At 33.3% G+C, this 144,179-nt stretch overlaps 2 protein-coding genes across 2 annotated transcripts; one reads left to right on the forward strand and one right to left on the reverse strand.

Moving 5' to 3' along the window:
* The first annotated feature begins 25,981 nt into the window (after positions 1–25,981).
* LOC145263564 (uncharacterized) lies at positions 25,982–78,526 on the forward strand. The gene is made up of 24 exons (XM_080120410.1): positions 25,982–26,222; positions 31,440–31,478; positions 33,672–33,728; positions 35,920–35,976; positions 38,715–38,795; positions 39,520–39,570; positions 40,219–40,287; positions 41,748–41,798; positions 42,293–42,343; positions 45,063–45,113; positions 46,537–46,587; positions 48,277–48,327; positions 49,753–49,803; positions 51,620–51,670; positions 52,563–52,613; positions 54,071–54,121; positions 55,958–56,008; positions 58,117–58,167; positions 60,633–60,701; positions 63,504–63,581; positions 70,615–70,650; positions 71,606–71,649; positions 76,256–76,290; positions 78,085–78,526. Exons 1-24 carry the CDS (start codon positions 26,169–26,171, stop codon positions 78,201–78,203), a joined length of 1,350 nt encoding a protein of 449 aa, XP_079976536.1. The 5' UTR covers positions 25,982–26,168; the 3' UTR covers positions 78,204–78,526.
* On the reverse strand, positions 64,658–119,490 carry LOC145263588 (uncharacterized). The gene is made up of 7 exons (XM_080120432.1): positions 117,233–119,490; positions 115,021–115,077; positions 111,035–111,091; positions 103,776–103,856; positions 102,617–102,667; positions 97,119–97,175; positions 64,658–65,320 (listed from the first exon to the last, which is right to left on the reverse strand). Exons 1-6 carry the CDS (start codon positions 117,788–117,790, stop codon positions 97,152–97,154), a joined length of 828 nt encoding a protein of 275 aa, XP_079976558.1. The 5' UTR covers positions 117,791–119,490; the 3' UTR covers positions 64,658–65,320; positions 97,119–97,151.
* Between the last annotated feature and the right edge of the window lie 24,689 nt (positions 119,491–144,179).

Genomic DNA, 144,179 nt, shown 5'->3' on the forward strand with positions numbered 1-144,179 from the left:
GAGTTGCCCTCAAAAAGTTTCCAACACTTCTATTGAATGTACACTGTAGTCTTTCTTTGAAGACATATCCTTCAGCTGCAATGCACTTGTTGTCAAAAATCTTCTAGAAGGCTCTAGGGAAGTCTCGTTAGAGTTAGAGGTAAGGGTAAAAGATTACGGGTAAGCGATTACGGGGTTGGGGATCACGGAGTAAGGGATTACGGTGTTAGGGTTGGGGTTAGAATGGAGGTTAGAGTTATGGTTTAAGGTTTAGGGTTAAGGTTAGGTAAGGGTTTAGGATTCTTAGATTCTTATTCTAATGGACCATTTTTCCTAATTTTATCATTGCATAAGGATTCATGCATTCCCTTATTTGCTTTTTCCAGATTCAACCAGTAACTGCAGGTTATCAACAACCGTAGTTTACTTTTTGTGAGGTGGAGGGAAAGAGGCTTTAATCAGGTACGCCAGTTAATGGGTCCTTCTAGTATATAATAATATAATATATAAGTGGTGTTCTCTGGAGTCTGAGTGACAGCAGGTGTCTCCACATTTCTCCGTTTCCATCGATACCCTTTGTTAACCAATTTGTGTTTTTCACAATAGCTGTTTATCATTAATTATTATTTTTACTTACTGTTTTTTCTCATTTACTCTCACTCCAAAATTTGTTTCGCATTTACAACTTGAGATCATTCAAACGAAAGCAATCAATAAAAAAAAGACGACAAATTAATTTTTGCTCATAAAAATTTAATTGCCATACATGGTTATGCTCTCCTTTCATTTTTATTAGTATCAGTTATTATTAGGATTAAGCATCCCATTCTTTACTCACAAAATGAAATTTGTATATGTGATTATTTATAGCATAATGTAAGACAGACGTTCATTTTTAGTCGCGTGCAAGCGACTTTATAAGATGGTCGGTCGGTCTGTCGGTCTGTCCGTAACACTTTCGTGCTTGACCTTTTTGGTTAAGATCAAAGGTCTGTTGTTAAAGATGCTGTTCTTAGCTTTTCTTGGCCTTTTGGCCAAGATCAAAGTATAGTATCTGTCTTACTACATGCTGTACTTATTGTGATATAAATTGAGGGATCACTTTTCTGTATTAATTTAATGTAAAATGATCACCCACTTTACAACCAGTCAGTCTCAAAGCCATTCAAGTCATTCTCCAGATCATTCAAGTTGTTTTTGAAGGATTCCAGTTATTTTTTAAGAATTAAAGTCATTCTTAAGGTCATTCAATTCATCGTTAAGTTCATTAAAGTCATTCTAAGTCATTTACTTTTTATTTATTTATTTAAGTCATTTCAGCCCATTTTTCGGTCATTTTAGTTTATCTTTAAGAGTTTCATGTCAATCCTACATTCACGCATTCATTCATTACACAAGAGCATGCGACTAATGGCTATCGGCCTTGTTATTATATACATGATTATTATTTTATCACTAGTTCTCACATAAGTCAGTAAAAGTAATTGCACACTGGCAACAAATGGTGTTCCCTGTGATGTGAGTGACAGTAGGTGTCCCAAAATTTCTGTGCTTTCCTTGATAAACATATTTTTATTTATTATGTTTTTATTGTTTGTTTTCACCCTGAACAAGATAAGTGCCACTTTGGTGTAAGGGGCTACTATTTGGGACCACATTTGCACAAATACTATGTGGGGAATTGAGTAGCGAGATGTCTGTTCACATTACATTTGAACTTCTGCATGCCAGTACAGTCAGAGAAATGTGGACCAGGGAGAGAATACCAAAGTCTATCATTTCAAGGGAAGAAACTATTTGAGAAAAAAACCTTTCTGGTATTTACGAATTGCAACAGTGTAGGGGTGAGAATTTGTTGTTTATCAGATTAGTCAAGGGTATTTAAGTTGGGTGTATGTGCTTCGAGTTCATTGGAGAACATTCCATAAAAATACTTGTAAAATAGACACACGGATCAACATTTCATTGGTGGGAGAGAGGTCGGAATTTGGTTATGAGTGCAGGACATATTAGGTTAGAAACTCTCTTTTGAACCCAGTCCAAAAATGAGAGAATAGTAGGAAATGCACCAGCCCAGATGTGGCAACAATACTCCATGCATGAGCGAATGGTGGCTTTGTAAAGATAGAGGATACTCTCAGGTATAAGTAACTTTCTAGCATGGTAGAAAAATCCCACCATCTTTGCAGCAGCCTTGGCAATGCCTCAATGTAATTGATCCAATTCATGTTTCTTGTGAATGTTAAGCCAAGGAGTTTGAACAAAACGCTTTCAGGTAGTGTATCATTTGCCATGACTATGAGTGAATGAGAAGGTTTCTTGTAATCATTGAAGAAAAGAAGCTTAGTCTTGATAGCATATATATATATATATATATATATATATATATATATATATATATATATATATATATAACACGGAAATTACATAATTGTCGATGCAATAATTTATTTCGACAATTATGTAATTTCCGTGTTATATTTTTATGTTATTGCTCTGTTTACCACATTGAGCTCTCATACCCGGATTTCCTCCTATAGTATAGTATATACTCCTATAGTATATATATATATATATATATATATATATATATATATATATATATATATATATATATATATATATTACTATATTGTCCTTTTGACTACTGTACACTCTTTAACCCTTATCCTTGAGTGGCCTATCGGCCTTGATAAGTGATGACGCCTATGTAAAAAAAAAAAAAAAAAAAAAATAGCATTGAATATTACCATTCCACTACATACTTGAGGTCTTCCTCGGTTTCAGTCATTTCCTTAGATATGTTCATTTATTTTTCTATCCTGTCTGTGATAGAGCATGGTGTCATCAGCAAGTATACCCATCTCGGAGACAATTTTATAAGAGAGATCATTTATGAATATCAGGAATATGTGTGTTAGCTTTCAGACAACAATATTCCTGGATATTTCATCTGTTTTCATCAGTGCCATCTTTTGTATCATGTCAGTATTCCATTTGATTAGAATTTCTTCTAGATTAGGATTTAGAAATTGTTTCAAATACTCGTTGACATGATTATAGTTTACTATATGTTCCTTATATATCCTTAAACTTTCTGTAATTGCTGTGGGTTTTCTGCCTCCTTCATGTCACACATAGTTGACACAATCTACTATTTTGCCAACTTTTGACTTGTTGACTATAAAACCAAATGAGAAAATATTTAACTGCTATGTAATTTATGAATTAAATTGATATGTGGTAATGCTTAATTAAATAACTTTAACTATTTCTAGGAACTAGCATGGGTGCCCGGCGTTGTCCAGGTGTTTGGAGGTGTGTGTTGAGCAAAAAAAAAATAGTGGTAGTAGGAAGGCAGGCTCGAACCCGTACTGTGAAGAAGGAAAAGAATGGGGGGAAAAAAACGTGACGTTTTTGCTGTTACGCCTACCGGCAAACCGGAAGTGACGTAGGTTTAAATGAAGGCTAGGCAATCGAAAAGAGGGGATGACTTTCGAAAATATCGGCGAAAAACGCGACCCCTCCCTGTAGAAAAGTGCCCAGTTGAAGGGGAAGATATTAATGTTTTTAGCCAATTTTTCGTCTGAAGGGTTGAGCTTTAAAACAATACTGATCTTGTGAAAATCCGTCGCCTCTGTCTAAAGTTTTAGGTGGACATGCAAACATACATACATACATTTATATATTGATAGTTCAAATTTTCGACCCAAACCGATTAAAAAGCTTGCCTTATCTCTGAATATCCTTTATGTAAAATGTCAAATGTTTAGACCAAAAATTGTCTGAGTAATTTGGTAGAGACCGCGGTGGTCAATTTTGTTTAAACTTTGACCCTTATTATGACACCTTAACATTTATTGTTTTGGGCTCAAATCAAGTTATTAAGTTAGATCCATGTCCAAGGAACCTATATCTAAAATTTCAAGTGTTTAGATCCCAAACCCTAACCTCTTAACAGCCCAATTTCTGGCCAAAAACTGATCACATAGATTTTCCCAAATCTCAGTACCCTGTAAATAAAATTTACATATGCTGAGCAAAAAAGAAAAAAGCGGTCAATTTTTTTTAACTTTGACCCCTTAAAATTTATTGTTTTGGGCTCAAATCAAGTTATTAACTTAGATCCATGTCCAAGGATCCTATATATAAAATTTCAAGTGTTTAGATCCCAAATTGTCGGAGGAGTTTGGTAGAGTTCTCAAAGGTCAAATAGTTGAACTTTGATCCCTTAATCGCCAAATTTCTGTCCGAAAACTAATCACATCGATTTTCCCAAATCTCAGTACCTTGTATATCAAATTTCGAATCTGTAGGCTTAAAATTGACAGAGTTATTGCGTAGGGAAATGTACACACACACGTTCACTTTTATATATATATATATATATATATATATATATATATATATATATATAGAGAGAGAGAGAGAGAGAGAGAGAGAGAGAGAGATAGAGATAGATAGATAGATATAGAATAGATTGATACAGTATTAAAAAGGGGAATAACTCTATCTAAGCTGTTTTTACTTGAATAATTTTGCGACATGATTAATACAATTTGACTGCTGTATAATAAAGTAATTAAACAACAAATAAATTTAATTAATCTAAGAATTATGGGATTTCTATCCGTTTCGTGGGATGTTCTTTCTATTTGTTTTATTCTTTTTCAACTTATCTGTGATTGGTCGGTGCCACCTGGTTATGTGTGTTAGCATTCAGACACAAGGAATTCCCTAAAGAATTCAGTCGTTTTCATTAGTGTATAGTGTCAATGTTTCCTTTGATCAGAATTTCTCCTAGATTCTTTTTTTTTTATCATAGTTTTAGAAACTTAAAAGAGTTATTCATATTATTGGTATGACTATAGTTTTTTTTTTTTGTCCTTATACCATTAAGCTCTTTGCATTTGATAGCTTTTCTGCAACTTTCATATTCACGCTGGGACAGTGTAGGCGACTTGGCCTTTTGGCCAAGAATGCTGGGGATTTATTAGTTAGATTAAGATCCATAGAGTGAATGAGGTATTTTGGTAAATGTTGCCAATCAAGAGTAAGACTTCAAAGTCTACATTTCTTACTTTTAATCACTTTAGTCACAAAGACCCTGAACCCTTCCCCTCCCCAATTTCTTGTAGGGCCTTGTGCCTAATTTTGTTGTTTAAAAATCTTTTGTTTTTTACTTAATTGTATTTTCAAAATTTTTAAAAGCAATAAAATATATAAACCAGAACAAAGTGTAGTATCTGCCGGAACAGATACTGCAAGCAAAGACCATATGTGAGGGCGACCCCACATATAAGACCTTGGTCAATGTAAGGGCAACCCTTCATACCAATTGTCACTATCCAGCTCCCCTACTCTCCGGGGGAGCTGGTCCCCATTTCCCCTTCACTCCTCACTTTAAAAATCGGCCTTCTGCCTAATTTGCTCGGTGGGGGAGCAAATAAATACCTCAAAGATCAAAGTGTTCTTCAGATCCGGCACTTCCATTTCCCATTCTCTTTCAGTGGAGGAGAAATCCTTCACGACTGAGACAATTTTTATTTTTGTACCTTTTCTCCACGTAAAAAAACGACCCTGGTGTCTAACTCTGTCCCGTGGGGAGGCATTGTAAATAGGTACAATATGGCAGATTTTTTTCTTTGATGACTTTTAAGCAAATCAAATAAGTGGAACAACTCTTTTTACTAAATTTTTTTTTTACTCCCGTTCACCCTTAAAAAGGCATATCGCCACTTTGATATAACAGGCTACTATTTGGGACCATACCTAGGAAAGATTAACAAGATGTTTATTTACATTACATTTGCATATCAATAAATATTAACAAGATGTTTATTTACATTACATTGGAATATCAATAAAGATTAACAAGATATTTATTTAAAATTACATTTGCATATCAATAAAGATTAAAAAGATGTTTATTTCCATTAGATTTTCATATCAATAAAGATTAGCAAGATGTTTATTTACATTACATTTTTTTACTTTTTTTTATTACATTTTCACCCCAAACAAGGCATATTGCCACTTTGTTGTATGAGGTGACTATCATGGACATAGACATCAGGGATATTGTGTAGGGAGTTGGGCAACAAGATGTCGGTTCATGTTGCACTTGAACTTCTGCATGTCAGTACAGTTGAGGAAGCAGGGACCCGGCAGGGAATTCCAAAGTCTAGCTGTCCTGGGGAAGAAACTACTGGAGTAGAAGGCTCTCTTACATCTAGGGATCTCTACTGTGAAGGGGTGGGATTTAGCTGCTTGTCATGTTTGTCGGGGGTATTTACGTCGAGGGGGCACAAGTGCTCGCAGTTCGTCAGAGCATTCACCATTAAAGTACTTGTAGAACAGGCAGAGGGATGCAACATTTCATCGATGGGACAGAGGCTGAAGTTTAGATGACAGTTCAGAACCTATCAGATTGGCGACTTTCTTTTGAACCTTATCTAGGAGTGAGAGACTAGTGGCAGATGCACCAGCCAAAATATGACAACAATACTCCATACATGGGCGAATGGTGGCCTTATAGAGGTATAGGATACTTTTGGGCGTTAGTAGCTTTCTAGCATGGTAGAGAGAACCTACCTTCTTCACAGCAGTCCTGGCAATACTCTCAATGTACTTGTTCCAACTCATGTTTCCTGAGAGCATTAGACCGAGGAAGTTTAAAGGATGTACAAATGTATAGAGAGTCATTGGCCATTGCTATTGGTGGTAGAGAAGGTTTCTTGTAATTATTGAAGGAAACGAGTTTAGTTTTGGCAGCATTGAATGTGACCATCCATTTATGTCCCCATTCCACTACAGATCGGAGGTCATCCTCTAGTGCTTCTGCCATTTCTTTAGATATGAGTTCATTTGTTTTCCTGTCGTGTTTGTTATAGAGTGTAGTGTCGGCAGCATATATACCCATTTCACAGGCAATTTTGTCAGGGAGGTCATTTATGAATATTAGGAATAACAGAGGTCCTAGGATAGACCCCTGAGGCACTCTTGCATTTATATCATATTGTTTAGATGTACATTTTCATATCAATAAAGATTAACAAGATGTTTATTTAAAATTACATTTGCATATCAATAAAGATTAGCAAGATGTTTATTTACATTACATTTTTTTTATTACATTTTCACCCCAAACAAGGCACATTGCCACTTTGGTGTAGGGGGCTACTATCAGGGGCAGCAACTACTGGGGCACTATGTTGGGATTTGGGCAGCAAGATGTTGGTTCACGTTACACTTGAACTTCTGCATGTCAGTACAGTTGGGGAAGCAGGGACCTGGAATGGAATTCCAGAGTCTAGCGGTTCTGGGGAATAAACTACTGGAGTAGAAAGATATTTTACATCTAGGGATCTCTACTGTGTGGGCGTGGGATTTAGCTGCCTGTCGGGTTTGTCGAGGGTGTGTACGTCGTGGGGGCACAAGTGTCTGCAGTTCGTCAGAACATTCACCATTAAAATACTTGTAGAAAAGGCAGAGGGATGCAACATTTCGTCGATGGGACAGAGGCTGAAGCTAAGATGCCAGTTCAGGGCCTAACAGATTGGCGACTCTCTTTTGAACCTTGTCTAGGAGCGAGAGACTAGCAGCAGATGCACCAGCCCAAATGTGACAGCAATACTCCATACATGGGCGAATGGTGGCCTTGTAGAGGTACAGGATACTTTCAGGTGTCAGTAGTTTTCTAGCACGGTAGAGAGAGAGCTTACCTTCTTCATGTGTTCATTTGTTTTCCTGTCATGCCTGTTATAGAGCGCAGTGTCATCAGCATATATACCCATCTCAGAGGCAATTTTGTCAGGGAGGTCATTTATGAATATCAGGAACAATAGAGGTCCAAGGATAGACCCCTGAGGCACTCCCGCATTTATATCATATTGTTTAGATGTACAACCGTTGAGGACAACCTGGATTTTTCTCTTATCTAAGAAGGATTTAATTATGTTAAGTATTCTACCAGTGATACCGTATGACTTAATTTTCCTGAGGAGACCCTCATGCCATACCCTGTCAAAAGCCTTAGATATATCTAGAGCTACCGCTCTGCCCTCCCCCGCTTTATCCAGTGAATGGTATATACGTTCAGAGATTACAGTGAGGATGTCTGCTGTGGAATGGGCTTGTCTAAATCCATATTATTGGTCAGTCATTTTCAAATCAATAAAGATTAACAAGATGTTTATTTACATTACATTTGCATATCAATAAAGATTAACAAGATGTTTATTTACATTACATTTGCATATCAATAAAGATTAACAAGATGTTTATTTACATTACATTTGCATATCAATAAAGATTAACAAGATGTTTATTTACATTACATTTGCATATCAATAAAGATTAACAAGATGTTTATTTACATTACATTTGCATATCAATAAAGATTAACAAGATGTTTATTTACATTACATTTGCATATCAATAAAGATTAACAAGATGTTTATTTACATTACATTTGCATATCAATAAAGATTAACAAGATGTTTATTTACATTACATTTGCATATCAATAAAGATTAACAAGATGTTTATTTACATTACATTTGCAAATCAATAAAGATTAACAAGATGTTTATTTACATTACATTTGCATATCAATAAAGATTAACAAGATGTTTATTTACATTACATTTGCATATCAATAAAGATTAGCAAGATGTTAATTTACATTACATTTGCATATCAATAAAGATTAACAAGATGTTTATTTACATTATATTTTGTTAAGTGTTGAGACATTTTGTTGAACAAAGATGGCAGAAGTAAATCAAATCAATGAAGAATCAATGCAGTCGCGATTTCGAGTGTTAAGTAATTTGTAAAAAATTTCTTGTTTCGAATTAACGATATTATCATTGAATTAACTATTTTCTATTCAATATTTCTACCAAAAACTAGAATAATTACAAAAAAATATTTCACGTGAATTTAATTATAAAAATTCTCACAAAAATTTCAAATGTAATATTATATTTTCTTTGTATGCATGAACTTGTAAACATCAGTGTAAGAAAGGTTTTTTATAATCTTGAAAATACATTTTTCTTTAATTAAGACACAGGGTTACTAAGAAAAAATAATTTTAAAAATGGGATTATTTCTATCACTGATTAATTTCAAGAAGTATGAGTGGCCATGTAGGAGTGAACCTAAGTGACCTCACGCCATATACTATGTGAAAGTCGCGAAGTATTACTTCTAACAGACCACAAGCCAATATGCGGCGCATTTCACAGTTTAAAACGAAGCAAATATAGACACATTTATTAAAACAAGCTTAGATAAATACCCAGAAATTATCTCTCCTCACACCAACAAAAACAATAACTACTGCGGTATTTATCACAGAATCGACACAGGTAGTCACTCACCAGTTTTAGCTAAATCCAGACAAATGTCTGCTGAAAAGCTGACTGCTACAAAAGAAGAATTTAATAAATGAAGGAGTAATAACCCCTTAAGTCAGCGAATGGTCAAGCCCACTACATCTAGTACCTAAATAGAGTGGAGGATATCGCTGCTGTGGAGACTACCGCACCTTAAACAGTATCACTAAAAGTGACAGATACCCCATCCCTAATATTAATTCCTTTACTACTAAACTCGCTGATAAACAACGATTTTCAAAAATTGATTTAATTTCAGCCTATCATCAAATTAAAATGCACCCAGATGATATTCCAAAAACTGCAGTTATTTTGCCAATGGGACTATATCAATATGAATTTATGCCGTTTGGATTAAAGAATTCTTCGGCTACCTTTCAGAGATATATGGACAGATATCGACTGTGTCTTCGTATATATCGATGATATACTCATTTTCAGCAATGACAAACAATCCCATAAAAAAGATATCAACTGAGTTTTCCAAATCCTTCAAGAAAACAATCTCAAAATATCACTCCCCAAATCGATTTTCAACGTAACTTCCTTTGACTTCTTGGGCTTTAAAATTAACTCAAAGGGAATTACACCAACTGCAAATAAAGTAAAAGAAATAGAATCCTTTCCGTGCCCGAGAGATGCTAAAAGCCTATGCAGATTTCTTGGTATGGTAGGATTTTACAGAAAATTAATACCAGGATTTGCAAAGTTAGTTTTTCCTTTAGCTGAGAGAATGCGACTAACACCGAAAAGATTAATCACCTTGAATACATTAGAAAAAGAATCCTTCTCTACCATGACTAAAATATTGGGTAAGCTAACGGAATTACCCCATCCTCAACCAAGTTGCACACAGTATCAACTTGTCACGGATAGCAGCAAATATGCAGTAGGTTCTGCCTTACATCAAGTCATGAATGGAAGCCCTATACCAATAGGATTTTTCTCAAAGAAACTGACAGCAACACAGACAAGATATTCTACTTTCGACCGTGGACTTTTAGCAGCTTATTTGGCTGTATTACATTTTCACCACCTCATTGAAAGTCACGAAGTACTACTTCTAACAGACCCCAAGCCAATATGCAGCGCATTTCACAGTTTAAAACCAGCAAAATCGGATAGGCAACAAAGGCAACTAGCCATAATCACAGAATTAATCTCAGATATTGCCCATGTGAAGGGTGATCAAAATGTTGTAGCAAATTGTCTATCACGCCCAACGCTTGCTGTACAGATCGACATGTACGACCTCCCAGCACTTGCAGACGCCTAACAACTGCAGACCTGTAAAAAAGTTTGGATAAGGATTGACCGCATTCGAAAACCGCTAGAAGTCCCCTGTTCAGGTCCTTACACTGTACTCGAACGAACACCTAAATATTTCCTTATAGAAACTAACCCAAACACGCATACACAAGTTTCAATACACAAGTTTCAATAGATCGTTTAAAACCTTACATTGAAAACAAAAATGTACACAAAATACAACTACCAACAAAAATAAAGAGCCTGATATTTTACCGCCTGAAAAAGTACAAGAACAGAAAATAAAAACAACAAACTCTGGTAGGAGAGTCAAATGGAAAAAAGATAATGAATATTTTTATTATTAAAAAAAAAAAAAAAAAAAACACTCCGTTATCTGGTAGGAGAGTCTTGTAGGAGTGAACCTAAGTGACCTCAGGCCACATACTACAACCATGAAGAAAAGACATTGTTTCTTTAATCCTCTCTTTCTCTAAAAGAACTCAACTAACCAAGATACCCAAAAATCTACTCTCTTTTCTCTTCTGCTGTTGCTGCTCGCTCACTCCTCCCCACTCTCTCTCTCTCTCTCTCTCTCTCTCTTTCTTTCTTTGACCGAGTATTGACCTAAAAAGGTTGAGACAGTCAGTCTCCAGGCTTCTAAGTTGTCACAGGTGTCCTGCGAAGAGCAGACACAGAATTCTAAAAGTATGTAAAAACTAAGAAAATAAAATATTCCTCTCAAGCTAATCTTTGGATCCAATTTGGCAGTTATAAAAACCAATAAATAAATATTACAGGCAAACATTGTTAAATAAAACAGGCTTTGCACCCTTTTCTACCTAATTATTAATCATTAATTGTTTTAGTACTATAGACATTTTGCAAAAGTTATAGTTTAAATTCTAAAGAAAAGTATTGATACACTAATTTTTATCAATATTTTCAGAATATTACTAAATTTGGGAATTTTTAACCAAGTATACTGTTTACTATTGTTAAAAATGTCCATGAATTTACAAGTTAACCTTTGGTGAATTTTTAAGTGAAAGGAGGGTCATTCATTTTTTATGTAAATGCTAAACTTTGCGTGATCTCATAAAGGAAGAATGGTAGTTGCCCCAAAACTGTGACGTTATAAAGGATTCATTGTAGTTGCTAAAAGCTGGTTGTTTGAAACTATGTGTATCGGCGTTGCCTGCTGAAAGTATGACACAACGTCAGAACTCGGTAAAGGATACCTACTTCCAAAACTATATTAAATTAAAGTTGTTAATGTGGGAGGGGGACACAGTCTAACCTGGAAAATAGTAAGCTCTGTTAGCCGTGGCCAAAATGAAGTCATCTGGCTTCCAATGTCGGACATTGTCTGGCAGTGGCAGGTAGCATAAGCTTCTGGCTGTTATTGTCAGCACTAGTGGTTACTGGCGATTAGAACTGCTTTGAGGCGGTTACTTGTGGGTACTGACATTTACTGGTGGGCATTGGCTGTCACTGTCTGTTCCTGACAAAACAGACAGGATTTGACCACTTTTCTATCTAATTATGAATAATTAATTATTTTAACGCTGTAGGCATTTTGCAAAAGTGATATTGCAAATTAATTTAAGTTAATTTAATTAATTAAATTTCAAATTCTAAGGAAACATTGATACACTGACTTTATCAATGTTTTAAGAATATTACTGAACTATTAAAGACCCGCGGCTTTGCATAGAACTTTGGATTATGCTTGGGTACCCACATCATGGGCACTCTTGCAGAAAGTGGATGTTGTAAGAGCAACTATTGCTTAAGGTGTTTAAAATTTTTTAACTACCTTCTGAAGTGATTGAAATGCAACTATAAACTATGCAGATTGGTTGAGGGGATGAGAGTGGAGGAGGGTGATCTTATTCAAATTCACAAAGAAGTTGATCAGCGCCATAGTTGGACCCCTGGAATGGTGGCAAACCCCAACTTGGTGTACACCATCCCTAGGTGGGTGAGTTTATGAAGAGCCGCGCCAAATATGACGTTAGTCTATATATATATTATTCCTTAATTGGAATTCATTTTTGAGATGAGCATTATATATTAATTTATTTTTATTTCGGACTTAATTGGAATTCATTTTTGTGATTAGCATTATATATTAATTTATTTTTATTACAGACTATTATTCTCATCTCTATTAGATGTTTATTGTCTGAAAGCGGTTTCAATCCCACCCAAAGCGTGCCAGAGGTTAATTGGTCAAAATGTGGTGAGATGACAACTACGGATGGCAGTGATGGCTGAGAATGTAGTTAGCAGATTCAAAGTTCCTATCCGTCGCGGTTACCACCTGACGAAGGCCAGAGGAATAGTTGGCCGAACCGTTGTGAATAAACAAAAACCAATAAAAGATCAAAAAACAACTAATAAAGATGAGAATAATAGTCCGAAATAAAAATAAATTAATATATAATGCTCACATTCACAAAGAAGTTGATCATGGGCACTCTTGCAGAAAGTGGATGTTGTAAGAGCAACTATTGCTTAAGGTGTTTAAAATTTTTTAACTACCGTCTGAAGTGACTGAAATGCAACTATAAACTATGCAGATTGGTTGAGGGGATGAGAGTGGAGGAGGGTGATCTAATTCAAATTCACAAAGAAGTTGATCAGCGCCATGGTGGGGCCTCTGGGATGGTGGCGAACCCCAACTTGGTGTACACCATCCCTAGGTGGGTAAGTTTATGAAGAGCCGCACCAAATATGACGTTAGTCTTTGAAAATGATGTACACCATCCCTAGGTAGGGGACCATCAGCATGCCAGGTTTGGTCATGATTGGTCCAGTGCTGTAGGCTGTAGGATATTATATATACATAGGCAATGACCTTGACCTTTGACCTTTACCTTTACCTTGAAAATGGTGTGCACCATCCCTAGGTGAGAGACCATAATTATGCCAGGTTTGGTCATGGTCAGTCTAGTTTTGTGGGCTGTAGGAGAGTTGTACGCATAAACACACACACACGCTACTACTTTATATATAAAGATTTGGGAATTTTAAACCAAGAATACTGTTTGATATTATTAAAAATTTCTTTGAATTTACAAGTTAAATATCAATCTTTATAGATAAAAATAAAATCCTAATTTTATACATTGAAAAATATTCTAATTAAATAAGCATTTCCATTTTATTACAACAAAATAGGAATTCTTATATTAATGAATATTTTTATAACCTTCAAAAATACAGAAATTAAGGTATAATAATGTTTCAATTTCTCTATGAATTTAAAAATAAAATTTTAGATATTTTAGGTCTTCATAGAAATTATTGGTTATAGAAATTATTATTTGGTGAAAATATTAAATAAATAACGCTTAAATTTATAATATCGTTAGTTTAAGAAATCAATTTTTTCTTCAAATTGTATTAATTTCATTAATATGAATTCAATGTAATGTTCTTGAAATATTAACATTTTAATATTTATATGTTAATGGTTAACATCTACAATGATTTATTTTCATTAAAAAGGTAAAAATAAATTCGTAAGTTTCTTAGAACGTAAAACCATCACCACTACCACCACCATCATCAAATAGTGTCCGGCTTGGTACAGACATTGACGGCTATGGTTCTCCATCTATCTATCTCTCTCTCTCTCTCTCTAAGTTTCTTAAAACGTAAAATCATCATCATCATCATCATCATCATCATCATCATCAAATAGTGTCCTCCTTGGTACAGACATTAGACGGCTATGGTTCTCCATCTCTCTCTCTCTCTCTCTCTCTCTCTCTCTCTCTCTCTCTCTCTCTCTCGGGGTATTCATGAATTTATTGTTGCTCATCAGTTTTGATGTTGCCAAGGTGTTCAGACTATCAACGTATGTTTCTCGCTGTCCCATAAAACTAATGTGTTCTGTTCTGTTTTTCTGTAGACATGGCCCATGAACCTCATTTGTCTTTTTCTTATTGTTCTTAATTAGAGACTTTTCTGCGTTTGCCATTTCTCTTTATTTGTTTTCTTTTCTGTCCAACTTTAGTAAAAGTGTTTTTTGTTTACAAAAAATAAAGCATTTTCTCTTACATTTTAAAAAATAATTAGTTCATTATATTCTGTGATCGTTAATAAATACTGAAAATTTCATAAAAAATAGTTGGTTTCCTGAATTTTGGTGAATTTTTAAGTGAAGAGAGGGGTCAAAATATATGCTAAATTTTGTGTGACCTCATAAAAAATGAACGGTAGTCGCCCCAAAACTGTGACATTATAAATGGTTAATTGTAGTTGCTAAGAGGCGTTTGTTTGAAAGCAGCAGCAGTCAGTTACTATATACTAGCAGGACTGTGTATTGGCAATGCCCAGTGAAAGTATGACACAAAGCCAGAACAGATTTAATAAAGAATCCCCCCCCCCTCTCGAAAATACATTAAAATACAATTGTTAGTGGGAGAGGGGGACACTGTCAGACCTGAAAAATAGTGGGTACTGTTGGCCGTGGCCAAAATAAAATCATCTGGCTTCCAATATAGGGAACTGTCTGGCAGTAGCAGGTAGCAGAAGCCTCTGGCTGTGATTGTCAGCACTGGTGGTTACTGGCGATTAGTGTTGATTTAGAGTGATTATTTGTGAGTACTGGCATTTATTGGCGTTTACTAGTAGGCATTGGCTGCTTTTGCAATTGTCACTGTCTGTTCCTGAAATATACTGTTGGTCACTGCCAGCCATGACCAGTATCGGCCTCCATTAGGCTGCTCTGAAATGATATTGAGACAGTTATTTGCGTTTACTGCTGAGTACTGGGGAGCACTGCAACTAACGGACCCTATTGGACTGCTGAAATGAAATAGACTATGATTATTCTCATGTTTTGACACGGGTGGGCACTGACAGGCAAATCACATGTCTTCAAATGTTGGGTACTGTCATACATGTTGGTCATTGCTCTTTTAAGGTGGTTATTCTCATTTAATGGCAGGGACGAGCACTGGTGACTACTACTGTTTTTAGACTGTTACTGCTGTTTTGAGGAATACGAACTGTGCTATTTTTAATGTTCAAATTAAATGCAACTTTATATGGTATACTACTACTACTACTAATAATAATAATAATACTAATAATAATAATAATAATACAATATCTTTTTATTAAATTGTTAGGTGAAAGTACTGAATAGTCATAAAAATCCATTTTCTGTTTTCCAACTAAGCACTTTTAAAAAACTAAAACTCACATTTTTTTGTATGAATAAAAATGATAAAAGATACATTTTGTAAATGTTTTTTTTTTTTTTACATAGGCATCACCACATTATCAAGGCCAAGAAGCCACTCAAGGATAAGGGTTAAAGAGTGTACAGTAGAAATTGGACAATATAGTAATCATTAGTAATGAAAATTTGGTAAATTTGATAACTTATATGGAACGGCTCATCAAGAACTAATTTACGTTAGACTTGAAGACAACCATATTGTAGTCAGCCGGAAAGCAGGAAAACGGAAGACAATTCCACAGGCGTGCAGTTCTAAGAAAGAAGCTTTGTTCATGGAATCTACGTTTAGGTTTAGGCACAGATAAAGAGTGGGGGGAATTATTGATAGTGTTTACAAGTAGACGAGTGTTTTTTGTGAAAGTTTGGCGAGGGGGGACCATAGATTGAAGCTCAGTCGAACACTTTCCATGAAAATAACGATACATCAGAGACAAACTCGCAACATCTCTTCTGTGAGATAGAGGTTGCAAGGAAGAGAAAAGGACATCTCCTACGAGACTACGAAGTCTATTTTGAACTCTATCAAGGCAGGACAAGTCCTTTCTAGCAGCTCCTGCCCAGATGTGGCAACAGTATTCCATCCTTGGACGTACCTGACTCTTATATAGATAGAGAATAGCATCAGCAGTGAGATATCTACCGGATCGATAGAAAGATCATACCATTTTTCCAGCGGCCTTGGCAACAGATTTGATGTACGTGTTCCATTTAAGATCAGGAGTAATGGTCAAGCCCAGAAGCTTGTCAAAACTTGAGGCCTCCTGATGACGAGAGCCATTCATTTCAATTGATGCCAGATGTGGATCAGAATGTTGATGATGTAAAGAGAGAAGCTTGGTTTTAGATGCATTAAAAGTAACCAGCCACTCCTTTCCCCATTGTACTACGTGCTCAAGATCAGAGGAGAGAGAATTGGAGAGAACTTGGTCGTTTACTGTCTAAGATGTGCTACCATAAATGGTAGTGTCATCAGCATAAATGTCTACAAATGATGTAAGGATGTGATTTGGAAAATCATTAATGTAGATCAGGAAAACAGTTGTGCCCAGGATGGACCCCTGAGGGACACCGGCATTAATACTGTGAGCTTCTGATTTTTGCCCCTCAACTACTACTCTTATGAACCTATCAGAAAGAAATGATTTAATAATTGAGAAGACATTTCCAGCTATACCATAGCCAGAGATCTTATGAAGTAAACCTTTATGCCATACCCTATCAAAGGCCTTAGATATGTCAAGAACAATTGCCCTAGAAAGGTTGCCTCCGTCGAGAGATTTGTTAATCCTATGAGATATAACTGTAAGCACATCTGCTGTAGATCTAGCAGAACGGAAACCATATTGAGTGTCACTAAGAAGGTTATTTTTGTTGAGACGGTTGATTATTTCTGTTGTTAAATTGTTAGGTGGAAGTATAGAACAGTTGTAAAAATTTGTGTTTGCTTTCCACCTAGGCACTGCTAAAATGAATAAAACTGTTATATTTTCAGTAGTAGCTTTAATAATAACAATACTAATAATAACAACAAATAATATAAGCACTAGTGTAATACAATAAGTCTTGAACTTAGGAAGAGTGACTTGGTTTATCTGTGTTATGAAGACGTCTCTGGAACAGTTAATCATACCTGTCAATGGAAGGGTTGATATGCCAGCTACTTTTTCTTTGAGCCTTATGTTGTCATCATTACTGGCAGGACTGTTGCGCTAGAATTAAATGTTTGAAAAATAGATTTTTTTTTATTTTAACAACTGAAGGGGCATTTTTAACTCGATCCGACGTGTGCATCGCCAATGGCGTTCAGTCACCCAACTCTTCACATCAGCTATGGATGGAGTCTAAGCTCCAATTGATTAATCTCTCCTCATTGAGAAAACGAGAGAAAGAAAGAGAAAAAAAGAGAGAGAAAAAGGAACATGCATACCTAACATTGGAACATTGTTTAGTTTTGTCGGCTTCAGATAATGAGTTTCTTTAGGTTTGACCTTTTGAAATCAACTCTGCAGGCCTGCGTTTTGTAAACAACTGTCACTCTTAGCTTGGATCATATCGGATTGACAACTGTTACTGAAGCTGCCATGACTTTTCGATAAAGCATTTTTTCTAGCCTCCTAGAGAGTACAAGTTTGGTACAAAGTTTATTAATGTGGGAAGTCCCAACTCTATGAAAAAGGATCTTATTGTCCCCCGTTGATGACTTTTTACTCCATTAGCAAATGTTTGCTGGAACAATGATTAGATTTTGGCAATTTCATTTTCTCTTGATTTTTTGTTCACAGAACAACATTTAAATTCTTTTTTTCTTTTTTTTATGGTTTCATTTTTTCTTCTTGTATAAAAATGTTAATTGTCCACTTTTTATAATAGTCGTTTCATTTCCAACTCTTGGGAATATCTCCTGTCATTAAAATGGTCAGTGAAAGCGCTATTCTACATTTTAAATATTTTACATTTTGAATATTTTGAATATTTTACATTTTAAATATTTTACATTTTGAAAATTTTTAAATTTTTTGCATATTTTACATTTTAAATATTTTACATTTTGAATATTTTTAATACTTTGAATATTTTACATTTTAAATATTTTTAATATTTGGAATATTTTTAATATTCTTAATATTTTACATTTTCAATATTTTACATTTTAAATATTTTACATTTTGAATATTTTTAATATTTGGAATATTTTACATTTTAAATATTTTTCATTTTAAATATTTTACATTTTAAATATTTTACATTTTAAATATTTTCCATTTTGAATATTTTTAATATTCTGAATATTTTACATTTTAAATATTTTACATTTTAAATATTTTAAATTTTGAATATTTTGGGTATTTTACAAACTTTCTGAAGAGGACGCTTTAAAAACATGAGAACATCTGAAATGCGTTAAATTATTTCAATGATTTAAAAAACTGAAAATATGAAATAATAAAATAAGTATAAAAGAGCATAACAATTGTTGGTAACAACACTCATTTATATATATATATATATATATATATATATATATATATATATATATATATGTCCATATATATATATATATATATATATATATATATATAAATTTAAAGGATATTAGAACAATAGTCTAAAGAGAAGAGTGTATTTTAATGTAATAGTAAAATTACTAATTTAATTAAAATACAGGGAAAGAAAAAGTGCTCGTTGTAATTTAGATATATAATAAGCTCGATAGGTAAATATCCTAGAGCTAATTTAATATTCAGTAATGTGATTGATAATTTAAAATTCAAATTAGAATTAAATTAAAAATCCGTTTCACAACAACAAAATCAATAATTTGAATTTGATTTTTTTGTTGTTTCTTCTTGTGAAACGGATTTTTAATTTAATTCTAATTTGAATTTTAAATTATCAATCACATTACTGAATATATATATATATATATATATATATATATATATATATATATATATATACGTGTATATACATATGTGTGAGTGTATGTATATATATATATATATATATATATATATATATATATATATATATATATATATATATATATATATATATATATATATATATATAAGAAAATATCTGATGAGAAGAAAAGTATTTCTTCGAAACTCCGCGGATTAAAGACTATCCACTTATCTAGTGTTTCTTTTTCAGATTAAATATGTTTTTAACTCATTTCAAAGTGTTTTTAACATATTTTATTAACTGTTTGCTCATATGTGCGTGTATATATATATATATATGTATATATAAGTATGTATGTGTGTATGTATATATATATATGTATGTGTATATATATGTATGTGCATGTATGCATATATATATATATATATATGTATATATATATATATATATATATATATATATATATATATATATATATATGTGTGTGTGTGTGTGTGTGTGTGTGTGTAAGAAAATTATAGACAAAACAAAATATATATTGATGTATATGAATTTATTTGTCAATTCAATAAGGAAAAACATCCCCTGGAATAGGGGTTATAAATGCTCTTTATACTTATGCATTTTGAAGTCTAATACTTTTTATTAGAAGAAGAGAAAAGAGCTAGTTTAAAGATGCAGGGAAATATGACATCTAGCTTAGGAAGGAAATGTTACAATAGTCGAGATAAAACAGAGATTATAGTAGAGAAGGGAAGGAAGCCGAGAGATTGATATTGATGCCATAAAAATATATTTTTTATCTTTGATTTTTTTTTTTTCATTTTATCTTTCCTATTTCTTGTATCGTCTGTCTTGGATATTTTTTGTATTTGCAAATTTCTCAGTGTCTTGTTTGGTCCTGATCTCCAGTTGGAGAAATATTTGTTTGAAGTATTGAAAACAAAGATTGTAAACCCATCTGTAGTCTTTGAGAAATCTTTGAAGCGAAGAATGGAGGTGTGTAGTTCCCACATTTATTCCCTCATTCTTTAGATTTTTTTAGTACTTCAACTCCCCGATAATTATTCTACCTGCATTAGTGGGGGCACTTTTCAAATTCTTATGGCTAGGAAAGCAGACCATGGTCCATCGGAAGGTGTGTTATTTACATCTGTCTGAAGGCGATTTGGATATGTCAAGCATTGATAATCATCAACATATGTTTGCCTAATCTACCTAGACTGAATGTGTAGATGTTGTGAGGGAAACTGCTAATTCTGGAAGGAAAACACTAGATTGCCTTTCCGACTTTGAACCAAAGGCACTTGTATACCTGTTATCCCAGAACAAGTGCTCTCATAATCATGAGTGTTGACAGTCCTTGCACCTCCTTTCTACAGTTGATAAGAAAACTCTGTGAGAGCCGAATGTTGTAGAATATTATATTGGGTTATGCTAAGGATCTGTTCGAAACAATACGATTCAGGAGTTCAATTTTACAAAATATAAGCTTCGCTTAATCTAACCTTATGTGCATAGGTTGAGGTGTTCAGCAATTATGAATCTTCAGTCACCTAGTTGATAGTAGAAAATACCTTCTGGGTCAACAAAAAAAGTTTTGCAGTGAGCTTAGCAAAAACACTGAAAACTTGAAAATGGAAATCACAAAATCCTATTGGAGATGGACGTACAAACAAATAAACCCATTCAAGGAAGAAAACCGGATGTTATAATAGGTAACAAGAAGGAAAAGCTCTGCCAGATCGCCGATTTCGCCGTCCCAGCAGACCACGGGGTGAATATCAAGGACAAAGAAGCAAAGAAAATACACAGAACTAGTCAGAGAGCTGAAAGGGATATAGACAATGAAGTCAAGATAATGCCAATAATCCTAAGAACACTAGGAACAATACTGAAAAAAAACCTCGAAAAAAGAATGGAAGAAATTGGAATGGAATTAAAGAGATGGCTGAAAAGATACAATGGATAGCAATAATGAAAACAGCTAAAATATTAAGAAAACCATTGAATGTGAAAACTAATGCAGATTAGCCAAAAAAATTGAAACTGTATAATCGTAAATTAACTCCTCCCTCCACCAAAAAATAAGAAATTGTAGTGGTGGCATCAACTGGCACCACACCAAACAATTTTGAAAGGTCAACGAGGATGGAAAAACTAAGGAGAGAAAGCATTAACCAGACCTCCACTGGATGAATGCAAAAAGGATTCAGATCACGAGTAGGGAGCAAAAAGGATTCAGATCACGAGAAGGCTTGTTGCCACCCAAAAAAATTGAAACTGTATAATCGTAAATTAACTCCTCCCTCCACCAAAAAAATAAGAAATTGTAGTGTGTTAGAAATTTCAGAATGCAAGGGCGATAACCGCTGGATTTTCCAATAACGCGATTATTTCGATCAATGATATTGCATTGTTCAGTTGCTGCGGAGGATTCAGAATTTGGCGGGAATATTATGTTTCTTAAAACAGATTTCAATTCGGCGTCGAGCAAAGCCGACGGGCGTTATCTCGCTCCGTGCCTAATGAACTAAGGTAGGGTTCTATCCCATTTGTTATCTCCGCTCATTTAAATGCGGATACAAGCCTGAGGCTAAAATGTTCTACGGATTAATTACTTCATTATCATTGCCCACAGGGGGGCATACTATTTTATGGAACATCGATCGCAATGTGCGTTGTTCGAATTGACCAGTCTGGAAGGATTTCGAGAACCCTCAACCATTTCTACAAGCGGCCGATTCAACCAGCATCTTCCACAAGAAGAAAACTACCTTCACCTTTCAAAGCAAGAACTACCCGCCATTTGGCTGAAGCTAAAGAGGGCACTCTTTTGCAATATGAACTCATTTTTACCTTTCTTGTAAATAAAATATTCTTGGATTTAAGATGAGCCTTTGTTGCTTTGTTGCTTAAACTCACTCAATCTGTAATAGATGGCAATGCCAATACCAAACGCAAGATATTATCTCAAGTCTCAAGTCTATATGATCCATTATCTTTACTTCTTCCTGTCACCGTGCAGGGGAAGATTATTATTAGTCAACTGTGGAAAAAGGAGTTGTCTTGGGATCAACAAATCCCTGAAGAAGTTAAGGCCACGTGGCAAGCACATGCCAACGAGCTGAATTGTATAGGGGACTTTGAATTTCCTAGATGTACTCTCCTAGCGGAATCCCCTGTTGAAATTATTTGCTTTAGCGATGCTTCTAAGCACGCTTATGGGTTTTCCGTGTATGCGAAACAAGGTGCTCAGTGTTCCTTGATATTTGCCAAGGCAAAAGTGGCACCCATCAAGGGAAAATCACTACCTGTTTTGGAATTATTAGCTATATTTCTAGCGTTTAAAGTTATTCCACAAGTTTTGGGTGCTCTAGCGCCCATCAATATCAAATCCTTTTTTGTTGTGTTTGACGCACAAGTAGCCCTGTCATGGATTTTGAATGGGAAGGCTGCGAGAAAAAATATATTTGTAGAAAATCGCGTGTCTGACATTAATAAGTTCATTGAAAACATTAAACTTAAATATGGGATAAACCCTAAATTTAGATATGTTCCTTTGTCAGATAATCCGGCTGATCTTTTAACCAGAGGTATTACTGCCTCTAAGTTCAAACAATTTTTCAAATTTTGGACCTGTGGACCAGACTGGCTTAATCAAGTTGAAATCAGCTGGCCCACGTCCCCCTTGCCTTGTCTTAACAATGTTAACAGGAAAATGGTAACATGTATCTTCTCGGATGAAACTGCTTCTAATGAGAATCACTTGCCAATTAAAATATCTGATTTTTCCTCATTAACTAAGGCTATTAATGTCTTAGAAAAAGTTGTGAGATTCAGTGATAAATTACGTCACCGAAAGACTGACACCGTCAAGAGAGCTAAATTGTTGCTCTTCTCTCATTTACAAAGGGAAGCCTTTTCCACAGAACTTGCTTATTTGCAACAACCCTCTAATAGGGCTGCTCCCCCAAGAGTTACGGCCGTTGGATTATTCCTAGATAGGGAGGGACTGATACGGACTCAAGGACGTATTCAGAACTCTGAGGTTTTTCCATATGAAGTGAAATTTTCTATATTGTTAGAAAAAAATACCCACCTGACCAAATTGGTCATTATTGAAGCTCACCAGAATTGTTGTCATATGGGAGCAAATTCAACCCTTAGCAAGGTTAGGCTATCAGGTTTTTGGATCCTCCAAGGGAGACAGGCGGTGAAGTCGGTTCTCCATGACTGTGTTATATGTAATGACTGTGTTATATGTAAGAGAATTAATTCTCTACCGTACAAAGCACCTGCTGGGTCTCAACTGCCTTCTGATAGAGTAAATTTTGTCCAGCCCTTCAAATGTGTAGGGGTGGATTTTACTGGACATTTTTTTGTCAAAAACAATAATGAGGATGTCAAAATGTACATCCTACTGTTTACTTGCATGAGTTTACATGCCATACACTTGGAATTGGTACCGGACATAAGCGCAAGATCTTTCTTGTTAGCGTTCGTTAGGTTCACCAACTTATTTGGTGTACCAACTCATATGTATTCCGACAATGCTAAATCTTTCATAGCGTCGGGTATTATATTATCAGACATATTTGTGTCTGATGAATTTAGAGAACATTTCAAATCCACTACTATTGTTCATTATACAATTCCCTTGTACTCTGCATGGCATGGTGGAGTATGGGAGAGATTAATTAAAACTGTGAAACAGTGTCTTTCCAAGTTGTTGGGTAGGAGGAGGGTCGGTTATTTCGAGTTCCTAACCGCCCTTTCAGATGTTCAAAAGGCCATAAATGATAGGCCACTAACATTTATTTCAGCTTCTGATAGAGGACTTGATGGGTTGACTCCCAACCATTTTTTGCAGACAGGATATCATCCCCGCCTGCTTATCAATCTTAGCAGTTCAGAGGACCCTTGTCCAGAACCTCCAAATAGAAATTCGCTCTTACATTCCCTTGAAATGAGGGATGAATTTGTCAGTAAATTTAAACATATTTGGCATAATGACTACTTGCTCTCAATTATAGAAGTAGACGCCCACATTACAGAAAATGAAACCTCTAAAATATCAGAGGGTGAAATTGTTCTTATCAAAGCTCCTAATAAGTCCCGGCCCTTCTGGGGGTTGGGTAAGGTAGTAAAATTATTGGTCGGAAAGGACAACAGGGTTCGTTCAGCCTCAGTGCTGAAAGACGGGTATGTCCAAATTCATTCCTTAAAAAATATTTATCCTTTAGAGATAAAACATAATCCTGAACCTGCATTAGCAGAATTTGCGGAAGAAGGAGGCCCCTTATTTTGCCCTACATGTTCAGTCGCCAACGACGGAGCAACACCTATGGTGTGTTGCGACTCGTGCAATGAGTGGTACCATTTTGGTTGTGTCGGGGTCGATAACAAGTTACCGTTGAAGATTGGGTGTGTCCGGATTGTGCGGACCAAACACCAAGTTAATAATTGTATATTCCTTTTATAGACTCATCAGTAGAGTCATACCTTTTATTACTAAGAAATTCTCTGTTTGCCATAGAGAGATCGTTATAAGTTCAGATTGACAACAGACACACATTGAATTTAATTGCTATTATTGTGTTAGTATTAAGTCTTTTGGGACAGAATTTCATTGTAATAACTTGTCCAAATAGACGACAATCCTTAATTTCCCGATAAAAAAGAAAGAAATGAGTATCCATTTCTTTCTCTTCCTTCCTTTGGCAGTGTGTTAGAAATTTCAGAATGCAAGGGCGATAACCGCTGGATTTTCCAATAACGCCATTATTTCGACCAATGATATTGCATTGTTTAGTTGCTGCGGAAGATTCAGAATTTGGCGGGAATATTATGTTTCTTAAAACAGATTTCAATTCGGCGTCGAGCAAAGCCGACGCGCGTTATCTCGCTCCGTGCCTAATGAACTAAGGCAGGGTTCTATTCCATTTGTTATCTCCGCTCATTTAAATGCGGATACAAGCCTGAGGCTAAAATGTTCTACGGATTAATTACTTCATTATCATTGCCCGCAGGGGGGCATACTATTTTATGAACATCGATCGCAATGTGCGTTGTTCATATTGACCAGTCTGGAAGGATTTTGAGAACCCTCAACCATTTCTACGAGCGGCCGGATTCAACCAGCATCTTCCACAAGAAGAAAACTACCTTCGCCTTTTGAGGCATGAACTACCCGCCATTTGGCTGAAGCTAAAGAGGGCACTCTTTTGCAATATGGACTCATTTTTACCTTTCTTGTAAATAAAATATTCTTGGATTTAAGGTGAGCCTTTGTTGCTTTTCTGTGTCTCTTTCATTCTGCCAAAAGCAAAAACGAGTAAGAGAATTTCTTACAAGTGGTGGCATCAACTGGCACCACCCCAAACAATTTTGAAAGGTCAACGAGGATGGAAAAACTAAGGAGAGAAAGCATTGACCAGACCTCCACTGGATGAATGCAAAAAGGATTCAGATCACGAGTACGGAACAAAAAGGATTCAGATCACGAGAAGGCTTGTTGCCACCCAAATTCCAGTGAAGTCCTATGGTCGTTGCCAACGAGAAATCAATGAAAAGTAGTTTCGCTTTATGACGTCATCCTAAGCGATATTAGCAACGATCATAACATCATCTATATGTGCCATTGGCATTTGTTTTTTATCTTGCGAATAGTACAGACGTGATTATCAAGTTCTATATAAATAATAATTATACTAAGATTTGTTTTTTATCTTGCGAATAGTACAGACGTGATTATCAAGTTCTATATAAATAATAATTATACTAAGATTTGTTTTTTACCTTGCGAATAGTACAGACTTAATTATCAAGTTCTATATAATTAATAATTATTAATTAATATTTGTATTAAGATGGGTAAAATACACTCAAAAGAAAATCCTCAAAAGCCATATAGCAGACCGAAGGTAAGTAAATTTCTGAATTCAATTATTAACCAACAATATTCATGATTTAAAAATCAAATATATTGACTTCTTTTATTGTAAAATGAGTTTTCTAGATGAGATTATGTTCTTAGGCAGTTACCTTGTGAATCATTAATTTCCTTAAAATGTATTAAAAAATATTACTTTCCCCATTAAAAATAGAAAACAAGCAAGAAAAACGGCTCTTATTTAAGGCATATAACGTAAACTGACGAGATATGCCGAAACCCTTAGCCAATGAAAGACAAGAGAAAAACCGTAAGACAATGTTTTAATGAGTACAAAAAAGAAAGAAAAGAAAATTTTTTTCAACAACTTTATTTAATGTAACAAAGTTATAACATTTCAAAACATATTACTAACAAAAAATTAAGAAAACTCAACTTCAAAGAATTGTAAGAAAAATATTGCAACTATTTCAAAATGCAATGATAATTGAAAATTAAAGAAAATGAAGAAATTGAAAAAAATCTTCTTACAATTATTTGAATGTTTTGTTTAATAAAAATTACAATATCGTCGCATTTCACATTTTATGTTATTATTTAGCTTTTTTACATTAAATGAAGTCGTACTTGAGCATTTAACAAACCAGACGTAACTCAGCATTTGCTCAGCTTTGCTCGGTTTTGCTGCTGTCTGACTAAACATGGTCATCAGCCAATAAAAAACGCTGCACGCTTAGTTTCAACTCGATGCGCATGCATGCACGTCGAACAGCAGACAAGAATTTCGATATGGGCGTTCGAGATGGTGGCGACTAGAAATCTCCAGCGTGAATGTGGGTTGCGGTCACGCCACACAATTGTGGACTGGAAGAATTTCGTGTGAGATATATGCCGGGATTACTTTCTCAGGAATCCCCGGCAGATAGGAGGCCCAGGCCATACGGTCAAAATCAATGAGTCTGTCTTCTTTAACCGCCGGAAACACAACGTCGGCAGACATCTAACACCAGTCTGGGTCTTCGGTGGATACACTGAAGAGGAGGTTTTTTTGGGTACTTGTGCGTATTAAGAACCAGATATATCTCAGCGTCCGCTCAGCTTTTCTTGTAACATGACGTCACCGCTCAGCTTTTGTTTTCCAATAATCTGACAGAAGACGCTGATTAGTCAATAACAATGCATGGTAAAGTAGCAGATAAAAATTGGAAAGGAAAAAAAACTAGTTGTTACTTATAAACTAGTGAGAGTAGCAATATGAATTTCTCAACATTAAAAAACAGTTTGAAATCCCAATGAATATGATTGATTTTTGTCAGGAAAAAACTTGATATGAAGGAAAATGAATTGCACATGTAGTGTTAGCTGCATCTTGGCAAGGAGAGGCTCTTTATATGATGGATGTTGGTGGAGATGCACAAATGCAAGTTGCAGGAAGTGGACAGCTATAAAAAGTGGAACTTTCTTTCATCAAGGCCAAAGCACCATTGCAACCATCCTAAAAAATATATACCCACAGGCCTGCGCTATGGCTACCCGGGAAAATCTAATGAAAGAATGTTAGGGAGCTTTCTTTCATTTCCGCAGCCTTTTCTAACCTACTTTGCCAGCATATGCTGCCCAACAGTCGACAGAATATATTCTTGAGGGAATTGGCCGACCTCCTTACAACCGTTTTCGGTACTTGTGCATTTAAAGAACCAGACGTAACTCAGCATTTGCTCGGCTTTGTCCGGCGCATCACGTCAACAGCCGGATAAAACCAAGCGTTGCTAAACTTTCCATAAACAGTAGTCGCCAAAAACAGTGTGACGTCATAGAGAATGAATGGTAGTTGCTAAAAGCTGTGAATGCTTCATATGAAAACAGCAACAGCAGCCAGTAACTATCGTCATTAGCGTCCATTGATCATGTGTGATCTTGTTTTTCACTGAAGGGGGAGGCTGGTGGTGGGCGTGCTTCCACAGATCACGCTGATCAGCAAGTTACAATTTCCAAGGTCTATGCCAACCTTTCATGTCTCTTTTACACAAGTCTTTGAATTGAAGCTAAGGGTGACACCTTTTTCTCTTGTCAGTTCTCCGTATTCTTTTGGATCCTGCAATTTTGCATATAGCAAACATGTGCAAGTCGACGCTGATGCAACAGTATGTACAGGGCAAATCGACGTGCTCAAGGACCTCTGTGTTGGTAATGAAGTCTAAATATTTGGATCCTCCTCAGGTTGTGCATGTGAAAGATGTACAGGTGCTTTTCCTGATGTGCATTCAGGACTCACTGCCATACAGCAGCATGCTCAGGATGCAAGTCTTATACACCGCTATCTTGGTATTGATTGTTAGTTTGCCGTTCTCCCACACTCTGTGGAAGTTGCATGGCCTTTGCATCGATTGACCTCTGGCCCCATGTCAAGACTATTACAATTAACTCCAGCTACGTGAACACTTTCATAGTTTCAAGTTGGTAGTTGTTGGTGGTGATTGAAGAGAGGAGGGTAATGTCCTTGTTCATGATATCAGTCTTTGTCAAGCTGATGGTCAGTTGAAACAAATCACAGGTCTTGAAGCCGTGATGAATGACGAGTCAAAGTTCCTCAATGCTATCGGCAATCAATGCAGCATTGTCTGCGAACAGCAGGTTACGAATGAGGACCTTGCAGATCTTTGTTTTGGTCTTAAGGCTGGCAATATAGAATTTACTATCTGAATGTGTGTGGAGTCAGCAAAGGTCTAGTTGAGCATGATGGCAAAGTAGATATCAAACAGTTCAGAGCAAGCACACAACAACCTTGCTTCACGCTTCTCGTTACATCAAAAGGCGATGATGTTGTACATTTCCCTACCAGAGTACTCTGTTAATTTTCAATCTACAGACTCGAGATTTGACATAAGGAGTATTGAAATTTGAGAACATCTTTTTAATCGCTTTTCGGACAGATATTTGGCTGTCAAGGGGGTCAAAGTTCAACGATTTGACCTTTGAACTATACCAAACTCCTCCACCAATTTTTCGATTTATAAATCTATCAACATTTTTCTGTTGGTTCAATTTTTAAGATATTTTCAGGTGTCCAATATTTACTGGACACCTGAAAATATCTAAAAAATTGAACCAACAGAAAAATGTTGATAGATTCATGAATAGAAAAATTGAAAACAAATCAAATTGTAAAATTCAATTCATTTCATTAGGAAGCACTAAAAACAAAACTTTAATAGTTTATTTTAAAAGCATATCCCACAAAAAAAGTTAAACAACCCACATGCACTTTGTAAATATTTTTTCTTTTAATAAAATATAATATTTCTATTATATTAAAAAATACTTTAATAGTTTATTTTAAAAGTATATCACACAAAAAAAGTAAAATAACCCACTTAAAAAAAAAAATTACGAATCTAATATATTTTATTTGCAGTTTTGTGTTAACAGTGTACAAAATTTTTTTAAAATTCTCCCGTAGCTAGGGAAACATATATATATATATATATATATATATATATTGCAATTAGGAAGGGAAGACTTTTCTGGTTCATGATTAAAAGTAAATTTGTATATATATAAATATATATATCTTCTCTCCAAAAAGGTGAGAATGAAGAGGGAACAGGAGAGGAAAGAGAAAGGAATGGGGAGCCAGCTGACCGGTTTCGACCCTCGCTTCTCAAAGCTGTATCGAGGGAATTTTTTTTTTTAATAAAGAATGAAAGCGATTAAAATAGCGTTTTATTAAATTTACGGGGAGAAAAAAAAAAGTGGGAAAACGATTAAAATAAAACGGCGTTATGGACGGATACCCTAGAGATTAATCACGTTCAAACCCAGGAGACATTCCCTTTGCTTACAAAGAGGTTTTCTGAGTCGAACGTGAATGGGCTCCAAGATCTTGAGATGGTATAAAGAATGAGCACGACTAATAATAGTAAAAGAGTCCGTGCTAAAGTTTGCTGCACAAGACGGGTTTTTAAGTAAATGATCAGTAATTGAGGACCTGTATGTGTTAGTAACGACATCAGTTGCCCGGTAGGTTCCATTCCTAATTTTACTGGGTACATGTTGCTGGATTCTTCCATCTAACGTTAATGTTGTTCGACCCAAGTAGTTGGCACCGCAACCACATTTAAAATTGTAAATAACATTATTTTATGGTGGGGGGTAGAACGTCTTTTCGAGAAGATGGAAATAAGGTTCTCGTAGAGAAAAAAACACACACATTGGCAGCAAAATAACATCCATGAACTACTGAACTTATTTGTTTGGCAAATTTCACACTTACTCTACCTAACCAAGGCAAACGAAGATAAATTGGACATTTGGCTACTATATTCTCTTTCAATCGAGAAAATTAAGCCAATTTCTTTTTTTTTTCCCCCCGTAAATTTAATAAAACGGTATTTTAATCGCTTTCATTCTTATTTAAAAAAAAAATTCCCTCGATACAGCTTTGAGAAGCGAGGGTCGAAACCGGTCAGCTGGCTCCCCATTCCTTTCTCTTTCCTCTCCTGTTCCCCCTTCATTCCCACCTTTTTGGAGAGAAGATATATATATTTATATATATACAAATTTACTTTTAATCATGAACGAGAAAAGTCTTCCCTTCCTAATTGCAATATTTAAATTATGTATCTCTAAAAGCTTCATGAAATATATATATATATATATATATATATATATATATATATATAACAACTTGACCCTTTCTCGAATTATATTCACACTTAAAAGAAAAGAAAATAAGTGGCATCAAACTATTTCAAGTGTACACTTAATTTCAAATGTACAATTAATTTAAAATGTACAATTAATTTCAAATGTACAATTAAAATCAAATGTAGAATGAAAATCAAGTGTACAATTAAAATCTACGAAATTATACAGGGTTTAGAGCTTTCAATAAACATCGGCAAAAATATTCTTCAACAACTAATTTTAAAAAAAGGTAAAAAAATTTTCTAATATTTAAGACAAGATTAAAAACTTAATAATTTTACATAATATTTGATAAAGAAATCCTACTTTCGGACTATTTTCGCATTTTAACCTCGCTGAAAATTTTTCTGGGGGTGACGTTTTTGCTGTCACAGGAGGCTGAGCGTTCCCTCTAGCCAATCCACTGGTTCCAATACGAATATTTTCTAATAATAATAAAATTCTTCATGGGAAACCAAGTTAAAAAACAAAAAAACATAACAACTTTAACAGTTGGAAATGAAAAGTTTGTTTTTTTACCTCTTTTCCACTTGTTTTTTAGGAACCATCCGAACTCTCCTTGGAGAGAGAGGACAGTCCTGTAAGTAATTGATTATATTATCACCTTCTTTATACATAGTTTGTTCTTAACCTTTATCAACAAACAGTGCCAATTTCTTTTTCTTTACCAAATTTCATTTCTTTTTTATAAATCTTTATTAGGTTTTCATCGGCTTTCATTTTGTTGTTTCAGTGTGGTTTTGTTATATAATGTCTCTAGTTTGGAGTTATATAAAGATTACATTTTTAAAAAGACTAGTGCTTGGTCAATAAATTGTAATATTAGATGTTCAGAACGGAGTTGTCTACCTTTCCTCCGGTTGAAAAATATGATGACCCAGTTCGTTAAAAAGTTAATTTAATTTTTGTTGTCTCCCCTTTGAAGTGCTGACATACGTCTTATCTCCCCTTTGAATTTCTGACATGTGTTAGCTGTCAACAATAAAATTAGTCAACATGGATCACCGTAAATGAAAAATGATCACATTTCATTCATCAGTTAAATAAGTAAATTTACGCTTGAACACAAACCAGCGGACAAATTTTCCATTATTTTTATTCTGTTAAAGAATTAGATGAGTTTTTGATTTAAAATATTTTATTTCTTCATTATGCAATGAATTTCTTTTTAATCTAAAAAACAACATTGAATAAAATAGAAAAATAAATTTAGGTGTCCAATGTTTTCTGGACACCTGAAAATATCTTAAAAATTGAACCAACAGAAAAATGTTGATAGATTTATAAATCGAAAAATTGAAAAAAAATTCAGTCATAAAATTCAATTCATTTCATTAGGTAGAAGAAATGGCTGCATAAGCGCACTCGTGCGTTTTGTAAATACTTTTTTTACTAAAATATTATATTCCTATTATATTTAAAAAAAAAACTTTAATAGTTTATTTTAAAAGTATATTCTACAAAAAAGTTAAACAACCCACTTTAAAAAAAATAAATTACAAGTTTTATATATTTTATTCACAGTCTTGTGTTAACGGTGTACAAAATTTTCTAAAAATTAAATTAAAATCAAATGTACAATTAAAATCATATGTACGATTAAAATCAAATGTACGATTAAAATCATATGTACGATTAAAATCAAATGTACGATTAAAATCAAATGTACGATTAAAATCATATGTACGATTAAAATCATATGTACGATTAAAATCATATGTACGATTAAAATCAAATGTACGATTAAAATCATATGTACGATTAAAATCAAATGTACGATTAAAATCATATGTACGATTAAAATCAAATGTACGATTAAAATCATATGTACGATTAAAATCAAATGTACGATTAAAATAATATGTACGATTAAAATCAAATGTACGATTAAAATCAAATGTACGATTAAAATCAAATGTACGATTAAAATCAAATGTACAATTAAAATCAAATGTACGATTAAAATAATATGTACGATTACAATCAAATGTACGATTAAAATAATATGTACGATTAAAATCAAATGTACGATTAAAATCATATGTACGATTAAAATCAAATGTACAATTAAAATAATATGTACGATTAAAATCAAATGTACGATTAAAATCATATGTACGATTAAAATCAAATGTACGATTAAAATCATATGTACGATTAAAATCAAATGTACGATTAAAATCATATGTACGATTAAAATCAAATGTACGATTAAAATCATATGTACGATTAAAATCAAATGTACAATTAAAATCATATGTACGATTAAAATCATATGTACGATTAAAATCATATGTATGATTAAAATCAAATGTACAATTAAAATCATATGTACGATTAAAATCAAATGTACGATTAAAATCAAATGTACGATTAAAATCTACAAAACAATACAGGGTTTAGAGTTTTCATAAAACATTGGCAAAAATATTCTGCAAATACTAATTTTAAAAAAGGTAAAAATTTTCTAATATTTAAGACAAGATTAAGAACTTAATAATTTTACATAATATTGGATAAATAAATCCTACTTTCGGACTATTTTCGCATTTTAGCCTCGCTGAAAATTTTTCTGGGGGTGACGTTTTTGCTGTCACAGGAGGCTGAGCGTCCCCTCTAGCCACACCGCTGGTTCCAATACGAATATTTTCTAATAATAATAAAATTCTTCATGGGAAACCAAGTTAAAAAACAAAAACAAAAAAAAACATAACAACTTTAACAGTTGGTAATGAAAAGTTTGTTTTTTACCTCTTTTCCACTTCTTTTTTAGGAACCATCCACCAGCGGGGGTCTGTCCAACCTCTCCTTGGAGAGTGAGGAGAGTCCTGTAAGTAATTGATTATATTATCACCTTCTTTATACATAGTTTGTTCTTAACCTTTATCAACAAACAGTGCCAATTTCTTTTTCTTTACCAAATTTCATTTCTTTTTTATAAATCTTTATTAGGTTTTCATCGGCTTTCGTTTTGTTGTTTCAGTGTGGTTTTGTTACATAATGTCTCTAGTTTGGAGTTATATAAAGATTACATTTTTAAAAAGACTAGTGCTCGGTCAATAAATTGTAATATTAGATGTTCAGAACGGAGTTGTCTACCTTTCCTCCGGTTGAGAAATATGATGGCCCAGTGCGTTAAAAAGTTAATTTAATTTTTGTTGTCTCCCCTTTGAAGTGCTGACATACGTCTTATCTCCCCTTTGAATTTCTGACATGTGTTAGCTGTCAACAATAAAATTAGTCAACATGGATCACCGTAAATGAAAAATGATCACATTTCATTCATCAGTTAAATAAGTAAATTTACGCTTGAACACAAACCAGCGGACAAATTTTCCATTATTTTTATTCTGTTAAAGAATTAGATGAGTTTTTGATTTAAAATATTTTATTTCTTCATTATGCAATGAATTTCTTTTTAATCTAAAAAACAACATTGAATAAAATAGAAAAATAAATTTAGGTGTCCAATGTTTTCTGGACACCTGAAAATATCTTAAAAATTGAACCAACAGAAAAATATTGATAGATTTATAAATCGAAAAATTGAAAAAATTCAGTCGTAAAATTCAATTCATTTCATTAGGTAGAAGAAATGGCTGCATAAGCGCACTCGTGCGTTTTGTAAATACTTTTTTTACTAAAATATTATATTCCTATTATATTTAAAAAAAAAACTTTAATAGTTTATTTTAAAAGTATATTCTACAAAAAAGTTAAACAACCCACTTTAAAAAAAATAAATTACAAGTTTTATATATTTTATTCACAGTCTTGTGTTAACGGTGTACAAAATTTTCTAAAAATTAAATTAAAATCAAATGTACAATTAAAATCATATGTACGATTAAAATCAAATGTACGATTAAAATCATATGTACGATTAAAATCAAATGTACGATTAAAATCAAATGTACGATTAAAATCATATGTACGATTAAAATCATATGTACGATTAAAATCATATGTACGATTAAAATCAAATGTACGATTAAAATCATATGTACGATTAAAATCAAATGTACGATTAAAATCATATGTACGATTAAAATCAAATGTACGATTAAAATCATATGTACGATTAAAATCAAATGTACGATTAAAATAATATGTACGATTAAAATCAAATGTACGATTAAAATCAAATGTACGATTAAAATCAAATGTACGATTAAAATCAAATGTACAATTAAAATCAAATGTACGATTAAAATAATATGTACGATTACAATCAAATGTACGATTAAAATAATATGTACGATTAAAATCAAATGTACGATTAAAATCATATGTACGATTAAAATCAAATGTACAATTAAAATAATATGTACGATTAAAATCAAATGTACGATTAAAATCATATGTACGATTAAAATCAAATGTACGATTAAAATCATATGTACGATTAAAATCAAATGTACGATTAAAATCATATGTACGATTAAAATCAAATGTACGATTAAAATCATATGTACGATTAAAATCAAATGTACAATTAAAATCATATGTACGATTAAAATCATATGTACGATTAAAATCATATGTATGATTAAAATCAAATGTACAATTAAAATCATATGTACGATTAAAATCAAATGTACGATTAAAATCAAATGTACGATTAAAATCTACAAAACAATACAGGGTTTAGAGTTTTCATAAAACATTGGCAAAAATATTCTGCAAATACTAATTTTAAAAAAGGTAAAAATTTTCTAATATTTAAGACAAGATTAAGAACTTAATAATTTTACATAATATTGGATAAATAAATCCTACTTTCGGACTATTTTCGCATTTTAGCCTCGCTGAAAATTTTTCTGGGGGTGACGTTTTTGCTGTCACAGGAGGCTGAGCGTCCCCTCTAGCCACACCGCTGGTTCCAATACGAATATTTTCTAATAATAATAAAATTCTTCATGGGAAACCAAGTTAAAAAACAAAAACAAAAAAAAACATAACAACTTTAACAGTTGGTAATGAAAAGTTTGTTTTTTACCTCTTTTCCACTTCTTTTTTAGGAACCATCCACCAGCGGGGGTCTGTCCAACCTCTCCTTGGAGAGTGAGGAGAGTCCTGTAAGTAATTGATTATATTATCACCTTCTTTATACATAGTTTGTTCTTAACCTTTATCAACAAACAGTGCCAATTTCTTTTTCTTTACCAAATTTCATTTCTTTTTTATAAATCTTTATTAGGTTTTCATCGGCTTTCGTTTTGTTGTTTCAGTGTGGTTTTGTTACATAATGTCTCTAGTTTGGAGTTATATAAAGATTACATTTTTAAAAAGACTAGTGCTCGGTCAATAAATTGTAATATTAGATGTTCAGAACGGAGTTGTCTACCTTTCCTCCGGTTGAAAAATATGATGGCCCAGTGCGTTAAAAAGTTAATTTAATTTTTGTTGTCTCCCCTTTGAAGTGCTGACATACGTCTTATCTCCCCTTTGAATTTCTGACATGTGTTAGCTGTCAACAATAAAATTAGTCAACATGGATCACCGTAAATGAAAAATGATCACATTTCATTCATCAGTTAAATAAGTAAATTTACGCTTGAACACAAGTCAGCTGACAAATTTTCCATTATTTTATTCTGTTAAAGAATTAGATGAGTTTTTGATTCAAAATATTTTATTTCTTCATTATGCAATAAATTTCTTTTTAATCTAAAAAAACAACATTGAATAAAATAGAAAAATAAATTTAGGTGTCCAATGTTTACTGGACACCTGAAAATATCTTAAAAATTGAACCAACAGAAAAATATTGATAGATTTATAAATCGAAAAATTGAAAAAATTCAGTCATAAAATTCAATTCATTTCATTAGGTAGAAGAAATGGCTGCATAAGCGCGCTGGTGCGTTTTGTAAATACTTTTTTTTTAATAAAATATTATATTCCTATTATATTAAAAAAAAAACTTTAATAGTTTATTTTAAAAGTATATTCTACAAAAAAGTTAAACAACCCACTTTAAAAAAAAATAAATTACAAGTTTTATATATTTTATTCGCAGTTTTGTGTTAACGGTGTACAAAATGTTCCAAAATTAAATTAAAATCAAATGTACAATTAAAATCATACGTACAATTAAAATCAAATGTACGATTAAAATCTACAAAACAATACAGGGTTTAGAGTTTTCATAAAACATCGGCAAAAATATTCTTCAAATACTAATTTTTAAAAATTTAAAAGTTTCTAAGGTAAAATCCATTGAAAGCGGTCGGTGGTTCTATGAGAAAATAAAGCTGTGTACACATTATAAATGTTTCTTTTCTGTGTCTTATGTTATACATTAGTACATTAGGGGTCATTTCGAGTTAAAAGTTTATTTACTGCACTCATCTGGACTAGAGAAAATCATGATTTAAATGTGTATGTCTCGTCTAAATAACTAACGATGAATATCTAATATGGCCGACAAGACGGGTGATCAAAAAATCAGATCGAGCGTACCGCGTACCGAAAAACGAAATGAGACCTCATTTGATCTCATTTCGTTTTCCGGTACGCTCGATCTGACTTTTTGATCACCCGTCTTGTCGGCCATATCAGAGAATTATCGTTAGTTATTTAGACGAGACATACACATTTAAATCATGATTTTCTCTAGTCCAGATGAGTGCAGTAAGTAAACTTTTAACTCGAAATGACCCCTAATGTACTAATGTATAACGTAAGACACAGAAAAGAAACATTTATAATGCGTACACAGCTTTATTTTCTCATAGAACCACCGACCGCTTTCAATGGATTTTACCAGTTTCTAATATTTAACACAAGATTAAAAACTTAATAATTTTACTTAATATTTGATAAAGAAATCCTACTTTCGGACTATTTTCGCATTTTAGCCTCACTGAAAATTTTTCTGGGGGTGACGTTTTTGCTGTCACAGGAGGCTGAGCATCCACTCTAGCCACACCGCTGGTTCCAGTACGAATATTTTCTAATAATAATAAAATTCTTCATTGGAAACCAAGTTAAAAAAAACAAGAAAAAAACATAACTTTTCTGTATAGCCATTTCAAGAATATTAAAAACAAATATAGACATTAAATAATATCTCTAACTTTGAGTTTTATTAAATAACGTATTTTAAAAAAGATTAGTGCCAACAATATGTGCCTGTATCGTATGCAGTTTTTTCTGTCTACGCAGAATTATTTTTTCAAGCTAGAAACTTATTGAAATCACCAAATTATTTTATTTCTTGGGGAGATAACTCTCCGTCTTTATAATTTCAAATAAATTAAATTAAATTGTTATTTAACGTTTGTTAAGTAACAATTTTAAATAAAACACTGAAAACAATTCTTTCGCTAGAGACATAAACTAACAAACCGCTATTTAGTAAAATCGATTTTCCTTAATGCAATATGCAAATGAAATGGCCTCAATTGTATATTTTGCAAGAAGCATACTATATACAGAAATAAATGAAATAGTAAAGAAGCGGACTTTTTTTGTATTTATTAATCAAATTGTGAAAAAACAAACGAACAGGAATATGAATTTATAAATATTAATGATAATATCTATTTATAATAATGTAAGCGCAATAGGTTCTATAATTAGGTAAAAAATTTCCATTAAATTTCAATCAGCAATGACCGGACAAGTATATAGAAAAACTAATTGTCACTTGAAATGAAGAGTTTTCAGTACATATAAGCATGACTCCAGAAATGCAGTTTTATTCCAAAGGTTTTCTTCCAGTTTTTCTTGAGAAATATAAAATAGAGGTCGGATATCATTTTAAAGACATCTATTTAAAATATGAAACAATGTTTTTTCGCATTTCTAGGTTCCTCGGGTACAAACCCGTAAAAGGCATGCAGCAGGAGATTGGGGAGAGAATAAAAAAATTTGCATCAGAGAGAATCCTGTAAGTAATTATACATTTTTCTAAATTTCATTTTCTGTTATGTGAAGAACTTTTAAGCAGCCTTTTGCTTATTAATATATATATATATATATATATATATATATATATATATATATATATATATATATATATATATATATATATATATATATGATTGTTGATTTATTCATTCCTTATACATGATGCTGTGGTATTTTTTTCTTTTTTCTTTTAACTCACCAAGTTCTTTTTTAAGAGAGAACTTATCTGCCCTTTGTTTATATTCTAGTCAACACACATTTTGGGACGTAATATTTGTAACTATTAATTTATTCACATTTAACCCAATATATATATGTATGTGTGTGTGTGTGTGTTTGCTACTTCTTCACAGAAGCTTGCCATCTCTTTAGATTGATGTAGAGCCTCTATGCACACGTAGAAACAATCCTTAGAAACTTTAAATATTGGTCACGAACAGTTTTTACTTCCTTACCACGTTTCTTAGGAGCCAGCAAAAAAAATATATATAAATATATGAAAAATATTGTGGTACAATTAAGTTATACAGAGAGTTCTGCATTTATTCCTGGTAGGGAATTGTAACATGACATGGAGTTCAGTTCAAATACTAATATTTTCTACCAAAAATAAAATTCTTTTTTGCGAAATCAAGTTAAAATAAACAGCAGAACTTTAAATATTGGTAATGAAAAGTTTTTACCTTTTTTTCCACGTTTCTTAGGAGCCAGCAAAAAGCATCGATAAACTCCATGACGTAAGTGAGGAAAGTCGTGTAAGTACTTTGATCATATCATCACCTTTTTCATACATCGTCTGTTCTTAAGCTTTTATCAATAAAATTTGATAATCCAGATAAATATAGACATTAAATGATATCTCTAATTTTGAGTTTTATTAAATAATGCATTTTTAAAAAGATTAGTGCACGCCAACAATGTGTATGCAGTGTTTTATAAACCTCTAAAAACAGGTATATACATCATACTGTATTTATTTTTTAATATATATTTAATATATATTTTTTATATATATTTAATATATATATATATTTTTAATATATATAAATACCTTATGCTTTTATTCTTTAATATATATCAATAGCTTAGGATAAAAATATTAGATTATAAGACATAATTTAAAAATAAATTCTCTTGAATGCAAATAAAACCTGTACTTTTATTTCTAATAATATTTACTAAAAATAATGTAAGAATATTAAGTTCTTTAATAAATGAAATCTAATCAAAATTCAAAATAATAAAAAGTAACTTTTGAATAAAAATATTTGCTTAAGAGACATAGTCGAATTTTCAATATTCGATCCTCCCTGAGTTTTCTTGAGAAAAATACAAAAAAATAAGGGCCAATAAAGATAGTATCAACTAAAAATCTAAAACAAACTAATTTCTTCATTCATCAGGGCCAAAAGCGGAAAAGACACGGAGGGGATGTTTTCAAAAATAAAATAAGTTGCACCGAAGTAAATCCTGTAAGTAATTATACATTTTTCGAAATTCCATTTTCTGCTATATGATGAACATTTAAGCAGCCTTTTTCTCATAAGCAAAAGAACATTTAATCAGCCTTTTGCTTATATATATATATATATATATATATATATATATATATATATATATATATATGCATATATATATATATACATATATATAAATAATATGTATATATATATATATATATATATATATATATATATATATATATATATGTATGCATATATATATATATACATATATATAAATAATATGTATATATATGTATATATATAAATATACATATATATATATGTATATAATATATATATAGTATATATATATACTATATATATATATAGTATATATATGTATATAATTATATATATATATATATATATATGATTGTAGATTTATTCATTATATATTTTGTATGTATACATACATATATATAATATTTATATATATGTATATATATACATACATATATATATATGTATATATATACGTACATATATATATAATATATATGTATATATATTATCTATATATAATATATATAGTATATATATATATATATAATATATATATATATAGTATATATATGTATATATAGTATATATATATATATATATATATAATATATATATATATAGTATATATATGTATAATATATATAGTATATATGTATATGCACTCTATGCACACGTAGATGTCTCTTCACACCAGCTACAAAATTGTCCACAGAGATGACAGGGGAACTTGCAAGTATTTGCTGTTCTTTGAGGTTGGATTTCATACTACACCTTTGGAATCTTGTCAAAACGCTTGCTTAATTAGAGACGAAACCAGAGATATTACTGCAATACTTGTGTGGTCTGGGAAGCAGCACAGCCTCATACAATTGTTTGTCATGCCTGACATTATGTGACCTCACATGGTTTACTAAACAAGTTTTAGTCAGAAGAAATCTGCCAGCAGCTGTGTATTTCAGTTCTTGTTGCATTCTGGCAGGAATTGCAGATTCATCCTGTTTTCTAAGGGCATGCTTCAATACTGCATTATTAAAATGCTTTTCCTCAAATTTTTTGCATTTTTCTGTGATCATTTTTCTCCACTTATTTCGATTTGCAGTTTGAACTGCGCAGTCGTTTTTAACAATCCTTAGAAACTTTAAATATGGGTCACGAACAGTTTTATACTTCCTTACCACGTTTCTTAGGAGCCAGCAAAAAAATATATATATAAATATATAAAAAATATTGTGGTACAATTAAGTTATACAGAGAGTTCTGCATTTATTCCTGGTAGGGAATTGTAACATGACATGGAGTTCAGTTTAAATACTAATATTTTCTACTAAAAATAAAATTCTTTTTGCGAAATCAAGTTAAAATAAACAGCAGAACTTTAAATATTGGTAATGAAAAGTTTTTACCTTTTTTTCCACGTTTCTTAGGAGCCAGCAAAAAGCATCGATAAACTCCATGACGTAAGTGAGGAAAGTCGTGTAAGTACTTTGATCATATCATCACTTTTTTCATACATCGTCTGTTCTTAAGCTTTAATCAATAAAATTTGATAATCCAGATAAATATAGACATCAAATGATATCTCTAATTTTGATTTGTAATAAATAATGCATTTTTAAAAAGATTAGTGAACACCAACGTTTTTTATAAACTTCTAAAAAAGGTGTACACATCACACTGTATTCATTTTTTAAGATATATTTAATATGTAATTTTAATATATATTTAATATATATATATATATATTTTTGATATATATGAATACCTTATGCTTTTATTCTTTAATATATATCAATAGCTTAGGATAAAAATATTAGATTATAAGACATAATTTAAAAATAAATTCTCTTGAATGCAAATAAATATTTTCTACTAAAAATAAAATTCTTTTTGCGAAACCAAGTAAAAATAAACAGCAGAACTTTAAATATTGGTAATGAAAAGTTTTTACCTTTTTTTCCACGTTTCTTAGGAGCCAGCAAAAAGCATCGATAAACTCCATGATGTAAGTGAGGAAAGTCGTGTAAGTACTTTGATCATATCATCATTTTTTCATACATAGTCTGTTCTTAAGCTTTTATCAATAAAATTTGATAATCCAGATAAAGTTTCTGTGATCATTTTTCTCCACTTATTTCGATCTGCAGTTTGAACTTTGTAGTCGTTTCTTGTTGCATTCTGGAGTTTGAACTTTGTAGTCGTTTCTTGTTGCATTCTGGCAGGAATTGCAGATTCATCCTGCTTTCTAAGGGCATGCTTCAATACTGCATGATTAAAATACTTTTCTTCAAATTTTTTGCATTTTTCTGTGATCATTTTTCTCCACTTATTTCGATGTGCAGTTTGAACTTCGTAGTCGTTTTTAACAATCCTTAGCAACTTGATGTTTTCCCTCAATACACCTTAAATCTTTTCAAACGTTTATGCTTCGGTATCTTTCCTACAGTTGTTTCGCTATCCTATTATCTCTCATTCTCAGTAAGTGTTCAGCCTCCCCCCCCCAAAAAAAAAAAATCATATCAACTGTCCCACAGCAATTTCTGAACCCTGACTGGCTTTCAGGAATGATGCAGGGACAAATATACATAAGCAGTCGGTTCAACAGAATCATTGCCAGCAATTTACCCACAGCTTTGAAAAGCGTGATCAAATTATAGTCACCACAATCAGCATTCTACCCCTTTCCTTTGTAAATTGACAACAATATTGCATCCACCCAATTAGTAGCAACACGACTGTCATGCCATACGTTAAGAATAAGACCATGCAACGCTCCAGAAATATTTTCACCGTCAAAGATCAACAACTCTACTCGTATCCCATCTTAACCTGGTGCTTTTCTAGTATCAATTTCCTTGATAGTGCATTTAATCTCATCATGGGTCCACCATCATTTCATCAATAATTTGATATTGAGGAAAACTAGAAATCACTACTTCATCTATAACAGATGGATTATCGAACAGATCATTAAAATGCTCCCCCGATCGTGCCATGATACCGTCTATATCTTTTATCAGAACAGAGCCATCTTTAGATTTTAAAGGAACTATAGATGAAGATTGTGGTCCATAAGTTTGTTTGATTTTGCTATAGAAAACTTAAGCATGTTTGCGATGAAAATCCTTTTGTATTTCAGCGGACAATTTAGTCCACCACTTATTCTTCATCTGATGAAGTTTGCATTGTAGTTTTCCTTTTGCTTCCTTGTTAAGCGTCCTCCACTTTTTCTGTTGGAGAGTAGATGAAATAAGAAGGTTGTCATAAGATCTCTTCTTCTCTTTAACGAGACTGGAGATAACAACAATATCTATATCTATCTATCTATCTATCTATCTATCTATCTATATATATATATATATATATATATATATATATATGTATATATATATATGTACATATGTATACATATATATACACATATGTATATATATATGTATATTAGCATAGATATATATATATTTTTTTTTTTTTACATGAGTGTCACCGCTTATCAAGGCCCAGAGGCCACTCGAGGATAAGGGTTAATAGGTATACATTAGTCATTGTGATTTTAGCATAGTAAACAGTGGAGATTTTGTAACTTGGATTACATAGGGGGACGGTCCAATTAGAACTTGTTCACATTGGACTTTTTTTTTTACATAGGTATCAAGAGGCCACTCAAGGATAAGGGTTAAAGAGTGTACAGTAGAAATTGGACAATATAATAATCATTAGCAATGAAAATTTGTTAAATTTGATAACTTATATGGAACGACTCATCAAGAACTTATTTACGTTAGACATGAAGACAACCATATTGTAGTCAGCCGGAAAGCAGGAAAACGGAAGACAATTCCACAGGCGTGCAGTTCTAATAAAAAAGCTTTGTTCATGGAATCTACGTTTAGGTTTAGGCACAGATAAAGAGTGGGGGGAATTATTGATAGTGTTTACAGCTAGACGAGTGTTTCTTGTGAAAGTTTTGCGAGGGGGGACCCTAGATTGAAGCTCAGTCAAACACTTTCCATGAAAATAACGATACATCAGAGACAGACTCACAACATCTCTTCTGTGAGATAGAGGTTGCAAGGAAGAGAAAAGGACATCTCTTACGAGGCTACGAAGTCTATTTTGAACTCTATCAAGTCAGGACAAGTCCTTTCTAGCAGCTCCTGCCCAGATGTAGCAACAATATTCCATCCTTGGACGTACCTGGCTCTTATATAGATAGAGAATAGCATCAGCAGTGAGATATCTACTGGATCAGTAGAAAGATCCCACCATTTTTCCAGCGGCCTTGGCAACAGATTTGATGTACGTGTTCCATTTAAGATCAGGAGTAATGGTCAAGCCCAGAAGCTTGTCAAAACTTGAGGCCTCCTGAAGACGAGAGCCATTCATTTATATTAGCATAGTATATAGTATATGGCATATATATATAAAGCATATGGCATATATATATATATATATATATATGTATATATATATATATATATATATATATATATATATATATATATATATATATAGCACATAGCATATAGCATATAGCATATAATAAAAGAATATTGTGGTACAATTAAGTTATACAGAGGGTTCTGCATTTATTCCTGGTAGGCAATTGTAACATGACATGGAGTTCAGTTCAAATACTAATATTTTCTACTAGAAATAAAATTCTTTTTGCGAAACCAAGTTAAAATAAACAGCAGAACTTTAAATATTGGTAATGAAAAGTTTTTACCTTTGTTTCTTAGGAGCCAGCAAAAAGCATCGATAAAGTCCCTGACGTAAGTGAGGAAAGTCGTGTAAGTACTTTGATCATATCATCACTTTTTTCATACATCGTCTGTTCTTAAACTTTTATCAATAAAATTTAATGATCCAGATAAATATAGACATTAAATGATATCTCTAATTTTGAGTTTTATAAAATAATGCATTTTTAAAAAGATTAGTGCACGCCAACAATGTGTGTCTGCATAGTATGCAGTTTTTTATAAACCTCTAAAAAAAGGTGTATACATCATACTGTATTTATTTTTAATATATATTTAATATTTTACATATATATATATGTATATATATATATAGATGCATATATATATAATATATATATGTATATATATATACATACATATATATATAATATATATATGTATATATATATACATACATAAATATATGTGTATATATATATATATATATATATATATATACATATATGTATCTATATATATATATATACATATATATATTATACGTGATTCTGTGGTATCTTTTTCTTCTTTCTTTTCACTCACCAAGTTCTTTTTTAAGAGAGAACTTATCTGCCCTTTGTTGATATTCTAGTCAACACACATTTTGGGCCGTAATATTTGTAACTATTAGTTTATTCACATTTAACCCTATCTGTGTGTCTGTGTGTGTGTTTGTGTGTGTGTGTTTGCTACTTCTTCACAGAAGCTTGCCATCTCTTTAGATTGCACACGTAGATGTCTCTTCACACCAGCTGCAAAATTGTTCACAGAGATTACAGGGGAACTTGCTAGTATTTGCTGTTCTTTGTGGTGGGATTTCATACTACACCTTTGAGAATCTTGTCAAAACGCTTGCTTAATTAGACACGAAACTAGAGATATTACTGCAATACTTGTGTGGTCTGGGAAGCAGCACAGCCTCATACAATTGTTTGTCATGCCTGACATTATGTGACCTCACATGGTTTACTAAACAAGTTTTAGTCAGAAGAAATCTGCCAGCAGCTGTGTATTTCAGTTCTTGTTGCATTCTGGCAGGAATTGCAGATTCATCCTGTTTTCTAAGGGCATGCTTCAATACTGCATGATTAAAATGCTTTTCCTCAAATTTTTTGCATTTTTCTGTGATCATTTTTCTCCACATTTCAATCTGCAGTTTAAACTTCGCAATCGTTTTATACAATCCTTAGAAACTTTAAATATTGGTCACGAACAGTTTTTACTTCCTTACCACGTTTCTTATGAGCCAGCAAAAAAAATATATATAAATATATGAAAAATATTGTGGTACAATTAAGTTATACAGAGGGTTCTGCATTTATTCCTGGTAGGCAATTGTAACATGACATGGAGTTCAGTTCAAATACTAATATTTTCTACTAAAAATAAAATTCTTTTTGCGAAACCAAGTTAAAATAAACAGCAGAACTTTAAATATTGGTAATGAAAAGTTTTTACCTTTGTTTCTTAGGAGCCAGCAAAAAGCATCGATAAAGTCCCTGACGTAAGTGAGGAAAGTCGTGTAAGTACTTTGATCATATCATCACTTTTTTCATACATCGTCTGTTCTTAAGCTTTTATCAATAAAATTTGATAATCCAGATAAATATAGACATTAAATGATATCTCTAATTTTGAGTTTTATAAAATAATGCATTTTTAAAAAGATTAGTGCACGCCAACAATGTGTGTCTGCATAGTATGCAGTTTTTTATAAACCTCTAAAAAAAGGTGTATACATCATACTGTATTTATTTTTAATATATATTTAATATTTTACATATATATATATGTATATATATATATAGATGCATATATATATAATATATATATGTATATATATATATACATACATATATATATAATATATATATGTATATATATACATACATAAACATATATGTTAAGCGTCCTCCACTTTTTCTGTTGGAGAGTAGATGAAATTAAAAGTTTGCCATAAGATCTCATCTTCTCTTTAACGAGATTAGAGATAACAACAATATACATATATATATATATATATATATATATATATATATATATATATATGTATATGTATATATATATATGTATAGCATATAGCATATATATATATATATATATGCTAGGGGGACTTGCTAGTATTTGGTGTTCTTTGTGGTTGGATTTCATACTACACCTTTGGAATCTTGTAAAAACACTTGCTTACTTCGAGACGAAACCAGAGATATTACTGCAATACTTGTGTGGTCTGGGAAGCAGCACAGCCTCATACAATTGTTTGTCATGCCTGACATTTTGTGACCTCACATGGTTTACTAAACCAGTTTTAGTCAGAAGAAATCTGCCAGCAGCTGTGTATTTCAGTTCTTGTTGCATTCTAGCAGGAATTGTAGATTCATCCTGTTTTCTAAGGGCATACTTCAATACTGCATGATTAAAATGCTTTTCCTCAAATTTTTTGCATTTTTCTGTGATCATTTTTCTCCACTTATTTCGATCTGCAGTTTGAACTTCGCAGTCATTTTTAACAATCCTTAGCAACTTTAAATATTGGTCACGAACAGTTTTTACTTCCTTACCACGTTTCTTAGGAGCCAGCAAATATATATATATATATATATATATATATATATATATATATATATATATATATATATATATATATATATATATATATATATATAGCATATATATATATATATATATATATATATATATAGCATATATATATATAGCATATATATATATATATATATATATAGCATATATATATATATATATTTATATATATAGCATATATATATATATATATAGCATATATATATATATATATATATATATAGAGAGAGAGAGAGAGAGAGAGAGAGAGAGAGCATACACATATATATATATATATAGCATATATATATATATATATACATATATAGCATATATATATATATACATATATATAGCATATATATATATATATACATATATATATATATATATATATATATATATATATAGTATATAGCTTATAATAAAAAATATTGTGGTACAATTAAGTTATACAGAGGGTTCTGCATTTATTCCTGGTAGGGAATTGTAACATGACATGGAGTTAAGTTCAAATACTAATATTTTCTACTAAAAATAAAATTCTTTTTGCGAAACCAAGTTAAAATAAACAGCAGAACTTTAGATATTGGTAATGAAAAGTTTTTACCTTTTTTTTCACGTTTCTTAGGAGCCAGCAAAAAGCATCGATAAACTCCATGACGTAAGTGAGGAAAGTCGTGTAAGTACTTTGATCATATCATCACTTTTTTCATACATCGTCTGTTCTTAAGCTTTTATCAATAAAATTTGATAATCCAGATAAATATAGACATTAAATGATATCTCTAATTTTGAGTTTTATAAAATAATGCATTTTTAAAAAGATTAGTGCACGCCAACAATGTGTGTCTGCATAGTATGCAGTTTTTTATAAACCTCTAAAAAAAGGTGTATACATCATACTGTATTTATTTTTAATATATATTTAATATTTTACATATATATATATGTATATATATATATAGATGCATATATATATAATATATATATGTATATATATATACATACATATATATATAATATATATATGTATATATATATTATATATATATGTATGTATATATATATATATATATATATATATATATATATATATATGTATCTATATATATATATACATATATATATTATACGTGATTCTGTGGTATCTTTTTCTTCTTTCTTTTCACTCACCAAGTTCTTTTTTAAGAGAGAACTTATCTGCCCTTTGTTGATATTCTAGTCAACACACATTTTGGGCCGTAATATTTGTAACTATTAGTTTATTCACATTTAACCCTATCTGTGTGTCTGTGTGTGTGTGTTTGTGTGTGTGTGTGTTTGCTACTTCTTCACAGAAGCTTACCATCTCTTTAGATTGAACACGTAGATGTCTCTTCACACCAGCTGCAAAATTGTTCACAGAGATTACAGGGGAACTTGCTAGTATTTGCTGTTCTTTGTGGTGGGATTTCATACTACACCTTTGAGAATCTTGTCAAAACGCTTGCTTAATTAGACACGAAACTAGAGATATTACTGCAATACTTGTGTGGTCTGGGAAGCAGCACAGCCTCATACAATTGTTTGTCATGCCTGACATTATGTGACCTCACATGGTTTACTAAACAAGTTTTAGTCAGAAGAAATCTGCCAGCAGCTGTGTATCTCAGTTCTTGTTGCATTCTGGCAGGAATTGCAGATTCATCCTGTTTTCTAAGGGCATGCTTCAATACTGCATGATTAAAATGCTTTTCCTCAAATTTTTTCATTTTTCTGTGATCATTTTTCTCCACATTTCGATCTGCAGTTTAAACTTCGCAATCGTTTTATACAATCCTTAGAAACTTTAAATATTGGTCACGAACAGTTTTTACTTCCTTACCACGTTTCTTATGAGCCAGCAAAAAAAATATATATAAATATATGAAAAATATTGTGGTACAATTAAGTTATACAGAGGGTTCTGCATTTATTCCTGGTAGGCAATTGTAACATGACATGGAGTTCAGTTCAAATACTAATATTTTCTACTAAAAATAAAATTCTTTTTGCGAAACCAAGTTAAAATAAACAGCAGACCTTTAAATATTGGTAATGAAAAGTTTTTACCTTTGTTTCTTAGGAGCCAGCAAAAAGCATCGATAAAGTCCCTGACGTAAGTGAGGAAAGTCGTGTAAGTACTTTGATCATATCATCACTTTTTTCATACATCGTCTGTTCTTAAGCTTTTATCAATAAAATTTGATAATCCAGATAAATATAGACATTAAATGATATCTCTAATTTTGAGTTTTATAAAATAATGCATTTTTAAAAAGATTAGTGCACGCCAACAATGTGTGTCTGCATAGTATGCAGTTTTTTATAAACCTCTAAAAAAAGGTGTATACATCATACTGTATTTATTTTTAATATATATTTAATATTTTACATATATATATATATGTATATATATATATAGATGCATATATATATAATATATATATGTATATATATATATATATATATACATACATATATATATAATATATATATGTATATATATATACATACATAAATATATGTGTATATATATATATATATATATATATATATATGTATACATATATGTATCTATATATATATACATATATATATTATACGTGATTCTGTGGTATCTTTTTCTTCTTTCTTTTCACTCACCAAGTTCTTTTTTAAGAGAGAACTTATCTGCCCTTTGTTGATATTCTAGTCAACACACATTTTGAGTCGTAATATTTGTAACTATTAGTTTATTCACATTTAACCCTATCTGTGTGTCTGTGTGTGTGTGTTTGTGTGTGTGTGTTTGCTACTTCTTCACAGAAGCTTGCCATCTCTTTAGATTGCACACGTAGATGTCTCTTCACACCAGCTGCAAAATTGTTCACAGAGATTACAGGGGAACTTGCTAGTATTTGGTGTTCTTTGTGGTGGGATTTCATACTACACCTTTGAGAATCTTGTCAAAACGCTTGCTTAATTAGACACAAAACTAGAGATATTACTGCAATACTTGTGTGGTCTGGGAAGCAGCACAGCCTCATACAATTGTTTGTCATGCCTGACATTATGTGACCTCACATGGTTTACTAAACAAGTTTTAGTCAGAAGAAATCTGCCAGCAGCTGTGTATTTCAGTTCTTGTTGCATTTTGGCAGGAATTGCAGATTCATCCTGTTTTCTAAGGGCATGCTTCAATACTGCATGATTAAAATGCTTTTCCTCAAATTTTTTGCATTTTTCTGTGATCATTTTTATCCACTTATTTCGATCTGCAGTTCGAACTTCGCAGTCATTTTTAACAATCCTTAGCAACTTTAAATATTGGTCACGAACAGTTTTTACTTCCTTACCACGTTTCTTAGGAGCCAGCAAATATATATGTATATATATATATATATATATATATATATATATATATATCTATAGCATATATATATATATATAGCATATATAAATATATATATATATATATATATATATATATATATATATAGCATATATGCTATATATATATATATATATATATATATAGAGCATACATATATATATATATAGAGAGAGAGAGAGAGAGCATACATATATATATATATATATAGCATATATATATATATATATACATATATAGCATATATATATATATACATATATATAGCATATATATATATATACATATATATATATATATATATATATATATATATATATATATATATATATATATATATATATATATATATATATATAGCATATAGCTTATAATAAAAAATATTGTGGTACAATAAAGTTATACAGAGGGTTCTGCATTTATTCCTGGTAGGGAATTGTAACATGACATGGAGTTAAGTTCAAATACTAATATTTTCTACTAAAAATAAAATTCTTTTTGCGAAACCAAGTTAAAATAAACAGCAGAACTTTAGATATTGGTAATGAAAAGTTTTTACCTTTTTTTCCACGTTTCTTAGGAGCCAGCAAAAAGCATCGATAAACTCCATGATGTAAGTGAGGAAAGTCGTGTAAGTACTTTGATCATATCATCACTTTTTTCATACATCGTCTGTTCTTAAGCTTTTATCAATAAAATTTGATAATCCAGATAAATATAGACATTAAATGATATCTCTAATTTTGAGTTTTATAAAATAATGCATTTTTAAAAAGATTAGTGCACGCCAACAATGTGTGTCTGCATAGTATGCAGTTTTTTATAAACCTCTAAAAAAAGGTGTATACATCATACTGTATTTATTTTTAATATATATTTAATATTTTACATATATATATATGTATATATATATATAGATGCATATATATATAATATATATATGTATATATATATACATACATATATATATATAATATATATATGTATATATATATACATACATAAATATATGTGTATATATATATATATATATATATATGTATATATATATATATACATATATGTATCTATATATATATATACATATATATATTATACGTGATTCTGTGGTATCTTTTTCTTCTTTCTTTTCACTCACCAAGTTCTTTTTTAAGAGAGAACTTATCTGCCCTTTGTTGATATTCTAGTCAACACACATTTTGAGTCGTAATATTTGTAACTATTAGTTACTTAGAAACTTTAAATATTGGTCACGAACAGTTTTTACCTCCTTACCACGTTTCTTAGGAGCCAGCAAAAAAAAATATATATAAATATATAAAAAATATTGTGGTACAATTAAGTTATACAGAGAGTTCTGCATTTATTCCTGGTAGGCAATTATAACATGCCATGGAGTTCAGTTCAAATACTAATATTTTCTACTAAAAATAAAATTCTTTTTGCGAAACCAAGTTAAAATAAACAGCAGACCTTTAAATATTGGTAATGAAAAGTTTTTACCTTTTTTCCACGTTTCTTAGGAGCCAGCAAAAAGCATCGATAAACTCCATGACGTAAGTGAGGAAAGTCGTGTAAGTACTTTGATCATATCATCACCTTTTTCATACATAGTCTGTTCTTAAGCTTTTATCAATAAAATTTGATAATCCAGATAAATATAGACATTAAATGATATCTCTAATTTTGAGTTTTATAAAATAATGCATTTTTAAAAAGATTAGTGCAGGCCAACAATGTGTGTCTGCATAGTATGCAGTTTTTTATAAACCTCTAAAAAAAGGTGTATACATCATACTGTATTTATTTTTAATATATATTTAATATTTTACATATATATATATGTATATATATATATAGATGCATATATATATAATATATATATGTATATATATATACATACATATATATATAATATATATATGTATATATATATACATACATAAATATATGTGTATATATATATATATATATATATATATATATATATATATATATATATATGTATACATATATGTATCTATATATATATACATATATATATTATACGTGATTCTGTGGTATCTTTTTCTTCTTTCTTTTCACTCACCAAGTTCTTTTTTAAGAGAGAACTTATCTGCCCTTTGTTGATATTCTAGTCAACACACATTTTGGGTCGGAATATTTGTAACTATTAGTTTATTCACATTTAACCCTATCTGTGTGTCTGTGTGTGTGTGTGTTTGTGTGTGTGTGTTTGCTACTTCTTCACAGAAGCTTGCCATCTCTTTAGATTGCACACGTAGATGTCTCTTCACACCAGCTGCAAAATTGTTCACAGAGATTACAGGGGAACTTGCTAGTATTTGCTGTTCTTTGTGGTGGGATTTCATACTACACCTTTGAGAATCTTGTCAAAACGCTTGCTTAATTAGACACGAAACTAGAGATATTACTGCAATACTTGTGTGGTCTGGGAAGCAGCACAGCCTCATACAATTGTTTGTCATGCCTGACATTATGTGACCTCACATGGTTTACTAAACAAGTTTTAGTCAGAAGAAATCTGCCAGCAGCTGTGTATTTCAGTTCTTGTTGCATTCTGGCAGGAATTGCAGATTCATCCTGTTTTCTAAGGGCATGCTTCAATACTGCATGATTAAAATGCTTTTCCTCAAATTTTTTGCATTTTTCTGTGATCATTTTTATCCACTTATTTCGATCTGCAGTGTAAACTTCGCAATCGTTTTATACGATCCTTAGAAACTTTAAATATTGGTCACGAACAGTTTTTACCTCCTTACCACGTTTCTTAGGAGCCAGCAAAAAAAAATATATATAAATATATAAAAAATATTGTGGTACAATTAAGTTATACAGAGAGTTCTGCATTTATTCCTGGTAGGGAATTATAACATGCCATGGAGTTCAGTTCAAATACTAATATTTTCTACTAAATATAAAATTCTTTTTGCGAAACCAAGTTAAAATAAACAGCAGACCTTTAAATATTGGTAATGAAAAGTTTTTACCTTTTTTCCACGTTTCTTAGGAGCCAGCAAAAAGCATCGATAAACTCCATGACGTAAGTGAGGAAAGTCGTGTAAGTACTTTGATCATATCATCACCTTTTTCATACATAGTCTGTTCTTAAGCTTTTATCAATAAAATTTGATAATCCAGATAAAGTTTTGATCCAAAAAAATCATATCAACTGTCCCACAGCAATTTCTGAACCCTGACTGGCTTTCAGGAATGATACAGGGACAAATATACATAAGCAGTCGGTTCAACAGAATCATTGCCAGCAACTTACCCACAGCTCTGAAAAGCGTGATCAAATTATAGTCACCACAATCAACATTCTATCCCTTTCCTTTGTAAATTGACAACAATATTGCATCCACCCAATTAGTAGCAACACGACTGTCATGCCATATGTTAAGAATGAGACCATGCAACGCTCCAGAAATATTTTCACCATCAAAGATCAACAACTCTACTCGTATCCCATCTTAACCTGGTGCTTTTCTAGTATCAATTTCCTTGATTGTGGATTTAATCTGTTGAATATTCGCGATGAAAATCCTTTTGTATTTCAGCAGCCTACTAAGTGCACCACTTATTCTTCATCTGATGAAGTTTGCATTGTAGTTTCCCTTTTGCTTCCTTGTTAAGCGTCCTCCACTTTTTCTGTTGGAGAGTAGATGAAATTAAAAGTTTGCCATAAGATCTCATCTTCTCTTTAACGAGATTAGAGATAACAACAATATACATATATATATATATATATATATATATATATATATATATATATATATACATATATATATGTATATATATATATATATATATATATATATATGTATAGCATATAGCATATATATATATATATATATGCTAGGGGGACTTGCTAGTATTTGGTGTTCTTTGTGGTTGGATTTCATACTACACCTTTGGAATCTTGTAAAAACACTTGCTTACTTCGAGACGAAACCAGAGATATTACTGCAATACTTGTGTGGTCTGGGAAGCAGCACAGCCTCATACAATTGTTTGTCATGCCTGACATTATGTGACCTCACATGGTTTACTAAACAAGTTTTAGTCAGAAGAAATCTGCCAGCAGCTGTGTATTTCAGTTCTTGTTGCATTCTGGCAGGAATTGCAGATTCATCCTGTTTTCTAAGGGCATGCTTCAATACTGCATGATTAAAATGCTTTTCCTCAAATTTTTTGCATTTTTCTGTGATCATTTTTATCCACTTATTTCGATCTGCAGTTCGAACTTCGCAGTCATTTTTAACAATCCTTAGCAACTTTAAATATTGGTCACGAACAGTTTTTACTTCCTTACCACGTTTCTTAGGAGCCAGCAAATATATATGTATATATATATATATATATATATATATATATATATATATATATATATATATATATATATAGCATATATATATATATAGCATATATATATATATATATATATATATATATATATATATATAGCATATATGCTATATATATATGTATATAGAGAGAGCATACATATATATATATATATATAGAGAGAGAGAGAGAGCATACATATATATATATATATATATACAGCATATATATATATATATATATAGCATATATATATATATATATATATATATATATATATATATATATATATATATATATATATATATATATATAGCATATAGCATATAGCATATAGCTTATAATAAAAAATATTGTGGTACAATTAAGTTATACAGAGGGTTCTGCATTTATTCCTGGTAGGGAATTGTAACATGACATGGAGTTCAGTTCAAATACTAATATTTTCTACTAAAAATAAAATTCTTTTTGCGAAACCAAGTTAAAATAAACAGCAGAACTTTAGATATTGGTAATGAAAAGTTTTTACCTTTTTTTCCACGTTTCTTAGGAGCCAGCAAAAAGCATCGATAAACTCCATGACGTAAGTGAGGAAAGTCGTGTAAGTACTTTGATCATATCATCACTTTTTTCATACATCGTCTGTTCTTAAGCTTTTATCAATAAAATTTGATAATCCAGATAAATATAGACATTAAATGATATCTCTAATTTTGATTTTTATTAAATAATGCATTTTTAAAAAGATTAATGCACGCGAATTATGTGTGTCTTTATTTTTTAATATATATTTAATATTTTACATATATAGATATATATATATATTTAAATATATATAATACATATGTATATATATATATACATGCATATGTATTATGTATATATACATAATATATATGTATATATATATACATATGTATATATATATATATATACATACATATATATGTGTATATATATATACATATATATATATACATACATACATATATGTATATATATAAATATGTGTATATATATATGTATATATATATACATACATACATATCTATATATATATAATATATATATGTATATATATATACATATATATATATAATATATATATGTGTATATATATATATGTATATATATATACATACATATATATAATATATATATGTGTATGTATATATGTATATATACATATATATTTGTATATATATAAATATGTATATATATATGTATATATATAATATATATGTACATATATATGCATACATATATATATAATATATATATGTATATATATATATACATACATATATATATAATATATATATGTGTATATATATATATACATACATACATACATATATAATATATATATGTGTATATATATATATACATACATACATACATATATAATATATATATGTGTATATATATATATACATACATACATACATACATATATATATATATATATATATATAGGATTTATTCATTTTTTATACATGATTCTGTGGTATCTTTTTCTTCTTTCTTTTCACTCACCAAGTTCTTTCTTAAGAGAGAACTTATCTGCCCTTTGTTTATATTCTAGTCAACCCACATTTTGGGACGTAATATTTGTAACTATTAATTTATTCACATTTAACCCAATATATATATGTATGTGTGTGTGTGTGTCTGTGTGTGTGTGTGTGTGTGTGTGTTTGCTACTTCTTCACAGAAGCTTGCCATCTCTTTAGATTGATGTAGAGCATACATGCACACGTAGATGTCTCTTCACACCAGCTACAAAATTGTTCACAGAGATGACAGGGGAACTTGCTAGTACAGGGTGGACTAAAATAAGGGTCCTATCTTTAAATTTGAATAACTTCCACAAAATAAAAGTTAAACTCACCAAACTTTATGTGTGTGTAGACTGACCCTTCCGAGATTTTTTTGAAATAAACAAAACAAATTTTGGCCGAAAAACACTTCTTAAAACTTACATGAATTTATGAATTTTTAAAAATAGGACCCTTATTTTAGCCCACCCTGTATTTGGTGTTCTTTGTGGTGGGATTTCATACTACACCTTTGAGAATCTTGTCAAAACGCTTGCTTGATTCGAGACGAAACCAGAGATATTACTGCAATACTTGTGTGGTCTGGGAGGCAGCACAGCCTCATACAATTGTTTGTCATGCCTGACATTATGTGACCTCACATGGTTTACTAAACCAGTTTTAGTCAGAAGAAATCTGCCAGCAGCTGTGTATTTCAGTTCTTGTTGCATTCTGGTAGGAATTGCAGATTAATCCTGCTTTCTATGGGCATGCTTCAATACTGCGTGATTAAAATGTTTTTCTTCAAATTTTTTTCCTTTTTTCTGTGATCATTTTTCTCCACTTATTTCGATTGGCAGTTTGAACTTCACAGTCGTTTTTAACAATGCTTAGCAACTTTAAATATTGGTTTCTTAGGAGCCAGCAAAAAAAAAATATATATATATATAGCATATAGCATATAATAAAAAATATTGTGGTACAATTAAGTTATACAGAGGGTTCTGCATTTATTCCTGGTAGGGAATTGTAACATGACATGGAGTTCAGTTCAAATACTAATATTTTCTACTAAAAATAAAATTCTTTTTGCGAAACCAAGTTAAAATAAACAGCAGAACTTTAAATATTGGTGACGAAAAGTTTTTACCTTTTTTTCCACGTTTCTTAGGAGCCAGCAAAAAGCATCGATAAACTCCATGACGTAAGTGAGGAAAGTCGTGTAAGTACTTTGATCATATCATCACCTTTTTCATACATAGTCTGTTCTTAAGCTTTTATCAATAAAATTTAATGATCCAGATAAATATAGACATTAAATGATATCTCTAATTTTGAGTTTTATTAAATAATGCATTTTTAGAAAGATTAATGCACACCAACAATTTGTGTCTGCATAGTATACAGTTCTTTATAAACTTCTAAAAAAAGGTGTACAAATCATACTGTATTTATTTTTTAATATATATTTAATATTTTACATATATATTTTTTTAATATATATAAATACCTTATGCTTTTATTCTTTAATATATATCAATATTTACTGCTTTTATTCTTTAATATATATCAATAGCTTAGGATAAAAATATTAGATTATAAGACATAATTTAAAAATAAATTCTCTTGAATGCAAATAAAACCTGTACTTTTATTTCTAATAATATCTACTAAAAATAATGTAAGAATATAAAGTTCTTTAATAAATGAAAGCTAATCAAAATTCAAGATAATAAAAAGTAACTTTTGAATAAAAATATTAGCTTAAGAGACATAGTCTAATTTTCAATATTCGATCCTCGCTGAGTTTTCTTGAGAAAAATACAAAAAAATAAGGGCCAATAAAGATAGTATCAACTAAAAATCTAAAACAAACTCATTTCTTCATTCATCAGGGCCAAAAGCGGAAAAGACACGGAGGGAATGTTTACAAAAATAAAATAAGTTGCACCGAAGTTAATCCTGTAAGTAATTATACATTTTTCTAAATTCCATTTTCTGTTATATGATGAACATTTAAGCAGGCTTTTGCTTATATATACATATATATATATATATATATATATATATATATATATATATATATATATATATATATGTATATATATATACATATATATATATATATAAATATGTGTATATATATATATGTATATATATATGTATATATATACATACATATCTATATGTATAATATCTATATGTATATATATATATACATACATATATATATAATATATATATGTGTATATATATATATGTATATATATATACATACATATATATATAATATATATATGTGTATATATATATATGTATATATACATATATATATGTATATATATAAATATGTATATATATGTATATATATATAATATATATGTACATATATATGCATACATATATATATAATATATATATGTATATATATATATACATACATATATATATAATATATATATGTGTATATATATATATACATACATACATACATATATATATATATATATATATATATATATATATAGGATTGTTGATTTATTCATTTTTTATACATGATTCTGTGGTATCTTTTTCTTCTTTCTTTTCACTCACCAAGTTCTTTCTTAAGAGAGAACTTATCTGCCCTTTGTTTATATTCTAGTATACCCACATTTTGGGACGTAATATTTGTAACTATTAATTTATTCACATTTAACCCAATATATATGTGTGTGTGTGTGTGTGTGTGTGTGTGTGTGTGTGTGTGTGTGTGTGTGTGTGTGTGTGTGTGTTTGCTACTTCTTCACAGAAGCTTGCCATCTCTTTAGATTGATGTAGAGCCTCTATGCACACATAGATGTCTCTTCACACCAGCTACAAAATTGTTCACAGAGATGACAGGGGAACTTGCTAGTACAGGGTGGACTAAAATAAGGGTCCTATCTTTAAATTTGAATAACTTCCACAAAATAAAAGTTAAACTCACCAAACTTTATGTGTGTGTAGACTGACCCTTCCGAGATTTTTTTGAAATAAACAAAACAAATTTTGGCCGAAAAACACTTCTTAAAACTTACATGAATTTATGAATTTTTAAAAATAGGACCCTTATTTTAGCCCACCCTGTATTTGGTGTTCTTTGTGGTGGGATTTCATACTACACCTTTGAGAATCTTGTCAAAACACTTGCTTGATTCGAGACGAAACCAGAGATATTACTGCAATACTTGTGTGGTCTGGGAAGCAGCACAGCCTCATAGAATTGTTTGTCATGCCTGACATTATGTGACCTCACATGGTTTACTAAACCAGTTTTAGTCAGAAGAAATCTGCCAGCAGCTGTGTATTTCAGTTCTTGTTGCATTCTGGCAGGAATTGCAGATTCATCCTGCTTTCTAAGGGCATGCTTCAATACTGCATGATTAAAATACTTTTCCCTAAATTATCAAAAACCTGTACTTTTATTTCTAATAATATCTACTAAAAATAATGTAAGAATATTAAGTTCTTTAATAAATGAAAGCTAATCAAAATTCAAGATAATAAAAAGTAACTTTTAAATAAAAATATTTGCTTAAGAGACATAGTCGAATTTTCAATATTAGATTCTCACTGAGTTTTCTTGAGAAAAATACAAAAAAATAAGGGCCAGTAAAGATAATATCTACTAAAAATCTAAAACAAACTCTTTTCTTCATTCATCAGGGCCAAAAGAGGAAAATACATGGAGGGAATGTTTTCAAAAATAAAATAAGTTGCACCAATGTAAATCCTGTAAGTAATTATATATTTTTCAAAATTCCATGTATATTTATTAAAGATTTATTTTTAATTGTCCTAATATATCATTTGAAATACAAATCTCAGAATGAAAAGAAATGTAAAATTTATATTTTTAACAACACACATATACATATATAATATTATAATTAATTAATAATTATAATTATTATTATATATTAGTGGCCTGGCAGAGTAGACAACCAAAGCAGCTAAACCAAATCGGCCTGCTGGACATTATATATACAAATGTAGGCAAATGTGGGCATATTTTATTTGTTTGAACATATAGGTTCTTTTTTTACAATTGTCATAAAATTTTAATCATAGAATAGTATTATAATCTTCAAAAGGCTGCAAATTTTCATGTAGTTTCGTTCCATTGAACTAAAGATATGAGCATTTCAATATACAATTTAGCTACTAGTATAGATATATCCATAAATATACCACCTTTTTTTGGCACTTTTATAAGTTCTAAATCTCAGTGACTATTGATCAGAATTTAACAAATGGAGGCCGTCGGAAAGGTTATGGCCTGAATTGTGTAGTGGGCTATGTGGCATTAGCCTTTAAGGTCGCACATTAAGGGGGTCATCCATCATCAAGAGCCAATTTTTAGCACATTTTTACAGCCATAAAATGTTTCAATCATAGATATTTATTTTCATAGTTTTGCACATGAATTATAAAATATCTGATATTTTTTCAAGACCTCTGACCTTGATGGAGGGGAGACTGAATCTTGCTGCTATGGTTTCAAATGATCTAAAATAACAGCAAGGGAAGACTTGATTCCAAATATTTCTCATATGTTATATTTCTCTTCTTTGGTTTTCATACGTAAAGTCAATTTTAAAGTGTATAAGGATTATTTGATATTGGAGAAATTAATAATCATACCCTATTTCCAAAATTTCGAAGGTAAACTTCATCTTCAGTATGTCTTCTTTTTTTTTGCCATGTTGTTGTTGGTGTACAAAATCAGCAAGTAGAAGTCCATTTGGTGTTTTCACGGTAGTCTTTTCAAGTATCGGAACAGTACGTTGGTCACGCAAAATTTATGTTAGGGTTTGTGTTCCTTTTATAGAAGTGTTGGTTGAATTTTAATAAAATGAAATACACATTAGATATGTTTGAAGCCAAAACAATGCATTATTACAAAATAGACACATATTTATTTTGTTTGAAATTTTTATATTGGAATTCATAAATATATTTCGAAGGTAAATTTCACCTTCAGTATGCCCTTTTTTTGCCATGTTGTTGTTGGAGCATAAAATCAGCAAGTAGAAGTCCGTTTGATTTTTTCAATGTAGTCTTTTCAAGTGTCGGAACGTTATGTGGGTCACGCAAAATTTACGTTAGGTTTTGTGTTCTTTTTATAGAAGCGTTGGTTGAATTTTAATAAAATGAAATACACATTAGATACGTTTGAAGCCGAAACATTTCGCTATTTTTTAGCAATCAAGCTATAGAGAGACTTTTATGTTTGACCCCATAGAAGAATCATAACATGAAAAGCAGTTTAGTTTAAATACTAATATTTTCAAATAATAAATTCGTTTTTGGAAAACCTGAGTAAAAAACAGAAGTTCAAAGATTGTTTCGAGAGAATATCAGCTACAAAGAAATTTTCAGTTTTAAAGAATTTTCTCGTATTTCCAGATCTAATATTTTTCTCATTACTATCAAATTTAAATATGCCGTTACTTGACAATGGACACAAATGCCTGCTCTGTTATGTACAAGCTTTTTTGTTATTTATTTTTGTTGTTAAATTCTAACCAAGAAAAAGGCATACACATCTTACTACTTATTTTTTAAATATGCATTAATAATCTAGAATTAAAACATTAGTTTATAAGACATAATAATATCTACTTATAATAATGTAAGAGTATTAAGTTATATTATATATAAGCAAAATTCAAGCTGATGAAAAGTAACTTTTGAATCAAAATATTAGATTAAAAGACAAATTTTAAAATCTTAAACCGTATTTAATGCAAATAAACCTTGTTTAAATTATAATAATTTAATAAAAAAATTCATGTTTTGAAACCAAGTTAAAAGATCAGCAGAAATTTAAAGATTGGTAATTAAAAGTTTATAGCCTCTTTTCTTACTTGTGTTAGAGGCAATCACCTGATCCAAGCTGGAATGAACTTCCGTGCACCAATTTTTAATCAAATATTCATTCTATTTCTATGATATTTCAATCTGCCATTACTGGACGAGTACATAGAAAAATTAATTGGCTTCTAAAATGAAGAGTTTTCAGTACATAAAAGCATGACTCCAAAAATGCAGTTTTGTTTAAAGGGTTTTCTTTCTCCCAGTTGTTTTTTTTTTGAGAAAGATAAAAATAGGTATCAGATGTTTTAAAGACAATATCTGTTAAAAATTTGTACAATATCTGTTAAAAATTTGTACAATATCTATTAAAAAATTGTACAATATCTATTAAAAAATTGTACAATATCTATTAAAAATTTGTACAATATCTATTAAAAATTTGTACAATATCTATTAAAAATTTGTAAAATATCTATTAAAAATTTGTACAATATCTATTAAAAATTTGTACATTATCTATTAAAAATTTGTACAATATCTATTAAAAATTTGTACAATATCTATTAATATTTGTACATTATCTATTAAAAATTTGTACAATATCTAGTATAAATTTGTACAAAGTCTATTAAAAAATTTTACAATATCTATTAAAAATTTGTACAAAATCTATTAAAAATATAAAACAAACTTTTTTCCACTTTCTATGTTCGTCAGGCTAAAAAAAGAAAACAACAAGATGATGAGGAAATAAATATAAAACATCCCTTTCTACTGAGCTTTCTACCGAATTTTGTAAGTATTCATTAATTTTTCAAAATTCCATTTTCTGTTTAGTGAAGAACTTTTAACCTCCCTTTTGCATATTTTCAATCTATGAGCTAATAAAAGACTATTCAAGTCATAAAAAATGTAGTAAAACAATCTAACGTCATTATCATACTACAAATGTAGTAAAACAATTTAACGTCATTATCATAAAAAATGTAGTAAAACAATTTAACGTCATTATCATACTACAAATGTAGTAAAACAATTTAACGTCATTATCATACTACAAATGTAGTAAAACAATTTAACGTCATTATCATACTACAAATGTAGTAAAACAATTTAACGTCATTATCACAGACAAAAATGCACATTCTTGCAGGGCAAATCACCAATAAGCATTTTTGGTATAGTTTTTTTTTTTTGCTGAATTCAATCTACATATGGTACTTTCTTGCTTGAATGCCTTATTTTGTGTCTTGGGTAAGTGAAATTTTGAATATGACATTTTCTGACGACTTTAAAAATTTTTGTCACAAATTTAGGCCCATTTTTCGCTAATTTTTCACACAAATAATGCTCTAGCTCGAAAAATGTAAGTTAGAAGTAGATAAACCCTATATGATTTTGAAAGGTTCACTTATATGCTACAGACCTAACCACATGCCTAGGTCTGTGCTTGTGAAGGGTGGCTGAAAATAATTTTGGCTTTGCATGAGAAAAACTTCTTCATGGAGACTTGAATAGTGTCATAAGCAAAAATCATAATTACCTATATCTATTTTTCAACTTTTCCTTTGATGATATAAGCCATTTATTGAAAATCCATGGGTTGAAGAAAAAAGACTTGAATAATTATCTGTATTCCTTTGTCAAACAATAAATTTTGTTGTAATTATATTAGGTCGGTGCAAAAATAATGTTTTTTGACGTTGAACTTCACCTTAAACGTTATTAATCGAAATAAGAACTATGAGAATTGACACATTTTTGCAAACGAGAAACAAGTTTATTTATACCATTAGCATAGAAATCCGATGAAGTCATTGGAGGCCGATTCGGCATTATCTTTGCTTTTGAAGCACTTTTTGTGTAGGTAGTTGTCCAATTGTTCACTGGACCTCTTGCCAGTGATTATGGCAGATGAGGCAAAGTCTCTTAGCCCAATTTGTCCAGCTTCTGCAGGGTTAGTTGAGCAATATTAGGCGAGCATTGTCATGGAAGAGAATTGGTCTCTTCATATTGATCAATCTCGGGCACATACGTTAGAGCTTCTCTGGCATCCAACTACTATGCTGAACGTCGCCAGTAGTCATAGAGGATCCGCTTCTCATCACATGTCACAATCTGCTCAAGAATGGGTTGTTTTTGTTGCGCAGAAGGAGCGTAGAAGACACCTTAAAACAACAATTTTTTTTTATTATCATTCAATTCATGCGGCACCCATTTATCCAACTTATTGGACTTCACTATTTGCTTATAAGACTGCTGAGTGGTTGACCTCGAGTTCAACAGCAACTTCTCGTGTGGTTTTGTGAGAATCGGCTTCAATTAAGGCTTTTAAATGTTTGTTATCAACCGTAGTTGGCTGCCTGCGAGGTTTTCATCATCATTGTGAAATCTCTTAAACGACCATTGTACCACACATTCTTTAGTGGTTCCTGGGACAAATGCATCATTGTCATCTCGGCAGATTTCGGCCTAGTTTGAACTGGAACAAGAAAATCATGCAGATATGAATTTTGTCCATGCTGTCGAAAAGCCTAAAAAAAATGAATGAAGAAATTGAGAATGGTAACGAAAAATACGATTCGATAGAGCGAAAAACGTGCTTTAAAATGATATATAACATGGCTATATATATCAATGAATTGATACAGAAATCATATATAAAAGTAACATATGTAAGAAAACGATATTGTTTTTGCACCAACCTAATACATAATTTAACTCAAAATTTCCATTCATATTATTGCTCTATCTTGCATAGTGAGTTTTCTTTATCTGCCTGCTATCGTCTTATAAATATTGATACTAATATTTATTTGGACTTTATATTTACAGTATTATACAACCTGTATTCTTACTACACTTCAGTATATTCAAAATTTATTTTTTAAATATCCTAATATATCATGCAAAAAACAAAGCTCATTATAAATAATTATAAAATTTATATTTTTAACAACATTATATATATATATATATATATATATATATATATATATATATATATATATATATATATATATATATATATATAAAGTAGTAGCGTTCGTGTGTGTGTCTGTGAGTACAACTCTCCTACAGCCCACACCACTGGACCGATCATGACTAAATCTGGCATGATGATGGTGCACACCATTTTTCACGGTTACGAACAAAGGTCAAGGTCAGAGTCTATGTATAATATACTCTCCTACAGCTCACACCACTGGACCAATCATGACTAAACCTGGCATGATGATTGTTTCTCAAGTAAGGATGGTGCACACTATTTTTCAAGGTCAAAGGTTAAGGTTTTATTTCGTACGGCTTTTCATAAACTCCCACTATCCCAGGGCGCCACTATAGCAACAGCTAACTTGTTTATGATCACTCTCCTCTGCCCCATCACCTCAACCTATCTTGATGAAATTTGGCATTATATTTCTGGAAACACAACTGCAGCCGACTTCTCACAATTGCTTCTCTAAATTGGTAATGGTTAGTTTCCAATCACTTCTCCACCTGACATAATTAAGATTCCGACAGAGTTTGGTAAATGTATCAGTAATATGAAGCAATTGAAATAAAGTTTACTCGGACCTGCAAAATAAAAGAAAATCACCAGAGTAGCTCTAATATTTTTTATTTTACTTTTGTTAGTTTGAAGAGATCAAGGGGCTCCTTCCTAACACTTGATTCTATTACAGTTTAAATTTATATCCGAGGATTTTTTAAAGGATAGACACTGTTCCCTTTATGTCAGCTATCTGTATTTCCTTAAAGCTTGACTTTCCAGGAATTGCTTCTAAGTATTTCTGAAGGTTCTTTTTTATTAAGCCAGTTTCTCTCGTCACATCTGATATAATTTCCTTGTGTAGCTTTACAATAGCTTGTCTCACAGAGTAATCAAGTTTTGGGTGTTTCGCCATGGTGCCGGCTGATGTAACGTTTACAAATGACTAAGACTTATTCTTTAGAGAAAATCAAAAAAATTTAATATAGCATATTGTTTACATTGTTTTTCTCAATTTTGTCCCTTACTTTCCTATTTTGAAAATAAATAATTGTTATAATTCTTTTTCTATTCTTTGTAAATGATTCAAATTTTAGTATGTTATTATGGCTGATAACGACTACGAGTTGTCAAAATTTCAGCTTTTCACAGTTGTTATTTCTAACAAATATGAGATTTTTAAATTTTGTCCCTTAGTTTTGGACGTTACTATATATATATACATATATACTCGGGGTTTTTATTTTCAAAAGTAATGGACTAATGAATTCAACAAGGTTGTTAGATAGTGCTCAATAAAAAGAGCTGATAATACTTGTTTATTGTTATATAAACATGCTCACATCCCGCTGCTACAAATAGCCACTTGTTTCAATCAAACAACAGATATCATCAGGCAGCGACTTGACTATTCAAAAGTTCAATGAATAATGGATTTTTATTTTAGGTAGGAACTCTTTAGAAGTTGGAGTTAAAAAACTTAAAACACAGGACTTTAATTAAATAAAAAAGTAAAAAGGGAGAGGCAATTTAAATAAAGTTAAAAAAAACACCCCCTATCAAATCACCCAAAATCTATCATTAGGCATATCCCCAAATCCATTAGTAAAAGAATCAGTGACAATTCTTCCAATCTTGAAACATTTAATAAACATAAATATTTCTATAACACGGCCCTTAAGGATAGTGGATACAAAAACACCCAAATTGAGTTCATAGAACCAACACACCCAAACACAAATACAAATAGAAACCGTAAGAGAAAAATCCTGTGGTACAATCCCCCTTTTAATCTGAAACTTAAAACAAATCTAGGAATGAAATTCTTAAACTTAATTAAAAAGCACTTCCCTATTAATAATATACTACATAAAATTTTCAATAAAAATACAATAAAACTTAGTTATAGCTGTAATGAAAACCTTGAAAAAATAATTAAAAAACATAATAACAAAATATTAAACAAAAATAGCACACCCATTGCTACCGAAAGTTGTAACTGTAGAATTAAATCAAAATGCCCTCTTAAAGGAAATTGTCAAATTACTTCTGTAGTGTACCAAGCAACTATTTCTACTAAGGAAAATCCGAATGAAAAAAAATATTACATAGGAATGACAAATAACAATTTTAAAGAAAGATTTACCGGTCACAAGTGCTCTTTTGAAAATAATGAGTACAAAAATAGAACTTCCTTGTCTAAATATTACAATGAACTAGTAGAGCAAGGTTACTCCCCAATAGTAAATTAGAAAATTTTAAAGAAAGCGAAAACCTGTTCATCTTTAAACTCGCCTTGCTACCTATGTCTTTATGAGAAATTATTTATACTTACTTTTAGAGAAAGAGATAAATTATTAAATAAGAAGCACGAAAATTCAATTAATTGCAAACATTATAAAACCCATCTTTTAAGTAATTTAGTTTAGATATAAAATTTAAATAAATTAAAAATTGTCACTGATTTCTATAATTTATTAATATTCTATTAATATACTTTCTCCTCTCCTGATTTCATTCTTTACTTCTCCTATCTTATATACCTGTGTGTCTATGTGTATATGTATGTGTCTATGTATTTATTTTATGACCGTGTGTACTTAGATCTATATATTTCTATATTATTTGGTATACCCTCCCATGTTTATTCAATCCATTTGTATGTTTCTATGTGTGTATGCATCTATCTGTACCCTTGCCAAATTATTTGTATTCTTATGTATTTCTATATATATAATTTATGTAAATTATACATATTTATGTGTGAGTATATATATGTGTGTGTGCGTTGTTGTTTATTAGTATATGATTGTGTGCATATATTTGTGTATTTTGTGTATGTATGTGTATACATAAGATTATATATATATATGTATATGTATATATGTGTGTATATATATATATATATATATATATGTATATATATATATGTATATATATATATATATATATGTATATATGTGCTTATTAGTATGTCGGTTGGTTCTCTGTGAGTATATACATATGTATCTTATTATTTTTAATTTGGGTACTATCTACCTGTGCGTCGCTATTTTTGAGTATTTCGTTGATTTAATTACTTCTTTTGCCTGAATATATTTATAGGTAAGTGTACTTGTATCTGTGTTATTAGTAATCTGGTATTGAATGTATTATTTTGTGATTTAATATGACTTTATATCTATACTTAAATAGCTTAAACTTCCAACTTAATAGTATAGTTAGACCTTTACTTATGTGCATGTATATGTGTATATATATATATATATATATGTATATATATATATATGTGTGTGTATGTGTGTGTATATTTGGGTATATATATGTGTGTGTGTATATATATATATATTTGTATTGTATTCTTTTTATATACATAAATATTAGTAGTTTTTTATTTATAATTATTGGACCTATTTAATTTATTTAATCCCCTCTTATGGCTAAATATATTATATTAAAAAGATAATAAATATTAATTTTATTCTGTTTTTATTATTATTATTATTATTATTATTATTATTATTTTTATTATTATTATTATTATTATTATTATTATTATTATTATTATTTTTATCATTACTATTATGTTTATTGTTATTAATAATAATTTTATATTGTTTTATCATTATTTTCTTCTTTTATTCATATATTTATCTAATAAAAGCGCGAAAACTTTAAACTTATATCATTTAGCATAAAGGGCCTAATTAATGGTAGACGTATGTTTGAATTGCGTTGATTTTACTCGTGGACGTATGTAAGAGGATAAATATGCTAGCCGAATACATTCACTGCCTTTTTTGACACGTTCATTTCTGACGCTTGGATTGTATCTTCTGTTTGTATTTGTAATAATATGTTTCATTACTGAATTGTATAATTGTTCATAAAGTGGTTGACACGCAGATTTTTTCTTTTTCTTTTTCTTTTTCTATATACTGTCAAATTCTTACTTTCTCTCTTTCCCTATTTAACTAGATCTCATTATTCTTTCCTTTTCCTTCTAGTTCTTATTCTCTTTATTATAACCATTTATTTCTTTTTTCTTTTCTTCTCCATATATATATATATATATATATATATATATATATATATATATGTATATATATATATATATATATTTTCTCTCTTCTTTTTTTCTCTATTTTGTTTTCTCTATATTTTCTTTCTCTATTTCTGTCTCTATTCCTTTTTTCTCTTCTCAATCACTCTCTCCCCATTGAAATTTTTTTAACTTTATTTAAATTGCCTCTCCCTTTTTACTTTTTTATTTAATTAAAGTCCTGTGTTTTAAGTTTTTTAACTCCAACTTCTAAAGAGTTCCTACCTAAAATAAAAATCCATTATTCATTGAACTTTTGAATAGTCAAGTCGCTGCCTGATGATATCTGTTGTTTGATTGAAACAAGTGGCTATTTGTAGCAGCGGGATGTGAGCATGTTTATATAACAATAAACAAGTATATACATATATATATATATATATATATTGGAATGAAAATATTAGATTATATAATTTCATTATCAAATGATTAACTCTGGTGATTTATTTGCAAATAAAACCTGTAGTTAAAATTTTGAATAATATCTACTAATAAGAATGTTAAGGGCCTTAAGTTCAATAATCAATGTAAGCTAATAAAAGTTCAAGGCAATAAAATTATAACACGTAATCTAATTTTACAATGATATATCTTCTCCAATGCAAAAAAAATAACTTATGTTCTGGTAATTTTCCGCTAATAATAATCAAGTTTGAAACCAACTTACAGAAAAATGGCAAAACTTTAAATACTTGTATTGAAAAGTTTTTTACCCTCTTTTAATCATTTGTTAGGATCCATCAACAAGCTGGGCACAAGAGAAAAATTCTGTAAGTAATTGATTATATCATTACCCTTTTGCATATAGTTTTTTCTTAACCTTTTATCAATGAAAGTAAATTATAATAAAGATAAATGTAGGCATTAAATAATGTCTCTCATTTTGAGTTTTATTAAATAATATATTTTTAAAAAGATTGGTGCATATCAACAATTTGTGTATGCATAGTATGCAGTTTTTGATAAACTTTAGCAAGTTATGAAGCTATTTTTATAGCTATTAAGCTATGCAGAAGCTTCCGTGTCTCATGCCTGTAGGTAATGTTAATATGATATGCAGTTTGGTTTTAATTCTGATATTTTTCATTAATAATAAATTCCTTATTTGGAAACCATTAATAGAAATCCAATGATTCGTTTAGGAGAACATTAGATTTAAAAGTAAATGTTTAACTTTAAAGAATTTTCTGATAGTTTCAGATCGAATATTAATCTGATTTCCATCAGATTTAAATCCGCAATTACTAGACAATAGACACAAATTGCATGCACCTTCTATGTTATGTACAAGCTATTTTGTCATTTATTTTTATTGTTAAATTGTTACAGAGAAAATAAGTGTATTTGTTTTACTGCTTTTTATTTTTCCAACACACACACATACACGTAGAATAAAATATTTGATTATAAAATATAATCTAATTTTCAAATGATAAACTCTTGAATTCAATTACAATCTATAGTTTCAATTTTAATAACATCCACTAATAATAATGTAAAGGCATTAAGTTTTAACATCATAAAATGCAACTTTCAAATAAAACTATTAGATTATAAGACAATGCAATTTTAAAATTAAATCGCAATGCAAATAAAACTTGTAGTTTAAAATTTATTATTTATTTTCTAATAATAAAATATATTTTTGAAACAAAGTTTAAAAAACAGCAGAACTGCTAAGATTGACAATGAAAACTGTTTACTCTCTTCTTTATGTTTTATTAGGAACCATCTATCAAAAGGTACATTATTCACCAAGAGGAAGCTCCGTAAGTAATTTATCATATCATCACTTTTTTTTACAGAGTTTTTACTCAACTTCTTATCAATGAAAATAAAAAAAAATAGAGATCGGTGCTCTTCAACAATTTGTATGTAGATGGTATGCAGTTTTTAGTAAACTTTTCATAGATATCTGTACGAGATGTTGCCAAATTATGATTTTTGGCTACCATATTTTTTGTAATGAAAAAGTATGAAAGAGGCCAAATTTGGCCTTCAAAAGGCTAATCTGTCAAACCTTAGAAAGGCCAAATTTTAAAAGCAATATGGCGGCCTCGAATATCGTACATTAAATTTAATAAAAAATTATGAAAAATAATAAAAATGAATTTTTTGCTGGTTTTATTTAAGCCTTTGGGTCTAATAATGTTTTATATAAAAATAAATAGTTTCTATAATATTTTATCTGTCAAATAATTTACGCCGCTAAACTACACATTTACCATAAACTTCTATGCGTAGTATTTAAAAGCAAAGAAAATGGTCATCTAAAATAAAAAAGAATATTTTATTCCTGTCTGTCTGTCTGTCTGTCTCTCTCTCTCACTCTTTGTCTCCCTCTTGCTCTCTCTCGCTCTCTGTCTCTCTCTCTCTTGCCCTCTGTCTCTCTCTCTCTCTATATATATATATATATGTGTAAGTATCAGTCCATCTGCCTCCCAGCATGGCTCCCTATAATCTAACTTGCTTGGTTTGTGTATGTTGATGTGTCCGTGTGTATATGTTTACGAAATCTGTTGTTCGCCTGCTGGTATTACAAACCTCAAATATCGTGATTATGTCTTTGTTTTAATTTGCATAAAACAATAAGTTGGAAGAATACTATGTAGGGAGTTGAGCAGCAAAATGTTTCTTCACATTAGACTTGAACTTCTGCGTGTCAGTACAGTTGGGAAAGCAAAATCCCAGAAGCGAGTTCCAAAGTCTAGCAGTTCTGGGGTAGAAACTATTAGAGTAAAAGGCTTTTGTACATCTAGGAATCTCGATTGTGTAAGAGTGGAACTTTGTTGCTTGTTAGGTTTGTCAGGGGTGTTTACGTCGAGGGGGGTACAAGGGGTTGTAGTTCATCAAAGCATCCACCATTAAAATACTTTTCAAACAGGCAGAGGAATGCAACATTTCGTTGATGGGACAGAGGTTGAAGCTTAAATGACAGTTCAGGACCTATCAGATTGGCGACTCTCTTTTAGACCCTGTCCAGAAGTGAAGGACTAGTAGCAGATGCACCAGCCCAAGTGTGACAATAATACTCAATACATGGCCGAATGGTCGGCTTATAGAGGTACAAGATACTTTCAGGCATAAGTAACATTCTAGCACAGTAGAGAGAGCCCAGCTTCTTTGCAGCAGCCTTGGACATTGCTATTGATGTATCTGTTCCAATTGTTCCTTGTGAACATTAAGCCGAGGAGTTTGAATGAAGTTCTTTCATGTAATGTATCTTTAGCCATAACTATTTGTGGTTGAGAAGGTTTTTCGTAATTATTAAAGGAAACAAGCTTAGTCTCAGCAGCATTGAACGTTACCATCCATTTTTGACCTCATTCCACTACAGACAGGAGGTCTTTCTCTAGGATTACCGCTATTTCCTTGGATATGTATTTATTCGTTTTCTCCTCATGTCTGTTATAGAGTGTGGTGTAATTAGCAAATATATTCATCTGGAGGCTATTTTATCAGGGAGGTCATTTATAAACATCAGGAATAATAAAGGTCCAAGGATCAACCCCTTAGGTACACCCACATTTATATCATATTGTTTGGATGTACGACCATTGAGGACAACCTGGATTCTTCTCTTATTTAAGAAGGATTTAATTTTGTTAAGTATTAATCCAGTAATACCATAGGATCTGATTTTCATGAGAAGACCATTATACCCTGTCAAAAACCTTAGATATGTCTAGGGCTACTGCCATCCTCTCCCCTGCTTTATCCAGCGCATGGGATATACGTTAAGAGATTACAATTAGAATATCTACAATAGAACAGGCTTGCCTAAATCCATATTGTTGGTCAGACAGAAGTTTATCAACTGTAAGGTGGTGGACTAGAACTTGATTAATTATGGGCTAAAATATTTTGGCAAAAAGAGAGAGGAGGCTAATGAGACAATAATTTAATGGGTGAGTTTTGCCAGAATTCTTGTAAACTGGTACCACAGAAGCAGTTTTCCAGCAGTCAGGAAAGCATGATTAGTTTAGGCATTTATTGAAGAGTTTGGAGAGAACTGGAGCAACCTCAGCAGAGCATTTTTTTAAATAGTACAGTTAGGATGAGATCAGGTCCACATGCTTTTGAGGTGTCTAGTTTTTTATGATATCATGTACTTGAGAAGGGATGATTTTCAGATCATCTAATGTGTTTTTTGTCCGCAAAGGAAAATCGGAAAGGGAGTGGTTTGCTGGATCCAAAGTAGAGTTTCAGGTAACTGACGGGCAAGCATGTTAGCTTTTTCGGTTGCCATGCCAACAACCTCATGATTGTTGGATAGTGAGGGAATGGCCCATTATTTATTACACTGTTGTAGATTTACCAGAAATCACAAGTTCCTACTTTCTGTGCTTCAATGCATTCCCTGGTGGTTTCGGTATATTCTCTCTTAGCTATCGCTACTTCTTTCTTAGAATTACTTCTATAAACTTTTGTCTGTTTGTACTGGACTTATGCTGGATAAATCTGTGGTATGCATGTTGCCTCTGAGCAATGGCAGCTGCGCAAGTAGGAGTAAACCATTGGGGAGTGTGGGGTTTACTTTAGAACTTCCCTGTGGGAACATGAGTACAGTCCTGGGTCGAGGGAGGGCGATAAAGAAAATATAGGTAGCTAACGCTATGTTGTAAAGTTAATTTAAAACACATGAAGGCCTGGTCATGTGATTCTAGTTTAGATTCCCTAGTCATGGAGAGTGAGTTACGAATATAGACTCCAAGTTTGTGCATGTGTCTGTCTTTACGACAAAATGGAAGATAACCAGACATGTTAAAGATGTTAGAGGGGATGGAGGAGTGCAAGTTAGTTTCACTTTATGCTAAGATATCCGGGTAGTTTGCTAAGAGAAATGATTCTACATCATCTATGCTAGTTCTAATATCTGTATATATGTGTGTGTGTATATATATATATATATATATATATATATATATATATATATATATAGGGAAATATTCATCAATAATGGTTATCCTGTTGACCTTATCGATGACTGTATTTTCCAAAAGGTTGATGATTTTAAATCCCCTAAAAAGTTTGGACCCTTGAAATGCCCGGTTTATTTGAAATTACCGTGGATTGGGGAGGGGAGTAATAGAATTTCCAAACAGATTCGAAGAAGTATTTACGACTGCTTCAATTCTGTGTCTTTGCATTTGGTATATACTACGAGACCTGCTTTTCCGTCTTTTCGCAAGGATAGTTTGCCTTACATCCAAAATAGTAATATTGTATATCAGTTTAGATGCCAGTGCGATGCTGGTTATGTTGGGCGAACATTCTTGCACCTTTTGACTCGTATAAACCAGCATGTTCCATCGAAGATCAGACCAGGGAGGATGGGGTCTGGTGGTCTCCCTCCTTCTGCAGCCTTGGACTCTGCTATTGGCCAGCATTTGGTTGATAACCCGTGCTGTGCCAATAGATATAAAATAGATTGGTTCGAGGTGCTACATAGAGCGGACTCCAAAAACCATTTAAAGATTTTGGAGTCTGTCTCTATTGCGGTGCGTCAACCTTCTTTGTGCCGGCAAAAACAAACATCAAACGCATTGTTTCTCTTTGGGGAACTTTGAATTTTTTCTCCTGCTTTTTTTTTCCTCCCTCGTTGTGCCAATATTTTAATAGTTTTTAAACGTAAAAAAATTTATTTAGTGTCCCCGTACTTTTGGCACATTTAATAAGTTCCCCATTAGAACTCTTTGTTTTTCGACACAATATTATTTTGTTCGCTATCGATTTTCTCCTGACGAGATGATAGCCGAAAGAGCTCTCGAGAAACTTCCGCCTATTATTTTTAAAACTATATATATATATATATATATATATATATATATATATATATATATATATATATATATATGGTTATGACTTACTAAGCTATTTTGCTGATATATTTACTTTAGTGAGCTTTGCCACATACTTGAGAACAAAATGGTATCATTCAGTATGGTATTGGGCCAACCAGCTAAGCAGAGGATTGGTTGATGGAATTTTTATGGAATAACAGAATGCAAAAAAAGTAGAAAAGTTGCATTCAACTTCAACTTCAGAGATTAAAATTGTGAAAAATAATAACAATTATTTAAGTAGAATGAAAGCTACTTAAAAAAAATTATCAGATATTTCCGGGAAAGCTAGATTTGTGTTTTCTTTTTTAGATTTAGAGCTTGTGATTGTGTTCCAGATATATTGCTGTCAGTAGCATTCGGGAAAAGCATTATAATTTTTTTATCAAAGATCGAACTTTAGACATAATCAATAGTGTTTAAATGTCACACATAAAAAGATCGACCATTGATTAAAATAGAAAGAAATATATTAATATTATTAAATATAATTAGTATTTTTATTATAAAAATCTTTTCTTTCTTTCCACAGCTCGTACGAAATACTTAAGGACGACAACAATACAGGTAAGTGTAGAACTGATTAAGTCTCATTCCAATCCAAATTAGTATTCATTTAAAACAAAATCAACCGAATGTGTGTCCGTGATAACTGTTTTCCAAATTGCCTTCCTCACTGAAATAATTTGGATGCATAGCAAAAAAATACTCTTAAAATCAAAATTTAAAATGATCGTTATTTTTTGTGACGGAGTAAATGAGGCAACCATATAATTTTCAATGTTTCAATTACTTTGTGTAACAATTAAGATATGTCATATTGGAAAATAGGACAAGACGGGATTAATTATAATCAGCAAAAAATAAAGAACTCTTCTAAAAAGTCTCTCCACTAGTAGGGATACCTGACATTGCCCGGGCAAAAGTGTAACATCACTTGTACTACCTCTCTTTTCCCTCACCCACCCCCCTCTTTCTTCTTTTTCCCAATCCTATCTCTGGACATACACACGCATAACTCGAGTCAGCATAATGGATAATATTATACATCCAGGGTTACGCTGATTTAACAAATACCACTTTTTGGTTGATTGCTGTGTATTTTTCACGTATTAGTTGGATGTACAATTAAACATTTGCCTTGTATGTAATAGATGATTTGAGTGCGTTCTTTACTCTAATTTCCTCCAAATTTATATTTAGCAAAATAAAATTCTGCTGGACTTCATCTCGTTTGACAATAGCAAGTATGCAGACTGGTCTGAAAGCCTTGTTGTTATGTTTTGTAGGGTTCATAATAGCACAGTAATACAAGACGTATGTATTGGATTCAGTTTATGTAGTCTTATTGATTCTTTCACACATCGAGAAGATCTGCATCAAAAAACACACTCATAATTGCTGCTAGCAACTTCTAATTTAAAAGTGCATTTTGCAACAGTTTCATTCAGCATTGTCAACAATTTGAGCCATCATTCTGTCATTTTGCCCTCGATTGGTGCAATGACTTCAGATCTCCTCATGACAGATAGGGTCATGCAGAGTAATTCCTGAGATCCAACAGAGAATTTTGGTTTCCATAACAACCGATCTTCATTCCGCCTTCCTCATTGTTGGCAACTGCTTGGAGTTATACAAACCTTCCAACTTTAAATGGTTGTTGATCTTGCAGTCAAAGAGGATTCTGCGATTATACGCCGTTTGAAACACATCAAATTGATGTACATACTACGGGAATGAATTGCAAGATTCAACCAAATTTTTAGAAGGGCTAAAACTATTGAATAGCTGTAAAGTTTTAAAAGAAGAGAGATACATAACACTATATTTCTAAAGATGTTGCATGTATAATTTTTAATTCAGGACTTATAATTAAAAATAATAGCATAGGATCTAGATTAAACAGATCAATCAAACAAGGGGATAATTCAGGACATTAATATTCTATGCAAAAGATGACATTAATTTGGGTAAAATCAAAGGCTGACAATTTTCTAGCACATTCTGAATAATCTTCCCATGCAGGAATATACAAAGGTTGCTAATTATTCTAAATAATACTGCATAGCAAACTTTAAAAGATGGAATTGATGCTTTCCTATGCTTACAACTAAGTTTGTGGGTAATTGTTGTGTAAAATCAAAGTTTAAAAATTCTCTAGCAGAGTCTGACCAACCTTGTCATGCAGGAAGACACAAAGGTCGCTAATTATCCTAAATAATCAGTTTCTTTCTAATTCTTAATTCTTAATCTAACAGACTCTAAAGGATGAAATTAATGCGTCCCCCCTGGACATCTTGTTTTTCTTTTCAATTCTTATTTCTTTCAGTTCTTTATTTTTTTCTTTCTTTTCCATTTCAGTGGAACAGATGGGCACCAGAGGAATTATTGTAAATATTGTTTTGTTGTTGTGGTGGTTGCTGTTGTTGTATGGCTTTCTTTCACGTGCATTTTCAGTCGTTGTTCAATATTTTTTTTAACTTAACTTGATAAAATGTTAGTTCCCTTCCATCAGGTAACACATCACTTTCTCCATTCCAGCATATCTATAACCTTTGGTCCTGCATTTCTAATGTATTTAATACATTTCGTATGAATCTGATGATTTTACTGTTTGCATTGGTTTTCCTAATCTTTTGAGACAGCATTCTTTTTAGAAATGTACGGCAGGGATCAGATGAAAGGTTGTCAACATCTTAAGTGCAAGAGTTTCTGTGGAACGAACTAGATTCCAAGTAAGCACTCTTGATTGTCAGCCCATGGAAGGTTGTATATGCATTGCATAAATAATTTGCAGCTGATGTATACCAATAGATAACAATTGTATTCAGACTGGAAGGTCGATTAAACAGTTCAGAATAACACTTAGTCTGAACATAAAGGTGAGGAAAAAATGATGCTAAAACAAATGTTTCAACATAAGGTAATACTAAGCAGAAAAGCTGAAAATTCCATTAAAAATCAAAGATTAGAATTAGAGCAATGTGTTAAGGATGTTGAGACAAAAGGAAGAAGAATCCAGTGACATGTAGTAAATAAACAGAAAGCATATTTGCAATTAAAAATGACGTATATAAAATATGTTTGGAAAGCTAGAAAACAATGCATATATTTTTTTAATATTTTTTTATAAACAAATTTATTTGTTTATTCAGATATTTCAATGATACACATCCTTGTCAATGAAAGTCTTTTTTTCTGGCCTGCACGGTGGAATCCACATGTAAGAATGTTAGTCTATAATGGCATGATTTTCAAAAACAGTAATCAGCAGGGTGTCGCGTTAGTTGCGCAAAATGAATCAAGAAATGTGTGGAATCCGCATGTAAGAGCGTTGGTCCGTTGGTCTTATAATGGTATGATATTTATCGTGTTTCTGTGATGTATATTTAGAAAAATTTGTGTGGATTTTTCAACTTGTTCAGCAGCAGTTAATTCTTTTAAACGTTTTTATCAAATAGACAGAATTTTGTATGAATGCTTTAGTGAGGAGATTCTCACAATTGCATAGAAATGGGAAGATTAATTTGCCTTATGTTTAGAACATCAACAAAATTTTGGTGGCAAATCATGGGTCATAACAACAGGTAGCAAACATTAGTTTACTTGAGTAAAATCATGGTAATAATTTCTACAAAGTTTCCTTTGAGAATTAGCAGAGCTTCTTGTAGTTCAATCAGTTAACTAAGGTGGATCTAAATGGGAGTTAATTGTGTATGCAATTTCCTGTTTATTTTTCTCGGTAGCTGTAATAAGTCCCGGTTTACAACTAGTGTTTCTGCTGATATTGCCCATCAGGACTGCCTTAACACCATACACACTGTTGTGCTCTTCTGGAACAGACACAACATCTTCTGCTAGAAGAATTTCCATCTAACCGACGTTGGGTATCTTGCCGTGAATGAGATATTTACCATCAGTGCTTTTTTCTTTGCTGTATGTTTCGCAGTCTTTGGTCCCTTGATGTTCTCAATCATTTTGTCACCATTTTATTTCGTAACCTTTTGTATTGCAACATGTCCTTGTCAGTTATGCAATAAATATCCAATGCAAATAAGATTATCATAGTTCTAGGTCTGTTTACGATTGTTAGTTACCTTCATTTGCCGTTTCCCTATCGATTTCTGACTTATCTATAATTCTCTTTTAAATTCATGTTTGGATCAAGGAGGCACATATGCTGTAGTCGTAATAGAAAAGCATTAGCAGAATATGCCCAACTGTTGAATGATACATCACCTCGAATAAGTTCCATAGAATATCTAAGGATTTTTCAAATACTGAAACTTAGTGAGAGTTAAGTGAAAATGTGTATTTTACCCTTCTCATTCTTATATATTTTAAAATATCCCATCTCTTTAATTTATTCTTAAACTAGTTCAAATTATACAAAGCCAAAAACAACAACCATATATAATTAATATTATCTTACTCTTGTATTAGTTCGAATTATGCATAGCCAAACACAAGGACAAGCATATAGTTAATATTATCTTATTATTAAACTTGTTCGAATTATGCAAAACACAAAAACAACTGTATAATTGACAGTACCTCATTTTTAAACTTGTTTGAATTATGCCAAGCCAAACACAACAAAAACCATATAATTACTATTACCTTATTCTTAAACTAGTTTGAATTATACAATGCCAAAATAGCAACCATATAAATTAATGAATAATTAAATGAATTATACAATATCAAAATAATAACTATATAAAATAACAACCATATAAATTAGAAATCGCATAAATAATATTACCTTATCCTTAAACTAGTTTGAAGTATACGGTTAAACACAATAATTACATTACGTATTCTTAAATTATTTTGAATACTGCTGATCCAAGAACACCAACCATACAATTGACATTACTTTATTTTTAAACTAGTCAATTTAAATAAACTTTAGAGCATTTTGGTTTGAAATAAGAGAATCAGACTCCAAATACTGTTTGTAGTTAAAATAAAAAAATATTTTTAACAAACATTTTTATCGATTGATTGTTTTACTAAGATTTAAGATCAATGCATACTGTATGCTTGTTGCATTTACCAACTGAACTGTAATAGTTAAATAAACCTTAGAACAAAGGCAACGAGTTAGGTTTCTTTTACTTATGTGTCAACATCATTTTTAAAATCATATTATTAAAAATAACACTAGTAACACTGTTTAAACCATAGCTCGTGAGTAAGGGCATTTAGTTGAATCAGAGACATCATATGATAGTTTGGAGCCGGAGAGATAGTCTAATGTCAGATATTATAATGTTCTAAAAATCCATAGATATTTTAGACAACTTAGTCAAGTGTAGCAACAGAGATGAAAATGGTGATTACCTGCTTTGTGTCTATAACAACAGTTTTCCAGGGAAAATAGAACTCATTTTGATATTGGCAGATACTTATAGTTAAACATAATTTGCAGCATTGTTTGAACAAGAGTTTCTTCAGAAATTTGTACCGTCATTGTGAATTTATTACAGTTAAAAGAGATTTACAAACATCATTTTTATTGATCATATTATTTGAATTCTTCGGACTACTGTTTTTATCTTATATTGCGAAACATTTTGGTCGATGTAACCTCCTACATTCTTAAGATGCATATTGGCGAACTCTGGAATCTTCACAGGATTTCAACTCTGGAACTTTACTATACAATTACATATGACCTTTTATGTGTGGTTGCATCCCTACCATCTTTCCAGGGTGTAAGGGTTGAAGTGGTTTTACAACCAGAGCCCTGATCTCTCCTTCCACATTGAAAGTCATAAACTTTGTCTTATCCAAATTAATTCGTAGACCAATGTCATTTGCAGACTTTTTTAGCTTGTGTAACAGTGTTTGTGCATCAGCAGTGTTATTCGCAAACAAAGCAGTATCGTCAGCATAATCTGCATCCGTTATGTGTGCTGATTGATGGTGTTTGTTTCTGGATTCATTTAGGGTGAAGCCTAGCATAATGTGTATATTAACAGAGGTGCAAAGTACAAAGTCAAGACAGCTGATGAAAAGAAAAGGGGCAAGTTCCTTATAGAACCCTGGTGCAGATGTTGAAAAATTCAGTTTCCCATCTGGCAACCTGACTATTGCTCGAATGTGCTTATATAGCATCATGATAGCATTAATGACTTTGTTTGGAATGCCATGTGCTTTTAATATGCTGGTCATTTTTTACGGAGTCGAACGTTTTGAAGAAATCTACAAAGAGCATGACTGCCTCAATGTTTTTGGCTTTTACTCCTTCGATTAGTCTCCTGACAGTAAGTATTTGACAAGTAGTAGAGCAATTGTTTCTAAACCCATTCTGGTTCTTTTTGAGCACTTCTTCAATCCATGGTTGGATACGGTTGAGAAGCATGGCATTGTAGATTTTTGCTGCAATACCCCACAGAATACAAACTAAGAAAGCAAACCCTTCAAGAGCTTAGTATGATATATCTAGTAATATTGGCATAATTATGTCATTTCAACTTAAAAAGTTTTAAATTTACTGCTAAATTATTTTCCATACACAGAGGTGATGGAGGTTGGGGTATTCCAGCCACAGATTTATTTGCTTCTTCCATGCTGAGATTTGCTATTGTTTTTATTCCACGTGCACACAAATTAATACAAAATAATTCCACGTTACTTATCTCAGTTTGTCTTCCTAAAGTATTTTTCCTATTACCTCCTTCTTACACGAAAATCCTTTGATCCCAAGGCTGTCACCATGTTTTATTAACGTTTATACATGAATGGCAATATATAAAAGACAACACTTGCAGAGCGTCCAATTGCATGTTTTTTTTTATGCAGGGGCCAACTACAGCGACATGACTAAAGGTGGTGTAAAACCTTATTAGTTTCTCAAACAACAGAAACATTTTGCAAATAACTCTCAAGATGAGGGCAGTAATGTGAAGAGTTCCGATAATATGATCAATCAACCCTAACCTAAAACATTTAGAACCGTAATTGTTTTTATTGAAATAATATTCACATAAAAGTAATGTCCGCATGTCCCGGAGGTGCCTACTATGTCCATGTACTTCACACAGCTGTGATTTTTCCTCAGATTACATGAGTCCTATACAAGTATATCGACATAGTGGGCGCTCTGGATTCAACAGAACAGTATATTTATATTAATATTATTACAAAACACAATGTATGCAAACTTCCTGTAGCTATAAGGAGATCAAAATTTCAGAAGAAACTTCCATTCGAACAACACCATAACAAACACTGACAACTTTTAAACGACTTTCTCTCACCTGTCTCAAATCTGACTCATCGTATATTTTTAATCTGTTTCTTAACATGACCATTTTCCTGCACGCAAAGCTGTTAAGTGATCGTTTTTGTCTCTATTGCACCGTAGAGGTGATGCATCATTCAACACTGAGTCTTGCTCAGCTAATGTCTCTCTATCACTGCTACAACGTGTGGGCCCTCTTCATCCAAACATGAATTTAAAAGAAAGTATTTTAGATTTGTTTAAATAGATAGAGAAAAGGCAAGCATGAAGGTAACTAGCCATCAGAAACATATCTAGGAGTATGATCGTCTCATCTGCATAGGAGTTTATTGCACAGCTGATACGGATATTTTGCAATAACGGAGGTTACGAAAGAAAATGGTGAAAAATGATTAGGAAATCAAAGGTCCAAAGTGCCACTTAACATTCAGCAGAGAACTAAGCACTGGTAGTGGGTATCTCACCCACAGTATGATGCCCAATATCGGTGCAACACGGAGATTCTTCTAGTTGAGGATGTTGCTATTGTTCTAGATGAGTGCAGCGGTGTAAATGGTGTTGAGGGAGTTTTGATGGCCATTATCAGCACAAACACTGATCGGGATTATTGCAACTCACGAGGAAAATAAACAGGAAATTGCATACAAATGGCTGCTTACGTCATCAATGGAAACTGCCATTTAGAATCATCTTGAAGTTAATTGATTGAACTACATAAAGCCATACAACTTTTATTAATTCTTTAGGGGAAGCTTATCGAAATTAGGTACTCATGCAGAGAGTGATCCAGACGAAACTCAGTGAACGCCTGGCTTTCCTCGGAACATGACATCAACAGCCGGAGTAAGCCGAGCGTCGCCAAGGAAATTAAGCTGTCTGGTGTAACATAAAGCTGAGCCAATGACAATGTAGCACAATGGTTTCCAACGCAACGTGCATTTGCACGAGTTGAAAATTCAAAGCAGCAGATGACAATTTGGAAGAGGAAGAAAAAAAAAATAAATCAGTAAAAAAAAAGAAAAAAAAGCACAACATTTCATAGTTTTACGTCAGAAAAAAAAACATGAATTTTACAGCCTTAAGTGAGTGTGATAGTATGAACCATTACCTCCCCTTAAAGAACTCTTCAGTAAAGAAGTCTCGGATATACCTCCACTTCCGTTTGACATGGAAATGGGGTTCAATAGAGTAAGCCGAGCGTCGCCAAGGAAATTAAGCTGTCTGGTGTAACAGAAAGCTGAGTCAATGACAATGTAGCACGATGGTTTTCAACGCGACGTACATTCGCGCGAGTTGAAAATTCAAAGCAACAGACGATAATTTGGAAGAGGAAGAAAAAAAAAAAATTAGTAAAAAAAAAAGAAACAAAAGTACAACATTTCGTACTTTTACGTTAGGAAAAAAAAAACATGAATTTTACAGCCTTAAGTGAGCAGCTGAAAACACCAGCCAGAGTCTTTGACTTTTGTCGAGAAAAAAAATTACTGGCACGAACAAAAACTTGTGTACCATGTGGACACAGGTGCAATCTTATTATAAGAGGAAAGGTAAGCGATGGTTATGCCTGAAGGTGTCAGGCTACCAAATGCCGAACCTTTACGTCATCCGGACTGGTAACTTTTTTGGCAAGTCTTTTTTTTTTTTTTTTTTTTTGACACAGTGATTACCACTTATCAAGGCCTGGAAGCCACTCAGGGATAAGGGTTATTGCAAGTACATTACGTTAGTGTGGAGATTTGATGAAGTGTTTACTTAAGGGGGCGGTTCATTAGGAATTTGTTAACATTGGACTTGAAGACATCCAAGTTGTAGTCCGGAGGGAAGCAGGCAGACGGAACAGAGTTCCACAGGCGTGCAGTTCTAAGAAAGAAGCTTTGTTCATGGAATCCGTGTTTTGATTTAGGCACAGATATAGGGTGGGGGAAATTTTTCACAGTGGATTCAGCTAGACGGGTGTTTTTCGTGAAAGATTGGTGAGGGGGGACCAGGGATTGGAGTTCAGACGAGCACCTGCCATGAAAATAACGATAAAACAAGGATAGGCTCGCAACGTCTCTTCTGTGGGAGAGGGGTTGCAGGGTAAAGAAAAGGGCATCCCCCACTAAACCACGAAGTCTATTTTGTACTCTGTCAAGGCATGATAGGCTGTTTTTAGCAGCTCCTGCCCAGATATGGCAACAGTATTCCATCCTTGGACGTACTTGGCTTTTATATAGATAGAGAATTGCATCATTAGTGAGATATCTTCTGGAGCGGTAGAAGGATCCCACCATCTTTCCAGCGACCTTGGCAACAGACTTGATGTACGTGTTCCATTTCAGATCAGGAGTAAAGGTCAAACCCAGAAGCTTGTCAAATCACGGAGCCTCACCCAGACGAGAGCCATCCATCACAATTGATGCCAGCTGGGGATCAGAGCGTTGATGATGTAAGGATAGGAGTTTGGTTTTGGATGCATTAAAGGTAACCAGCCACATCTTCCCCCACTGAACCACGCGCTCGAGATCAGAGGAGAGAGAATCAGAGAGAACTTTGTCATTTACAGCCTTTGATGTGTTGCCGTAGATGGTCGTGTCATCAGCATAGATGTCAACGAATGATTTAAGTATGTGTTTAGGGAGGTCATTGATGTAGATCAGGAAGAGAGTTGGGCCCAGGATTGACCCCTGAGGGACTCCAGCATTTATATTGCAGGCCTCCGATTTTTGTCCATCTACCACTACTCTTATGAGCCTATCGGAGAGAAATGATTTAATGATTGAGAAAACATTTCCAGTTATAACGTAGCTGGAAATCTTGTGAAGCAGACCCTTATACCATACCTTGTCGAAGGCCTTTGATATGTCAAGAGCAATTGCCCTAGAAAGGAAGCCTTTGTCAAGAGATTCACTAATCCTGTGGGATATAACCGTCAGCACATCTGCGGTAGATCTTGCAGAGCGGAAACCATATTGTGTGTCACTAAGAAGGTTATTCCTGCTGAGGTGGTTGACTATTTCTCTATTTAATATGGATTCCAGCAACTTACTCATAACACACAGGAGACTTATTGGTCTGTACTGAGAAGGAGAGGACTTATCACCTGAATTCTTAAATACAGGGCAAACTGATGAGGTCTTCCAGGGGGTCGGAAAGCACTTCTCCTTAAGGCAGCGCTTAAATAGTTTCGTAAGTATGGGAGCAAGTTCTGGTTGAAGCTTTTTTAACACTATAATTGGGATGCCATCAGGGCCAGTTGCTTTACTGGAATCTAGGTTTTTTATTAGCTTGGCGACCTCATGCACGGATATTTGTATGTTACCTAGCTTGTTCTGTGTTATAGGAGGAAATATGGGGAGTTGATGGCCTTCGTCGCATAGGGTAGAATTAGCTGCAAAGTTCTTTGCAAATAGTTTGGCCTTGTCTGACGCTGACGAGATGACCTCTGGTCCATTGATAATGGTTGGGATAGAACGCACACTTCTGTTCAGGATCCTATTTGTTATTTGCCAAAACTGGTGGGATCCAAGCCGCTGATCAGCTACTTTGGATTTAACAGACTGAGCATATAGCTCTCTTGCATTTTTTATTACTCTTTTACAGTGGTTGCTGGCAGACCTGAAAACAGCTTTAGTCTCAGTGCATCTATTACGCTGGTAGCTATGGAAAAAGTGATTTCTGTGTGCGATAGCAGCAGCACATTCTGGGGAGAACCATGGCTGGCTGTTAGGTTTTTGTTGGAATTTTTTAGATGGTATGAATTGGTCTATGCCTACAATTAACCATTCGGTCAGGTCTGATACTATAGAGGATACTTCCTTTTTAAACATGGAGTGCAGAGGTAAATCAGATATGAATGTACGGAAGCTATCCCAGTCAGCCATAGAGTATCGGTATACAGTACGGTGGAGGGGTACATTTGGGGGCTTCTAGGCTGACAATTGCCATCATAATTAAAATCATCTACTTGTGGGCATTCGAGCAAGCAACACAGAAAGACCTCCAGCACAAATGCAGAATACAATCTATGCACACACACGATTAATAAAACAACAGCAATATCTGTTTTAATATGAAAAAAAAAAAATATTCCACCCAGTTTTGTTTCAACTTTTCCGTTTTTTTCTTGAAAAAAAAAAAATAAAATAAACACCCCAAAAAAACAAACACAAAAATAACACCCAAAAAAGCAAAAATAAAAAAATTGTTTTTAATTTTTCTTGAAAAAAGAAAAACTTTACAAAAAAAATTACTTGAAAGTATTTATTTGATTTACCTCTGAACTTTTTCTCGAACAAAAAATCTTTAACATTATTTTATATATAGCAAAAAAAAAAAAAAAAATATTATAACATTTTTCTTTACAGTTAATAAAACTTAAAATTAAAGTTAAGTTTTCTTTTCTTGTTATGCTTTCATCAGCGACGCTCGGCTTAATTGCCTCGGCGACGCTCGGCTTACTCCGGCTGTTGATGTCATGTTCCAGAGAAAGTCGGGCGGACTGTGAGTTACCTCTGGATCACTCCCTGCATGAATACCCGAAATTATTAATAGAAATTAATGTATCCTCATGCAATAAAACTGAGGAACATAGCTACCTGTTATAAACTGCGTCTAGAGATTATATGCAAAATAGACATTGCCACATATTTTATGTACAATTCATGGATATGTGTTATCAAATGAAATAATTTGTATTATTATCATATATACTTGTGTATAAGTAAAATTTTTGGGACACGATTGGTATACTGTCCCCAGGATGCGTTTGTTTAGAAACATATGATCCTTAAACAGTTAGCATAAACGTGTACTAGCAATCAAAACTCTGAAGACAGGAAATCCTAAAAACAGGTTTATTGAAGGCTTATACGGTAAAAAACTGAAAGAAACAAAAAAACATTGTTCAGAATACAAAGAGAAATGTCCCAAATGAAGTTATAAAAGGGCTGAATCGGGGAGTCATATGTAACGGAATTAACGAAAGCTAGAAATAAGGTCGAACATGTGGATAAAAAAAATAAACAAAGTTCGTAGTTAAAATGAAATAATATAAAAAATAACATTAAGCTATTAAAAGGTGTCTCTAAGAAAGGGAAAAATAATGTTTCTTACTGGAGATGGCTTAAAACAGTGAAGGATAATGAGAGATAACAAACCGAGCCATGCACCTAGAAATGCAGCTGAGTTAGGGGGCAAAACACCGGTCAATCTGCCGATGTCGAGTCAGAGGAAACTCTATAAGAAAAATGTCTGGCCAAGGGAGATAACTGTTTAAGGGACAAAACTGAGAGACATAACACTCCCTGCCGGACGTCTTAGATGTCATAAGTTTTCTAGTTCTCGGTACAAAGAAGAACAATCTAAGTAATGGGTCTGAGGAGGAGCTTGGTGCCATCCTTTCTGGAAATCTTGACTTCCACTTTCCTTACTAGGTTGTCTTCACTGGGGAACATGTGTATGATCAGTCCTAAAGGCCACTCGTTTCTCACAGCCTGGTTGTCTTTGAGCAACACCACGTTCCCTGGTTCTAAGTTGGGTTATCTCCACTTTGTGTGTGTTTGGAACGAAGACAAGTATTCTCTTCTCTATCTGCTCCAGAAAGTTTCAGCCAAATGTTGGATGAATTTCCATTGACTTTTGAGAATATCTTTGGGCCCATAATTGTGTTCGTGTGTGAAGGATATCCCCACTTTCTGAGTGAGGAGGGTAGCAGGTGTAAGTATGCCAGGTTCATCCGGGTTTGTTGATACTGGGACAAGAGGCCAAGCATTGATTATGGTGGTGACTTCTGCCAAGAAGGTGGTAAGTATCTCATGGGTCAATCTCTGTTTGTGCTGCAGGAACATAGCGTCCAATATCTTTTTGGTCATGCCAATCATTCTTTCCTAAGTTCCTCCCATATGAGTGGCATGGGGAGGGTTGAACGACTAGGTACAATCTTGATCTGTTAAGTACTTAGTGATAGAGTTCGTACCTGTATTGGATTCAATGCTCAACTCCTTACAGGCAGCCACAAAATTGGTCCCGTGATCGGAACGTATATGTTTAGCTAGGCCGCGAATGGCAAAGAAACGCTTGAGTGCGTTAATAAAACTGGAGATGTTCATTGATTCAATTACTTTGATGTGGATACCTCTGGTGCTCATGCATGTAAACATTACCGCCCACCGCTTGCTGTTGGCAAGACTGCCTCTTGTTCGATGTAAGGAGACGAGCCAAGGACTAAGACCGCCATAGGCATGGAATGTGTGCCTACATTAAAGATGGTTTTCCATGTGGTAGGGATATCTCCAGAGAAGACCCTAATTTACCTTCTTTGTGCTTCCGGGTTGTACTAGCTTACACCACTGCATTGTCTCGGTAACTGGTCAGCTATTTGTGTTTTGGGCGTTTCCAGGTCTTCTGAGGTGTGTGGATTGTACTCACCTTCAGAGTCATAATCGGAGTCAGGGTTTTCATCACTAAGTGTTATGTATTTATACAAAGAAGAGTTTCTAGTCACTTGGTGATTTCCTCTCTGAACCGTTATCATACTTCCCTTCATTTTTTTAGCTTTATATGGTTTAGGATTGTATGGTGGATACAGTTTGTTTTGTTTCTTCTGTCTGATCAAGACCTTATCGCCCAGGCTGAGAGCTGTGGTTTTTGTCTTTCTATCGGTTTTAAACCATCATATACGTGTCCAGCAATTATATTGACACTAGCACTCGTGTCTACCACAAACATTACAGGGGAATTATTGACAAGAGCGGAAAATTTTGGTGTCTTAATTGACGGTGTTAATTTCACAGATTACACAGACTCGTCACTAGACGTAGAGGAGAATACCGAGGGGAGGATTGGTGAAAGGAATTACTCTTACCGGCTTTGCTTTGCATGCTCTTGCAAAGTGGTTTTTCTTGTGGCAATTCTTGCATTCTTTTCCTCGGTCTGGACAAGTCGGGTGTGTAGAAGAGTATCCATAATAGTGACACGTTTGCTGTCCGACATATTTCTTTTTTCCACCACGCGGTCGATTCTTCGAGGTGTCATGGTGACTGTTTTGCCACTCAACAACTGTCTTTACTGCTGTTGATGTTGAAATTTTCGTTATTTCTACGCGTGAGATACGTGTGGTATTCGTTGCTGTAAGGAACATGTAGTTCATTACACTCAATGCCTGCAGCACGCGTATAAGCCAGTCTATCCATTTTTTTCAACGAACGGCGGTTGTGGTTTGGTCCGCAGTTACGCTAAAACTGGGAAAAACTGGTAAACCGCTGCTGGTCATTTTTTTTTTTTTAATTCCGAAAGTTATGTAGCGTGAGCTTGTCATGAAAAATAATCTTTCATCGCCAGATAAAACAGTGGGGGCTCTCGTCTGGCGGGAATCAAACAGTATGAAAGAAAAACAACGCAGACATAGGTGTTGACAACAGCTTGGTCACCAGAGAACAGCCGCCCGAGCTTATTTTATTAGAGAGCGCGCATGCCTAAAGGTAGATAACTCTTAGAGTTATGTCCCTTTACTTGTGGACATTACATTCCTCCCCCTCTTGGTGGGAGGACCTGTCTTATTTTACTTTTGACTATTTTTTAAAATTTTATTTTATTCATTTATTTTTTTTATATTATATTATGAAGTCTTTAAGTCAGTGTTAATTTCACAGATTACACAGACTCGTCACTAGACGTTGAGAAGAATACCTGGGGGAGGATTGGTGAAAGGAATTACTCTTACCAGCTTTGCTTTGCATGCTCTTACAAAGTGTTTTTTCTTGTGGCAATTCTTGCATTCTTTTCCTCGGGCTGGACAAGTTGGCTCTTACTCCTTGTAGATGTTACAGGGTGTTCGTAAATTTTGGTGTCTTAATTGACGGTGTTAATTTCACAGATTACACAGACTCGTCACTAGACGTAGAGGAGAATACCTGGGGGAGGATTGGTGAAAGGAATTACTCTTACCAGCTTTGCTTTGCATGCTCTTACAAAGTGGTAATTCTTGTGGCAATTCTTGCATTCTTTTCCTCGGGCTGGACAAGTTGGCTCTTACTCCTTGTAGATGTTACAGGGTGTTCGTAAATTTTGGTGTCTTAATTGACGGTGTTTATTTCACAGATTACACAGACTCGTCACTAGACGTAGAGGAGAATACCTGGGGGAGGATTGGTGAAAGGAATTACTCTTACCGGCTTTGCTTTGCATGCTCTTACAAAGTGGTTTTTCTTGTGGCAATTCTTGCATTCTTTTCCTCGGGCTGGACAAGTTGGCTCTTACTCCTTGTAGATGTTACAGGGTGTTCGTAAATTTTGGTGTCTTAATTGACGGTGTTAATTTCACAGATTACACAGACTCGTCACTAGACGTAGAGGAGAATACCTGGGGGAGGATTAGTGAAAGGAATTACTCTTACCAGCTTTGCTTTGCATGCTCTTACAAAGTGTTTTTTCTTGTGGCAATTCTTGCATTCTTTTCCTCGGGCTGGACAAGTTGGCTCTTACTCCTTGTAGATGTTACAGGGTGTTCGTAAATTTTGGTGTCTTAATTGACGGTGTTAAATTGTTACTGGGCTTTCAATACCATTTAGTATGCCGATGTTCATTTTTCGGCCCGTACAAGCTTCAAATGTAGATATTTTTGTGGTGGTATGAGGGGTGGCTCTATATTGCCTTAGAAAATGTGGTAACTGGGTCTTCCAGTTATGGCCTTCCACTGTGACCGCAAGAGCATATTTTTTTAGGGTGCGCATAAAACGCTCTACTTCACCATCTGCCTCGGCCATAGAGGTGTAATGCATCTATGTTTGAAACCTGCTTGTGCCGCTAAGTCTCTAAAGTCTTGTCCTTGAAATGGCGAACCATTATCGGATTTTAGAACCATCCGATACCCTTGTCTAAGAAAGATCATGTTTAGACGGGGAATGCCTGTACATGCAGATATTGAGGGTATTACCGCCACTTCAGGGAATTGGCTGTAATCATCGATTATGATTAACACATAGTCACCGGATGGGAACGGACCTGCACACTCGACTGAGATTTCAGTCCATGGTGCAATGGGTAGTGGTAAGGAGTGTATGGGTTTGCGGCTCATGTGCCTTGGATCTGAGGCTTGACAGGGAATGCATCCGTGTATTGCTTCCTCCACCAGTCTATCGATTCCTGGGAACCACACCTTTTCCCTTATTAGTTGCTTGGTTTTCACCATGCCCTGGTTAGATTGATGGGCTACATCGACTGATTTCTTCCTTAATTTTGAGGGAATTACAAGTCGGTGTTCTCGAAGGACAAGATCATTGTGTATTGAAATTTTATCCGTGAATGGGGAAAAACTTTACAGCTGGGGGTCATTCCATCGTCCTTCTTTAACAGCAACCATGGCCTTTTGTAACTGCGGGTCCTGTTCTGTGGCTTGTTTGACTTCTTCAAGAGTTAAAGATTTTGGTATTGTATTCTGAGCTACATCCCTTATGTAGGCTTCTGCTACATTGTCTTTAGATGGTATGTGTTGTGGATGATGACTCAGATAGTCTGCAGGGTTTTGGTCATCTTTCCCGGAACAGTATACCAGGTTGTACTGATAGGGCATGAGACAAATGCGCCAGTGTTCAATCCTTGTTGTCGGTTTAAGACTTTTCACAATCCCAAGAAGAGGACGATGGTCGGTGGAGGTTTTGAACCTCGCTCCATATAAATAGAGATGAAAATGTTCAGCTGCATATACGACAGCTAACATCTCTCTCTCAGTTTGGGACTATCGCTGTTCTACATCTGTGAGGACATGACTGGCATAGCATAGCACCTTCCCATCTTGTGTCAGAACTGCACCTAATCCAACCGGGCTTGCATCTACCAGGTTGTCAGTGTCTTTCTGCAGGTCGAAGTATGCCATCACCTCAGCTCCATTCAGAGCTTCCTTTAATTTGTTTGCAGCTGCTTCTTTTTCTTCTGTCCATTTCCAATTAGCCTATTTTTTTGTGAGCCGTCTCAGTGGTTCACTAATAGTGGCATATTGTGGAATAAATCGAGCCACATACTGTGTCATGCCCAAGAATGATCTGACTTCACTGATGTTTCTTGGAGATTTGCATTTTGTAATAGCAGAGATTTTCTCTGGGTCATGCAATTCTTGCATTCTTTTCCTAGGGCTGTTTTAAACCGTGCATAAATTATTATGTCGTCAAAGAAAAAGAAATTGGCACTGTTTGTTGATAAAGGTTAAGAAAAAACTATGTATAAAGAAGGTGATAATATAATCAATTACTTACAGGACTTTCCTCCCTCTCCAAGAAGAGTTCAGATCGATACCCGCTGGTTGATGGTTCCTAAAAAGGATTGGTGAAAGGAATTACTCTTACCGGCTTTGCTTTGCATGCTCTTGCAAAGTGGTTTTTCTTGTGGCAATTCTTGCATTCTTTTCCTCGGGCTGGACAAGTTGGCTCTTACTCCTTGTAGATGTTACAGGGTGTTCCTCAAGCTGATGTCATGTGATGGCTGGTCACGTGCATAAATTATTATGTCGTCTGATAAGCTTTTCACTACTGAGATGTCTCTCAGAAGGTCTGATATAGCTTTTTGAAATAGTTCAGACGCTGCATTCACGCCAAAACTTAGACGCTTGTAACGAAATAAACTGGCATGTGTGGAAAATGTCGTTATATATCTGCTGGACTCTTCCAGTTCTAGTTGATGATAAGCATTTGAAAGGTCTAGTTTGCTGAAAACTGTACACCCATTTAAGTCTGCTATTATGTCGTCTACGGTTGGCATTGGATGTTTTATCTGATGAATAGCTTCATTTGCCTTTCTCATTTCTCTTGCATTCTTTTCCTCGGGCTGGACAAGTTGGGTGTGTAGAAGAGTATCCATAATAGTGACACGTTTGCTGCCGCCATCTTTTTTTTGTCCACCACGCGCTCGATTCTTCGAGGTGTCATGGTGACTGTTTTGCCACACAACAACTGTCTTTACTAACACATGTCAGAAATTCAAAGGGGAGATAAGACGTATTTCAGCACTTCAAAGGGAAGACAACTAAAAATAAATTCACTTTTTTAACGCACTACAGCGATCGTATTTTTCAAATGGAGGAAAGGTATACAACTCCGTTCTGAACATCTAATATTATAATTTATTGATTGAGCACTAATCTTTTTAAAAATGTAATCGTTATATAACTCAAAACTAGAGACATTATGTAACAAAATCACACTCAAACAACAAAACGAAAGCCGATGAAAACCTAATAAAGATTTATAAAAAAGAAATGAAATTTGGTAAAGAAAAAGAAATGATCACTGTTTGTTGATAAAGGTTAAGAACAAACTATGTATAAAGAAGGTGATAATATAATCAATTACTTACAGGATTTTCTTCAATCTCCAATGAGAGTTCAGCTTGGTACCCGCTGGTCGATGGTTCCTAGAAAACGTGGAAAAGAGGTAAAAAAACAAACTTTTCAGAGGACACTCTATTCTCACTGAAAATGTGTCTGAGGAAAGTCAGTTTCCGTACAGAAAAAAGGCATTTTTCTTTGTTCAGCTTGGCTCCTACTTCTTTGTAGACGTTACAGGGTGTTCCTTAAGCTGATGTCATGTGATGGCTGGTCACGTACATGAATTATTATGTCGTCTATGGTTGGCATTCGATGTTTTATCTGTTGAATAGCTTCATTTGCCTTTCTCATGTCAACGCAAATCCATACGGTACCATTTTTCTTTGGAACTAACTCGTCACTAGATGTAGAGGGGAATACCGAGGGGAGGATTGGTGAAAGGAATTACTCTTACCGGCTTTGCTTTGTATGCTCTTGCAAAGTGGTTTTTTTTGTGGCAATTCTTGCATTCTTTTCCTCGGGCTGGACAAGTCGGGTGTGTAGAAGAGTATCCATAATAGTGACACGTTTGCTGTCCGACATCTTTCTTTTTTCCACCATGCGGTCGATTCTTCGAGGTGTCATGGTAACTGTCTTGCCACACAAAAACTGTCTTTACTGCCGTTGATGTTGAAATTTTTGTTATTTCCACGCGTGAGACACATGTGGTATTCGTTGCTATAAAGAACATGTAGTTCATTGCACTCAATGCCTGCAGCACGCGTATAAGCCAGTTCGATTGCCCTAGCTTTGTCCAGGACTTGCTTTTTTTTTTTTTAAACATAGGCATCACCACTTATCAAGGCAAAGAGGCGATTTGATGAACTGAGCACACACGTCTCTTGCGTTCTTTATTACTTTTTTACAACGGTTGCTGGCAGTCCTGAAATTTGGTAAAGAAAAAGAAATTGGCACTGTTTGTTGATAAAGGTTAAGAAAAAACTATGTACAAAGAAGGTGATAATATAATAAATTACTTACAGGACTTTCCTCCCTCTCCAAGAAGAGTTCAGATGGATACCCGTTGGTGGATGGTTCCTAAAAAGGATTGGTGAAAGGAATTACTCTTACCGGCTTTGCTTTGCATGCTCTTGCAAAGTGGTTTTTCTTGTGGCAATTCTTGCATTCTTTTCCTCGGGCTGGACAAGTTGGCTCTTACTCCTTGTAGATGTTACAGGGTGTTCCTCAAGCTGATGTCATGTGATGGCTGGTCACGTGCATAAATTATTATGTCGTCTGATAAGCTTTTCACTTCTAAGATGTCTCTCAGAAGGTCTGATATAGCTTTTTGAAATAGTTCAGAGGCTTCATTCACGCCAAAACTTAGACGCTTGTAACGAAATAAACTGGCATGTGTGGAAAATGTCGTTATATATCTGCTGGACTCTTCCAGTTCTAGCTGATGATAAGCATTTGAAAGGTCTAGTTTGCTGAAAACTGTACACCCATTTAAGTCTGCTATTAATTTGTCTACGGTTGGCATTGGATGTTTTATCTGTTGAATAGATTCATTTGCCTTTCTCATGTCAACGCAAATTCATACGGTACCATTTTTCTTTGGAACTACCACAACCGAGCTAACCCAGGGGGTAGGTCCAGTGACATCTTCAATCACATCCATTTCTCTGAGATGTTTGAGTTCCGTCTCCACGTCTTTTCTCACATGGAAAGGTATCCTGCAGTATCGCTGAGTTACTTGACAAACCAATGAGTCGATGTGGAGATTGATGGTAACTCCAGAAATTTTTCCCATCTTTCCATCAAACAGTGTGGGGAACACATCTTGAATTGGGACTGTCACATGGAACGTGAAGTAAAACTTTATCATTCCCAGTGCTTTAGCAGAATGACCACTGAAGAGGTTCTGCAGTCCAACTGTCGACCACAAATATCTTAGCCCTACACGATTTATCATGAAACTATGCTTGAATTAATAAATCCTCAGATGGGTATGGCATTTTTAGATCTGTACGCAAATATCCGGATCATTGTTTTGTTTATACGTGGTTTGTGTTTTAAACCATCGTATATGTGGTCAGCAATTATATTGACACTAGCACCCGTGTCTACACAAACATTACAGGGGAATTATTGACAAGTGCACTAACTTTTGGTGTCTTAATTGACAACATAAATTTTACCGAGTACTCAGACTCGTCACTAGACGTAGAGGGGAATACCGAGGGGAGGATTGGTGAAAGGAATTACTCTTACCGGCTTTGCTTTGCATGCTCTTGCAAAGTGGTTTTTCTTGTGGCAATTCTTGCATTCTTTTCCTCGGGCTGGACAGGTTGGGTGTGTAGAAGAGTATTCATAATAGTGATACGTTTGCTGCCGCCATCTTTTTTTTGTCCACCACGCGCTCGATTCTTCGAGGTGTCATGGTGACTGTTTTGCCACACAACAACTGTCTTTACTAACACATGTCAGAAATTCAAAGGGGAGATAAGACGTATGTCAGCACTTCAAAGGGAAGACAACTAAAAATAAATTCACTTTTTTAACGCACTACGGCCATCGTATTTTTCAAATGGAGGAAAGGTATACAACTCCATTCTGAACATCTAATATTACAATTTATTGATTGAGCACTAATCTTTTTAAAAATGTAATCGTTATATAACTCAAAACTAGAGACATTATGTAACAAAATCAAACTGAACAACAAAACGAAAGCCGATGAAAACCTAATAAAGATTTATAAAAAAGAAATGAAATTTGGTAAAGAATAAGAAATTGGCACTGTTTGTTGATAAAGGTTAAGAACAAACTATGTATAAAGAAGGTGATAATATAATCAATTACTTACAGGATTTTCTTCACTTTCCAATGAGAGTTCAGCTTAGTACCCGCTGGTTGATTGTTCCTAAAAAACAAGTGGAAAAGAGGTAAAAAAACAAACTTTTCAGGGGACACTCTATTCTCACTGAAAATGTGTCTGAAGAAAGTCAGTTTCCGTACAGAAAAAAGGCATTTTTCTTTGTTCAGCTTGGGTCTTACTTCTTGTAGACGTTACAGGGTGTTCCTCAAGCTGATGTCATGTGATGGCTGGTCACGTGCATAAATTAATGTGTCGTCTGATAGGCTTTTACCTACTTAGATGTCTCTCAGAAGGTCTGATATAGCTTTTTGAAATAGTTCACGCCAAAACTTAGACGCTTGTCACGAAATAAACCTGCATGTGTGGTAAATGTCGTCATATATCTGCTGGACTCTTCCAGTTCTAGTTGATGTTAAGCATTCTAGTTTGCGGCGTAAATTTTACAGAGTACACAGACTCCTCACTAGACGTAGAGGGGAATACCGAGGGGAGGATTGGTGAAAGGAATTACTCTTACCGGCTTTGCTTTTCATGCTCTTGCAAAGTGGTTTTTCTTGTGTCAATTCTTGCATTCTTTTCATCGGGCTGGACAGGTTGGGTGTGTAGAAGAGTCTCCACAATAGTGACACGTTTGCTGTCCGCCATCTTTTTTTAGTCCACCACGCGATCGATTCTTCGAGGTGTCATGGTGACTGTTTTGCCACACAACAACTGTCTTTACTGCTGTTGGTGTTGAAATTTTTGGAGCACTAATCTTTTTAAAAATGTAATCTTTATATAACTCAAAACAAGAGACATTATGTAACAAAATTTGTTGATAAAGGTTAAGAACAAACTATGTATAAAGAAGGTGATAACGAACTAGATTCCAAGTAAGCACTCTTGATTGTCAGCCCATGGAAGGTTTAATATTCATTGCATAAATAATTTGCAGCTGATGTATACCAATAGATAACAATTGTATTGAGACTGGAAGGTCGATTAAACATTTCAGAATAACACTTAGTCTGAATGTAAAGGTGAGGAAAAAATGATGCTAAAACAAATGTTTCAACATAAGGTAATACTAAGCAGAAAAGCTGAAAATTCCATTAAAAATCAAAGATTAGAATTAGAGCAATGTGTTAAGGATGTTGAGACAAAAGGAAGAAGAATCCAGTGACATGTAGTAAATAAACAGAAAGCATATTTGCAATTAAAAATGACGTATATAAAATATGTTTGGAAAGCTAGAAAACAACGCATATATTTTTTTAATATTTTTTTATAAACAAATTTATTTGTTTATTCAGATATTTCAATGATACACATCCTTGTCAATGAAAGTCTTTTTTTCTGGCCTGCACGGTGGAATCCACATGTAAGAATGTTAGTCTATAACGGTATGATTTTCAAAAACAGTAATCAGCAGGAGGTCGCGTTAGTTGCGCAAAATGAATCAAGAAATGTGTGGAATCCGCATGTAAGAGCGTTGGTCCGTTGGTCTTATAATGGTATGATATTTATCGTGTTTCTGTGATGTATATTTAGAAAAATTTGTGTGGATTTTTCAACTTGTTCAGCAGCAGTTAATTCTTTTAAACGTTTTTATCAAATAGACAGAATTTTGTATGAATGCTTTAGTGAGGAGATTCTCACAATTGCATAGAAATGGGAAGATTAATTTGCCTTATGTTTAGAACATCAACAAAATTTTGGTGGCAAATCATGGGTCATAACAACAGGTAGCAAACATTAGTTTACTTGAGTAAAATCATGGTAATAATTTCTACAAAGTTTCCTTTGAGAATTAGCAGAGCTTCTTGTAGTTCAATCAGTTAACTAAGGTGGATCTAAATGGGAGTTAATTGTGTATGCAATTTCCTGTTTATTTTTCTCGGTAGCTGTAATAAGTCCCGGTTTACAACTAGTGTTTCTGCTGATATTGCCCATCAGGACTGCCTTAACACCATACACACTGTTGTGCTCTTCTGGAACAGACACAACATCTTCTGCTAGAAGAATTTCCATCTAACCGACGTTGGGTATCTTGCCGTGAATGAGATATTTACCATCAGTGCTTTTTTCTTTGCTGTATGTTTCGCAGTCTTTGGTCCCTTGATGTTCTCAATCATTTTGTCACCATTTTATTTCGTAATCTTTTGTATTGCAACATGTCCTTGTCAGTTATGCAATAAATATCCAATGCAAATAAGATTATCATAGTTCTAGGTCTGTTTACGATTGTTAGTTACCTTCATTTGCCGTTTCCCTATCGATTTCTGACTTATCTATAATTCTCTTTTAAATTCATGTTTGGATCAAGGAGGCACATATGTTGTAGTCGTAATAGAAAAGCATTAGCAGAATATGCCCAACTGTTGAATGATACATCACCTCGAATAAGTTCCATAGAATATCTAAGGATTTTTCAAATACTGAAACTTAGTGAGAGTTAAGTGAAAATGTGTATTTTACCCTTCTCATTCTTATATATTTTAAAATATCCCATCTCTTTAATTTATTCTTAAACTAGTTCAAATTATACAAAGCCAAAAACAACAACCATATATAATTAATATTATCTTACTCTTGTATTAGTTCGAATTATGCATAGCCAAACACAAGGACAAGCATATAGTTAATATTATCTTATTATTAAACTTGTTCGAATTATGCAAAACACAAAAACAACTGTATAATTGACAGTACCTCATTTTTAATCTTGTTTGAATTATGCCAAGCCAAACACAACAAAAACCATATAATTACTATTACCTTATTCTTAAACTAGTTTGAATTATATAATGCCAAAATAGCAACCATATGAATTAATGAATAATTAAATGAATTATACAATATCAAAATAATAACTATATAAATTAGAAACCGCATAAATAATATTACCTTATCCTTAAACTAGTTTGAAGTATACGGTTAAACACAATAATTACATTACGTATTCTTAAATTATTTTGAATACTGCTGATCCAAGAACACCAACCATACAATTGACATTACTTTATTTTTAAACTAGTCAATTTAAATAAACTTTAGAGCATTTTGGTTTGAAATAAGAGAATCAGACTCCAAATACTGTTTGTAGTCTCTTCTCTATTCTCTTCTATATAAATAAAATGAACTCATTTTTTCCCCTCCGACTTTGACGTTTATAGGACTGCACCTGTATACATTTGGTGCAGCCGTATCATTCACAAACTGAATCACGACATCTGGCGTATGTTATAGGGTTATTACATCTTCTATCTATCTATCTATATAAATAAAATGAACTCATTTTTTCCCCTCCGACTTTGACGTTTATAGGACTGCACCTGTATACATTTGGTGCAGCCGTATCATTCACAAACTGAATCACGACATCTGCCGTATGTTATAGGGTTATTACATATCAAGGATCTCGCTGATCACAGTTTCCTATATTCTGTCTGGTGAGAGTCCACTGTAAAAATCGGTTACATTTAATGGAAGTAGTAAAGTAAACTCTCTCTAACAAATTCATCCTACCACCGCCACTCACTTACACCGTACCAGAACGTTCACAGGAGACATTTAAAACCGATCACCGGTTAGAATTTATCTAAAAACTGGACTGGAGTTACACTGAAACGAACCACGCTTACTTTGCCATTGGTTAGCATAAAACATAAACACAATTTATAAAGCATTTATTATAATAAAATTAGATTCAAACAGAACACAATCCGTTACCTGGAATTGAATTCACAATTACATTACTTCGATTTCGTTATAACCCGCGTGGTTAAAGTTTAATGAAAACCTGAATTGACATTTACGTGAAACGCACCAAACTTACTTACTTACACAAACACAACTTCCGTTTCGCTCTTTCCTTACGTGCTTTTTTGCTTTCTTTCTTTCTTACCTTTCGTTGTCTTTTTGCTTTATGGGTGATGGTGGTGGGGGTACTTCCCTATCTTTATCTTTCCTTTCGGTCTTTCCTTCTTTCTTTCTTTTCTCTCCATTTTCTGCTCTTTCCATTGTTAAAACGAAACGAAACAACCGGATATTCCAGGTTTTACTTACACTCTATCACTCTACGACTATTACTTGTGTATCCAACTCTATTTGTGCCAGTAAAAAAAAGTAGAATTTATTGCTTTTGGTAATAATTATTAATTGCTTATTTCTTTTGTTTTTCACCCTTTTTTTAGACTAACCATTCTTTAATCTCACTATAAAATCGATTTTTCCAACTACATTTTAGGTGTGGGGGGGGGGGCCATTCCAACCTCCGAAGGGGGTTTGTATTACTGTACACATAGATTCGAAAAAGTTGTCAAAAAAAAAAAAAATACATAAAAAATAAATGTTCTCAAAGCCAAGATCAGTTACTTTTCTGCAAAACTGGATATCTTTTTCGTGTTTTTATTCAATGTAACATATTTATTCGGCTCGAAAACCATACAGTGTTTACCGATGTATTCGAAAATTCAGGAAGGCGTCTCACACCCTCTTTAACACCGTAAGTATAGAAAAAGGTGTTATAAATAAAAAAATATACAAAATACTATTAAAAACACGCCGAATATATGTCAACCTATGTCGCATTAACATGTATTGAGCGAGTTTTTAACAGTATTTCATTAGGTTTTTTATTTATAACATCTTTTCCCAATTCAATGTAACATGTTTATTCAGCTCGAAAACCATACAGTGTTTACCGATGTATTGGAACATTCAAGATGGCGTCTGATTCTCTCTTTAACACGGTAAGTGTGGGAAAAGATGTTATAAATTTTGTATAGTTTTTTATTTATAACACCTTCTTCCATACTTACGGTGTTAATGAGGGTGTGAGACGCCATCTTGAATTTTCGAATACATCAGTAAACACTGTATGGTTTTCGAGCTGAATAAATATGTTACTTTGATTAAAAACACGAAAAATATATCTATCCAGTTTGGCAGAAAAGTAACTTATCTTGGCTTTGATAACATTTATTTGTTATATATTTGTTTTTTGTTTTTTTTTTTCACAACTTTTTCGAATCTATGTGTACAGTAATACAAACACCCATTTTGTGTTTTATATAGATAAAGTACAATTGTTGAATGTTACTGTTTTGATTATATTTGTTGGGGGGGGGGACAATTAAATAATTAAGAAAGATTAAAATGAAGCGAAATTTAAGTTTCCGTTCCATTTTTACAACAACCGTAAAACAGTGCATACTCAGCAAGTTTTATCGTATTTTATTTATTGTTTTGCATAATTAATGATGGAAGTATTTTTCTGTTTATTTTCTTAACATCTGTTAAAAATAAAAAAATAATTTGTACATTCTCTTGAAAAAAAAAATCAAACTTTTCTCTACTTTCACATGTGTTCCATTTTAACAACCTGAGCCACAGCAACGCGTGGCCGGGTACAGCTAGTTAAAAAATAAAAGCCGTAAGGTATATATATACTATAAATAACAGACTATGTATGGAAAAGGTGATGATATGATCAAAGTACTTACACGGCTTTCCTCACTTACGTCATGGAGTTTATCGATGCTTTTTGCTGGCTCCTAAGAAATGTGGAAAAAAACGTAAAAACTTTTCATTACCAATATTTAAAGTTCTGCTGTTTATTTTAACTTGGTTTCGCAAAAAGAATTTTATTTTTAGTAGAAAATATTAGTATTTGAACTGAACTCCATGTCATGTTACAATTCCCTACCAGGAATAAATGCAGAACCCTCTGTATAACTTAATTGTACCACAATATTTTTTATTATATGCTATATGCTATATATATATATATATTTTTTTTTTTTGCTGGCTCCGAAATAAGTGGAGAAAAATGATCACAGAGAAAAGGAAAAAAATTTGAAGAAAAACATTTTAATCATGCAGTATTGAAGCATGCCCTTAGAAAGCAGGATTAATCTGCAATTCCTACCAGAATGCAACAAGAACTGAAATATACAGCTGCTGGCAGATTTCTTCTGACTAAAACTTGTTTAGTAAACCATGTGAGGTCACATAATGTCAGGCATGACAAAGAATTGTATGAGGCTGTGCTGTTTCACAGACCACACAAGTATTGCAGTAATATCTCTGGTTTCGTGTCTAATAAAGCAAGCGTTTTGACAAGATTCTCAAAGGTGCAGATTGAAATCCCACTACAAAAAACACCAAATACTAGCAAGTTCCCCTGTAATATCTGTGAACAATTTTGTAGCTGGTGTGAAGAGACATCTACGTGTGCATGTATGCTCTACATCAATCTAAAGAGATGGCAAGCTTCTGTGAAGAAGTAGCAAACACACACACACACACACACACACACATACACACACACGCACTCACACACACATAGGGTTAAATGTGAATAAACTAATAGTTACAAATATTACGTCCCAAAATGTGGGGTGACTAGAATATAACCAAAGGGCAGATAAGTTCTCTCTTAAAAAAGAACTTGGTGAGTGAAAAGAAAGAAGAAAAAGATACCACAGCATCATGTATAAGAAATGAATAAATAAACAATCATATATATATATATATATATATATATATATATATATATATATATATATATATATATATATATATAAATTAATAAGCAAAAGACTGCTTAAAAGTTCTTCACATAACAGAAAATGAAATTTAGAAAAATGTATAATTACTTACAGGATTCTCTCTGATGCAAATTTTTTTATACTTCAATGAACCTCCTGCTGCATGCCTTTTACGTGTTTGTACCTGAAGAACCTAGAAATGCGAAAAAAACATTGTTTCATATTTTAAATAGATGTCTTTAAAATGATATCCGACCTCTATTTTATATTTCTCAAGAAAAACTGGAATAATGTATAAGAAATGAACACATAAACAATCGTATATATATATATATATATATATATATATATATATATATATATATATATATATTTATATATATATATATTACATATATATATGTATGCATATATATACATATATATATATATATATATACATACATACATATATATATATATATATATATATATATATATTACATATATATATGTATGCATATATATACATATATATATATTATATATATATACATATATTTATGTATATATATATATATTTACATATATTATATATATGTATGTATATATATATATGCATGTATATATATATATATATATATATATATTACATATATATATACATATATATATATATATATATATATATATATATATATATATGATGCAAATTTTTTTATACTTGAATGACTCTCCCCAATCTCCTGCTGCATGCCTTTTACGGGTTTGTACCTGAAGAACCTAGAAATGCGAAAAAACATTGTTTCCTATTTTAAATAGATGTCTTTAAAATGATATCCGACCTCTATTTTATATTTCTCAAGAAAAACTGGAATAATGTATAAGAAATGAACACATAAACAATCATATATATATATATATATATATATATATATATATATATATATATATAAATATATATATATATATATATTACATATATATATGTATGTATATATATACATATATATATACATATATGTATGTATATATATATTTACATATATTATATATATGTATGTATATATATATGCATGTATATATAAATATACATATATATATATATATTACATATACATAAATATATATATATGTATTAAATATATATTAAAAATAATTATTAAATATATATATTTCTATCTCTTCTCTATATAAATAAAATGAACTCATTTTTTCCCCTCCGACTTTGACGTTTATAGGACTGCACCTGTATCATTTAGGGTGAAGCCTAGCATAATGTGTATATTAACAGAGGTGCAAAGTACAAAGTCAAGACAGATAATGAAAAGAAAAGTGGCAAGTTCCTTATAGAACCCTGGTGCAGATGTTGAAAAATTCAGTTTCCCATCTGGCAACCTGACTATTGCTCGAATGTGCTTATATAGCATCATGATAGCATTAATGACTTTGTTTGGAATGCCATGTGCTTTTAATATGCTGGTCATTTTTTACGGAGTCGAACGTTTTGAAGAAATCTACAAAGAGCATGACTGCCTCAATGTTTTTGGCTTTTACTCCTTCGATTAGTCTCCTGACAGTAAATATTTCACAAGTAGTAGAGCAATTCTTTCTAAACCCATTCTGTTCTTTTTTAGCACTTCTTCAATCCATGGTTGGATACGGTTGAGAAGCATGGCATTGTAGATTTTTGCTGCAATACCCCACAGAATAGAAACTAAGAAAGCAGACCCTTCAAGAGCTTAGTATGATATATCTAGTAATATTGGCATAATTATGTCATTTCAACTTAAAAAATTGTAAATTTACTGCTAAATTATTTTCCATACACAGAGGCGATGGAGGTTGGGGTATTCTAGCCACAGATTTATTTGCTTCTTCCATGCTGAGATTTGCTATTGTTTTTATTCCACGTGCACACAAGTTAATACAAAATAATTCCACGTTACTTATCTCAGTTTGTCTTCCTAAAGTACCTTTCCTATTACCTCCTTCTTACACGAAAATCCTTTGATCCCAAGGCTGTCACCATGTTTTATTAACGTTTATACATGAATGGCAATATATAAAAGACAACACTTGCAGAGCGTCCAATTGCATGTTTTTTTTATGCAGTGGCCAACTACAGCGACATGACTAAAGGTGGTGTAAAACCTTATTAGTTTCTCAAACAACAGAAACATTTTGCAAATAACTCTCAAGATGAGGGCAGTAATGTGAAGAGTTCCGATAATATGATCAATCAACCCTAACCTAAAACATTTAGAACCGTAATTATTTTTATTGAAATAATATTCACATAAAAGTAATGTCCGCATGTCCCGGAGGTGCCTACTATGTCCATGTACTTCACACAGCTGTGATTTTTCCTCAGATTACATGAGTCCTATACAAGTATATCGACATAGTGGGCGCTCTGGATTCAACAGAACAGTATATTTATATTAATATTATTACAAAACACAATGTATGCAAACTTCCTGTAGCTATAAGGAGATCAAAATTTCAGAAGAAACTTCCATTCGAACAACACCATAACAAACACTGACAACTTTTAAACGACTTTCTCTCACCTGTCTCAAATCTGACTCATCGTATATTTTTAATCTGTTTCTTAACATGACCATTTTCCTGCACGCAAAGCTGTTAAGTGATCGTTTTTGTCTCTATTGCACCGTAGAGGTGATGCATCATTCAACACTGAGTCTTGCTCAGCTAATGTCTCTCTATCACTGCTACAACGTGTGGGCCCTCTTCATCCAAACATGAATTTAAAAGAAAGTATTTTAGATTTGTTTAAATAGATAGGGAAAAGGCAAGCATGAAGGTAACTAGCCATCAGAAACATATCTAGGAGTATGATCGTCTCATCTGCATAGGAGTTTATTGCACAGCTGATACGGATATTTTGCAATAACAGAGGTTACGAAAGAAAATGGTGAAAAATGATTAGGAAATCAAAGGTCCAAAGTGCCACTTAACATTCAGCAGAGAACTAAGCACTGGTAGTGGGTATCTCACCCACAGTATGATGCCCAATATCGGTGCAACACGGAGATTCTTCTAGTTGAGGATGTTGCTATTGTTCTAGATGAGTGCAGCGGTGTAAATGGTGTTGAGGGAGTTTTGATGGCCATTATCAGCACAAACACTGATCGGGATTATTGCAACTCACGAGGAAAATAAACAGGAAATTGCATACAATTGGCTGATTACGTCATCAATGGAAACTGCCATTTAGAATCATCTTGAAGTTAATTGATTGAACTACAAAAAGCCATACAACTTTTATTAATTCTTTAGGGGAAGCTTATCGAAATTAGGTACTCATGCAGAGAGTGATCCAGACGAAACTCAGTGCACGCCTGGCTTTCCTCGGAACATGACATCAACAGCCGGAGTAAGCCGAGCGTCGCCAAGGAAATTAAGCTGTCTGGTGTAACATAAAGCTGAGCCAATGACAATGTAGCACAATGGTTTTCAACGCAACGCGCATTTGCGCAAGTTGAAAATTCAAAGCAGCAGATGACAATTTGGAAGAGGAAGAAAAAATAAATAAATCAGTAAAAAAAAAGAAAAAAAAGTACAATATTTCGTACTTTTACGTCAGAAAAAAAAAACATGAATTTTACAGCCTTAAGTGAGCAGCTGAAAACACCAGCCAGAGTCTTTGACTTTTGTCAAGAAAACAATTACTGGCACGAACGAAAACTTGTGTACCATGTGGACACAGGTGCAATCTTATTATAAGAGGAAAGGTAAGCGATGGTTATGCCTGAAGGTGTCAGGCTACCAAATGCCGAACCTTTACGTCATCTGGACTGGTAACTTTTTTGGCAAGTCTAAGCTGACAATTGCCATCATAATTAAAATCATCTACTTGTGGGCATTCGAGCAAGCAACACAGAAAGACCTCCAGCACGAATGCAGAATACAATCTATGCACACACACATTGTGTTTTGGGCGTTTCCAGGTCTTCTGAGGTGTGTGGATTGTACTCACCTTCAGAGTCATAATCGGAGTCAGGGTTTTCATCCCTAAGTGTTATGCATTTACGCAAAGAAGAGTTTCTAGTCACTTGGTGATTTCCTCTCTGAACCGTTATCACACTTCCCTTCATTTTTTTAGCTTTATATGGTTTAGGATTGTATGGTGGATACAGTTTGTTTTGTCTCTTCTGTCTGATCAAGACCTTATCGCCCAGGCTGAGAGCTGTGGTTTTTGTCTTTCTATCGGTTTTAAACCATCATATACGTGTCCAGCAATTATATTGACACTAGCACCCGTGTCTACCACAAACATTACAGGGGAATTATTGACAAGAGCGGTAAATTTTGGTGTCTTAATTGACGGTGTTAATTTCACAGATTCGTCACTAGACGTAGAGGAGAATACCTGGGGGAGGATTGGTGAAAGGAATTACTCTTACCAGCTTTGCTTTGCATGCTCTTACAAAGTGGTTTTTCTTGTGGCAATTCTTGCATTCTTTTCCTCGGGCTGGACAAGGTGGGTGTGTAGAAGAGTATCCATAATAGTGACACGTTTGCTGTCCGACATCTTTTTTTTTCCACCACGCGGTTGATTCTTCAAGGTGTCATGGTGACTGTTTTGCCACACAACAACTGTCTTTACTGCTGTTGATGTTGAAATTTTCGTTATTTCTACGCGTGAGACACGTGTGGTATTCGTTGCTGTAAAGAACATGTAGTTCATTACACTCAATGCCTGCAGCACGCGTATAAGCCAGTCTATCCATTTTTTTCAACGAATGGCGGTTGTGGTTTGGTCCGCAGTTACGCTAAAACTGGGAAAAACTGCTGCTGGTCATTTTTTTTTTGAATTCCGAAAGTTATGTAGCGTGAGCTTGTCATGAAAAAAATAATCTTTCATCGCCAGATAAAACATTGGGGGCTCTCGTCTGGCGGGAATCAACCAGTATGAAAAAAAGACAACGCAGACATAGGTGTTGACAACAGCTTGGTCACCAGAGAACAGCCGCCCGAGCTTATTTTATTAGAGAGCGCGCATGCCTAAAGGTAGATAACTCTTAGAGTTATGTCCCTTTACTTGTGGACATTACATCCCTCCCCCTCTTGGTGGGAGGACCTGTCTTATTTTACTTTTGACTATTTTTTAAAATTTTATTTTATTCATTTATTTTTTTTATATTATATTTTGAAGTCTTTAAGTCTTGCTAGGGGCAGTCTTTTCCCAGATGGATTCATCTCGGTAACTGATCAGCTATTTGTGTTTTGGGCGTTTCCAGGTCTTCTGGGGTGTGTGGATTGTACTCACCTTCAGTATCAGAATCGGAGTCAGGGTTTTCATCCCTAAGTGTTATGCATTTACGCAAAGAAGAGTTTCTAGTCACTTGCTGATTTCCTCTCTGAACCGTTATCATACTTCCCTTCATTTTTGTAGCAGTATATGCTTTAGGATTGTATGGTGGATACAGTTTGTTTTGCCTCTTCTGTCTGATCAAGACCTTATCGCCCAGGCTGAGAGCTGTTGTTTTTGTCTTTCTATCGGCGTACCCCTCCATCTTCTCTTTTCCTTTGGAGTCATTTTCTTTTATTTTTTCATGCATCAGCCCTGTTACTGGGCTTTCAATACCATTTAGTATGCCGATGTTCATTTTTCGGCCCATACAAGCTTCAAATGTAGATATTTTTGTGGTGGTATGAAGGGTGGCTCTATATTGCCTTAGAAAATGTGGTAACTGGGTCTTCCAGTTATGGCCTTCCACTGTGACCGCAAGAGCATATTTTTTTAGGGTGCGCATAAAACGCTCTACTTCACCATCTGCCTCGGCCATAGAGGTGTAATGCATCTATGTTTGAAACCTGCTTGTGCCGCTAAGTCTCTAAAGTCTTGTCCTTGAAATGGCGAACCGTTATCGGATTTTAGAACCATCGGATACCCTTGTCTCAGAAAGATCATGTTTAGACGGGGAATGCCTGTACATGCTGATATTTAGGGTATTACCGCCACTTAAGGGAATCGGCTTTAATCATCGATTATGACTAACACATAGTCACCTGATGGGAATGGACCTGCAAAATCGACTGAGATTTCAGTCCATGGTGCTACGGGTAGTGGTAAGGAGTGTATGGGTTCGCGGCTCATGTGCCTTTGGTCTGAGGCTTGACAGGGAATGCATCTGTGTATTGCTTCCTCCACCAGTCTATCGATTCCTGGGAACCACACCTTTTCCCTTATTAGTTGCTTGGTTTTGACCATGCCCTGGTGAGATTGATGGGCTACATCGACTGATTTCTTCCTTAATTTTGAGGGAATTACAAGTCGGTGTTCTCGAAGGACAAGAGCATTGTGTATTGAAATTTCATTCTTGAATGGGGAAAAACTTTACAGCTGGAGGTCATTCCATCGTCCTTCTTTAACAGCAACCATGGCCTTTTGTAACTGCGGGTCCTGTTCTGTGGCTTGTTTGACTTCTTCAAGAGTTAAAGATTTTGGTATTGTATTCTGAGCTACATCCCTTATGTAGGCTTCTGCTACATTGTCTTTAGATGGTATGTGTTGTGGATGATGACTCAGATAGTCTGCAGGGTTTTGGTCATCTTTCCCGGAACAGTATACCAGGTTGTACTGATAGGGCATGAGACAAATGCGCCAGTGTTCAATCCTTGTTGTCGGTTTAAGACTTTTCACAATCCCAAGAAGAGGACGATGGTCGGTGGAGGTTTTGAACCTCGCTCCATATAAATAGAGATGAAAATGTTCAGCTGCATATACGACAGCTAACATCTCTCTCTCAGTTTGGGACTATCGCTGTTCTACATCTGTGAGGACATGACTGGCATAGCATAGCACCTTCCCATCTTGTGTCAGAACTGCACCTAATCCAACCGGGCTTGCATCTACCAGGTTGTCAGTGTCTTTCTGCGGGTCGAAGTATGCCATCACCTCAGCTCCATTCAGAGCTTCCTTTAATTTGTTTGCAGCTGCTTCTTTTTCTTCTGTCCATTTCCAATTAGCATCTTTTTTTGTGAGCCGTCTCAGTGGTTCACTAATAGTGGCATAATGAGGAATAAATCGAGCCACATACTGTGTCATGCCCAAGAATGATCTGACTTCACTGATGTTCCTTGGAGATTTGCATTTTGTAATGGCATAGATTCTCTCTGGGTCAGGGGACACTCCATTCTCACTGAAAATATGTCTGATCACGCCAAAACTTAGATGCTTGTAACGAAATATTATGTAACAAAATCACACTGAAACAACAAAACGAAAGCCGATGCAAACCTAATAAAGATTTATAAAAAAGAAATGAAATTTGGTAAAGAAAAAGAAATTGGCACTGTTTGTTGATAAAGATTAAGAACAAACTATGTATAAAGAAGGTGATTATATAATCAATTACTTACAGGACTTTCCTCCCTCTCCAAGGAGATTTCAGATTGGTATCTACTGGTAGATTGTTCCTAAAAAACAAGTGCAAAAGAGGTAAAAAAACAAACTTTTCAGGGGACACTCTATTCTCACTGAAAATGTGTCTGAAGAAAGTCAGTTTCCGTACAGAAAAAAGGCATTTTTCTTTGTTCAGCTTGGCTCTTACTTCTTGTAGATGTTACAGGGTGTTCCTCAAGCTGATGTCATGTGATGGCTGGTCACGTGCATAAATTATTATGTCGTCTGATAGGCTTTTCACTACTGAGATGTCTCTCAGAAGGTCTGATATAGCTTTTTGAAATAGTTCAGAGGCTGCATTCACGCCAAAACTTAGACGCTTGTAACGAAATAAACTGGCATGTGTGACAAATGTCGTTATATATCTGCTGGACTCTTCCAGTTCTAGTTGATGATAAGCATTTGAAAGGTCTAGTTTGCTGAAAACTGTACACCCATTTAAGTCTGTTATTAAGTCGTCTACGGTTGGCATTGGATGTTTTATCTGTTGAATAGCTTCTTTTGCCTTTCTCATGTCAATGCAAATCAATAGGGTACCATTTTTCTTTGGAACTACCACAACCGAGCTTACCCAGGGGGTAGGTTTAGTGACATCTTCAATCACATCCATTTCTCTGAGATGTTTGAGTTCCGTCTCCACGTCTTTTCTCACATGGAAAGGTATCCTGCAGTATCGCTGAGTTACTTGACAAACCAATGAGTCGATGTGGAGATTAATGGTAACTCCTGAAAATTTTTCAAATCTTTCCATCAAACAGTGTGTGGAACCCATCTTGAATTGGGACTGTCACATGGAATGTGAAGTAAAACTTCATCATTCCCAGTGCTTTAGCAGAATGACCGCTGAAGAGGTTCTGCAGTCCAACTGTCGACCACAAATATCTTAGCCCTACACGATTTATCATGAAACTATGCTTGAATTAATAAATCCTCAGATGGGTATGGCATTTTTAGATCTGTACGCAAATATCCGGATCATTGTTTTGTTTATACATGGTTTGTGTTTTAAACCATCGTATATGTGGTCAGCAATTATATTGACACTAGCACCCATGTCTACCACAAACATTACAGGGGAATTATTGACAAGTGCACTAACTTTTGGTGTCTTAATTGACGGCGTAAATTTTACCGAGTACACAGACTCGTCACTAGACGTAGAGGGGAATACCGAGGGGAGGATTGGTGAAAGGAATTACTCTTACCGGCTTTGCTTTCCATGCTCTTGCAAAGTGGTTTTTCTTGTGGCAATTCTTGCATTCTTTTCCTCGGGCTGGACAAGTTGGGTGTGTAGAAGAGTATCCATAATAGTGACACGTTTGCTGCCGCCATCTTATTTTTGTCCACCACGCGATCAATTCTTCGAGGTGTCATGGTGACTGTTTTGCCACACAACAACTGTCTTTACTAACACATGTCAGAAATTCAAAGGGGAGATAAGACGTATGTCAGCACTTCAAAGGGAAGACAACTAAAAATATATTAACTTTTTTAACACACTACGGCCATCGTATTTTTCAAATGGAGGAAAGGTATACAACTCCGTTCTGAACATCTAATATTACAATTTATTGATTGAGCACTAATCTTTTTAAAAATGTAATCTTTATATAACTCAAAGCTAGAGACATTATGTAACAAAATCACACTCAAACAATAAAACAAAAGCCGATGAAAACCTAATAAAGATTTATAAAAAAGAAATGAAATTTGGTAAAGAAAAAGAAATTGGCACTGTTTGTTGATAAAGGTTAAGAAAAAACTATGTATAAAGAAGGTGATAATATAATCAATTACTTACAAGACTTTCCTCCCTCTCCAAGAAGAGTTCAGATGGATACCCGCTGGTTGATGGTTCCTAAAAAGGATTGGTGAAAGGAATTACTCTTACCGGCTTTGCTTTGCATGCTCTTGCAAAGTGGTTTTTCTTGTGGCAATTCTTGCATTCTTTTCCTCGGGCTGGACAAGTTGGCTCTTACTCCTTGTAGATGTTACAGGGTGTTCCTCAAGCTGATGTCATGTGATGGCTGGTCACGTGCATAAATTATTATGTCGTCTGATAGGCTTTTCACTACTGAGATGTCTCTCAGAAGGTCTGATATAGCTTTTTGAAATAGTTCAGAGGCTGCATTCACGCCAAAACTTAGATGCTTGTAACGAAATAAACTTGCATGTGTGGAAAATGTCGTTATATATCTGCTGGACTCTTCCAGTTCTAGTTGATGATAAGCATTTGAAAGGTCTAGTTTGCTGAAAACTGTACACCCATTTAAGTCTGCTATTAAGTCGTCTACGGTTGGCATTGGATGTTTTATCTGTTGAATAGCTTCATTTGCCTTTCTCATGTCAATGCAAATCCGTACGGTACCATTTTTCTTTGGAACTACCACAATCGAGCTAACCCAGGGGGTAGGTCCAGTGACATCTTCAATCACATCCATTTCTCTGAGATGTTTGAGTTCCGTCTCCACGTCTTTTCTCACATGGAAAGGTATCCTGCAGTATCGCTGAGTTACTTGACAAACCAATGAGTCGATGTGGAGATTAATGGTAACTCTTTTTAAAAATCTTTATATAACTCAAAACTGGAGACATTATGTAACAAAATCACACTCAAACAATAAAACAAAAGCCGATGAAAACCTAATAAAGATTTATAAAAAAGAAATGAAATTTGGTAAAGAAAAAGAAATTGGCACTGTTTGTTGATAAAGGTTAAGAAAAAACTATGTATAAAGAAGGTGATAATATAATCAATTACTTACAGGACTTTCCTCCCTCTCCAAGGAGAGATGAGATTGATCCCCGCTGGTGGATGGTTCCTAAAAAGGATTGGTGAAAGGAATTACTCTTACCGGCTTTGCTTTGCATGCTCTTGCAAAGTGGTTTTTCTTGTGGCAATTCTTGCATTCTTTTCCTTGGGCTGGACAAGTTGGCTCTTACTCCTTGTAGATGTTACAGGGTGTTCCTCAAGCTGATGTCATGTGATGGCTGGTCACGTGCATAAATTATTATGTCGTCTGATAGGCTTTTCACTACTGAGATGTCTCTCAGAAGGTCTGAGCTTTTTGAAATAGTTCAGAGGCTGCATTCAAGCCAAAAGTTAGATGCTTGTAACGAAATAAACTGGCATGTGTGACAAATGTCGTTATATATCTGCTGGACTCTTCCAGTTCTAGTTGATGATAAGCATTTGAAAGGTCTAGTTTGCTGAAAACTGTACACCCATTTAAGTCTGCTATTAAGTCGTCTACGGTTGGCATTGGATGTTTTATCTGTTGAATAGCTTCATGATACCCACTGGTGGATGGTTCCTAAAAAGGATTGGTGAAAGGAATTACTCTTACCGGCTTTGCTTTGCATGCTCTTGCAAAGTGGTTTTTCTTGTGGCAATTCTTGCATTCTTTTCCTCGGGCTGGACAAGTCGGGTGTGTAGAAGAGTATCCATAATAGTGACACGTTTGCTCTCCGACATCTTTTTTTTTCCACCACATGGTCGATTCTTCGAGGTGTCATGGTGACTGTTTTGCCACACAACAACTGTCTTTACTGACACATGTCAGAAATTCAAAGGGGAGATAAGACGTATGTCAGCACTTCAAAGGGAAGACAACTAAAAATAAATTAACTTTTTTAACGCACTACGGCCATCGTATTTTTCAAATGGAGGAAAGGTATACAACTCCGTTCTGAACATCTAATATTACAATTTATTGATTGAGCACTAATCTTTTTAAAAATGTAATCTTTATATAACTCAAAACTAGAGACATTATGTAACAAAATCACACTCAAATAATAAAACAAAAGCCGATGAAAACCTAATAAAGATTTATAAAAAAGAAATGAAATTTGGTAAAGAAAAAGAAATGATCACTGTTTGTTGATAAAGGTTAAGAACAAACTATGTATAAAGAAGGTGATAATATAATCAATTACTTACAGGATTTTCTTCACTTTCCAATGAGAGTTCAGCTTGGTACCCGCTGGTCGATGGTTCCTAAAATACGTGGAAAAGAGGTAAAAAAAAAAAACATTTCAGGGGACACTCTATTCTCACTGAAAATGTGTCTGAGGAAAGTCAGTTTCCGTACAGAACAAAGGCATTTTTCTTTGTTCAGCTTGGGTCCTACTTTTTTTAGACGTTACAGGGTGTTCCTCAAGCTGATGTCATGTGATGGCTGGTCACGTGCATAAATTATTATGTCGTCTGATAGGCTTTTCACTCCTGGGATGTCTCTCAGAAGGTCTGATATAGCTTCTTGAAATAGTTCAGAGGCTGCATTCACGACAAAACTTTGACGCTTGTAACAAAATAAAGGTCTTGTTTGCTGAAAACTGTACACGCATTTCAGTCTGCTATTAAGTCGTCTACGGTTGGCATTGGATGTTTTATCTGTTGAATAGCTTCATTTGCCTTTCTCATGTCGATGCAGTTCTAAGAAAATTTGCTCATCGAACCTAAGTTTAAGCACATCTGCTGTAGATCTAGCAGAATGGAAACTATATTGCGTGTCACTAAGAAGGTTATTTTTTCTGAGATGGTTGATTACTTCTCTATTTAACACAAATTCCAGCAACTTACTCATGAGGCACAGGAGACTTATTGGCCTGTACTGTGAGGGAGATGAGCGATCACTTGAATTCTTAAATACGGGACAAACTGATGAGATTTTTCAGGGTACCGGGAAGCAATTCTCCTTAAGACAACGTTTAAACAGTTTTGTAAGGATGGGCGCTAGTTCTGGTTGAAGTCTTTTGAGTACTATAATTAGAATACCGTCAAGGCCGGTTGCTTTATTGGAATCAAGGTTTTTGATTAGCTTGGCAACATCACGTACAGATATTTGTATATCACACAGCATGTTTTCTGATACAGGAGGAAATATTGGAGGTTGGTAGCATTTGTCGCAAAGGTATGAATTAGCTGCAAAGTTCTTGGCAAAGAGTTTGGCTTTGTCTGATGCTGATAAGATTACCTCAGATCCATTTATGAGAGTTGGGAGTGAGCACACGCTTCTGTTCAGGATTCTGTTTGCTATTTGCCAAAACTGGTAGGAACCAAGCCGCTGCTCTGCTCCTTTGGACTTGATGGACTGAGCATACACTCTCTTATGTTCTTTATTACTTTTTACAGTGGTTGCTGGAAGTCCTGAAATCGGCTTTAGTCTCAGTACATCTATTATGTTGGAAGCAATGAAAAAAGTGATTTCAGTGCGCAATGGCAGCTGCATATTCTCGAGAAAACCACGGCTGACTGTTAGGTTTTTGCTGGAATTTTTTCGAGGATATGAAACGGTCTATACCTACAATTAACCATTCCGTCAGGTCTGATACTATAGAGAACAAATCCTTTTTAAACATGGAACGCAGAGGTAAATCTGATAGAAATGTATGGAAACTATCCCAGTCAGCCATAGAGTATCGATATACTGTACGATGGAGAGGTACATCTGGGGACTTATTACATTTCGTTTTTATCTTAACTGATACAAATCAAAAACTCATCTAATTCTTTAAGAGAATAAAAATAATGGAAAATTTGTCAGCTGGTTTGAGTTCAAGCGTAAATTTACTTATTTAACTGATGAGTGAAATGTGATCATTTTTCATTTACGGTGATCCATGTTGACTAATTTTATTGTTGACAGCTAACACATGTCAGAAATTCAAAAGGGGAGATAAGACGTATGTCAGCACTTCAAAGGGAGGACAACTAAAAATAAATTAACTTTTTTAACGCACTACAGCCATCGTATTTTTCAAATGGAGGAAAGGTATACAACTCCGTTCTGAGCATCTAATATTACAATTTATTGATGGAGCACTAATCTTTTTAAAAATCTTTATATAACTCAAAACTAGAGACATTATGTAACAAAATCACACTGAAACAACAAAACAAAAGACGATGAAAACATAATAAAGAATCATTTATAAAAAAAAATGAAATTTGGTAAAGAAAAAGAAATTATCACTTTTTGATAAAGGTTAAGAACAAACTATGTATGAAGAAGGTTATAATATCAATTACTTACAGGACATTCTTTCGTCGGAATAGGGGGATCACGTGGGTAATCACTGGTGGATGGTTCTTAAGAAATGTGGAAAAGAGGTAAAAAGCAAAAAACTTTTTATTACCAACTGTTACTTACATGACTTACTTCCTTGGAACTCATTGGTGGATGGTTCAAAACTTTTAGCGTAGAGTTGTCCCTTAGCACCTTTCTTCTGACTTTAGAGGATGTGCACCCCTGCAAAATTTGGGCTAGGAGCTCTCTGTCTTTATCTTCAAAATCGCACGTGGAGGCTAGAGTCCATAGTCGTGCATGGTATGAGTCTAAGCTTCCATCCAGGTTTTGTATGGCCCGTTGAAACTTGAAAATTTCGTATGACGTGTTCTTTTGCGGCATAAAATGATTTGTTAGTGACCTTTTTGTAGTTTCATATTCGCATGAAACTACAGAGCCGTCGTCCAAAATGTTGGTTGTGCCTATGCCATTTTGTTGGTCTGTGAAGTCATGGAATATATCGAAAACTTTGTCTCCTGCATAGTGGAGAAGTGTCGCTTTCTTTTTTTTATCATCGTGAATGTCCATAGCGACAAATAAATTCTCCAACCTGTCTATCCATTTTTTCCAATGAACGGCGGTTGTGGTTTGGTCCGCATGTACGCTAAAACTGGGAAAAACTGGTAAACCACTGCTGGCCATTTTTTTTTTTTTTTGTATTAATTCCGAAAAAATTTTTTTGTATTAAATTCCGACAGGTTGTCACCGCAAACTTGTGTGCATTGTGAGACCAATCCGACTGCTGCCGGGGAGTCATCCTCCTCGCTGTGCTTTGTAGTAGGTCTCACAACGACGATCCATGGAGGTGGCCCTGGATGAAGAGCAGTGTTGTGGTCTTTGCTGTCACACTCCTTGCATTTAACGTTAGCTCTGCAGAACCTGGATGTATGTGTTGTAGATGAGCAACATTTGAAGCAAATGCCATTTTCTCTTATGAAAGTTTCACGTTCTTTCAAGAATTTCTCTTGAAAGATGCAGCATTTTAACAATGGGTGGAAGGCCTTTTGCGGTGTCAATATTGCATGGGTATGTGCTCGTTCTTATTTTATCGACTCTCAAAGTTGGAAACTGTGGGAGACACTTCAGTTTTGTTCACAGATATTGTTCTGTGTTTGCGTTCTTGTGGGGGAGGCCCTGTCCACCGATGGGTTAATCCTGAAACTTGGATCATTTTTGATCCTAGCTTGCTGTGTGACAAAGTTCACAAACACTTTGAACGGAGGGAACATGACTTGGTGGCGCTCTTTGTACTTGGAGCCAACAGATAACCATCTATCTTGAAGCGAGTATGGCAATTTGGCACTGAAGTGATGGAGTCCTTGTGCAGTATCCAGAGAATTGAGTCCAGGAAGGTCTCCATCTTCCTTAGCCGACAGGAGTTCAGTAGCTAGATTGCCAAATTCTCTTAGTCTCACAGAATCACTGTTAGACAGCCCTGGAAAATCGTCCACTCATTTAAAGAGCGCATCCTCTATCATCTCAGGGACACCGTAGCATTCTTCGAGTCGGTCCCATATTCTCCTAAGTTCCTTCTCTGGATGATTCGAGTGGGCTGATCTTAATCTTCTTGCATGTTCTCCTGACTCTTTACCGAGCCACTTTACAAGGAGGTCTATTTCCTCACTACATGTGAGACTGGGTTGTTTCACGGCACTTTGGAAAGACCGTTTCCAAGTTTGGTAGTCCTCAGGTCTGTCATTGAAGAGTAGCAGTCCAGTAGTAATCAATTCACGCCGGGTAAGGTACCTCACAAGGTTTGACATATATTGGGATTGATAAGCATCCCTTTTATCAGTGAAGTTCCAGTTGTCGGATGGTTTGGTGCCTTCCACATGTCAGGTGGGTGGGTGAAGGCTGATAACAGGGGTGATCGCATGGGTCCCTCTGAGCTCCTCAGTCTGAAAGGGAGATGATTGGTGGCAAGTTTATACTGGTCATATTTGTATTCTCGAAGTGGTTGGGGTCCAATAATTTACTCTTTAAACTGCTTTGCCTAGTCAGCTAGGTAGTCCTTGACTCTTGTGTTAGGGTCAGCAGGTGTACGGTCAAGGTTCAAATGGTGGCAGCTAGACTGCTCGATTAACTCATTGGCATCTTCCCTGAGAACCTCCTCCTAAAAGTCAATCAAAACTCTGAAGACAGGAAATCCCCAAAACAGGTTTATTGAAGGTATATATGGTAAAAAACTGAAATAATATAAAAAAAATAACATTAAGGTATTAAAATGTGTCTTTAAAAGGGGAAAAATAATGTTTCTTACCGGAGATGGCTTAAAACAGTGAAGGATAATGAGAGATAACAAACCGAGCCATGCAGCTAGAAATGCAACTGAGTTAGGGCGCAAAAACACCGGTCAATCTGCCGGTGTCGAGTCATGGGAAACTCTATAAGAAAAATGTCCGGCCAAGGGAGATAACTGTTTAAGGGACAAAACTGAGAGACATAACAATTGGGTTGACTTAATGAGGTAATGTTTTTGGAAATGTTGTTAAAGAGCAACCCAGTGCTTGATCATAGCAAAGAAACCCCATTTTGTTTGTGCACTCGGTATATACCCGTAATCCTAGTAATTAATTGCATTCCTTCCAAACCCCATTGTAGTGCGTTTGTCAGCATATAAGCACATGCACGGTTTTTCAGTAGGAGGCTTACTAATAATTTGAATTGCTCTCGACGTGGCTATATTCCTAAGTTTGATATGATGTATTTAGTGATGTTATGACGTTTTTTTAGTAGGTTAAGAAATATAGTATTTATGATATGTTATTGTCCCCTAAGTTTACTATTAAAAATCCTACAAATGACAATATTATTGTTACGGCCCTCCATTCTTACCCTATTTTCTTTTGAATAAAATACATACCTACGCATGCGTTCACATTATTACAGTATATTATGGCTCGAGCAATGTATGCGTTTACATTATTATCATATGTAACATAAATTATGTGTAAAAACATTAACTGCGCCTGGAATCTACAGCATGTCATTGATCAGAATTTCTGATTAGCAACATTTGCATTTGTTGCATGTAAGTGTGCAGTGGATTGGTTCTATATATGAAAATTGAATACACCACATTTGCATAAATGCACATATTATCGCTTGTGTATACCGATAAACAATTTATAATATGTCTTACAAAAAACACGAAAAAGGAAATTATCAGTGCAATAAAGACCCATGAGACGGACCATTTAACTTGTTTAGAATCTACAGTCGACTTATACACAGGTAATATCTAAAATGACACAATTTTTGGTCTTAAAATGCATATCGATTTATACACAAGATCGTCTTATACACAAGTATATATGGTATGTATAGTGAGTAAGCAACATGAATGGAAACAATTTTTTAAATGCAAACAAGGCGACGGTGGAATCATGATATGGGCTGGGATTATTGATAATGTGCTTGTGGGTTCATTTAAAATGAAAGACGGAGTTAAAAGTAATTTCAAAAGTTACTGTCATTTTCTAAAGCAATATTTCTTTGAATGGCTTTCATAACACACCAAGTGATGCATCAAAGTTTAGTAAATCCTGATTGAAAGAAAATGGATTTGCTGAAGATTCTATTATGGACTGGCTTTCAAATTGCTGTGACTTGAATCTCATTAAGAACCTAGAGAGCTTCCTGAAGAGAGATATTTATTCTCATGAAAGGCAATTTAACAGTAACTGTGACCTCTTACAAGCAGTTAAAAGTTGCTGCAAAAACTTACCAGTCACTAAAATTACAAATCTAACATCAAATGATTATAATAGGCTGCTACAAGTTATTGAAAAGAAATGAGTACTTGTGCAATAAATTTTAAAAGGTTTTGTCATTTTTTGAAACAAAAATTTTTCTTTCATGTTTTTCCTGTAAGAAATGAAAGAATTTGTTTTAAAATCTTTTCATATTATGTTTTTATATACAAACAAGGCACAATGCCACTTTGATATAGAAGGTTACTATCTGGGACATAATTATTTGCAGAGATGTCTGTTTACATTACACTTGGACTTCTGCATGTTAGTACAGTCAGGGAAGCAAGAACCTGTAAGGGAATTCCAAAGAAGAAAGAAAATAATGTTTGTTTGTTTTTTTTTGGGGGGGGTATAATAAAAACGGATTAAAAGATGAAATATAAAATGAATGACATAATTTTTTGACTGAATCTTACATATCTCGTGGATCTTGATACATATTTTTGTCTTCTGTTTAAAAAGAATTTGGTAAATGAAAAAAGGTTTAACAGTCCAAGGGAGGTAATTCAGACGATTCCTCATCTCTCTTTTAAGTCCCAGATTCATAGTGAAAGTTTCTTTGATGGTTAAACTTTTCTACCACTCTTTGTATATTTTACTTTGGGACTTTCTGAATTAAAAGGTTAGATATCCTCGTGTATAGTTGACTGCACATCTGTTTGATCAGATTGTCCCATTAAATTATTGTGGCTGTCTGCTGCTCAAAGTCTCTGTCTCCTGCTCAAAGTCATGTTTAGTTGGTAGGCTGTTTGGAGCTCTAGATAAAGTGTCTGCTGTAATGAGATTTTTCCCAGCAGTATACGTAATCTCATAGGTGAATCTCATTAAGTGCATATGGAAATGCTGTATTCTTGGGGTCAGTTCATCAAGGCGTTTAGTTTTTAATAATGCTAATAATGGCTTGCGCTCTTTTTCAATTATGAACTTAAGCAGTCCAATCAAGAAGTTAGCAAAAAGTGACAGCAAGGCTTCTTTTTCAACCTGAGCATATCTTTGTTCAGTTTCAGTAAGTAATCTTGAGGCATAAAATACAGGTCTCCAGTTATTCCCTTGTTTCTAGAGCAGTTCTTTACCTAAAAACCATAGGAAGATGTATTAGCTGAAATTTTTATTGGCTAAGATATAGTGAAACAGTACCGGTAAAGAACTCAGATTTTTCTTTAGTGTGTTAAATGCAGTTTGCCGAGGCTCATCCCAAATCCATGCATCGTCTTTCTTTGGAAGATCTCGGAGTGGTTTTGTGAACTCTGCTAAATTTTCAGCAAATTTACCAACATGATTTGCCATTCCTAAAAGTCGTCACAGTTCAGACATATTTTGTGGTTTGGTCATGTTCATGATCGTTTAATCTTCTTTGGGTCTATTTGGATACCGTCTTCTGAAATGATTTGTCCAATAAATTTAATTTTGCTAACAGAAAATACACATTTATCATTCAACGTTATTCCTGCTGCCTCTGTTCACTCTAGCACCATTTCTAAACACTAGTCATGCTCCAGTTGGTTTCTTCCACTGACAAGAACATCATCTATATCACAGATGACTCCTGGTATTCCTGACAAATATATGTCATTTCATGGTGAAAATTTTCAGGGCCCGAACTTATTTCAAATGGTAAACGTTTGTAGCAATATCTTCCAAATGGTGTAATGGAAATGATTAGGTTCTGAGAATCTTTATGCAACACAATTTAATGGAATCCACTGCTGCAGTCCAGTTTACTAAATACTTTGGCTCCATCAAGTTGAGTTAATAACTGGTCTGAAGAAGGTAGTGGGAAATGTTCATGCTTCATACTTTCATTAAGTTTAGTGAAGTCAACGCAAAGTCTCATTTTACCATCCTTCTTTGGAACTGCGACAATAGGAGTACACCAATCAGTAGGCATTTTGATCGGGCGGATGATATCTTCACTTTCTAATCTTTTAAGCTCATCCTGGACTTTTTTTTTCATAGGAAGTGCTAGTCATCTGGGAGTTGTAATTGAAAAAGGCTGAGCAGTCTCATCCAAATGTATTTTATAAACATGATCCAGTTTTCCTAGTCCTGTAAATACTTTTGGAAACTATTCTTTGTACTGGTGATCTCTACTTTCTATGGAGTTCATTTTGCTCAACAAGTTGCTAGTCCACCCAACAATGGTTCCATTAAATCATAACAATGTACAACTCTTGCTGCGAATTTTTTTCTCTATAACAGAGTTTAGCATCTATTTTTCCCATCACCTTTATTTTGTTCTGACCTGGTCCATATAGTCTTTTATCCATCCACTTTATTATAGGAGAATTTTTTCTAAAGATCCAGTCTGGTACTACGGTCATATCTGTGCCTGTGTCTAACCTAAAGTTGACTATTTTGCTGCAGATTGCAATGGTGACTTTTATATTTGCTTATATTTGTTTTCCTTCTTCTTCACTGTTTTTAATATTTCCCAACGAGATCGACCCTAGGAAGTGATTTTCTTCCTCTGCAACTTCCTTTACCGATTTACTTCTATATTCAGATGCATAATGTCCTAGTTTTTTTTGTTTTTTTTTTACACTTGTTGCATTTTGCATGAATCACTGGGCAGAATTTTCCAGATCCTTTCAGGGGACACATGATTTACAGACCTTTTCATCCCTAAAATATAAGGCTACATTAACCAACCAAAAAATTTCAGGAAAACCAATGTTAATAATAAAATCTTCAGATTCATATAATACGATCATGGTGATGATAATGATGATGCAAGATAAAAGATTGTTGATTGTTATGAAACGCACCATCGTTTCTCAATGTTTTACCTGTGGATGTGTTTGCCGACCAGGAACTAATTTTATCAATTCATTTTATTTTGTTACAATTTTGAAATAAAAATTATAAAAATCACAAAAAAATAATCTTCTGTTTTATTTATTTACTCAAAATTTCTTAATCCATTTCTGATTTTTTATCACAATTTATATTTTTTGGCTTTTTTTTTTAAATTGACAGAATCTGAGCCTAACCCCAACCCTAACGAACAAAACAAATGTAGGAAATGTTAACTGATCTGTACGCACAGGACAAGGAAAGAGAAAAATAAATACATTCAGTAAAACTCCGATGTCAAAAATAATTTTCGAACTTTTCAAATGTCAGTATGGCTTTGGGACTGAATTCTGGTGGAACTTACACAAACTCTGAAATAATTGTTTGTGTTCTTTGTTAACATGATAACTATTTGTATTTTATATATGAAACTTTTTAACATGATAACTATTTTTATTTTACATATGAAACTGGTTTACATTTTCTATGGATTATGGGAGATACAGTGAAATAATATTGAACATAATTTTGTACGTGATTAAATATATAAAATAATTGTTTGTGCGCTTGGTTAAAATGATAAGTATTTGTATTTTACATATGAAACTGGTTTACATTTTAACGATACAGTGAAATGATATTGAACATAATTTTGTATGTGATTAAATTTTTCCTGTTCAAATAGAAATGATAAAATAATACAAATTAAATAACCTTTTTTTTTACAACAAAAGTAAATATAAACTATGCAAGATAAATTAATTCGCATTAATATAAATGTAATATTATATTAACGTGTAGGGTAATGCCAGATAATCCTGATCGATTATTATTAGTAATATTGTTGAATGTTATGTAGAGGAAAATATTTAGAGAAAATGTTTTCAAAGAAAGGAATGTTATAAACCAAAATATGTCAGGAAGTTTAGCTTGACACTTAAAACAAATCCAGACAATTTGGATGAAGTGATTTTGATTCGTTGGTTACGTGGGTGGTGATGTAATGAGATAGAGAAAGAGTAACCCTTTCTCTCCAACGACGTCCAGCAAGTGATGTCACCAGATTTGTCCGCTCTGGGTCTCATTTAGTTGCTGGGGGCTAGGCTGTTTCTTTGACGAGGGGTCTGGTTGATGAGATGACCCAAGCAGACAGGTTGCTACTCTCCTCATGTTGCTTTTGAGAGAGTGCACAATCTGTTCAGCCGTGGTCTCTCAAGTCAGCATCACTAGAAAGTAGAAATCATTTCAAGCCAAAAGAAGAAAAGAATAACAAGTCGATAACTTTTTTCTAATCTATATATATATATATAAAAGTGAAAGTGTCTGTGTGTGTGTGTGAGTGTGAGTGTGTGTGTCTGTGTACATTTCCCTATGCAATAACTCTGTCTATTTTAAGCCGACAGATTCGAAAATTGATATACAGGGTACTAATATCGAAAAATTGGCTAAAAACATTAATATCTTCACCTTCAACTAGGCCCTTTTCTACGGGGGGGGGGGGTCGTTTTTCTCGCCGATATTTTTTAAAGTCATCCTCTCCTTCCGATTGTCTAGCCTTAATTTAAACATAAGTAGCTTCCGATTTGTTGGTAGTTGTAACAGACATCAGGCATTTTTCCCATTATTTTCCTCCTTCGCAGTACGGGTTCGAGCCTGCCTTTTTTTTTTTTTTTTTTTTTTTTGTCCAACATACACATCCAAACACCCGGACAACGCGAGGCTGAAATGCTAGTCTATTTATATATCTATAAAAGGGTCAATTTTTTTTAACTTTGACCTCTATTAACCCCCCTTAAAATTTATTGTTTTGAGCTCAAATAAAGTTATTAAGCTAGATCCATGTACAATGAATCTATATCTAAAATTTCAAGTGTTTAGACCCAAAATTGTCGGAGGAGTTTGGTAAAGTTCTCAAAGGCCAAATCGTTTAACTTTGACCCCTTAATCACAAACTTTCTGGCCGAAAACCGATCACATTGATTTTCCCAAATCTCAGTACCCTGTATATCAAATTTCAAGTCTGTAGACTTAAAACTGAGAGAGTTATTGAGTAGGGAAATGTACACACACAGATACACAGACAAACAGACAGACAGACATTTTTACTTTTATAGGAAAATTTTCAGATTAGGTCCACCTCCACAATTTTCTTTTAAATGATGACTTTTAAAGGTTTTCGACTATGGTGAATACGAATATCGCATTGAAATTTTGCAGAAATAAGTAGTTCTCGAGATATAAAAAGTTGTATTATGCATTGTGTTCTTCGGCGGCCATTTTTGTTACGCGCGAGCGAGCACGCGCCATAAACAACTCTACTGAGACTGCCGCCTACTGGAAACACATTTCTGGAATTGCCCCTCCCCCTACCGCGTACCGGAAAAATCCACTGTTCTGAAAGTAATAATCCCCCCCCCCACCACCACCACCACAAAAAAAAAAAAAAATGGTGCCCGCAAAACTGGGGGGGGGTAAAAAAACTAAAAAATTTTTGAAAACGAATAAATTTAATGACTTTTAAGGGGGTTCTTTTTCTAGTTATGAAGTTCTACTTTTCTGAAACTGAGAATACCCCCCCTCTCCCTGTTAAGTATGTGTTACCAAATAATATTTCAGTTTCGCAAGAAAATAAAAATTAAAAAAAGATAAATAAATAAAAGGATTCAACTGGCAAATAAGTAACAAACAAACAATTTTTGAGTTAAAACAATATTGAATTTTTATAAAAAAAAAAATAACTTGTGTGTGTGTGTGTTTTTTTTTTTTCGAATAAATAAATAATTTGAATGAAATACTGAAATTATAAATTCAATTAAAAAATGTTGGAATTAAAGCAACATTGGATTTTTATGAAAAAGAACGGGTTTGTATTACTGTACACATAGATCCAAAAAAGATTGGAGATTTGATTGTCAAACAAGTGGACGCCACGATAATTCTCTCTGTCGCTCTCCTACTCTCTCTCTCTCTCTCTCTTTCTCTCTCTCTCTCTCTCTCTCTCTCTCTCTCTCTCTACCATAAGCAAGAACAACAGGAGAAATAAAAAAACGGACGGTTACTTACAACAATGGTTGTTGTGTTTTGAATTCTTAAAAAGGGTTTATAATATAACATTTATATCTCGATAAGGACTTGTGTCTGTAAAATTTCAGTGTGATTTTCATATTCAGCCTAGTTGAAAACACTCACCTTTAAAATTACTTTTATTGGTTTCGGGTATGCTGAAAACGAATATCACATGTAGATGATCGTTTCTCCATTCCTTAGGACCTGTCAGAGCGCTCACGAAATTCCGTTTGGAAATCCTCTCAATGCTCGTTCCAAAAAAAGAATAAAGACGCTTTGGCGCCACTGGGTACTGAAGAGCACTACAAACAAATGTATTTCTCCGCAACCAACAATCCACAAATTTCTCCTTGGCATTCGGGTCAAGATCAAAGTGCTGCATTTCAATTTCTTGTTTTCTGTTAGTGGATGAGAAATCCTTCACGACTGAGGCAATTTTTATTTTTGTTCCTTTTCTCCACGTTTAAAAAACGGGTAAAACTATACAAACACCGTGACAGCGAATTAACCCTACCCCTAACCCTAACCCTAACCCCTAACCCTAACCCTAACCCTAAACCTAACCCTAACCCTAACCCTAAACCCTAACCCTAACCCTAATCCTAACCCTAACCCTAACGCTGTCACGGTGTTTGTATAATAATACCAAAAAACGACCCTGGTGTCTAACTCTGCCCCGTGGGGAGGCATTGTAAATAGGAACAATCCACAAATTTCTTTAAAATTGTGACTTAATTGGATTTTCGACTATGCTGAAGACGAAAATCTCATTTAAATTTTACAGAAAAAAGTAATTTGCGAGATAAAAAAGACCTGTATTATAGAATTTCACATGGCCCCCATGTGCACAAGAATATCTGACAAGGCTTGTTTACGCATGCATGCGTGCGTAAACAAGCCCGCGTAAATCAAATTCACACCCCAAAGATTTTTTGGCCTGAACAGTTACATCGCTTCATACAGAACACCACTAACACTTTTTCACATTTTCTTTTTATAAGAATTTCATTTTTGTTTTGTTCACTTCAAAAAAATCGCAGGACATTTTTTGCACATAATTTATCATAAAAAGTTCCTTTTTTTGCACATTTTTATCATAAGAATTTCATTGTTGTTTTCTTTCATAAAAATAATTGGTGACAATGAGTTCTACCACAGAAACTTGTGACATGTGCTGTAACAAGTACTTTCTTACAATTTATGGGTTCATGTTACAAGAAGAAAAGAGTAGAAATTTCCTCAGAGAACATGGTGTGTTACCAAAAAGTGTAACATGCCCTAAATGTAAGCAACCTTGTTCATACAGGGAGGATAAATGTTTATGGCGATGCACCAATTATTGTATTGAGCCATATAGAAAAAAAAAAAAAAAGAAAGAAAATACTGCGGCTTCAGTATAAGCGATGCGAAAGGAACTTTTCTGGACCAAATACGCATGGAGTGCTGGAAGATTATCCTTTTTGTCATGGAAAATCTTGACATCTCTAGCTGTTCCGCTGTTGACTGGAGATCTTTCTGCTCTGAAGTTTGCGGTAACTGGCTGCAAAATCAAGACCCAATAGGAGGCCAAGATATTGAAGTTGAAATTAACGAAACCTTAATCGTGAGAAGCAAATACAACCTAGGTAGAACACTTAGTCAAATTTGGCTTTTTGGGGGCATCGAAAGAAAGTCCAAAAAGAGTTTCGTGGTCGCTTTGACAGGCCCCAATGAACGAAGAAACGAGGAGACGCTTGGTCGGTTAATAAGAAAATTTGTTCTGCCAGGTTCAATTATCTACAGCGACTCCTGGAAAGCTTACAATAACCTCAGCCAGAATTATACGCACCACCACATTGTTAATCATTCAAAAAATTTCGTCGATAAAGAAACCCCAAATATTCACACAGAATATTGAACGCCTGTGGCGAGACCTAAAAGAGTGGGTGAAAAGGCCTGGCATTCGAGCACAATATATGAATCAGTACTTGATACCTCTTTATCAGAAGTGAAAGTGATAAGTCGAAGTTACTACACAAGTTTTTCAGTCACGCTTACAAAATGTATACACATGGTTAGAGAACCATGAGCAGTAAAGTAACGCATGGCGCTTTTCAGTGTTGATTTTCGTTTAAATTATTTATTTGTTTGGAAAAAAAAAAGTTCTATTTTATAAAAAATCCAATGTTGCTTTAATTCCAAAATTTTATTAAATTTATATTTTCAATATTTCATTTAAATTATTTGTTTGGGGGGGAAAAAACCCCCACAAAACAGTTCAATTTCATAAAAATCCAATGTTGCTTTAATTCCAACATTTTCAATATTTCAATATTTCATTTAAATTATTTGTTGGAGGTGGGGGAACCTCGAAAAAAAACAACAAAACACACACACACACACACACACACACACACACACACACACACAAACAAAAGTTTGTTTTTTTTAATAAAAATTCAATGTTGTTTTAACTCAAAAATTGTTGTTTGTTACTTATTTGCCAGTTGAATCCTTTTATTTATTTTTTTAATTTTTATTTTCTTGCAAAACTGAAATATGATTTGGTAACACATGCTTAACAGCGAGAGGGGGAGGGGGTATTCTCAGTTTCAGAAAAGTAGAACTTCATAACGGGAAAAAGAACCCCCTTAAAAGTCATTAAATTTATTTGTTTTCAAAAAAATGTTTAGTTTCCCCCCCCCCCCAGTTTTGCGGGCACCATTTTTTTAGTGTGGTGGTGGGGATTATTACTTTCAGAACTGGATTTTTCCGGTACGTGGTAGGGGGAGGGGCAATTCCAGAAATGTGTTTCCAGTAGGCGGCAGTCTCAGTAGAGTTGTTTATGGAGCGCGCTCGCTCGCGCGTAACAAAAATGGCCGCCGAAGAACACAATGCATAATATAACTTTTTATATCTCGAGAACTACTTATTTCTGCAAAATTTCAATGCGATATTCGTATTCAGCATAGTCGAAACCCTTTAAAAGTCATCATTTAAAAGAAAATTATGGAGGTGGACCTAATCTGAAAAAATACCAATAAATGTTAAGGTGTCAAAGTTTGTTTTTTTTTTAAATTGAACTCTGCGGTCCCTACCAAATTACTCAGACAATTTCTAGTCTAAACATTTGAAATTTTACATAAAGGGTATTCAGAGATAGGGCAAGCTCTTTAATCGGTTTGGGTCGAAAATTTTTAGTTACCAATATATAAATCTATGTATGTTTGCATGTCTGCCTGAAACTTTTGACAGAGGCAACGGATTTTTACAAGATAAGTATCATGTCGCTTCTCCCCCCCCCTCGATATTTTCGAAAGTCATCCTCTGCTTTCGATTATCTAGCCTTAATTTAAACCTACGTCATTTCCGGTTTGGCGGTAGTCGTAACAGCAAAGACGTCAGGTTTTCCCCCATTCTTTTCCTCCTTTGCGCTACGAGTTCGAGCTTGCCTTGCTACTACCACTTTTTTCTTTTTCTTTTTTTTTTTTTTTTTTGCTCAACATACACCTCCAAACACAAGGCCGAAATGCTAGTAAGTAATAAACAAGAATTGTGTGACCGTAGCTCGGAGGCCAAGAAGGGATAGAAAGCTCACAAAACTTTCAATCTTTTAATTAAATGAGAATTTTCTAAGAATTTTAAAGCCATTCAACAGTTTAAAGGCTTTTGAAGAGTTACGAATAACTATTAGCAAACAATTAAAATTGCTTTGTTTTCAAAAAAGTAAACGAAATAAGTAAAGCCTAAAAACAGAAGATTTTATGAGAAATGATTATGCTTTTTATGATAACTGTAAATTGTAAGGGGAAAGTACAGAAAAGTTGGGGGTTTTTTTTAAAGAAAATTTACGAATTATTTTTTGTCAACAGATGTTTAAAAAATAAACAGGAAAAAATACCCCCATCATCCAATGATTAATTTAAAAATTACATTTTGGGTTTGTATTACTGTACACATAGATTCGAAAAAGTTGTCAAAAAACAAATACGTAACAAATAAATGTCAAAAAACAAATACGTAACAAATAAATGTTATCAAAGGCAAGATAAGTTACTTTTCTACCAAACTGGATATATTTTTTGTGTTTTTATTCAATGTAATATGTTTATTCAGCTCCAAAAGCATGCAGTGTTTACCGATGTAATGATGTATTGGAAAATTCAAAATGGCGCCCAACACTCTCTTTAACATGGTAAGTTTGGGAAAAGGTGTTATAAATAATAAACTAGACAAAATACTATTTAAAAAAACATCGAATATATGTCAACTTATGTCACGGTAACATATAATGAGCGAACTTCTACCAGTATTTTGTCTAGTTTATTATTTATAACATCTTTTCCTGAACTTACCGTGTTAAAGAGAGTGTCGGCCGCCATTTTGAATTTTCCAATACATCGGTAAACACTGTATGTTTTTCGAGCTGAATAAACATGTTACATTGAATGAAAACACGAAAAATATATCCAGTTTGGTAGAAAAGTAACTTATCTTGCCTTTGATAACATTTATTTGTTATATATTTGTTTTTTTGACAACTTTTTCGAATCTATGTGTACAGTAATACAAACCCTACATTTTTTATTAAAAAAAAAAAAATGTCGATTTAGTGTTTCAACATTTGAACAACGCTCGTCTTAGTCTGGTGATTGCCGGCGAGTCGCAAAAGATTTTTAGGGTCGCTCAGTTTCTGATACAACGTACGTAAGTAGATATAGAAGTTTGTGGTGGTTTAACGATGAAACTTGTTATAACTTAGTGTATTAATGTTATTTTTAAGTAAAAATAATGTTTATGTTTGAATATAAATTCCAAAACTCATTTCACTCTAAATAATTTAGGTGACTGAAATAGGAATCTCATTAGTCACTAAGCAAATATACGTCAAATTCTATTTAAATTCTTTAATTTCCTGATTAGTAAAAACATGATCCACAATATTCGCTTTGCTGCTAATATCAATTTTTGAAGAATAATTAACAGGAAAGCCACCAAACATGGTTAATTTAAATAAAATTTTAATCACATAGTTACATTTTCAATGATTAAATTTTACTCATTTACAATTAGTGAAACATTTCTAATAGATCCATATTGTTCATTTCACAAATGTAAACAAATTGTTTACGTTAAGCGAGATACTGATCTTGACCGAAAGCAGTTCTTTTTTTTTTTTTTTTTTACATAGGCATCACCACATTATCAAGGCCAAGAGGCCACTCAAGGATAAGGGTTAAAGAGTGTACAGTAGAAATTGGACAATATAGTAATCATTAGTAATGAAAATTTGGTAAATTTGATAACTTATATGGAACGGCTCATCAAGAACTTATTTACGTTAGACTTGAAGACAACCATATTGTAGTCAGCCGGAAAGCAGGAAAACGGAAGGCAATTCCACAGGCGTGCAGTTCTAAGAAAGAAGCTTTGTTCATGGAATCTACGTTTAGGTTTAGGCACAGATAAAGAGTGGGGGGAATTATTGATAGTGTTTACAGCTAGATGAGTGTTTCTTGTGAAAGATTGGCAAGGGGGGACCATAGATTGAAGCTCAGTCGAACACTTTCCATGAAAATAACGATACATCAGAGACAAACTCGCAACATCTCTTCTGTGAGATAGAGGTTGCAGGGAAGAGAAAAGGACATCTCCTACGAGGCTACGAAGTCTATTTTGAACTCTATCAAGGCAGGCCAAGTCCTTTCTAGCAGTTCCTGCCCAGATGTGGCAACAGTATTCCATCTTTGGACGTACCTGGCTCTTATATAGATAGACAATAACATCAGCAGTGAGATATCTACCGGATCGATAGAAAGATCCCACCATTTTTCCAGTGGCCTTGGCAACAGATTTGATGTACGTGTTTCATTTAAGATCAGGAGTAATGGTCAAGCCAAGAAGCTTGTCAAAACTTGAGGCCTCCTCAAGACGAGAGCCATTCATTTCAATTGATGCCAAATGTGGATCAGAATGTTGATGATGTAAAGAGAGAAGCTTGGTTTTAGATGCATTAAAAGTAACCAGCCACTCCTTTCCCCATTGTACTACGTGCTCAAGATCAGAGGAGAGAGAATTGGAGAGAACTTGGTCGTTTACTGTCTTAGATGTGCTACCATAAATGGTAGTGTCGTCAACATAGATGTCTACAAATGATGTAAGGATGTGATTTGGAAGATCATTAATATAGATCAGGAAAAGAATTGGGCCCCGGATGGACCCCTGAGGGACACCGGCATTAATACTGTGAGCTTCTGATTTTTGCCCCTCAACTACTACTCTTATGAACCTATCAGAAAGAAATGATTTAATAATTGAGAAGACATTTCCAGTAATACCATAGCTAGAGATCTTATGAAGTAAACCTTTATGCCATACCCTATCAAAGGCCTTAGATATGTCAAGAGCAATTGCCCTAGAAAGGTTGCCTCCGTCGAGAGATTTGCTAATCCTATGAGATATAACTGTAAGCACATCTGCTGTAGATCTAGCAGAACGGAAACCATATTGAGTGTCACTAAGAGGTTATTTTTGTTGAGATGGTTGATTACTTCTGTATTTAACACAGATTCCAGCAACTTACTCATGACACACAGGAGACTTATCGACCTGTACTGAGAGGGGGATGAGCGATCACCTGAATTCTTAAATACAGGGCATACTGATGAAATTTTCCAGGGAGATGGGCAACTATTCTCCTTAAGACAACGTTTAAACAGTTTTGTAAGTATGGGCACTAGTTCAGGTTGAAGTTTTTTGAGTACTATAATTGGAATACCGTCAGGGCCAGTTGCTTTACTGGAATCAAGGTTTTTGATTAGCTTGGCAACATCACGTACAGATATACGTATATCACATAGCGTGTTTTCTGATACAGGAGGAAATATTGGGGGTTGGCGGCCTTGATCGCAAAGGGTAGAATTAGCTGCAAAGTTCTTGACAAAGAGTTTGGCTTTGTCTGATGCTGACGAGATTACCTCAGGTCCATTGATAATAGTTGGGATGGAGCACACGCTTCTGTTCAGGATTCTGTTTGCTATTTGCCAAAACTGGTGGGAACCAAGCCGCTGCTTAGCTACTTTGGACTTAACAGATTGAGCATACAACTCTCTTGCATTCTTTATTACTTTCTTACAATGGTTGCTGGCAGTCCTGAAAGCAGCTTTAGTTTTCATACATCTATTACGTTGGAAACAGTGGGAAAAGTGATTTCTGTGCACAATGGAAGCAGCACATTCTGGAGAGAACCATGGCTGGCTGTTAGGGTTTTGCTGAAACTTTTTCGAGGGTATGAAACGGTCAATACCTACAATTAACCATTCCGTCAGGTCTAATACTATAGAGGACACATCCTTTTTAAACATGGAATGCAGAGGTAGATCAGATATAAATGTACGGAAGCTATCCCAGTCAGCCTTAGTGTATCGATATACTGTACGATGGAGAGGTACGTCTGGGGACCTTTTACATTTCATTTTTATCTTAATTGATACAACAGAGTGGTCGGAAGATCCAAGAGGCGACAGAACAGAAACTGAACATAGTTCAAGGCAAGTTGTGAGAAAAAGGTCTAGTAGGCTCGCATACTGGCCGTCATTGTCGGGCACACGGGTGGGTTCCTGAACAATCTGAGTGAGGTCATAGGCAATGGAGAAATCATGACAGAACCTCCCCTCATCATTGGTCTTGTTAGAGTGGGTCAACCATTCGACGTTGTGAACATTGAAGTCACCACATACATGAATGTTAGCTGAAGGATAAGCAGATAGGACTTGGTCAATTTTCTCAGATATGCTTTGAAAGATAGTAACTCCGCTGTTATGGCGGCGATACAGAGTAAATATAAATGCCGTAGTGTGAGCTAAAGCAACCCGGAAGCACATATAGGGTAAGTTAGGATCTTCCCTGGAGATGTCCCTACCACATGGAAAGTTATCCCTAATATAGGCACATATTCCATGCCCATTGCGATCTTGGGGGTCAGATTTAGAAGTTAAGTTAGAGTATCCTTTAATTGCGAACTCTTCTAGGGAAATAGCCTGTCAAATGCCAGTTTCACTTAAAAATAAAAGGTCTGGTTTAGTCTCCTGTAATTGGGTTTCAACCTCTGGAAGGTTAGCACATAGACCCCTGATGTTGGAGTTCCTTTTAATAATTACATGGTTCGAGGATATAAGTGAAAATATATATCGCGACCAGTGGCGGCTTGTGCCTGAAATTAGTGGGGGTGCTACTTCGAAAATTTTGCGTATTTTTTTAATATTGTGTAAAAGAAATTCGAATATATAAATAAATATTTAATCAAATAATAAACAAACATTCAAATAAATATTCAAATATATAACAAAGACAAATAATCAATCAGAAATGGATATTAAGCAAAAAAATTTTTATCAAAAATATTTTTTTAAATTATGTACACTTTACAGAATAATAATAATAATGTCTATACATGTAATGTATATAAAATAAATTATATACATTTATTCCTTTTAAACTTTTCAGATTAAATAAAAGTTTGCATTTTTTTTTTTTTTTTTTTTTTGCAAACAAACGAAAAACATTTTCAAAAATAATTTATTTTTTTTATAAAAACAAAAAAGAAAAACTTTGAAATTTACTTGCCTCCCTACGAGGGTTAATTTAGGAGTTTACTATTTGAAAATAGCGTTTTATTTAATAACAGTTTTATTTACAAAATTTGATTTTAAAAATGTATTTATAAAAACGTATTTGTAAATAAAATACAAAATAAATTTTTTTCCATGTGAACAAACAAACAAAAATATTTCAAGATACAAAATTTTATTTTTTAACAACTTGCATTTTATATAGGCACCGCCAAAAATGGCCGAAAAATCAAGTTGTTTTTTAAAACGAAATTACATTTATTAAAATCCATTATTTCTGAGTAACTTTTTTTTCCAGAAAGATAAAATCCTGAATTTTATCATATAGAAAACAGAATAATGTAAAACTTTTTCTACTATTTTTAATTAAATTTTAAACGTTAAATTTTCCCCAAAAGTTAACAATTGACATTTTTTTGTCTTGCACAAAAAACGTACATAAATATTAAAAAAAAAAAAAGGTTTTTGAAATAATTTATTTATTTGTTGTCTAACTAAGATTTAGGATGATTTTCTATGAGAATATGCAAAAATATTATAATATAAATACCTGGATTTCAAATAATTCTACTTATTCATATAGGCAACCAGTTACTTCGCGTTGATCTAGACAATGTTTACGTTTATATTCGATAAAAATCAAACTATGGAAGACCAAAAAGCCAAAAAAAAAAACTTATTTTTCAGTGACGAAAATTTCAATGTATTATTAACGCTGAGGCTGGCCAGTACCAGATGGGTGACCATTTGTATGAGTTTGGTTTTTAATGTGTATGTGTGTTTGGACTCAGGCTCCCCAAAATGGGGGGGGGGCAATTTAAAGCAGAATAAAAAAAAATTATTTCAGCGCGTTTGGTCCACCGTAGTCGAAAAGCGGCAAACGTTTTCAAACGGGATCGAAAAAATGATACGATTTTTAACACAAAGGGCACAATATTTATGGAATTTTTTTTTTTGTATCGATTCTTCAAAGCATGCCCTGTTTAATAATGGTCATGCATTATTCGGATCGCTAAAAAAAATTGTTAATTTATTTATCAAAGATTTTAAAATGGCTGTTTTCGTATAAATATTTAAAAAAAATTTTTTTTTGTTTTGCTTAACTTAAATTAATTATTTTACTTAACATATTCACCGAATTTCACACTTCAAAACTCAAAAGCGGGATAATTAAACACAATCTAAGTTCTGATATTCAGACATCAAAATAAGGTATGCAAACAATTTTTTTTTTTTAATCTATATTTCTGTCCCTTACAACAACACAATATGTTGTGTTCAGTTTCAGATGATTATTTTAAGCATATGTGTTCCCACTTAAAAACAAGGGGGGGGGTTGTAAGCAAAAAAATATATATATATATAAATATCGTTTATGAAAAATAAGTACACTGTTATAAAGTTCATTCTTCTCTTAATAATCGCTGAAAATTTCGTATTGATTGGATAATTACCTGATTTTTTTTAGTAGATTTAAAAAAAGACGGTTCGTCAAAAAGTACTTACGTGCCCCCCCATAGTTTTGGCGGTGCCTAATATTATTGTAGCTCTTTTATTAAAACTGCAAAAGTATTTATTTAACCTAGCAGGGACGCCCGGCATAACCCGGTCATAAAGTATGCTTAAATATGATGTTTTTATTCTTGCAGATTTCGTATATATTATTATAGAGTTAATGTTCTATCGATTTTTATATATTATAAAGTTACGATTTAAAAAAAAAAAATACAGTCATATGACTTGAGGGCATCAGCTTGAATCGAAACCGAAACCAAAACTTTTAAATATGTGCACACGCGCGTGTGTGTGTGTATCAGTTCTAAACTCATTTCGGTCTCAAGTTTTATAAAGAAGTTTTGGTTTCGATTATATATGAAGGAACTGAGTTCCTTCATATATAATCGAAACCGAAACCAAAACTTATGAAGAATTCTTTATAAAATTCTTTATAAAAAATCAATTACTGGAGTGCCATTAGCTATAATCAAAATCGAAATCGAAACCAAAACTTATGAAGAATTCTTGGTATAATTATTTATAAAAAGAATAGATGACTTGAGTTCCATCAGTTATAATCGAAACCAAAACACAAAGCAAAACTTATGAAGAATTCTTGGTAAAATTATTTATAAAAAGAATAGATGACTTGAGTTCCATCAGTTATAATCGAAACCAAAACACAAAGCAAAACTTATGAAGAATTCTTGGTAAAATTATTTATAAAAAGAATAGATGACTTGAGTTCCATCAGTTATAATCGAAACCAAAACACAAACCAAAACTTATGAAGAATTCTTGGTATAATTATTTATAAAAAGAATAGATGACTTGAGTTCCATCAGTTATAATCGAAACCAAAACACAAAGCAAAACTTATGAAGAATTCTTGGTATAATTATTTATAAAAAGAATAGATGACTTGAGTTCCATCAGTTATAATCGAAACCAAAACACAAAGCAAAACGTATGAAGAATTCTTGGTAAAATTATTTATTACAAAAAATGAAAGTCCATAACAATTAAATGACTAACTCGGATGTTAACGTGACACATAAAATAAATAACACACACGCTATTCTATAAATATAAAGATAACTATTATCAAATTTGAAATTGGCTTTCAGATCTTTGCAAGGTTATCTCCCTTAGACTGGTTGAAAGTATAGTTAGAAAAGGTCCCGGTTGAGACAGAAAACGGATAGATTAAAAAAACATATTTTCATAAGTGACGCAATTAACAGTTGAAATATATTAAAATAATATATAACGGAAAAATTTGAAGTGTATAAAATTCCTCCTTTTCTTTTTCTTTTTCTTTTCTTTCTTTTCTTTTTTGTTTTCTTTAGTGTCCAAAACATTAGACGGAAAACCTTTTTTTTTAATTTTATTATTTGAATTTTAAGTTGTTCAGAAAAAAAACGAGATTTGAACGATATCTTGTAATGTATCTATATAATTCCAAATCCGGTTATAAAAAAGATGGGGTTTGTATTACTGTACACATAGATTCGAAAAAGTTGTCAAAAAAACAAATATATAACAAATAAATGTTATCAAAGGCAAGATAAGTTACTTTTCTGCCAAACTGGATATATTTTTTGTGTTTTACCGATATGTATTCGAAAATTCAAGATGGCGTCTCACATCCTCTTTAACGCCGTAAGTTTGGGAAAAGGTGTTACAATAACAAAACTATACAAAATACTATTAAAAACCCGCCGAATATATGTCAACCTATGTCACGGTAACATATATAGAGCGAGTTTTTAACAGTATTTTATCCGGTTTTTTATTTATAACACCTTTTCCCAAACCTACCGTGTTAAAGAGAGAATCAGACGCCATCTTGAATGTTCCAATACATCGGTAAACACTGTATGGTTTTCGAGCTGAATAAACATGTTACATTGAATAAAAACACGAAAAATATATCCAGTTTGGTAGAAAAGTAACTTATCTTGCCTTTGATAACATTTTTTTGTTATATATTTGTTTTTTGACAACTTTTTCGAATCTATGTGTACAGTAATACAAACCCAAGAGATGAGTATCAGCTGGAGAGAACTTGATATGGTTATCTAAATGTGTCCCCTATTATCAGGTTTGAAACCGACGATGCTGATGACTTATCTCATCTAAACTTTCTCCCCCTCTCTCTCTCTCTCTCTCTCTCTCACACACACACACACACACACACATACGTGTGTGTGTGTGTGTGTGCGTATATATAACAAAAACGAGAAAAAAGAAATGCATGTCAAGCAATAATTGACGAGTTTCGCGATAATTTATAATAAAGGTGAGAATATAAAAATATTTATCATCGAACCTGAAAGAGACTGGTTATGGTCAAAATAAATTATTGTCTATTTTAAGGACACGGGGAAAGAAAAGGAAAAAAAATATTTACGGTAGATTTATTTTTCTGTGGATGTTTTATATAGATTGGAGCTCAGTCTAGCACCTACCATGAAAATAACGATATAGCAGAGAAAGACTAACAAGGGACAAAGAAAATTCAGATACCTTTAATTTCTGTTAAATTGTAACAATATATACTAAACTTTAATAAAAATTCCCCAAATTCCAATTTATTTGAACTATTTAAAGATTTTCCATTTTACCTTGCGGTAAGTATAGTTCATGGGGGGGGGGAATATAAATTTAACACATGTGGCATAAATGTGAGTTCGACTCAATCGCTCTCTTAAAAGTCCTACTACAACTGACACATATGTAAACCGCCTCAACAGGGGGAGGGTAGTGGCTTCAGCTTGCACAATATAGAGGTGTGTTATCGTCATTATTATTTATAGACACAAACTCAAATCTTGTTTAAAATGAATTTTTCTTTTCTTGAGTCAATTCTATTTCAATTTTGAAAGCTCCTTTTCTCTCTCTGTTTACTTATTAAATATAGATTATTAAATTTTTAATAGAAACGTAGACGTTTGCCGATTTCGTTCTGGATCTGACCTTAGATCTAAAAAGAATGTATCTTGTTCGATGACAAACACGCTCAGAAGTAAATCGTTTTTAAAGAATATACAACCGCTAGTGCGGAGAGAAGATAGTGCGTACAGTTGTTAGAGAATGGATAGAGAGAGAGAGAGAGAGAGGGGGGGGGAGGTGTGTAAATTAGATTGAGACACGTTGACCGGAAGTCAGGATCAGCTGATCGGATTGCGTGTGATCAGGTTAGCTAAATCGTGGAGATTTGATTGAGACTTAAAAGAGGATGGACGGCTATCACAGACGTCTCCTCCCCTTCACTGGGGGGGGGGGCGCTGACGTGTGTAGAAACGAGACCAAGAGAAACTACACAAGCCAGAGATTCACTTTCCAGATGTCTCGCAGAAGATGGAAAGTGAAATAAAAACTATAAAACAAATTCATTGTGTTGGAGTGAATGAGCCTTCGTCCAAAACAGGTACTGTCTCCCCTCCAAGACACGTGATGTTCCAGATGGACCAACATCCAAGACGCAGAAGGTATGTTGAAAAATACGTGTACCACACACATACACACAACGGCATATGAACATATCATTTAATAGAAAGAACAGCTAGATGATCACACAACATTAACTCTGATTAGACAAACACACACACATAAATCCCGCTTATTAGAGATAACAACACAACACAGTGTTGGTTGGAGGACATGCAGCAGTCCTTTAAAATGGTATGCGTTGCAGATGTAGACAAATGTCAGGCAGCTCTTCTTAACAGAAGAGACTCGGTCGGCAAGTTTATTAAGAGTTTAATATCGAATAATGTATGGTTAACATGGGATGAATTGAAAAGATCGTTGGAAGATTTTTACGGGATTGTTGCAAATCCCAATGTGCGTATAGTCGAGTTAGCTTACGTAAAAGAATGGAAGAAATTAAGAATTGTATGCAGAGGATAGTACGTCTGAAGGATGGTGTATATATCAGAATTGCTGTGGAGAATGAAGTGATTAGTTAGCAAGTGCTGGGATTTTTTTTATAGATGGTCAAAAAGATCGAGAGGTAGAAATGATGGTGATAAAGTATGAACAGCAAGATCGAAAGGTAGCTTATCAGAAAGCTTTATCCGAATTAAAGTTGAAGATCCGACATGATGCAAGCCAGGAATATGAAGATAAGCCCATGGGGGTTTGTTCAACTGAAAGGCAGATTCAAGCTGAAGCTTTGGGTTCAATCAAACAAGGATAGGAAAAAAAGGAAAGAACAGAAGAGAAAACACGATTAGGCCATGTAAGAAAATGGTGACAGCCCTTTCGTATGACGCGTTACACGCAGAATAAGAATGTACTGTCAGTAATGAGCGAGCTAAATTCTAGTTCTATGAGGATAGCAGGTAGAGCAGATAGAGCTTTGATGGATACTGGAGCGGAGTTATCAGTCATAAGTAGCGGAAATTAAGAATCTTTTCGACAGGGACCTGAACAACAATAATGGGGTAATTTAAGGATTGCTAATGGGTCCTCAATAATGAGTAAATTCTAAACTTTTTACCAGACACTATTTCAGTAGAGCTATAAAAGATGAAGATCTCTATCCATAAATTTCTGGATACCCTAAGACAATTAAGTTTATAGATGTAGGAAGAAAGCTGAGGAAGTCATGGTTATGCTTATATTAGGGAATAGCTTATGCATTGTATGCCTATTGATATGTATTGGTTTAGTGGCGAGACGAGGAATTGTTAGATGGGGAACTAATGAACGCCGTTCTATGGAAGAATATAGTTGCACGTCAATGTTGAAGAAGTCTGAGAGAATTAACACCTGATAATTTGTACCCGGATCTAGAAGCAGGTAACAGCTCCATAGATGTGAGTACAGAGGATTCAGGTCAGAATAGAGAATTACACCTCACAAATATATATTAAGATTAATAAGTAAGGGTTAGGAACTATAGCTGATGCAACTAATTTTATTAAGTTATGGTTCTCATCATCCAATCTTTTTTTTTTTAATCTTGGGTTCTTTCTCCTTTTGGTCAAACAATGAACGACATATGAGGCATATGGCTGTGGCTTTCTGTTTCATGCTTTAAATGGAGAATAAAATTATAAAATTACAAAGATTTTAACTTGAACAGAACCACTCGCGGTATTGAGTGAATACCATTTACCTGATGACAGTTTTAAAAATTGAGGCGTGGTTAACGCAAATGACCGGAGGGTCGTGTATAGGGTTGTCTACCTGTATATGACCGGACATGCACAAAAATTTGGGGGCACATTTTAACAAACTCTGGAGAAGAATGAAGGCATGAACACAAATGAAAGACATATTAAGAAAAATTTTGCAGTTTACAGAATCATGCCAAACCTGAATTCGATTTAATCTTTATCACCCACGGAAGAAAACTATGCTCTGTGTTTCATAGACTGTTACCTATTCCGGAAAAGAAATATTAAAAAAAAAAAAAATGAAAACTAGAGTCTATAAGCCATGTGACAAAGTTTGTTTTTTTTAACTTTAGGGATGGAAGTATATATTGGTAAGAAGGAATAGCAACCAAAAGATTAGGACTGGTTATACTGGTTTTATCATTTGTGCATACAATATCATTGTTAGGGATATATCCAGGTTTTAGATGCGATTTTCCAGTGTGTCATCTGGGTCTGACCATGTGATCCTAACACTAACAGTCAGTGTTGACTTCCAGTATTTATTTAGCAGTTTTAACAGCTTATTATACCCATCTCTTGTTCTAGACCAGCCATACATGCCTTGCTGTGTCACAGTTTGCAAGGAACTAATCCCACAGCTTCATGGGACAATATTTCTTTTAGAACATTATATGTCTATGATCAGTTTGGTGGGATGTCTCCTATTACCCCCACATTCAAAGATGACATGTGGGAAACTTCTATCCATTCTGTATACCAATCTCCATACATCATATGTTTTCATCACAAATTGAAGAAATCAGACACACTCTTCTGGAATTGCAATTCATGATTCCACAGTAGCATCCAGAGTTACCGATGAAATGTGGCCATTCCGTTGCACACTTTGCATTAGGTTTGTGTTTCGTGAATACTTACATCTAACTATGAACAAAATTGTTAAAGTCTGGTATCTGCGATCATATCATTAATACCATGACGTGTAGAGTGGGGTGATGTGAATACTTCTCCACTTATAGTTTCCTAGGTATGAGTATTTTTCCTCCAGTGTTTTGACTCCTAAACTTAACACTGGTTCGGCGATGATCAATGCTATATCTTGCTTGACTCTCTTTTTGGATGCAAGGAATGAGGATTTGCAAGTGAACCATAGTTGGTGTTGTCTCTAAAACGAAGATAACGTATGTCATATGTTGCTGGGAGATTGACATTAGGAAGTTCATAGGTAAACAGGCGGAAATCTTTAGGTAGACAGACATGTTATTTTCGATAGATATACTATTTACAACATCTCACATGACCCAACGGTGACTTTTGTGAAAATCATACACTTTATTTGCAGCTGTTTTTTTTTTTTTTACTATGATTACTCATTCAGTGTTTAGTTGATGCTTGGCATTTATATAAGAAGCCTAATGTCTATACTCTGGTGTCAGTTACTACATTGATTATGTGTGTTTTAGATAGCCCTATGGTGTAGGCTTTCCAATCAAATAGGAAACTGAACATGGATAACTTGTTGAACCAAATAAGAATAGAATGAGTTCCAATTAATGTCTATATAAAATTAACTGTTTTATTCAATTCAGTTTGTGTTTGTGTGTTAACGAATTATGCAATCAACTACTGAAAACGATGTATAAAAAAAAACTGAAAATATAGCATACAAGAAGAGAAGAACATTTTAGTGGCAGTCGATATAAAAACTGTGTGTGAATTATTCGTGTATTTTATCCATTCAACAAATTCATATAAATATGTATTTTTCTTTAATTCTCAGTTCTGTTGCATCAAGAATTATCTTTACAACTTTAGCATCTTAACATAAGCAAATCGGATCCTGAATTCTTCATAAAGAAATAATTATTCACCAAAATCATGGCTGAAAACTTGAACGAAAGTTTTGTGTGCAACTTATGTCTTGAGCTTTATACACAACCCAAATCTCTTCCATGCCTTCACTGCTTCTGTCGTGAGTGCCTTCTCACATACATCAAATCCAGACAACCTGAAACTGCTTCGTTTTCTTCAGTCTTACATGATAACAGCTTTCCATGTCCTGTCTGGTAGAAAATGATTAAGCTTCGATGAAAACAGCAACTCACTGTTGAGAGTCTTGGATCTGTCATTGATTCAAAATTTCCTGACAATTTTCATGCGGTTAGTCTGATGCAAAAAC

Source organism: Euprymna scolopes, chromosome 39 (genome assembly GCF_053919585.1).
Source record: "Euprymna scolopes isolate OS-2025 chromosome 39, ASM5391958v1, whole genome shotgun sequence".
NCBI lineage: Eukaryota > Metazoa > Mollusca > Cephalopoda > Sepiida > Sepiolidae > Euprymna > Euprymna scolopes.

Excerpts from the sequence above, each read along its gene's own strand:
- LOC145263588 (XM_080120432.1), bottom strand. The coding sequence starts at position 117,790 with ATGGCCAGCAGTGGTTTACCAGTTTTTCCCAGTTTTAGCGTACATGCG. Across the intron at positions 103,857-111,034 it reads TGGAGAGGGAGGAAAGTCCT|GTTCTTCAGGTACAAACACG; the intron begins GTAAGTAATTGA and ends TCGCATTTCTAG. Across the intron at positions 97,176-102,616 it reads ACGTAAGTGAGGAAAGCCGT|GAACAATCAACCAGCGGGTA; the intron begins GTAAGTACTTTG and ends CTTGTTTTTTAG.
- LOC145263564 (XM_080120410.1), top strand. The coding sequence starts at position 26,169 with ATGGGTAAAATACACTCAAAAGAAAATCCTCAAAAGCCATATAGCAGA. Across the intron at positions 31,479-33,671 it reads TGGAGAGAGAGGACAGTCCT|GAACCATCCACCAGCGGGGG; the intron begins GTAAGTAATTGA and ends CTTCTTTTTTAG. Across the intron at positions 33,729-35,919 it reads TGGAGAGTGAGGAGAGTCCT|GAACCATCCACCAGCGGGGG; the intron begins GTAAGTAATTGA and ends CTTCTTTTTTAG.